At 46.0% G+C, this 142,499-nt stretch overlaps 2 protein-coding genes across 2 annotated transcripts in view; one reads left to right on the forward strand and one right to left on the reverse strand.

Moving 5' to 3' along the window:
- The window catches only part of trpm2 (transient receptor potential cation channel, subfamily M, member 2), a 410,019-nt gene extending 393,389 nt beyond the window's left edge, over positions 1-16,630 (forward strand). The window contains exons 33-35 of the mRNA XM_070876247.1: positions 14,198-14,299; positions 15,345-15,434; positions 16,039-16,630. Coding sequence (XP_070732348.1) covers positions 14,198-14,299; positions 15,345-15,434; positions 16,039-16,212 — 366 coding nt within the window. The 3' untranslated portion in view covers positions 16,213-16,630. The remainder of the gene's footprint in view (positions 1-14,197; positions 14,300-15,344; positions 15,435-16,038) is intronic.
- Positions 16,631-55,843: 39,213 nt separating this feature from the next.
- Positions 55,844-120,698, reverse strand: LOC139260097 (uncharacterized; the record flags this gene model as incomplete). The annotated part of the gene is made up of 5 exons (XM_070876251.1): positions 120,447-120,698; positions 87,499-87,621; positions 72,581-73,337; positions 56,873-57,029; positions 55,844-56,586 (listed from the first exon to the last, which is right to left on the reverse strand). Coding segments are annotated over exons 1-5 (1,794 nt in total), but the record flags the coding sequence as incomplete, so codon positions are not given.
- Positions 120,699-142,499: the final 21,801 nt, after the last annotated feature.

Raw genomic sequence — 142,499 nt, forward strand, 5'->3', positions numbered from 1 at the left:
AGTGCAACATCTCCACTGACACCTTGGAGTCCCTGCCCAAAGACCGCCCAAAGTGGAAGAAGTACATCCAGGAGGGCGCTGAGCACCTCGAGTCTCATCGCCGAGAGCATGCAGAAATCAAGCGCAGGCAGCGGAATGAGCGTGCAGCAAACCAGTCCCACCCTCCCTTACCCTCAACCACTATCTGTCCCACCTGTGACAGAGACTGGTTTTCTTATTGGACTGTTCAGCCACCTAAGGACTCATTTTAAGAGTGGAAGCAAGTCTTCCTCGATTCCGAGGGACTGCCTATGATGATGATGACAGAAGGAGGAGGGACTACATTTCCTTCCATGAGCAGAGAGAAGCAACACGAGCGTGCATGTGGCTTTGTCAGGAGAGTGGTCTTCCCCATAGTGCAGGGCGCCATTGACTGCATCCATGTCACTTTGCGGGCACCACTGGCACTCAATGAATGTGCGGTTGGTGTGCAACCACACACGCAGAATCCTCACCATGAATGCCCGCTATCCTGGCAGCAGCCTTCATCTTGCACCAGACTGGTGTGCCAGCTCTATTTCAGCCCCTAAGTGAAGCTCAGAGACACGGGCTATCCACTCTTCACCTGGCTCATGACTGCCCTCCGCAGCCCCAACACTCCTGCACAGCACTTATACAGTAAGAGCCATGCCACCACCATTGAGCAGACCATCGGAGTGCTGAAGCAAATGTTGCACTACCTTGACTGCTCAGGAGGAGTCCTCCAGTACTCGCCTGAACGGGTATCCCTATTCGTTGTCGTCGTCGCCTGCATGCTGCACAACCTCGCTATCATGAGGGCATAGCCATTGCCACCAGGCATAGCCACACCACCTGAAGAGGAGGAGGCAGACCAGGAGGAGGAGGAGCAAGAGGAGGAAGAGGACTAGGACAAGGAGGTGGAGGAGGAGCAGGAACAGCAACAACAGCGAAGGAGGAGGCAGCCAGTCAATCATGATTCTGCAAGGGACTTCGGTTCCAATGAATTCCATCCCACTTCCCGGTTCCACCACATCCATTTTCCCTTCCATACCAAAGCCCTAAAACTGAAATGAGAGACAACAGCAAAGAAAAAACATTCCAATCTTAATTTATCTCACACCAATAAACACTTTCAGAATGTATTTAATAATCACTCCAATACTTACATTTAGTCCTCCTCTCCTCCGAGCAACATACCAGCTAAACTAATACTGATCTTTTTACCAGGCTGACAACTTTAAAAACATTGTAACAATGTACCAGTCACAACAAACTGTAATGACGGTACAGGGTAATGATGCACCAATACACCAATGACAGCGCACTGTAACATTACACCATGATGATACTATTGTGTTCCTAACAGAGATGAGGCTGCACACAGGGAGGTTAAAGTAACAGTGACCTCAGTCTATATTAAGACACTTCAGAGTGAGGTACAGGCCTTAGGGACCGGTTTAGATACAGTGCTCCCAAGGGATGCTGGGATCCCTTGGGACTTCAGGGGATGTGCTCCCTGGTGGCGGAACATGGGAGTGCATGCTTTACACATACACAACATCACTCCCCGCCCCAAAGTCAAAATGAAAACTATTTACAAGGTGAGGCGGTCGGGAGCCTTTCTTTCCCTGGTGGACTGCCTCGGTACAAATGTCTGTTCTGGTGTGTTGGCTGTGCCCTCGCTGGGCTGGCGTGTTGTTGGCCCTGCAGAGCTGCTGGGTGAGCCTGGCCTTGCTGGGCTGTTGGACGTGATGGGTTTGATTTCCTGGTCCGGGGTGGTGTCATTGATCCTTTGGGTGTGTGTGTGGGCTCGAAAAAGGTGGTGTCTGCTGTGGGTTGTTCAGGGCAGTCTGTGAACCGCAGCCTCGTTTGGTCCAGGTGCTTTCTGCAAATTTGTCCATTGTCTAGTTTGACTACAAACACCCTACTCCCTTCTTTAGCTATCACCGTGCCCGCGATCCACTTGGGACCATATCCATAGTTTAGCACATACACAGGGTCATTCAGATCAATTTCCTTTGACACAGTGGCGCGACCATCGTTTATATTTTGTTGCTGCCGCCTGCTCTCTACCTGATCATGCAGGTTGGGGTGAACCAGAGAGAGTCTGGTTTTAAGTGTCCTTTTCATGAGTAGCTCAGCCGGGGGCATCCCTGTGAGCGAGTGGGGTCTCGTGCGGTAACTGAGCAGTACTCGGGACAGGCGGGTTTGGAGTGAGCCTTCTGTTTAAGGCTCTGTTTGATGGTTTATACTGCCCGCTCTGCCTGCCCATTGGAGGCTGGTTTAAACGGGGCCAAGTGACATGTTTAATCCCATTGCGGGTCGTGAATTCTTTCAATTCGGCACTGGTGAAACATGGCCTGTTGTCACGAACCGGTGGCAGTGCTTCCTGACATTATTTCACATTCAATCCATTTTGAAAAAGCATCCACCACAACCAGGAAGATTTTACCGAGAACCAGGCCTGCATAGTCGACATGGATCCTCGACCATGGTCTGGAGGGCCAGGACCACAAACTCTCTGTGCGCGTTGCTCAACTGAGCACATACGCTGCATTGCCACACACAGGACTCTAAGTCAGAGTCGATACCGGGCCACCACACGTGGGATCTGGCTAACGCTTTCATCATTACTATACCCGGGTGTGTGCTGTGGAGATCCGAGATGAACGTCTCCCTGCCCTTTTTGGGTAGCACTACGCGGTTACCCCACAACAGGCAGTCTGCCTGAATGGACAGCTTGTCCTTTCGCCGCTGGAACGGCTTGATTAGCTCTTACATTTTAATGGGGATGCTGGCCCAGCTCCCATGCAGTACACAGTTTTTTACTAGGGACAGCAGAGGATCTTGGCTGGTCCAAGTCCTAATCTGGCGGGCTGTGACAGGTGATTTATCATTTTCAAACGCTTCCATGACTATCAACAAGTCTGCGGGCTGTGCCACCATCAATAAGTTTGCAGGCTGCGTCATTTCCACTCCCGTGGTGGGCAATGGTAGCCGACTGAGAGCATCTGCACAGTTCTCAGTGCCTGGCCTGTAGTGGATGGTATAGTTATATACTGATAGTGCGAGTGCCCACCTTTGTATGCGGGCTGAGGCATTGGTATTTATCCCCTTGTTTTCAGCGAACAGGGATGTGAGGGGCTTGTGATCGGTTTCCAGCTCAAATTTGAGGCCAAACAGGTACTGATGCATTTTCTTTACTCCGAACGCACACGCTAAATGTCTCTTTCTCAATCATGTTGTCGGCCCTCTCGGCCTTAGACAAGCTCCTGGAAGCATAGGCGACAGGTTGCAACTTCCCCGCAATATTAGCTTGTTGTAATTCACACCCGACTCCGTACGACGACGCGTCACATGCTAGCACAAGTCTTTTACACGGGTTATACAATACAAGCAGCTTGTTGGAGCATAAAATGTTTCTGGCTTTCTCAAAAGCAATTACTTGTTTTTTTTCTACCATCTGACTGGGTGCTTAACCCTGTTAGGAAGTTACCAAAATAGTTGAGGAGTCCCAGGAACGACCTCAGCTCTGTGACGTTCTGTGGCCTGGGCGCTTGTGGGCAGAATGCTGTCCGCCGCGATCTTTCTCCCCAAAAACTCCACTTCTGTTGCCATGAAGACGCATTTCGATCTCTTCAGCCGCAGCCCTACGCGATCCAGTCGCTGGAGGACCTCCTCCAGGTTTTGTAGATGCTCGGTGGTGTCCCGACCCGTGACCAATATGTCGTCCTGAAAAACCACCGTGACTTGTTTCTCTGGAAGATCGCTGCAGCCGACCGAATTCTAAACAGGCATCTGTTGTAGGTGAACAGTCCCTTGTGCGTGTTGATGCAGGTGAGGCCCTTCGAAGACTCCTCCAGCTCCTGCGTCATGTAGGCCAAAGTCAGGTCGAGCTTGGTGAATATCTTGCCTCCTGCCAGCGTCGCAAATAGGTCGTCTGCCTTAGGTAGCGGGTATTGGTCCTGTAGCGAGAAACGATTAATAGTTACTTTATAATCGCCGCAAATCCTGACCGTGCTATCACTTTTGAGTACTGGAACAATCGGGCTGGCCCACTCGCTGAATTCCACTGGGGAGATGATGCCCTTGCGTTGCAGCCTGTCCAGCTCGATTTCCATTCTCTCCCTCATCATATGAGGTACCGCTCGCACCTTGTTGTGAATGGGCCATGCCTCTGGGACCAAGTGGATCCGCACCTTCGCCCCAGAAAAGTTTCCAAAGCCTGGCTCAAAAAGGGAAGGAAATTTGTTAAGAACCTAGGTACATGAGGCCTCATCGACATGTGATAGTGCTCGGATGTCATCCCAGTCCCAGCGGATTTTGCCCAGCCAGCTGCTTCCAAACAGTGTGGGGCCATCGCCTGGGACAATCCAGAGTGGCAGTTCATGCACCGTCCCCTCGTAGGTGACCTTGACCATGGCGCTGCCCAGGACAGTGATAAGCTCTTTGGTGCATGTTCTCAGTTTCGTGTGGATGGGGCTCAGGGCTGGTCTGAATGCCTTGTTGCACCACAGTCTCTCAAACATCTTTTTACTCATGATGGATTGGCTAGAGCCAGTGTCCACTTCCATGGCTACGGGTAAGCCATTCAATTTTACGTTTAGCATTATAGGTGGACATTTCGTTGAAAATGTGTGCACCCCGTGTACTTCAGCATCTGCCTCCTCACTCTGAGACTCGAAATTGCTTTGATCCACCATAGACTGATCTTCCTCTGCCACGTGGTAGTTAGCAGGTTTTGCAGAGCTTGCAGCTCCGTTGCAAGCTCATTGGAGGTGTCCCATTGTTCCACAGCTCTTGCAAACATACCCTTTGAAGCAACATGAATAGGCTGAATGGAAGCCTCCACAATACCAACAAGGTGGGAATTGCCTTGCATTCATCCTTTGTTGGGGACTCTGAGTCATCTGGGTCACCTGAGGCCTGCTGGCAGTTGCAGACTCGTGGTTTCTGCCCTGTACATTTCTGCTCGCAAACACAGTTCCAGTTAATTTATGAATATTGCTAACACTTGTGTGCTGAGAGATTTGTTTGGTGTTATCACTGCTGGACATAAACACCTGTGCTATCGCAATGGCCTTACTGAGGGTCGGTATCTCTACAGTCAAAAGTTTTCATAGGATGGTCTCGTGGTTAATGCCCAGTACAAAAAAGTCTCTGAGCATTTGCTCCAGGTAGCCATCAAACTCACATTGTCCTGCAAGTCGCCTTAGCTCGGCGATGTAGCTCGCCACTTCCTGACCTTCAGATCTCTGGCACGTGTAGAACTGATACCTCACCATCAGTACGCTCTCCCTCGGGTTAAGATGCTCCCGAACCAGTGTACACAGTTCTTCATATGATTTATCTGTGGGTTTCACCGGAGCCAGAAGATTCTTCATGAGGCTGTAGGTCGGTGCCCTGCAGACCGTGAGGAGGACCGCTCTCCTTTTTGCAGCGCTTCCTTCTCCGTCCAGCTCATTGGCAAAAAGTACTGGTCTAGTCGTTCGACATAGGCTTCACAGTCCTCACACTCCGAAAACTTTTCCAGGATGCCCACAGTTTGTTGCACCTGTGCGTTGGATTCGTATTCTCGTCGCCAGTTATTGTCCTCCTAACACAGATGAAGCTGCACTCAGGGATGCTGAGATCCCTTGGGACTTCAGGGGAAGAGCTCCCTGGTGGCGGAACATGAGAGTACATGCTTTACAGATACACAATAGATACAACAACAACTTCCATTTAACTAGCGCCTTTAATGTCCCAAAGTGCTTCACAGGCGCGTTATTGAACAAACATTTGTCACTGGCCACATAAGGAGATATTAGGACAGGTGACCAAAAGCTTAAGTCAAAGTGGTTGGTTTTAAGGAGCGACTTAAAGGAGGAAAGAGAGGTGACGAGGCGGAGAGGTTTAGGGAGGAAATTCCAGAGCTTTGGACATAGGCAGGTGAGGGCATAGCAGCCAATGGTGGAGTGATTAAAATCAGGGATGCGCAAGCTGCCAGATTGGAGGAGCACAGAGATCTCGGAGGGTTGCAGGGCTGGATAGGGTGGGTTGAGGCCATGCAGGGATTTGAAAACAAGAATGAGAATTCTAAGATTGAGGCATTGTCGGAGCAGGAGTCAATGTAGGTCAGCGAGCAAGGGCAAGCTCCTGCTTACGGAGAGTGGAAGATGGATGGCTGGCCAGGAAAGTATTGGAATAGTCAGGTCCAGAGGTAACAAAGGCGTTGATGAGGGTTTCAGCAGCAGATGAGCTGAGGTAGGTCGGAGTCATGCGATATTACGGAAGTGAAAGTAGGCAGTCTTGGTGATCAAGCAGATATGTGGTTGGAAGGTCATCTTAGTGTCAAGATTACGAATGGACTGGTTCAGTTTCAGACAGATGCCAGGGAGAGGGTTGGAGTTGGTGGTCAGGGATCAAAGTTTGTGGCGGGAACTGAAGACAATGGCTTCATCCTTCCCAATGTTTAGTCGGAGGAAATTCCTGCTCATTCAGAACAGGGTGTCGGACAAGCAGTCTGACAAGTTAGAGACAGTGGAGGGGCCGAGGGAGGTAGTGGTGAGGTAGAGCTGGGTGTCGTCAGTGTAAATGTGGAACCTGATGTGTTTTCGGAGGATGTCATCAAGGGGCAACATGTAGATGAGAAATAGGAGGGGGGCAAGGATTGATCCTTGGGGACACCAGAGGTAATGATGCAAGAGCAGAAAGAGAAGCTGTTGCAGGTGATTCTGTGGCTATGACTAGTTGGATACTTTACTTGTATCATTAAGCAAGCATGATCAAAAAATGAGGTAAGAGACAGTATCAAGCTAAAAGAAATGCAAATAAAAGTGGCAATCAAGCAAACTTGGAAAGATATTATACAAAAATAAAGGGATATAACAAAAGTAATAAGAGCTGCAAAATTGGAATATGAACAAAATGTTGCAAGGGATAGAAATATAAAGATAAGCAAGTGGCAGTGGTGAATGAGGGCCAATTAAAGACAGAAGCAGGTTAGACTATAATGGGAAATATGGAAATGGCAGACTAGTTAACTTAATTCTTTGGATCTGTTTACATATTGGAGGATTAATAAAAAAAAAAATAACAGTGATACAAGGGAACATAAAAATAGGTCGAGTGAGAAGCTTAGTGGATTTAATATGTTAAAAATGGTAATGGAGAAAATAATGGCACTTAAGATAGACAAATTTTTCAGGATCTGATGGTTTCCACCCTCAGGGAATTTGAAGAAAGAGGTGAGGAAATTGCAGATGTGTTAGTCATAATGATCGAAAACACTGTAGATTCAGGAATTTAAATTAAAAAATGGCAAATATCACCCTATTATTTAAAAAGGGAGAAAGAGCGAGACTAGGTAACTACAGACCTGTTAGTTTAACACCAGTTGTGGTGAAATTACAGAATCTTTAATCAGAGACTGAGTGATTGAGTATGAGGAACAGTATTAGGTGAGCAAATAGAGCTAGCATGGATTTGTGAAAGGTAGGTCACCTCTGACTAATGTAGTTGATTTTTTGAGGATGTCACTAATATATGGTGGATATGGGAGTGTCTTTGGATATTGTCTATATGGACTTCCAGGAGGCTGTACACTGTAACAGTGAGCTTTAACAGGAGCCCACAGAGGAGGTGCTGATGCCCTGATGGGAGGGGCAGGAGCCCTAATGGGAGGGACTGATGGGAGGGACTGGAGTCCTGATGGGAGGGACTGGAGCCCAGTGATGGGAGGGACTGGAGCCCAGTGATGGGAGGGACTGGAGCCCAGTGATGGGAGGGGCTAAGCCCAGTGGGGAGGGGCTGGAGCCCTGATGGGAGGGGCTGGAGCCCTGATGGGAGGGGCTGGAGGCCGGAGGGGAGGGGCTGGAGCCCTGATGGGAGGGACTGGAGCCCTGATAGGAGGGGCTGGAGCCCTGATGGGAGGGGCTGGAGCCCGGAGGGGAGGGGCTGGAGCCCGGAGGGGAGGGGCTGGAGCCCTGATGGGAGTGGCTGGAGCCCTGATGGGAGGGGCTGGAGCCCTGATGGGAGGGACTGGAGCCCTGATGGGAGGGGCTGGAGCCCTGATGGGAGGGACTGGAGCCCTGATGGGAGGGGCTGGAGCCCGGAGGGGAGGGGCTGGAGCCCTGATGGGAGGGGCTGGAGCCCTGATGGGAGGGGCTGGAGCCCTGATGGGAGGGGCTGAAGCCCTGATGGGAGGGACAGGAGCCCTGATGGGAGGGGCTGGAGCCTGGAGGGGAGGGGCTGGAGCCCTGATGGGAGGGACTGGAGCCCTGATGGGAGGGACTGGAGCCCTGATGGGAGAGGCTGGAGCCCTGATGGGAGAGGCTGGAGCCCTAATGGGAGGGACTGGAGCCCTGATGGGAGGGACTGGAGCCCTGATGGGAGGGACTGGAGCCCGGAGGGGAGGGGTTAGAGAAGGAGGATTGCGGGCTGAAGAAACTTCTATTGCAAATTTTATGAGAACAATGCTATGCTCCTCTCTGACCACAGTTTGCCAGTGCTATTTCCAATGGCTCAGAGGGATGCAATAATATCATTAAGGAGAGCACTTAGGCAGGATTGTCTGCAATCTACCACCTTAGTTTTGGGGGCTATTGAGATGGAGCCCAGTGGGCAGGGGCAGGAACCTTGATGGGAGGGGCTGAAGCCCTGAAGCCCACCTCTTTCTTACTGTTGTAAAGTAGCAAATGCGGCAGCCAATTTGTACACAGCAACGAGATAAGATGTTGATTGAAGGATAACTATTGGCCAGGATACCAGGGAGAACTCCTCTGCTCCTTTTCGATTACATCAACCTGAGAGAGTGAACGTCTCATCTGAAAAACACCACCTCTGACAGTACAGCACTCCTTCAGTACTGCACTGGAGTGTCAGCCTGGATTATCTTCTCCAGTCTCAAGTAAGGCTTGGCCCCACAATCTTCTGACAAGCCAAGGCTTACACCCTTCATAGTAACATTTTAAATACACTGCCAGAACTGAGTAACTTAACTAATCTTGATCACAGATTCCTGTGACAGTGGCATGGACAAATCATCTCAGAGCAGCTGCATCAAACTTGCAATCTGAAATGGATTATCACAGTTCTTAAAAGATATACAAGCCTATTGAGACTAAACGGTCTACTCCTGTTTGCTGATCTCTGTCAGGCAGTTTAGAGAGAGTTACCATTACCAACTCGTGATCGGTGACTCGTGACCACTATAGGAAGTGTCCGTGTCTGAGTGAGAGATAGAGAGTGAGATATATAACGACGCAACAGCGATATAGAGAGAAAAAGAGAAACAGGGAGAGAGCGAGAAACAGAGATAGGGCGAACGCTAGAGATAGAGAGAAAGGGAGCCAGAGCAAGATATAAGGGAACAAGAGTAAGATAGAGAGAGCACAATAAAGATAGAAAGAGGGAGAGACAGAGAGTGAAAGAGAGACATTGAGAGAGAGATATTGCTCTACGATTGAATAGCTTGCTGATACTGACTTTCTAGACTCACAGAGAGGCAATGGCCCTTCAGATGAGTTGCTGGAGAGCTACTGCTGACCATGGAATCCATATCCCAGCAAAAGTCAAAACTGTTATACATGTGGACTTGTATTTACTCTGTACAGCCACCAGAGGGCTCATCCCCTGGAGTCCCAAGGGATCCCATAATCCCTTAGGAGCACCGGTATTTAAGAAGGCTTCACAGGTTGGAGAGGCACTATGGAGTCCTGCAATAAAAGACTAAGGTCACACTTTACTTTGAGCTCACAGTGTTCAGTCTGACTCTTTCTCCATACACAATAACTGGTGACGAGATACAGATAGTGAACCCAAAGATGCAGAGAACAGTGGGCATCCTGGAGAAATTTTCAGATGGAGCTGATTGGGAAACTTTTGTGGAGCAACCGACCAATACATTGTAGCCAACGAGCTAGATGGAGAAGCGAACATTGCCAAACGAAGGGTGATCCTCCTCACTGTCTGTGGGGCACCAACGTATGGCCTCATGAATAATCTGCTCACTCCAGCAAAACCCACGGAGAAATCGTACGACGATTTGTGCGCACTGGTCCGAGAGCATTTGAACCCGAAGGAAAGGGTTCTGATGACGAGGTACCGGTTCTACACCTACAAAAGGTCTGAAGGCCAGGAAGTGGCGAGTTATGTCACCGAGCTAAGACATCTTACAGGACATTGCGAATTTGAAGAACATTTGGAGAACATCGTCAGAGACTTTTTCATACTTGGCATTGGCCACGAAACCATACTTCACAAACTTTTGACTGTAGAGACCACAACCTTGAGTAAGGCCATAGCGATAGCCCAGGCGTTCATTGCCACCAGTAACAATACGAAGCAAATATCTCAGCACACAAGCGCTGCTACAAGTACTGTGAACAAAGTGATGTTTTTTCGAATCGTAATGCACAGGGCAGGTCACACATACCTGCAGCTACACATCCGCAGATGTCTCAGAGTCCACCATCAAGGGTGATGAATGCAAGGCCATTAAAACCTTGTTGGCGCTGCGGGGGTGATCATCGTTTCCATTCATGTCGATTCAAAGAGTGCGTTTGCAAGGGCTGTGGAGCAATGGGACAACTCCAGCGAGCGTGCAGGCGAGCTGCTAAACCTGTTAAACCTGCAAACCACCATGTTGCAGAGGAGGACAGATCCACGGAAGATCACGACGAACTAGAGCCTCAGACAGAGGAGGCAGAGGTACATGGGGTGCAACATTCACCACGAATTATCCCCAGATAATGCTGAATGTTGAACTAAATGGACTCCTGGTGTCAATGGATCTGGACACGGGCATGAGCCAGTCCAACATGGGCAAAAATACTTTCGAAAGGTTCAGGTACAACAAGGCCTCAAGGGCAGTCTTAACTCCAGTTCGCATGAAACTAAGAACTTGCATGAAAGAATCGATTCCTGTAATCGGCAGTGCTACCGTAAAGGTCTCCTACGATGGAGCAGTGCACAAGCTATCACTCTGGGCGATGGTCCCACACTGCTTGGCAGGAGCTGGAACTGAGACGTTGTCCGAGCGCTATCGCCCGCTGACGACACTTTGTGTGCCCAGGTCTTAAACAAATTTCTTTCGCTGTTCGAACCAGGCATTGGGAAATTCCAAGGAGCAAAAGTGCAGATCCACCGAATTCCGGGGGCGCGACCCATCTATCACAAGGCAAGAGCAGTACTGTACATGATGAGAGAAAGGATAGAGATCGGCTAAACCGGCTGCAACGAGAGGGCATCATTTCACCGATTAAGTTCAGCGATATGGGCCAGTTCTATTGTCCTAGTCCTCAAGGGAGATGGCACCATCAGAATCTGTGGTGATTACAAAGTAGCTATCAATCGTTTCTCCCTGCAGGACCAATACCCACTACCAAAGGCTGATGACCTCTTTGCAACGCTGGCAGGAGGAAAGACATTCACGAAGCTGGATCTGACTTCAGCTTACATGACACAGGAAGTGGAGGAATCATCGAAGGCCCTCACCTGCATCAACACGCACAAGGCTCTTTTTGTTTATAACAGATGCCCGTTTGGAATCTGATCAGCCGCGACGATATTCCAGAGAAACATGAAAAGTTTACTGAAGTTGGTCCCGCACACCGTGGTCTTCCAGGACGAAATCTTGATCACAGGTCAGAACACAGTCGAGCACTGCAGAACCTGGAGGAGGTTCTTAATTGACTCAACCGCGTGGGGCTCAGGTTAAAACGTTCGAAGTGCGTTTTCCTGGCGCCTGAAGTGGAGTTCTTGAGAAGGAGGATTGCGGCGGATGGCATCAGGCCCACCAACACGAAGACATAGGCAATCGAGAACGCACCGAGGCCACAGAACATGACAGAGCTGCGGTCATTTCTGGGACTCTTGAACTACTTTGGTAACTTCTTAACAGGTCTCAGCACACTTCGAGAACCACTACATGTCTTACTATGAAAAGGGGGCGAATGGGTTTGGGGCAAAAGCCAAGAAAATGCCTTTGTAAAAGCGAGAAAATTGTTATGCTCAAACAACTTGCTTGTGTTGTATGATCCATGTAAGTGTTTGGTACTAGCATGTGATGTGTCGTCATATGGCGTCGGGTGTGTATTGCAACAAGCTAATGATTTCGGGAAACTGCAACCGGTTGCTTACGCATCTAGGAGTCTGTCTAAGGCTGAGAGAGCCTACAGCATGATTGAAAAAGAAGCGTTAGTGTGTGTCTATGGGGTAAAGAAAATGCATCAATACATGTTTGGGCTAAAATTCGAATTGGAAACTGACCATAAGCCACTTATATCCCTGTTTTCCGAGAGTAAAGGGATAAATACCAATGCATCGGCCTGCATCCAGAGATGGGCGCTCACGTTGTTCACATAGAACTATGCCATCCGCCACAAGCCAGGCAAAGAAAACTGCGCCAATGCTCTCAGTAGGCTGCCATTGCCCACCACGGGGTGGAAATGGCGCAGCCCGCAGATCTAGCCGTGGTTATGGAAGCATTTGAGAGTGAGCAATCACTGTCACTGGCCGGCAGATCAAAACCTGGACAAGCCAGACCCCCTTATTATCTCTAGTCAATAGCTGTGTGCTTCACGGGAGCTGGTCCAGTGGAAATGCCGGAAGAGATAAAGCCGTTTCAGCGGCGCAAAGATGAAATGTCTATGGAGGCAGACTGCCTTCTGTGGGGCAATCGAGTAGTGGTCCCCAAGAAGGGCAGAGACACCTTCATCAATGACCTCCACAGTACCCACCCAGGCATCGTAATGATGAAAGCGATAGCCAGATCCCACGTGTGGTGGCCGGTATCGATGCGGACTTAGAGTCCTGCGTTCACAGATCTAATACATGCTCGCAGTTAAGCAACGTACCCAGGGAGGTGTTGCTAAGTTTATGGTCTTGGCCTTCCAAACCGTGGTCTAGGGTGCACGTCGACTATGCAGGCCCTTCTTCGGTAAAATATTCTTTGTGGTTGTAGACGCGTACTCCAAGTGGATTGAATGTGAGATAATGTCGGCTAGCACGTCCACTGCCACTACTGAAAGCCTGCGGGCCATGTTTGCCACACACGGCTTACCCAATGTCCTGGTGAGCGACAACGGGCCATGTTTTACCAATGCTGAGTTCAAAGAATTCATGACCAGTAACGGGATCAAACATGTCACACCTGCCCTGTTTAAACCAGCGTCCAATGGTCAGGCAGAGAGAGCAGTGCAAACCATCAAGCAAGGCTTGAAGAGGGTAACTGAAGGCTCACTGCAGACTCGCCTATCCCGAGTCCTGCTTAGCTACCGCACAAGACCCTACTCACTCACTGGGATCCCACCTGCTGAATTGCTCATGAAAAGAGCACTTAAGACAAGACTCTCATTAGTTCACCCTGATCTACATGAACAGGTAGAGAGCAGGCGGCTTCAACAAAGTGCACACCATGATAGCGCAAATGTGTCACGCGAGATTGAAATCAATGATCCTGTATTTGTTTTAAATTATGGACAAGGTCCCAAGTGGCTTCCCAGTACTGTCGTGGCCAAAGAGGGGAGCAGGGTGTTTCGGGTAAAACTTTCAAATGGACTCATTCACCGGAAACACTTGGACCAAATCAAACTCAGATTCACGGACTATCCTGAGCAACCCGCCTTGGACCCTACCTTTTTTGATCTTCCAACATACACACCAGTGGCAACCGGCACCACAGTTAACCACGCGAAGCAGAACCCATCATCCACAGCAGCCCTGCAGGGCCCAACACACCAGGCAGCCCAGCAAGGCCAGCTGCACAGCAGCCCAGCGAGGGCCCAACAAATGATTCACAACACCAGCTTTTACACCGAGACGATCAACCAGGACAAGAAGGGCCCCAGATCGAGTCACATTGTAAACAGTTACACTATTGACTTTTGGGGGGGGGGGGAGTGTTATTATATATGTGGACTTGTATTTACTCTGTACAGCCACCAGAGGGCTCATCCCCTGGAGTCCCAAAGGATCCCATAATCCCTTGGGAGCACAGGTATTTAAGGAGGCGTCACAGGTTGGAGAGGCATTCTGGAGACCTGCAATAAAAGATTTCGGTCACACTTTACTTTGAGCTCACAGTGTTCTGTCTGACTCTTTCTCCATACACAATAAAAACCTTGAGCAGAAATGGGAGAAAACTGGATAAAATATATCTGCAGCTCATGTTCAGTAAACAAAGTCTCTCTATTGTTTATTTTTTTCCCCTCAGGGAGTCCTGGACCCTGGAGAGACGTTCCCAAAGAGTCTGAAGCTCATTTTAAATCCAAAGATGCTGGACATGTTTCAGAATTTCCAGAAGGATGCCATCGAGGTTGGAGCTAAATTTTGTGCAAATTAGTTTGAAGAGTTAGGTCACACTGGGTGCATTCACACTGCCAATATCAGGTCGATATGGTACGATCTCACCTGACAGTATAATTGCAGCCTGAATCCAGAGTCAGGGCCTACACTCACTCTACTTTGGAATCAGTTCAAACTTCACACGCCATCTCCATTCAATGTTTAGTATTGCTGTGACTTCACAGCGATGCTGAATTTGTGCGGTGTGAACCTTCCGATTGTGTGGATGAACAATCTTTCCCGACAAGGGAAATAACAGCTTCTAACATCCAATAGCATCATCTTTGCTGACTGATGGTTAAAGAATAAATCAGTTTGTCTGGATGACTTCACAATTGTATTGTCTGTGCTGGTGCCTTGCCTGCACTTTGTCTGCGAATATGTCTCGTCTCTTGTGATCACCCAACTTATCAGAGTCTTCTGTGTATCTCTCTGTGTCTTCAAGTCTACACCTCTTGCATTTCCATCTCCCTTGTCTGTATATCTTCTCTCTGTGACCCCTGGCCTCTGTCTCCCTGGTTGGTGTCTCTGCCTCTTCTCATTGTGTACTTGCAGGCATCGTGTCTGCATGTGTCAGTGTATAATGCTGGTCACAGATCTGTTGTAGATCAGGGAGGAATATTGAATCCAACCTGAGTTGATCTCAAATGTTGATGTATGTGTGTTTTAGGTATTAGGTGTGTGTGTATTTCAGGTATTAATGTGTGTGTATTTCAGGTATTAGTGTGTGTGTATTTCAGGTATTAGGTGTGTATGTGTTTCAGGAATTAGTGTGTATATTTCAGGTATTAGGTGTATGTGTGTTTCAGGTATTAGGTGTGTGTGTATTTCAGGTATTAGTGTGTGTGTGTTTCAGGTATTAGTGTGTGTGTGTTTCAGGTATTAGTGTGTGTGTTTCAGGTATTAATGCTGTGTGTTTCAGGTATTAATGCTGTGTGTTTCAGGTACTAGGCGCTGTGTGTGTTTCAGGTATTAGATGCTGTTTGTTTCAGGTATTAGGTGTGTGTGTGTTTCAGGTTTACAGCGGATATGTGGATGACCCAAGGAACACAGATAATGCATGGATCGAAACTCTGGCCCTCAATTTCCACCTGAATGATGACAATGTGAGTTTTTTATACTGCAAAAATTATATATTTTTTAATTGTTGCTTATCTCATTTCTATTGTTTGAGAGTCAGATTGTAGGTTCCTGGAGTCATTTCTTGTAGCCAGCCGGCTCCACTCTGAGGCCTGTTACATTAATTGATAATCTATAAAGATGTTTATTGTGGTCCTGAGCTATACAGAGCATAAAGATCACAGATTTCATCCCCAGCCCGCGTTGCGCTCGCTGATCTCAGCCAGGCCAGTAGTAGGGCAGATACTATTGGCCTCAGTGCCCTTCATTGGGTGTGGGGGAGGAGGAAGCACTTAACCAAAGTTTCCGCTCCTGGCCATTATCTAGTGGCCCCTACTGGATGTGTGCAAATGTGGGGCGAGGAAAGGATTGGGCTCAGCTGTGATGCCTAAACACTGGAATAGCCTACCAAGAGTCAATGCCAGGACTCACACATGAAAATGGCAATTTGGCTGGGCTATTGGCCCCAGCCTGAGTCAGTGCCATCAGGGGTGGAGGGGAGAGCAATTAAAGCTGGCTGTCACGGCTGCAAGGCAAACCGCCAGAGATTTGAAACTGATCTTGCCGTCTGTGTTTTCTTTCCTTCTACAGACAATCACAAGTAGAGGCGGATCTGGGATGAGTAGACAGATGAAGGTTCCATTGCTGGTGGAGAGCACAGTAATCTCAGTGAAGTGGCAGGTTGTTGAGCAGGGTGTGCCGGTGTGTGTACTCTACAAGGACTACCTGCAGACAGTGGCTGAGAACCTGGGTGCCTATTGCTAAGTCCATGCATTTCACCAGAAGGCAAGTATCGAAGTAGGAGCCAACCCCAACTGACCTAGGACACCCGAGCACGAGGGACATAACTCAGCCAATGAAGCAGCAATTGCGTCTGCAACTAGGACATGGAGATATGGAAAAGAATCTCAAAGTTGTGCATTCGGTACTCGCTATTGCAATCATAGAATCATAGAAATTTACGGCACAAAAGGAGGCCGTTCGGTAATAAAGGTGCAGCCGATCTAATGGGACCTCTTGTAAACTGGAACCTTGCACTTGTTTTCCATGCTCAAATCTTGATTACTCAGTGTTTGAGAACAGCACAGAGCAATCATTAATCCCTGTGTTTCCTGCATCTTCACTGGTTCTAAAGGGAGATGTAATCTATTGAAATATTGTACAATAAAGAGAAATCTCTGTACACGGATTAGCATCGAATCCTTATTATGATTTAAAACCCTTGAAGAGCCAATAAGCAGGTTTCTTGCTGTTGTGATTGACAATGTTAGGCCTGTGGGACATATTAGCTGTTCCGTGTTGGTCAATAACAGATACCAGGATGTTGTGGTAAAAATGACCACTCTCGAGTTTTCTAAGTGCAGCAAGTAGAGTTTATTCGAGAAAATGCAAGGGAGTGATTCTCAGTTGCCTGAGATACCACACTCAACAATACAGCGTTTGCAGCATACCTTTATAATACACAAGTTAGTGCAATTTGGGTTGTTTTGCGACAGTCATAAATCAGTACACACTGTTTTAACACGTATCACATGAGCTTCACAACCCAGTTAATAAATGGAATTTATTCAAGTCCAGCAGGTGTCTCCCGTTATCTTAACTCCTACTAAAAACATAGAAACATAGAAAATAGGTGCAGGAGCAGGCCATTCAGCCCTTCTAGCCTGCACCGCCATTCAATGAGTTCATGGCTGAACATGAAACTTCAGTACCCCATTCCTGCTTTCTCGCCATACCCCTTGATTCCCCCGAGTAGTAAGGACTTCATCTAACTCCCTTTTGAATATATTTAGTGAATTGGCCTCAACTACTTTCTGTAGTAGAGAATTCCACAGGTTCACCACTCTCTGGGTGAAGAAGTTTCTCCTCATCTCGGTCCTAAATGGCTTACCCCTTATCCTTAGACTGTGACCCCTGGTTCTGGACTTCCCCAACATTGGGAACATTCTTCCTGCATCTAACCTGTCTAAACCCGTCAGAATTTTAAACGTTTCTATGAGGTCCCCTCTCATTCTTCTGAACTCCAGTGAATACAAGCCCAGTTGATCCAGTCTTTCTTGATAGGTCAGTCCAACCATCCCGGGAATCAGTCTGGTGAATCTTCGCTGCACTCCCTCAATAGCAAGAATGTCCTTCCTCAAGTTAGGAGACCAAAACTGTACACTATACTCCAGGTGTGGCCTCACCAAGGCCCTGTACAACTGTAGCAACACCTCCCTGCCCCTGTACTCAAATCCCCTCGCTATGAAGGCCAACATGCCATTTGCTTTCTTAACCGCCTGCTGTACCTGCATGCCAACCTTCAATGACTGATGTACCATGACACCCAGGTCTCGTTGCACCTCCCCTTTTCCTAATCTGTCACCATTCAGATAATAGTCTGTCTCTCTGTTTTTACCACCAAAGTGGATAACCTCACATTTATCCACATTATACTTCATCTGCCATTCATTTGCCCACTCACCTAACCTATCCAAGTCACTCTGCAGCCTCATAGCATCCTCCTCGCAGCTCACACTGCCACCCAACTTAGTGTCATCCGCAAATTTGGAGATACTACATTTAATCCCCTCGTCTAAATCATTAATGTACAATGTAAACAGCTGGGGCCCCAGCACAGAACCTTGCGGTACCCCACTAGTCACTGCCTGCCATTCTGAAAAGTACCCATTTACTCCTACTCTTTGCTTTCTGTCTGACAACCAGTTCTCAATCCACGTCAGCACACTACCCCCAATCCCATGTGCTTTAACTTTGCACATTAATCGAAAGACTTCTGAAATTCCAATTATACCACATCAACTGGTTCTCCTTTGTCCACTTTACTGGAAACATCCTCAAAAAATTCCAGAAGATTTGTCAAGCATGATTTCCCTTTCACAAATCCATGCTGACTTGGACCTATCATGTCACCATTTTCCAAATGCACTGCTATGACATCCTTAATAATTGATTCCATCATTTTACCCACTACTGAGGTCAGGCTGACCGGTCTATAATTCCCTGTTTTCTCTCTCCCTCCTTTTTTAAAAAGTGGGGTTACATTTGCTACCCTCCACTCCATAGGAACTGATCCAGAGTCAATGGAATGTTGGAAAATGACTGTCAATGCATCCGCTATTTCCAAGGCCACCTACTAGCCTTGCCCCCCCCACCCCATTCCCATGGCAACCCTGTTTGGCCTTCATTTTCCTTAGTTTGTTGTTCTGAACATAACAATGAGTAATTTTTCCAAGCTTTTAATCATCACTTTATTTTCCCAAGCTTCTAAATAAGTTAGCTGGCTCTAAAGGTACCTGTGGTCAAGCATCCCTTCATGTCTCGGTGAAGAACCATTACCGTGTACAGCATTTATTTCAAAGATGCACTTTACTAACAATTCAAGCATTGCTATAATAATGTTAACCGAGCTATTATAATGTTAGCCTTGTCCCACTTCACAAGAGTTATTTACTTCCTTAGGACTCTCAGAGTTGTGACAGAGTCAATACTGGACAACTGATCCACTCCCAGCTCAAATCTCCCACTGTATTCAGTGATCCACTATCAGCTCTAATACATCACTCTGACCAGTAATCCACTCCAAGCTCCAATACCTCGCTCAGGCCAGTGATCCACTCCCAGCTCCAATACCTCACTCTGGCCAGTAATTGATTGCCAGCACCATTACCTCACTCGGGGCAGTGATCCACTCCCAGCTCCAATACATCGCTCTGACCAGTGATCCACTCCCAGTCCTGATCCCTATCTGAGGGCAGTGATCTACTCCCAGCACTACTAACCAGCTCTGGTCAGTGATACACCCCAAGCATCAATACATCACTCTGACAAGTTATTCATTACCAGTCCCAGTACCACACTCTGGTCAGTGATCCACTCCAAGCACCAATACCCCACTCAACGCAGTGATCCAGTCCCAGCACCAATACCACACTCAGGGATGTGATACCTTCCAGCACCAATGCCTCACTCTGATCAAGGATTCCCTCCCAGCACTGATCCCTCCCTGAGGTCAGTGATCCACTCCCAGCACCAATACCTCACTCTGGCCAGTAATCAACTCCCTGTACTGTTCTCTCCCTCAGGGCAGCGATCCACTCCCAGCACAAACCCTCCATCAGATCAGTGATCCACTTCCAGCTCCAATACTGCGTGCTGGTCAGTGAGCACTCCCAGCATGAATACTTCACGCTGGCCAGTGATCCATTACCAGCTCCAACACCTCACTCTGGTCAGTGATCCATTCCCAGCCCCAATATCACACTCTTGTCAGTGATCCACTCCCAGCTCCAATACCTCACTCTGACCAGTGATCCACTCCCAGCACTGATCCCTGTCTGAGATCAGTGACCACTTGCAGCATTACTAACTTGGTCTGGTCAGTGATCCTCTCATGGATCCAATATCTCGCTCTGGCCACTAATTCACACCCAGCTCCAATACCTCTCTGTGGCCAGTGATCCATTCCCAGCACCAATATCTCACTCTGGGCAGTGATTCACTCCCCACACAGATCCCTCCCTCAGGGCAGTGATCCACTGCCAGCATCAATATCTCGCACTTGTAACTGACCTATTCCCAGCTTCAATCTCTCACTCTGGCCAGGGATCAACTCCCAGCACCAATACCTTGCTCTGATCAGTGATCCACTTCCAGCACCAAAACCCTGCCTCAGGTCAGTGATCTACTCCCAGCTCCAATAACTTGCTGTGACCCGTGATCCACACCTAGCCCTGATCCCTTTCTGAGGGCAGAGATCCACTCCCAACACTACTAACTTGGTCTGTTCAGTGATCCTTTCCCAGCTCCAATATCTCACTCTGGTCAGTGATCCACTCACAGCAACAATACCTCGCTCTGGTCAGTGATCATCTCCAGCATTGATCCTTCTCTCTGGTCGGTGAGCCACTCCCTGTACCTAAATCTTCTCTTGGGTCAGAGATCCACTCCCAGCTCCAATACCTCACTTTGGCCAGTGGTCCACTACCATCTCCAATGCATCACTTTGGCCAGCTAATTACTCTCAGCACAAATACTTCACCCTGGCCTGTGATCCACTCGCCACTGCAATACCTCAATCTAGCCTTTGATACACTCCCAGCTCCTATCTGACTCTGGCCAGTGATCCGTTCCTAGCAACAAAACCTCACTTTTGGCAGTGATCCATGATCAACACCAATACCTCACTCTGGTCAGTGATCCACTCTCAGCACCAATACCTTGCCCTGGTCACTGATCCACTCCCATCACCAATTTCTCATTCTGGCTAGTGATCTACGCCCAGTTCCAAAACCTCACTCTGGCCAGTGATTCACTCCACACACAGATCCCTGCCTCAGGGCAGTGATCCACTACAAGCAGGATTACCTCACTCTGGTTGGTAATCCACTCCCAGTAACACAGTCCTACCTCGGGTCAGAGATCCACCCCAACTTCAATACCTCGCTCTGGCCAGTGATTCACTCCCAGCACTGATCCTTCAATAAGGGCAGTGATCCACCCCCATCATCAACACCACGCCCTAATTGGTGATCCACTCCCACCACAAAAACCTAGCTATGAGCAGTGATCCACTCCTAGCTCCAATATCTTGCTCTGGCCAGTGATCCACTCTCAGGCCTGATCCCGCCTCTGTGCAGCTATACACTTCCATCTCCATTACCTCACTCTGACCAGTGATTCGCTCCCAGCCCTGATCCCTCTCTGAGGGCAGTGATCCACTCCCAGCATTATTTGCTCAGTCTGGTAAGTGATCCTCTCCCAGCTCCAATACCTCACTCTAGTCAGTGATCCACTCACAACACTGAGGATTCCCCCTGGGCATTGATCCACTCCCAGCACTGATCCATCCCTCTGGGAAGTTATCCACTTCCAGTTCCAACACCTCGCTCTGGACAGTGATCCACTCTCACCACAGAGGATTTACCCGGGCATTGATCCACTCCCAGCACTGATCCCTTGCTCTGGTCGGAGATCCATTCCCAGTAACAAAACCCTACCTCGGTTCAGAGATCCACTCCCAGCTCCAATACCTTCACACTGGCCAGTGATTCACTCCCAGCGCTGATCCCTCAATCAGGACAGTGATCCAATCCTAGCATCAATACCATGCTCTAATCGGTGATCTACTCCTAGCAACAATACCTAAATCTGAGCAGTGATCCACTCCTAGTTCAAATACCTTGCTCTGGTCAGCGATCTAAATCCAGCACCAATACCTCACTCTGACCAATAATTCACTTCCCACATGGATCAACGCAGAGCAACAATACCTCTCTCTGATCACTGATTGACTCCCAGCTCCAACACCTCGCTCTGGCCAGTGATCCACTTCCAGCACCAATACTTCACTCTGGCCAGTGATCCACTCCCAGCAACAATACCTTGCTCAAGTCAGTGATCCACTCTCAGCACCAATACCTCGCTCTGGCCAGTGATAGACGCTCAGCACTGATTCCTTCCTCTGAGAAGTTATACACTTCCAGCTCCAATGCCACACTCTGGCCAGTGATTCACATCCCACATGGATCCCCAACTCAGGTCAGTGACCCACTCCCAGTTCCAATACCTCACCTGACCAGTGATCCACTCCCAGTCCTGATCCCTCTCTGAGGATAGTGATCCTCTCCTGGCATTACTAACTCACCCTGGTCAGTGATCCACCCACAGCAACAATACCTTGATCTGGCCAGTGATCCACCCCCAACACCAATACCACACTCTGGTTAGTAATCCATGCCCAGCTATGATCCTGCTCTGAGGGAAGTGATCCACTCCCAGCATTACTAACTTGGTCTGGTCAGTGATCTTCTCCTAGCTCAAATTTATCGATGTGGTCAGTGATCCACTCATAGCAACAATACATCACTGTAATAAGTGATCCACTCCCAGCACCAAAACTTCACTCTGGCTAGTGATCCAGTTCTAGCACCAATACATCGCTCTGACCAGTAATCCATTCCCAGCCCTGCTTCCTCTCTGAGGGTGATCCACACACAACACTACAAAGTAGCTCTGGACAATGATCCCCTCCCAGCAACAATAACTCATTCTAGCTAGTGATCTACGCCCAGCTCCAATACTGCACTCTAGGCAATGATTCACTCCCCACACGGATCCCTCCCTCAGGGCAGTGATCTACTGTGAGCACCAATACCTTGCACTAGTATGTGAACCACTCGCAGCTCCAATACCCCACTCTGGCCAGTGATCCAATCCTTGCACCAAACCTCTCCCTCAGGTCAGTGATCTACTCCCAGCTCCAATACCTTGTTCTGACCAGTGATCCACTTCCAGCCCTGATCCCTCTCAGAGGGCAGTGATCCTGCACTACGAACTAGCTCTGGTTAGTGATATACTCCCAGCTCCAATACCTCACTGTGGCCAGTGATCCACTCCCAGCACCAAAAACTCACTCTGGCTAGTGATACATCCCAGCAACAATACCTCGCTCTGGTCAGTGATCAACTCTCAGCACTGATGCCTCCCCCTGGGCAGTGATCCATTTGCCACTGGACCAAGCCCATGTGGTGGCTGGTGTGCAGCGGCCACCACATATTAAAAAGCACACATTTTAAAAATCCACGCACAGTCACCTTCCACCCTTCAATATGTAGTTCGGGAACCTGGAATATTAGTACCTTCATTGAAAACGTGAACTCCTCCCTTTTTGGTGTGGAAGCAAGTCATTCTCGATACGTCGGATCACCAAAGAAAAAGAAGATGGATCCACTCCCAGTACTGATCCTGCACTCTGATTGGTGATCCATTCTCAGTACCAAAACCCTAGCTTGGGTCAGAGATACACTCCCAGCTCCAATACCTCGCTCTGGCCAGTGATTCACTCCCAGTAATGATCCCTCAATCAGGGCAGTGATCTACTCCCAGCCATAATACCTTGCTCTGATCAGTGGTCCACTTCCAGACCTGATCCCTTTCTGAGGAAAGTGATCCACACCCAGCACTACTAACTAGCTCTGGTCAGTGATCGAATCCCAGCAACAATATCTCACTCTGGTCAGTGATTGACTCTGAGCTCCAACACCTCGCTCTGGCCAGTGATCCACTCCCACCACTGATCCCGTGCAACGATAGATGATCCACTCCCAGCACAAAAACCTGAACTTGGATCAGAGATCCACTCCCAACTCCAATACTTTGCTCTGCCAATGATTCACTCTCAGCACCGATCCCTCAATCAGGGCAGTGATCCACTCCTAGCATCAATACCTCACTCTAACCGGTGATCCACTCCCAGCACCAGTATATAGTTCTGAGCAGTTTTCCACTGTCAGCATCAATACCTCGTGCTGGTAAGTCATCCACTCCCAATACTGACCCCTCCCTTGGGGTAGTGATGAACTCCCAGCACTAGTAACTCGCTCTGGTAAATGATCTACTCCAATCTCCAATACCTCACTCTGGACATTGATCCACTCCCAGCAACAATACCTTGCTCTTGTCAGTAATCTACTACCAGCACCAAAACCCTCTCTCAGGTCAGTGACTCACACCCAGCACTGATACCTCACTCAGGGCCATGATCCACTCCCAGCAGCAATATCTCACACGGGGCTGTGATCCACTCACGGCACCAATACCTCATTCTGACCAGTGAACAACTCCCAGCACCTATCCCTCCCTCAGGGCAGTGACCGGCTCCCAGATCCAATACCTTGCCAATGATCCACTCCCAGCACCAAAACCCTCCTTTAGGGTAGTGATCCACTGTCAGCATCAATACCTCACACTGGTAAATCATCCACTTCCAATACTGATCCCTCCCTTGGGATAGTGATGAACTCCTAGCACTAATAACTCGCTCTTGTAAGTGATCTACTCCAATCGCCAATACCTCACTCTGGACAGCTATCCACTCCCAGAAACAATACATTGCTCTTGTCAGCGATCCACTACCAGCACCAAAACCCTCCCTCAGGTCAGCGATCCACTCCCAGCTCCATTACCTGACTCTGGCCAATGATCCACTCCCAGCAACAATACCTAGTTCTGGTCAGTGATCCACTCCCAGCTCCAATACCTAGCTCCGGTCAGTGATCCACTCTCAGCACTGACTCCTCACTCTGGTCGGTGATCAACTCCCTGTTCCAATACCTCGCTCTGGCCAGTTATCCACTCCCAGCATCAATACCTCATTCTGACTAGTGATCTACACCCAGCATCAATACCTCACACTGGCCAGTGAGTCACTTCCCAATTGAATCCCTCCCTCAGGGCAGTGATTCATTCCCAGTTCCAATATCTCACTCTGTCTATTGAACCACTCCCAGCACCAATACCTCACTCTGAGCAGCGATCCACTCCCAGCACCAATACCTCACTCTGAGCAGTGATCCACTCCCAGCACCAATACCTCACTCTGAGCAGTGATCCACTCCCAGCACCAATACCTCACTCTGAGCAGTGATCCACTCCCATCTCCAATGCCTCCCATTGGCCAACGATTCACTGCCAGCTCCAATACCTCAAACTGGTTAGTTATCCACCCCCTTCTCCAACACCTCCCTCTGGCCAGTGATCCTCACTCAGCACTGATCCCTCCCTCTAGGCAGTGATCCATTCCCAGCACTGATCCTTCCCTCTGGTCAGAGATCAACTCACAGAAAAAACCCGCTCTCAGGTCAGAGATCCACTACCAGCTCCAATACATCACTCTGCCAGTGATTTACTCCCAGCACGGATCCCTCCGCCAGGGCAGTGATCCACTCCCAGCACCAATATCTCACTCTGGAAAGTGATCCACTCTCAGCTCAAATACCGCCATCTCACCAGTGATCCACACCCAGCACCAATACCTTGCTTTGACAAGTGATCCATTCCCAGCTCCAATACCTCACTCTGACCAGTGATCCACTTCCAGCACCAATACCTCACTCTGGCTAGTGATCCACTCCCAGCACCATTACCTCTCTCTGGCCAGTGATCCACTCTCAGTTGCACCTCAACAGAGCCGGGACCAATATCCTCACAGGGGGTGGGTGGGGGGCGGCGGTGTTGCTAGTTCTGCTAAAATTAGCTTGGCAGGGAGATGGGAACCTGAAAATAGATTCAGCAGGGAAGGGAGTATAGCTGGAATTAGAAAGCAAAAATAAAGACAGTGAGTTTGAAGGAGAGAGGAAACAAGGAGGAAAAAAGGGTAAAAAATTTAAAGGCACTTTGTCTAAATGCATGTAGCATTCATAACAAAATAGATGCGTTGATGGCACAAATAGATACAAATGGGTATGATCTGATAGCCATTACAGGGACAAGGTTGCAAGGTGACCAGGACTGGGAATTAAATATTCAGGGGTATTTGACAATCCAGAAGGACAGACAGAAAGGAAAAGGAGGTGGGTAGCTCTATTGATAAAGGATAGAAACATAGAAACATAGAAACATAGAAAATAGGTGCAGGAGCAGGCCATTCAGCCCTTCTAGCCTGCACCGCCATTCAATGAGTTCATGGCTGAACATGAAACTTCAGTACCCCATTCCTGCTTTCTCGCCATAACCCTTGATCCTCCGAGTAGTAAGGACTTCATCTAACTCCCTTTTGAATATATTTAGTGAATTGGCCTCAACTACTTTCTGTGGTAGAGAATTCTACAGGTTCACCACTCTCTGGGTGAAGAAGTTTCTCCTCATCTCGGTCCTAAATGGCTTACCCCTTATCCTCAGACTGTGAACCCTGGTTCTGGACTTCCCCAATATTGGGAACATTCTTCCTGCATCTAACCTGTCTAAACCCGTCAGAATTTTAAACGTTTCTATGAGGTCCCCTCTCATTCTTCTGAACTCCAGTGAATACAAGCCCAGTTGATCCAGTCTTTCTTGATAGGTCAGTCCAACCATCCCGGGAATCAGTCTGGTGAATCTTCGCTGCACTCCCTCAATAGCAAGAATGTCCTTCCTCAAGTTAGGAGACCAAAACTGTACACAATACTCCAGGTGCGGTCTCACCAAGGCCCTGTACAACTGTAGCAACACCTCCCTGCCCCTGTATTCAAATCCCCTCGCTATGAAGGCCAACATGCCATTTGCTTTCTTAACCGCCTGCTGTACCTGCATGCTAACCTTCAATGACTGATGTACCATGACACCCAGGTCTCGTTGCACCTTCCCTTTTCCTAATCTGTCACCATTCAGATAATAGTCTGTCTCTCTGTTTTTACCACCGAAGTGGATAACCTCACATTTATCCACATTATACTTCATCTGCCATGCATTTGCCCACTCACCTAACCTATCCAAGTCACTCTGCAGCCTAATAGTATCCTCCTCGCAGCTCACACTGCCACCCAACTTAGTGTCATCCACAAATTTGGAGATACTGCATTTAATCCCCTCGTCTAAATCATTAATGTACAATGTAAACAGCTGGGGCCCCAGCACAGAACCTTGCGGCACCCCACTAGTCACTGCCTGCCATTCTGAAAAGTACCCGTTTACTCCTACTCTTTGCTTCCTGTCTGACAACCAGTTCTCAATCCACGTCAGCACACTACTCCCAATCCCATGTGCTTTAACTTTGCACAATAATCTCTTGTGTGGGACCTTGTCGAAAGCCTTCTGAAAGTCCAAATATATCACATCAACTGGTTCTCCTTTGTCCACTTTACTGGAAACATCCTCAAAGAATTCCAGAAGATTTGTCAAGCATGATTTCCCTTTCACATATCCATGCTGACTTGGACCTATCATGTCACCATTTTCCAGATGCACTGCTATGACATCCTTAATAATTGATTCCATCATTTTACCCACTACTGAGGTCAGGCTGACCGGTCTATAATTCCCTGTTTTCTCTCTCCCTCCTTTTTTAAAAAGTGGGGTTACATTGGCTACCCTCCACTCCATAGGAACTGATCCAGAGTCAATGGAATGTTGGAAAATGACTGTCAATGCATCCGCTATTTCCAAGGCCACCTCCTTAAGTACTCTGGGATGCAGTCCATCAGGCCCTGGGGATTTATCGGCCTTCAATCCCATCAATTTCCCCAACACAATTTCCTGACGAATAAAGATTTCCCTCAGTTCCCCCTCCTTACTAGACCCTCTGACCCCTTTTATATCCGGAAGGTTGTTTGTATCCTCCTTAGTGAATACCGAACCAAAGTACTTGTTCAATTGGTCTGCCATTTCTTTGTTCCCCGTTATGACTTCCCCTGATTCTGACTGCAGGGGACCTACGTTTGTCTTTACTAACCTTTTTCTCTTTACAACACTGCAGTAGTGAGAAATGATATTGGCTCAAATGATCAGGATGTTGAAACAGTTTGGGTGGAGATAAGGAACAATAAGGGGAAAAAGTCACTGGTGGGCGTAGTCTTTGGCCCCCTAATAGTAGCAACTCTGTTGGTCGGAGTATAACCAGGAAATAGTGGGGGCTTGTAAAAAGGTAACAGCAATAATCATGGGTGATTTTAACCTCCATATTGTTTGGACAAATCAAATTGGTCAGGGTAGCCTTGAGGAAGAGTTCATAGAGTGCATAAGGGATGGGTTCCTTGAGCAGTATGTAACGGAACCAAGCAGGGAGGAGGCTATCCTAGATCTAGTCCTGTGTAATGAGACAGGATTAATAAACAATCTCCTAGTAAAGGATCCCCTTGGAATGAGTGATCATAGCATGATTGTGTTTCAAATTCAGATGGAGGGTGAGAAATTTAGATCTCTAACCAGCGTACTAAGCTTAAATAAAGGAGACTACAAAGGTATGAGGGCAGAGTTGGCTAAAGTGGACTGGGAAAATAGATTAAAGTGTAGGCCGGTTGGTGTTGATGAACAGTGCTGTACATTTAAGGAGATATTTCACAACTCTCAAGAAAAATATATTCCAGTGAGGAGAAATGGGTGTAAAAGAAAAGATAGCCATCCGTGGCTAACTAAAGAAATAAAGGATGGTATCCAATTAAAAACAAGGGCATACAAAGTGGCCAAAACTAGTGAGAGGACAGAAGATTGGGAAGCTTTTAAAAGCCAGCAAAGAATGATTTAAAAAATTATTAAGAAAGGGAAGATAGACTATGAAAGTAAACGAGCACGAAATATAAAAACAGATAGCAAGAGTTTCTTTAAGTATTTAAAAAGGAAAAGAGTGGCTAAATAAATGTTGGTCCGTTAGAGGACAAGAACGGGGAATTAGTAATGGGGAACATGGAGATGGTTGAAACTCTGAACAAATATTTTGTGTCAGTCTTTACGGTAGAGGATACAAACAATATCCCAACAGTGGATAGTCAAGAGGTTATAGAGGGGAGGAACTTAACACAATTACAACCACTAAAGAGGCGGTGCTCAGTAAGATAATGGGGCTAAAGTCAGATAAATCCCCTGGACCTGATGGCGTGCATCCTTGGGTCTTAAGAGAAATAGCGGCAGGGATTGTGGATGCATTGGTTGTAATTTACCAAAATTCACTGGATTCTGGGGAGGTCCCAGCAGATTGGAAAACTGCAAATGTAATGCCGCTATTTAAAAAACAAGGCAGACAAAAAGCAGGAAACTATAGACCGGTTAGCCTAACATCTGTTGTTGGGAAAATGTTGGAGTCCATTATTAAAGAAGCAGTAGCAGGACATTTGTAAAAGCATAATTCAGTCAGGCAGAGTCAGCATTGATTTATGAAGGGGAAGTCATGTTTGACAAATTTGCTGGAATTCTCTGAGGATGTAACGAACAGGGTGGATAAAGGGGAACCAGTGGATGTGGTATATTTGGACTTCCGGAAGGCATTTGACAAGGTGTCACATAAGTACATAAGGATGTAAGAAATAGGAGCAGAAGTAGGCCATACGGCCCCTCGAGCCTGCTCCGCCATTTAATACGAGTATGGCTGATTCGATCATGGACTCAGGTCCACTTCCCTGCCTGCTCTCCATAACCCCTCATTCCCTTTTCATTTAAGATACTGTCTATTTCAGTCTTAACGTTATTCAATGTCCCAGCTTCCACAACACTCTGAGGCAGCGAATTCCACAGATCCACAACCCTCTGAGGGAAGAAATTTCTCCTTACCTCAGTTTTAAATGGGCGGTCCCTTATTCTAAGATTATGCCCTCTAGTTCTAGTCTCCCCTATCAGTGGAAACATCCTCTCTGCATCCACCTTGTCAAGCTCCCTCATAATCTTATACATTTCGATAAGATCACCTCTCATTCTTCTGAATTCTAATGAGTAGAGGCCCAACCTACTCAACCTTTCCTCATAAGTCAACCCCCTCATCTCTGGAATCAACCTTGTGAACTTTCTCTGAACTGCCTTCAAAACAAGTATTTCCTTTTGTAAATATGGAAACCAAAACTGCACACAGTATTCCAGGTGTGGCCTCACCAATACCCTGTACAACTGTGGCGAGACTTCCCTGCTTTTATACTCCATCCCTTTTGCAATACAGACCAATATTCCAGTGGTCTTCTGATCACTTGCTGTACCTGCATACTAACCTTTTGTGTTTCATGCACAAGCATCCCCAGGTCCCACTGTACTGCAGCACTTTGCAATCTTTCTCTATTTAAATAATAACTTTCTCTTTGATTTTTTTTCTGTCAAAGTGCATGACCTTACACTTTCCAACATTATACCCAATCTGCCAAATTCTTGCCCATTCACTTAGTCTTTCTATGTCCTTTTGCAGACTTTTGTGTTCTCTGGCCAGTGATCAACACTGATCCCTCCCTCTGGGCAGTGATCCATTTCCAGCACTGATCCTATCCTCTGGTTAGTGATCCACTCCCAGAAACAATATCCTCCCTGAGGTCAGAGGTCAGCACCAATTACTTCTTTTGAACAGTGTTTCACTCCTAGCACCAATACCTCTCTTTGGCCAGTGATCCACTCCCAGATCCAATACCTTGCTCTGGACAGCGATCCACTTCTAGCTCCAAAACCTCACTGTGACCTGTGATCCTAGCACCAATACCTCGCCTCCTCCCAGTTCCACTACTTCACTCTGGCCAATGATCAACTCCTAGCACCAAATCCCTCCCGCAGGTCAGTGATCCAATACCTCCCCGTAGTCAGTGATTCACTCACAGCAACAATATCTCACTCTAGTCAGTGATCCACTCCCAGCTCCAAAACATTGCTCAGGGCAATGATCTACTTCCAGCTCCAAAACCTCACTGTGGCCAGTGATCCAATCCCAGCTCCAATACCTCGCTCTGCCAGTGATCCACTCTCAGCACTGATCCCTTCCTCTGGTCAGATATCAACTTCCAGCTTCAATACCTAACTCCAGCAAATGATTTACTCCCCACATGGATCCCTACCTCAGGTCAGCGATCCAGTCCCAGCTCCAATACCTCGCTCTGACCAGTAATCCACTCCCAGCCCTGATCCCTCTCTGAAGGCAGTGAACCACTCCCAGCATTACTAACTTAGCGTGGTCAGTGATCCTCTCCCAGTTCCAACACCTCGCTCTGTTCAGTGATCCACTCCCAGCAACAATACCTTGCTCTGTTCAGTGATCCACCCCCAGCAACAATACCTTGCTCTGTTCAGTGATTCACTCCCAGCAACAATACCTTGCCCTGGTCAGTGATCCACCCCTATCTCCAACGCCTCGCTCCGGCCAGTGATCCATTCCCAGCACTGAACCCTCCCTCTCGTATGTGATCCACCACCAGAAAGAACCCCCCCCCCCCCACTTAGGTCAGAGATCCACTCCCAGCTCCAATACCTTGCTCTGCCAGTGATTTACTCCCAGCACGGATCCCTCCCTCAGTGCAGTGATTCACTCACAACACCAATACCTCACTTAGGACAGTGATCCACTCCCAGCTCCAATACCTTGCGCTGGCCACTGATCTACTCCCAGCAGCAGTACCTCATTCTGGCTTGTGATCCACTCATGCCTTAAATACCTCTCTCTTGTCAGTGATCCACTCCCAGTTCCAATACATAGTTCTAACTGGTGATCCACTCCTATCACCACTACCTCTCTCTGGCCAGTGACCCACTCACAGCAACAACATCTTGCTCTCATCAGTGATCCACTCCTAGCTCCAACACATAACTCAGGGCAATGATCCACTTCCAGTTCAAAAACCTCACTCTGCCAGTGATTTACTACCAGTATGGATCCCTACCTCAGGGCAGTGATCCACTCCCAGCACCAATTCCTTTATTAGAACAGTGATCCACCCCTAGTACTAATACTTCACTCTGATCAGTGATCCATTACCAGCTCCAATACCTCACTCTGGTCAGTGATCCACCCCATCACCAATACCTCACTGAAGGCAGTGATCCCTCCCAGCACCAATGGCTCACTCTGGTCAGGGATTCACTCCCAGCACTGATCCCTCCTGTGGCCAGTGATCCACTTCCAACACCAATACCTCTCTCCGGCCAGTGATCAACTCCTTGCACTTCTCCCTCCCTCAGGGCAGCGATCCACTCCCAGAACAAAACAGTCCCTCAGGTCAGTGATCCACTCCCAGCTCCAATACCTCAATCTGGTCATGATCCACACCCAGCACCAATGCCTCACTGTGACATGTGATCCTAGCACCAATACCTCGCACTGGCAAGTGCCCCCTCCAAGCTCCACTACCTCACTTTGGCCAGTGATCAAATCCCAGATTAAGTCCCTCCCTCGGGTCAGTGATCTAATACCTCGCTTTTGTCAGTGATTCACTCACAGCAACAATATCTCGCTCTGGTCAGTGATCCACTCTCAACTCCAACACATTGCCCAGGGCAATGATCCACTCCCAGCTCCAATACCTCGCTCTGACCAGTAATCCACTCCAAGCCCTGATCCCTCTCTGAGGGCAGTGACCCACTCCCAGTATTACTAACTTGGTGTGGTCAGTGATCCTCCCCCAGTTCCAACACCTCACTCTGTTCAGTGATCCACTCCCAGCACCAATATCTCACTTTGGCCAATTATCCACTCGCAGCTCCAATACCTTGTGGTGGTCAGTAATCCACTCACAGCACCAATACCTCACTCTGGACAGTGATCCACTCCCAGCTCCAATACCTTGCTCTGGTCAGTGATCCACCCCAATTTCCAATGTATCGCTCTGGCTAGTGATCCACGCTCAGCACTGATCCCTCCCCTGGGCAGTGATCCATTCCCAGAACTGATCCCTCCCCCCCCCCCAGATCAGAGATCCACGACCAGATCCAATACCTTGCTCTGGCACAGATCCCTCCCTCAGTGCAGTGATCCACTCCATGCTTCAAAAACCCACTCAGGCAAGTGATTCACTCTCAGCTCCAATACCTCACTCTGACCAGTGATATATTCCACACACCAATGCCTCACTTAGACCAGTGTTCCATTCCCAGCTCCAATACCTCACTCTAGCCAGTTATCCAGTACCACCACCAATTCCTCACTTTCACCAGTGATCCACTCCCATCTCCAATACTTTGCACTGGTCATTGATCCGCTCCCAGCAACAATACCTCACTCTGGCTAATGATCCACTCACAGCTCAAGTACATGTCTCTGGCCAGTGATCCACTCCCAGTTCCAATACCCCCCTCTAACCAGTGATCCATTGCTATCACCAGTACTTCACTTTGTCCAGTGACCCACTCACAGTAACAACATCTTGCTCTCATCAGTGATCCACTCCCAGCTCCAACACATAGCTCAGGGCAGTGATCCATCTCCAGCTCCAAAACCTCACTCTGGCCAGCGATTCACTCCCAGCACCAATGCCTAGCACTGGTAAGTCAACCATTCCCAGCTCCAATACCTCACCCTGGCCAATGATCAATTCCCAACAGCAATACCTTGCTCTGGTCAGTGATCCATTCCCTGCACCAAAACCCTCCCTCAGGTCAGTGATCCACTCCCAGCTCCAATATCTTGCTCTGGTCAGCGATCCACTTCAAGCACCAATACTACACTCTGGACAAGGATCCACTCCCAGCAACAATACCTCGCCAGGGCCAGTGATCCACTGCTAGCTCCAATACCTCACTCTAGCAAGTGATCCACTCTCAGCACTGAGCCCTCCCTCTGGGCAGTTATGCACTTCCAGCTCCAATACCTCACTTTGGCCAATGATTCACTCCCTACATGGATCTCTACCTCTGGTCAGTGATCCACTCCCAGCCTCAATACCTCACTCTGACCATCTTTCCACTCCCAGCCCCGATCCCTTCCTGAGGACAGTGATTCACTCCCAGAATTACTAACTTAGTCTGGTCAGTAATCCTCTCCCAGTTCCAACACCTCAGTCTGCTCAGTGACCCACTCCCATCTCCAATGCCTCACATTGGACAATGATCCACTCCCAGTACCAATATCTTGCTCTGGTCAGTGATCTACTCCCAGTACCAATAACTCACTCTGACCAGAGATCCACTCCTAGCAACAATACATTGCTTTGGTTAGTGATCTATCCCCACCCCCAACATGGTGCTCTGGCCAGTGATCCACCCCTGGCACCAATTCCACCCTTTGACCAGTGATCCACTCCCAGCACCAATACCTCACTCTGGCTAGTGATCCACTCCCAGCACCAATACCTCACTCTGGCTAGTGATCCACTCCCAGCAGCAATACCTCACTCTGGCTAGTAATTCACACGCAGCTCCAATACCTCTCTCTGACCAAAGATCTACTCCCAGCAACAATACCTTATTCTGCTCAGTGATCCACTCCCAGTACCAATATCTTGCACCGGTAAGTGATCCACTCCCAATCCTGACCCCTCCATCGGGGCAGTGATCCACTCCCAGCATTAATAATTTGTCCTGGTAAGTGATCTATTCCCAGTTCCAATTGCTCACTCTGGCCAGTGATCCACTCCCAGCACAAATACCTTGCTCTGATCAGTAATAAACTACCATCATCAAAGCCCCCCCCCTCATGTCAGTGATCCACTCAAGGCTCCAATACCTCACTTTGTCCAGTGATCCACTCCCAGATCCAATACCCTTCTCTAGCAAGTGATCCACTCCTAGTTCCAATACCTCACTCTGGCCAGTGATCCATTACCTGCTCCAATACCTCACTCTGGTCAGTGATCCATTACCATCACCAATACCTCATTTAAGGCAGTGATCCCTCCCGGCATCAATACCTTGCTCTGGCTAGTGCTCCACTCTCTGCACTGCACCCTCCCTCAGGTAATTATTCATTCCCAGCTGAAAACACTTCCTCGGGTCAGTGATCCACTCCCAGCTTCAATACCTCAATCTGGCCGTGATCCACACCTAGCACCAATGCCTCGCTATGACCTGTGATCCTAGCACGAATACCATGCACAGATAAGTGACTCCTCCCAGCTCCAATATCTCACTCTGGCCAGTGATCAACTCCCGACACCAATGCCTCCCTCAGATCAGTGATCCAATACCTCACTGTGGTCAGTGATTCACTCACAGCAACAATACCTCAATCTGTCCAGTGATCCACTCCCAGCACCAATAATTCACACAGGAAAGTGATTCACTCCCAACACCAATACCTCACTTAGGCCAATGATCCATTCCCAATTCCAAAACCTCACTCTGGACGGTGATTATTGCCCAATTCCAATACTTCACACTGGTAAGTGACCCATTCCAAGCTCCAATATCTCACTCTGGCCAATGATCAACTCACAGCGCCGGTACATTGCTCTGGTCAGTTATCCACTCCAGCATCAGAACTCACCCTCAGGTCAGTGATCCACTCCCAGCTCCAATGCCTTGCTCTGGTCAGTGATCCATTTCGGCCAGCAATATCTCACGCTGGCCAGTGATCCACTCCCAGAAACAATATCTTGCTCATGTCACTGATACCCTCTCAGCGCCAATAACTCGCTCTGGCACTGATCTCTCTCTCTCTGGGCAGTTATCCACTTCCAGCTCCAATAACTCACTCCGGACAATGATTCACTCCCTACATGGATCCCTACCTTGGACCAGTGATCCACTCCCAGCTCCAATACGCTGTGCTGGCCATTGATCCACTCCCAGCAACAATACCTATCTCTGGCCAGTGATCCATTCCCAGTAACAATAATTTGTTCTGATCAGTGATCCACTCCCAGCTCCAATACCTTGCTTTGACCAGTGATCTACTCACAGCAATGATCCCTCCCAATGATCAGTGGTCAACTCCCTGTTCCAATACTTTGCTCTCGCCAGTTATCCATTGCCAACATTAATACCTCATTCTGGCTAGTGATACACTTCCCACAAGAATCCCTCCCTCTGGGTCATGATCCACTCCCAGTTCCAATAACTCACTCTTTCCAATGGTCCACTCCCAGCATCAATACCTTACTTTGGCCAATGATCCAGTCCCATTCCCAATACGTCGCTTTGGCAAATGATCCACTCCCAGCACCAACACCTTGCTCAGGCCAGTGATCCGCACTCAGCACTGATCCCTCCCTCTGGGCAGTGATCCATTCCCGGCTCTGATCCCACCCTCTGGTCAGTGATACACTTCCAGAAACAAAACCCTCCATCAGGACAGAGATCCACTCACAGCTCCAATACCTAGCTCTGCCAGTGATTTACTCCCAGCACGGATCCCTCCCTCAGGGCAGTGATCCACTCCCAACATCAATAACTCACTGGAAAGTGATCAACTGTCAGTTCCAATCACTCACTCTGACCAGTGATCCATCCCCGGCAACAATTCCTTCCTTTGTACAGTGATCCACTCCTAGCACCACTACCTCGCTTTGACCAGTGAACCACTCCCAGATCCAATACCTCATTCTGCCAGTGATTTACTCCCAGCTAGGATCCCTCCCTCAAGGAAGTGATCTACTCTAATCTCAAATACCTTGCTCTGGTCACTGATCCCTCCCAGCACCAATGCCTCACTCTGGCTAATGATCCACTCCCAGCTCCAATGCCTCACTCTGGCCAGTCATCCATTACCAGTCCCATACCTCACTCTGGTCAGTGATGCACTCCCATCACCAATATCCCACTGAAGGCAGTGGACCCTCTCAGCATCATTGCCTCACTCTGGTCAGGGATTCACTCCCAGCACTGATCCCTCCCTGAGGGTAGTGATCCGCTCCCAACACCAATACATTGCTCTGGCCAGCGATCCTCTCCCTGCACTGTTTCCTCCCTCAAGGCAGTGATCGATTCCCAGCACAAAACCCTCCCTCAGTGATCCACTCCAGCACCAATACCTCAATCTACCCAGTGATCCACTCCAGCACCAATACCTCAATGTAGCCAGTGATCCACGCCCAGCACTAATGCCTCACTGTGACCTGTGATCCACTCCTAGCACCAATACCTCAAACTGATAAGAGCCCCCTTCTAGATCCAATACCTCACTCTGGCCAGTAATCAACTCCCAGCATCAAAACCCTCCCTCAGATCAGTGATCCACTCCCAGCTCCAATATCTTCTTTTGGCCAGTGATCCACTCCCAGAAACAACCCCCCCCCCCCCCCCCGAGGTCAGAGACCTACTCCCAGCTCAAAAACATCACTCTGCCAGTGACTTATTCTCAGCATGGATCCCACCCTCAGTGCAGTGATCCACTCTCAGCACCAATAATTCACTCGGGAAAGTGATTCACTCCCAGCACCAATACCTCACTTAGGCCAGTGATCCATTCCCAGCTCCAATACTTCACTCTGGCCAATGATCCATTCCCAACTCCAATATCTCACTCTGGTAAGTGACCCATTCCAAGCTCCAATATCTCACTCTGGCCAATGATCAACTCACAGCACCGGTACATTGTGCTGGTCAGTGATCCACTCCCAGCACCAGAACTCACCCTCAGTTCAGTGATCCACTCCCAGATCCAATACCTTTCTCTGGTCAGTGATCCATTTCCACCAGCAATATCACATGCTGGCCAGTGATCCACTCCCAGCAACAATACCTCGCTCGGTCAGTGATCCACCCCAAGCTTCAATAACTCGATCTGGCCAGTAATCCACTCTCAGCACTGATCTCTCTCTCTCTGGGCAGTTATCCACTCCCAGCTCCAATACTCTGTGCTGACCATTGATCAACTCACAGCTCCAATACCTCGCGCTGGCCAGCGATCCACTCCCAGAAACAATAACTTGTTCTGATCAGTGATCCACTTCCAGTTCCAATACCCCACTGTAACTGGTGATCCACTCCCAGTACCAATACCTCACTCTGAGCAGTGATCCACTACCAGCTCCAACACATCACTTTGGCCAGTGATCCACTACCAGCTCCAACACCTCACTTTGGCCAGCACTAATACCTTTCTCTGACCAGGGATCCACTCCCATCTCCAGTACCTCTCCCTAACAAGTAATCCATGCCGAGCACTGATCCCTCCCTCAGGGCAGTGATCCACTCCATGCTCCAATGCCTTGCCCTGGATGGTGATTGACTCCCAGCTCCAATACATCACTCTGGCAGTGATCCACTCCCAGCACTTGTACATCACTCTGGGCAGTGACCCACGCCCAGCACTGACCCCTTCCTTTGGTCAGTGATCCACTCCCAGTAGCAAAACCCTCTCTCAACTAGAGATCCACTCCTAGCTCCAATACCTCACTCTGAGCAGTGATTCGCTCCCAGCACTGATCCCTCCCTCAGGGCAGTGATCCACTCCCAATACCAGTATCTCACTCTGGCCAGTGATTCACTCCCCACATGGATCCCTCTCTCGGGATAGTGATCCACTCCCTGCATCAATACCTCACACTGGCAAGCTATCCACTCCCAGTCCCAATACCTCACTTTGGCCAGTGATCTTATCCCAGTACTGATCCCTCGATCTGACCAGTGATCCACTCCCAGCTCCAATACATCACTTTCCCCAGTGATCCATTCCCAGCTCCAATGCCTTAATCTTTCCAGTGATCCACTTCTGACACCAATACCTCACATTGGACAGTGATCTACTACTCGCACCAATACCTCACTCCGACCAGTGATCGACTCCCAGCACCTATACATCACTCTGGCCAGTGATCCACTCTCAGTCCCAATACATATCTCTGGCCAGTGATTCATGCACAGCATCAATACCTTACTCTAAAGGGTGATCCACTCCCAGCACCAATACCTTGCTCTGAGCAGTAATCCACTCCCATCTCCAATACCTCACTTTCACCAGTGATCCACTCCCATCTCCAATGTCTTACTTTGTCCAGCAATGAACTCCTAGGTCCAACACCTCACTCCTACCTGCGATCCACTTCCAGCTCCAATAAATTGCTTTGGGCAGTGATCTACTCCCAGCACCAATACATTATTTTGGCCAGTGATCCACTCCCAGCACTGATAGCGTTTGGCCAGTGATCCACCCTTTCTTCAATACCTCGCCCTGGCAAGTGATCCACTCCGAGCACTGATCCTTCCCTCAGGGCAGTGATCTACTCCCAGTATCAAAACCCTCCCTCAGGTCAGTGATCCACTCACAGCTCCAATACCTTACTCTGGCAAGTGATTCACTTCTTGCACTGATCCTTCCCTCGGGGCAGTGATCCACTCCCAGCACTGATATTTCGCTCATGTCATGACCATACTATTGGCCAGTGATGCCATGATTTTGTCATTGTTTCAGTAATCCACTGATATTTCACGGGTGATTTATAATTATTACTGTTATCTATTAGTAGCAGGTGGTATTAAGTTGTTGTATACTTTATTTTGTTATTTGATTAGTTGTTGGTGTTTATATTGTAGTGAACCGAGATATGAAATGTTGGTGCCTTTGGCATGGGCCGACATTTATTGCCAATCCTAGTTCTTTGGGCTAGACTTGCCATTATTTTTTGCATTGATATCACCCACTTAATGTCCATTTTAATGCTGAGATGAGATATTACCCTCAGATATCACCCATTTAGCAAAAAAATGGAAACTAACACCCATGTATCGTTCACTTATTGTCCAGCGTTACTTTCGGCGTGTACTTAACGCCGAGAATTAATAATATCACCCACCCACTTTTTTCTGCCGTAAAAATCAGAATGGGTGAGGCTAACGCCCATGATATCGCCGAGTGTTACTTTCGGCACCTCGCCCACATATCACCGAAAATATCGCTCACCAAAAAAACTGCTGAGAAAAAGTTGCTCTCACCTGAACTAAACCCAGCGGTATGGACGCCGTTTTGTAAATCAGAGGTCGATTCATATAAAAGGCTGCTTTAACTTCTGGGGAGTTTTGATGTATTGTGGAGTTCTTTTAAGGTGATTTGAACATCTGAACAAACATCTTATCATACTGTGGACGATTTTAATTTATTTTAGGTGTCTTAGTAGGTAAATTTATTGTTTGTGAGCAATAGGTATAATACTAATTGTTATTGTAATGGGGCCTGTAATTTCTCAGCCTGTCTTGATGACTACACACATGCTGCAGACTAGAGATGGCAGAAGGTATATTGAGGAGCATTATGTGCCCAATCAAAGAGGTGGCAGACTGCTGAGGAGGACGAGAACTTACACCTCACGCACTTACAGGGAGAAGCGGTCTTACCTGAACTTGTCCGATAACGCGTGCCTTAGGAGACTGCGCTTCCGGAAAGAGGTTATCAGTGAGGTATGCCAGCTCATCAGGGGAGATCTGCAGTCTGCCAGCACCATCAGGACCACACTGTCCGTTGAGGTCAAGGTCACTGCGGCAATTTCGCTCTACGCATTGGGTTCCTTTCAGGCCTCAGCTGGCGATATTTGTGATATATCTCAGCATGCCACACATTGCAACATTTGACAGGTGACTGAAGCCCTTTACGCATGCAGGATGGACTTTACCAGCTTCCCTTTGACCAGGGAGGCGCAGACTGAGAGGGCTCTAGGATTCTCCAGAATTGCAAACTTCCCCAAGGTGCAGGGAGCAATAGATCATACGCACATCGCCATGCAGGCACCTTTTCCGGATGCAGAGGTTTTTCGGAACCGAAAGGGATTACACTCCCTGAATGTGCAACACGTTGTCGACCACCAGCAAATTATAATGGCAGTAAATGTAAATGCAGCACCCATGATGCTCACAAGCTGCGTGAGAGCGCTGTATCTGACGTGTTTACCAGTCAGCCACAAGGTCAATGCTGGATGCTTGGTGACAAAGGATATGGCCTCGCCACCTGGCTGATGACCCCCTGCGTAACACCCAGACAGAAGCTGAGAAGCAATACAATGAGAGCCACAGAGCCACACCCAATATCGTTGAGAATACTATTGGAGTACTTCAGCAGCGCTTTAGATGCCTGGACCACTCAGGAGGCGAGTCGCAATACCACCCTGAACAGGTGCAAGACATTACATTTGATTTTAATCATTCATTACACTTACAACTCAAATTATATAAATATGTAAATAAATGTAATACTTACTCTGATGGAACCGACAAGGTGGCTCAACCGTGGCTAACAAGGGAAATTAAGGATAGTGTTAGATTCAAGGAAGTGGCATATAAATTGGCCAGAAAAAGTAGCAAACCTGAGGACTGGGAGAAATTTAGAATTCAGCAGAGGAGAACAAAGGGTTTAATTAGGAGGGGGAAAATAGAGTATGAGGGGAAGCTTGCTTGGAACATATAAACTGACTGCAAAAGCCTCGATAGATATGTGAAGAGAAAAAGATTGGTGAAAACAAATGTAGGTCCCTTCCAGTCGGACTCAGGTGAATTAATAATGGGGAACAAAGAAATGGCAGACCAATTGAACAAATACTTTGGTTCTGTCTTCACGAAGGAAGACACAAATGATCTTCCGGATGTACTAGGGGACGAGGGTCTAGTGAGAAGGAGGATCTGAAGGATATCCTTATTAGGCGGGAAATTGTGTTGGGGAAATTGATGGGATTAAAGGCCGATAAATCCCCAGGGCCTGATTGTCTGCATCCCAGAGTACTTAAGGAGGTGGCCTTAGAAATAGTGGATGCATTGGTAATCATTTTCCAACAGTCTATCGACTCTGGATCAGTTCCTATGGACTGGAGGGTAGCTAATGTAACACCACTTTTTAAAAAAGGAGGGGAAGAGAAAATGGGTAATTATAGACCGGTTAGCCTGACATCAGTAGTGGGGAAAATGTTGGAATCTATTATTAAGGAGGAAATAGCAGTGCATTTGGAAAGCAGTGACAGGATCGGTCCAAGTCAGCATGGATTTATGAAAGGGAAATCATGCTTGACCAATCTTCTGGAAATTTTTGAGGATGTAACTGGTAGAGTAGACAAGGGAAAACCAGTGGATGTGATGTATTTGTACTTTCAAAAGGCCTTTGACAAGGTACCACATAAGAGATTGGTGTACAAGATCAAGGCACATGGTATTGGGGGTAATGTACTGGCGTGGATAGAGAATTGGTTGGCAGGCAGGAAGCAGAGAGTCGGGATAAACGGATCCTTTTCAGAATGGGAGGCAGTAACTAGTGGAGTATCGCAGTGCTCAGTGCTGGGACCCCAGCTCTTCACAATATACATTAATGATTTGGATGAAGGAATTGAGGGTAATATCTCCAAGTTTACAGATGACACTAAACTAGGTGGCGGTGTGAGTTGTGAGGAGGATGCTAAGAGGTTGCAGGGTGATTGGGACAGGTTAGGAGAGTGGGCAAATGCATGGCAGATGCAGTATAATGTGGATAAATGTGAGGTTATCCACTTTGGTGGCAAAAACACGAAGACAGAATATTATCTGAATGGCGGCGAGACCTGGGTGCCATGGTTCATCAGTCATTGAAAGTTGGCATGCAGGTACAGCAGGTGGTGAAGAAGGCAAATGGTATGTTGGCCTTCATAGCTAGGGGCAGTAGGTATTACTGCATTTGTACAGAGCCTTGGTGAGGCCTCAACTGGAATATTGTGTTCAATCTTCCTCAGATTAGGAGTTTTCGTCTCCTAATCTGAGGAAGGACGTTCTTGCTATTGAGGGAGTGCAGCGAAGGTTCACCAGACTGATTCCAGGGATGGCTGGACTGACATATGAGGAGCGACTGGATCAACTGGGCCTTTATACACTGGAGTTTATACTGAAGGATGAGAGAGGATCTCATAGAAACGTATAAGATTCTGACGGGACAGGACAGGTTAGATGCGGGAAGAATGTTCCCGATGTTGGGAAGTCCAGAACCAGGGGACACAGTCTTAGGATAAGGGGTAAGCCATTTAGGACTGAGATGAGGAGAAACTTCTTCACTCAGAGAGTTGTTAACCTGTGGAATTCCCTGCCGCAAAGAGTCGTTGATGCCAGTTCATTGGATATATTCAAGAAGAGGGAGTTAGATGTGGCCCTTACGGCTAAAGGGATCAAAGGGTATGGAGAGAAAGCAGGAAAGGGGTACTGAGGTGAATGATGAGCCATGATCATATTGAATGGTGGTACAGGCTCGAAGGGCCGAATGGCCTACTCCTGCACCTATTTTCTATGTTTCTATGTTCCAGCGCTTGTGGCACTGGTTGTCCTCACACACCTCATTCGTCATCGACGAGACCACCTTGGCTATGTCGGGCCAAATCTTTTGGTAAACCTTTGGGGTGGGCTTCCCATGCCAATTGACCCCAGCATGATTCCATCTCCTGCAGGAGGGAGGCATTTGCCTCATCGGAGAATCTCCGAACTCATTTTCGTCCTTCCACTTCTATTTCCTCTCCCACCTCACTGCTCTCGCCAGCGTCCTCAATCTCTACATCGTGGTATGTCGCCTCCTCCATGCCTTCCATTTGAATTATATTTTTTTCCCCAAAATCTCCATGCAAACAAAGTTATTTGTGCTCTCAATTCTTGATACTGCTGCTAAATCTCTTTCCTACCTCCCACAACAGCCAAACAACAACACAATACACCCACACATGCATTCAGCTCCTCTCTGCTCTCTCTCTCTCTCTCCTCTTCCGCACATGTATTGATGACCCCTGACATCCTGAAACATGGGAAATTACCGTTGCCATGGCATTGCTATGGACGGTGACATTTTACGGCAGAAGAGCAAAAAAATTACCGGTAATGGCCATTTTATAAAGTGGAAAGTTGGGGTTTTGAAAATGGGCGATAATCTATAGATCTCAAAAGCCATAATAAATGCCAACGCTGGAAATAACGCCCATTTTGGGGCGATCTGCACAATAATGGAAAATATTCGGAATAAGGTGGACGAATTAACTGCGCAGATAGCAGTTAATGGATATGATGTAATTGGCATCACAGAGACATGGCTCCAGGGTGACCAAGGCTGGGAACTCAACATCCAGGGGTATTCAGCATTTAGGAAGGATAGACAGAAAGGAAAAGGAGGCGGGGTGGCATTGCTGGTGAAAGAGGAAATTAATGCAATAGTAAGGAAGGACATTAGCTTGGATGATGTGGAATCGGTATGGGTGGAGCTGCGGAATACCAAAGAGCAGAAAACGCTGTGTACAGACCACCAAACAGTAGTAGTGAGGTTGGGGACAGCATCAAACAAGTAATAAGGGATGTGTGCAATAAAGGTACAGCAGTTATCATGGGCGACTTTAATTTACATATAGATTGGGCTAACCTAACTGGTAGCAATGTGGTAGAGGAGGATTTCCTGGAGTGTATTAGGGATGGTTTTCTTGACCAATATGTGGAGGAACCGACGAGAGAGTTGGCCATCCTGGACTGGGTGATGTGTAATGAGAAGGGACTAATTAGCAATCTTGTTGTGCGAGGCCCCTTGGGGAAGAGTGACCATAATATGGTAGAATTCTTTATTAAGATTGATAGTGACACAGTTAATTCAGAAACTAGGGTCCTAAACTTAAGGAAAGCTAACTTCGATGGCATGAGGCGTGAATTGGCTAGAATAGACTGGCAAATGATACTTAAAGGGTTGACGGTGGATAGGCAATGGCAAACATTTATAGATCACATGGATGAACTTCAACAGTTGTACATCCCTGTCTGGAGTAAAAATAAAACAGGGAAGGTGGCTCAACCGTGGCTAACAAGAGAAATAAAGGATAGTGTTAGATCCAAAGAAGAGGCATATAAATTGGCCAGAAAAAGTAGCAAACCTGAGGACTGGGAGAAATTTAGAATTCAGCAGAGGCGGACAAAGGGTTTAAATACGAGGGGGAAAATAGAATATGAGAGGAAGCTTGCCGGGAACATAAAAACTGACTGCAAAAGCTTCTATAGATATGTGAAGAGAAAACGATTGGTGAAAACAAACGTAGGTCCCTTGCAGTTGGACTCAGGTGAATTAATAATGGGGAATAAAGAAATGGCAGAACAATTGAACAAATACTTTGGTTCTGTCTTCACGAAGGAAGACACAAATGACCTTCCAGATGTACTAGAGGACCGAGGGTCTAGTGAGAAGGAGGAACTGAAGGATATTCTTATTCGGCGGGAAATTGTGTTGGGGAAATTGATGGGATTAAAGGCCGATAAATCCCCAGGGCCTGATTGTCTGCATCCCAGAGTACTTAAGGAGGTGGCCTTAGAAATAGTGGATGCATTGGTAATCATTTTCCAACAGTCTATCGACTCTGGATCAGTTCCTATGGACTGGAGGGTAGCTAATGTAACACCACTTTTAAAAAAGGAGGGAGAGAGAAAACAGGGAATTATAGACCGGTTAGCCTGACATCTGTAGTGGGGAAAATGTTGGAATCTATTATTAAGGATGAAATAGCAGTGCATTTGGAAAGCAGTGACAGGATCGGTCCAAGTCAGCATGGATTTATGAAGGGGAAATCATGCTTGACCAATCTTCCGGAATTTTTTGAGGATGTAACTGGTAGAGCGGACAAGGGAGAACCAGTTGATGTGGTGTATTTGGACTTTCAAAAGGCCTTTGACAAGGTACCATTTAAGAGATTGGTGTACAAGATCAAAGCACATGGTATTGGGGGTAATATACTGGCATGGATAGAGAATTGGTTGGCAGGCAGGAAGCAGAGAGTCGGGATAAATGAGTCCTTTTCGGAATGGGAGGCAGTAACTAGTGGAGTACTGCAGGGCTCAGTGCTGGGACCCCAGCTCTTCACAATATACATTAATGATTTAGATGAAGGAATTGAGGGTAATATCTCCAAGTTTACAGATGACACTAAACTGGGTGGCGGTGTGAGCTGTGAGGAGGATGCTAAGAGGCTGCAGGGTGATTTGGACAGGTTAGGAGAGTGGGCAAATGCATGGCAGATGCAGTATAATGTGGATAAATGTGAGGTTATCCACTTTGGTGGCAAAAACACGAAGGCAGAATATTATCTGAATGGCGGCGGATTAGGAAAAGGGGAGGTGCAACGAGACCTGGATGTCATGGTTCATCAGTCATTGAAAGTTGGCATGCAGGTACAGCAGGTGGTGAAGAAGGCATATGGCATGTTGGTCTTTATAGCTAGGGGATTTGAGTATAGGAGCAGGGAGGTCTTACTGCAGTTGTACAGGGCCTTGGTGAGGCCTCACCTGGAATATTGTGTTCAGTTTTGGTCTCCTAATCTGAGGAAGGACGTTCTTGCTATTGAGGGAGTGCAGCGAAGGTTCACCAGACTGATTCCAGGGATGGATGGACTGACATATGAGGAGAGACTGGATCGACTGGGCCTGTATTCACTGGAGTTTAGAAGGGTGAGGAGGGGATCTCATAGAAACATATAAGATTCTGACGGGACGGGACAGTTTAGATGCGGGAAGATTGTTCCCGATGTTGGGGAAGTCCAGAACCAGGGGACACAGTCTTAGGATAAGGGGTAGGCCTGAGATGAGGAGAAACTTCTTCACTCAGAGAGTTGTTAACCTGTGGAATTCCCTGCCGCAGAGAGTTGCTGATGCCAGTTCATTGGATATATTCAAGAGGGAGTTAGATCGGATACCACAGTCACACAATTACTGCCAGCCTTTAAAGTACCTCATCTTTAGCAATTTTTTATCTCATCTGCTAATCTATTCTCGTGCCGTCTCTTTACCCCTCTTATTTTCTTTTCACTTCTCCTCTGTACTTTTTATTTTCAACTATTTTAATTGAACGTAAATCAAGTGCCCCCTTTTGGCAAGGACACCAGAACTGACAAATTTCAAATTAAACTTTTACAGTAAATTACATCAAATCAAAATTTGGTTGCCGAGGGTGGTGATGCACTACAGTCCCTCCGGCGCCCACCTCTCGCGTGCTCCATCTCCAGGGACACCCTGGCTTGGATATAACCGCAGAAGAGAGACAGGCAGTCGGGCTGAACCACCCGCTCGACCACCCGCTGCCTGGACCGGCTGATGGGCACCTTGGCCGTGCACAGGAGCAGTCCTACGAGGATGCCTTCTGACCTGCCCACTCCCCTTCGCACAGGGTGCCCAAAGATCAGGAGCATGGGACTGAAGTGCAGCAGAAATTGAGGAGCAGACCCTTCAAATAATGGAACAGGGGCTTTAACCTCACACATTGAACATACACATGGAACACGGACTCTTCCAGACCGCAGAAATTGCAGGCGGCCTGGGAGTCCATGAAGCGACTTAAAAACCGATTGCACAGGACTGCCCCATGCAACACACTCCAGGCCAAGTCCTAATAAATAAAGGGAGGACTCCCGCGTAGAGAGAACTCCATTGGGGACTCCCACCTCCTCCAGACGGCAAGATACTGCCATCGTGTCTGGATGGCAGTCGAGGGTGGCAAAGTGGAGAGTATGCAGGAGCAGCCCATACAGGAATCTCCTCCATGCAGAACTGAAGGCACGGAGGGGATTCCCCGGAGGAGGCTCAAGTTTTGAGGCGCCGGCTCCCAAGGGAGGTTTTGGGGCTTGGCGCTGATGAGGAATTCCGTACGGACGGGGGTCAGTTCGGACGGGATCGCCCCACGTGCTTGAGCCTCCTCGACACACCTAACGGAGTCAGGGCCCAGTGCTGTTTTCAGCGACTCGATGGCATTGGTCATGTGCTGGACGTCGGCCCAGGATAGATGCCGTGTCAGCTCTTCAAGTGCCATCCAGCCCGCTCCTCCACCATCCAGTAGGTTCCTGACCCTGCTCACCTTGCCAAACACAGCCCTCTCATCCACCTGCCACCTAAAACCGCGTTCATGGAGATACAGATTCCTGAACAGCAGCTCCCGAAGAACAGCCGCCACTCCAGATGGGGGAGAACTGTGCTTGTGGCGATTTTGTTCCAGACCCTGATGAGTTCCTGGTAAAAGACAGGTAGCCCCCACCTGGCGGTCTGGACGCCTCCCAGGTTTACAAACAGGAGCTGCGTGTCATAATTGAGGCCTGATTCTTCCTTGTATTACAAAACTGACATCTGTCCCTGCTTTTTCTGCTTCCTCCTACTCTCCAACTCTTTTGTGATCCAGGGAGCTTGAGTTTTTTTGTCCTCCCTTTGTACCTGGACTGTACCCGAATCATTTCTTCTGTCGCTCACTGCTCTATTACATTTCTATCCACCAATTTGACTCCAATTTACCCAGACCAGATCCCTACTCAATTCAGTGAATTAGCCCTCCTCCAGTTAAGTAATTTATTCTAGATTGTTCCTTTTCCTTCACCATAACTAATGTAAATCTTATGATACTATGATCACTATTCCCAAGATGCTCCTCTACTGTGACATTCTCCACCTGACCCATTTCATTCCCCACTGGGCCGGAAACATACTGATCAAGAAAATTCTCCTGAACACACTTCAGAAATTCCTCCCCTTCTCTGCCCTTTACACTATTACTGTCCCAGTCTATATTAGGGTAATTAACATCTCCCATTCTCACTATTCTATTCTATTTCTTGCGCCTCTCAGTAATTTACCCGCAAATCTGCTCCTCTGTCTCCTTCCCATTATTTGTTGGCCTATAAACTACATCAAATAATGTAATAGCTCCTTTATTATTTCTTAATTCCAACCAAATAGATTTTTTCTTTGGCCCCTGTAGGATATTCTCTCTTTCTAGCACTGTAATATTTTCCTTAATCAAAACTGCTACTGCCACCCCTCACCCCCCCCCCCCAAGCCCCCCACACACACAGCTTTTTTTCCTTCCCTATCCTACTTGAATACCTTGTGCCCAGGAATATTAGGTATTTAATCCTCCCCTTTTTGGAGCCAGGTCTCCGTTATCACCACTACGTCATATTCCCACATGGTTATTTTTGCCTGCAGCTCATCAACCTTATTAACCACACTTTGCGCATTTACACGCATGCAATCCAAACCTAACTTAGACCTCTTTGTATTTTCTATGATCCCACTTTATTCAGTATTATTTCTAATAGCTGTCTCTCCCAGTCCTCTGTGCACTTTGTTTCTACTTTTAATACTATGTCTTAATTTGAAAAGTGTAAATGAGCAGAGAGACCTTGGTGTCCATATACATAAATCCTTAAAGGTGGCAGGGCAAGTTGATAAGGTGGTTAAAAAAGCATGTGGGTTACTTGGGTTTATAAATAGAGGAATTGAATATCAAAGCAAAGAGATCGTGCTAGTACTTTATAAATTACTGGCTAGGCCTCTACTTCAGTATTGTGGACAATTCTGGGCACCACGTCGGGAAAGATGTAAAGGCTTAAGAAAAGGTACAGAGGAGGTTGACCAGAATGTTACCAGGGATGAGGGAATTCAGTTATGAGGAGAGGTTGGAAAAGGTAGAACTGTTCTCCTTGGAACAGAAAAGGTTAAGAGATTTTCAAAATTAGGTTTTGATAGAGTAAACAGAGAGAAATCATTCCCTCTGGCAAGTGGGCCAATAACCAGTGGTCATAGATTCAAAATCATTGGCAAAAGATCTAGGGCTAGACTTTCCATTATTTTTGCATGCATAATGCCCACTTAATGTCCATTTTACCACTGAAATGAGGTATAACGTCCAGATATCACCCATTTAACCACAAAATGGAAACTGATGCCCATTTTTCGGACATTTATCACCGAGCGTTACTTTCCTCATGTACGTAACGCTGGGAAAAAATATGACTGGCCGCCTACTCTTTTTGGGCGGAATCATCAGAATGGGCGAAACCAACGCCCATAATATCGCCCAATGTTACTTTCCGCACATAATTACATAATTAACGCCGAGATTCAATAATACCAACCGCCCACTTTATTTTGTCGTAAAGATCACATTTGCCGAAATTAATGCCCAAGAGATTACCCAGCGTCACTTTCACCACCTGGCACACATCTCGCCCACAATATCACTCGCCCAAAACACCGCTCAGAAAAAGTGGAACTGTTCTGAACGAATCACAGTGGTGTGCGCGCCATTTTTCAAATCGCAGGTCGCTTCATTCAAAAAGCTGCTTCAACTTCAGGGGAGTTTGGATTGACTCTGGAGTTCTTCTCAGGTGAAGTGACCATCTCAACAGACATATTTTCAGACTCTGGACGATTGGGGTTTACTATAGCTGTATTTTAGTGTGGAAATTATTGCTTCTGATCAATCGCTATTACACTTTCATTGGAATGGGGCCAGCCATTTCTCAGCCTGCATCGATTAATATGTAGATGCTGCAGAATGCAGATGGCTCAATGTCTGATGCACATCATTATGTGCCCAATCTAAGACGTGCCAGAATGAGGAGGATGCCCAGACCATACACACCCCGCACTTACAGGGAGAAGAGGCCTTACGTCGACGTGTCCGAGCACACCTGCCTTCGGAGACTGTGCTTCCACAAAGTGGTGATCACTGAAATATGCCAGCTCATCAGGCCACATATGCAGCCTGCCATCAGGACATCACTTCGGACAAGGTCAAGGTCACCGCGGCACTATCTTTCTACGCGTCCGCTTCCTTGCAGCCCTCCGCAGTCGAGGTTTCCCCTCTGTCTCACCATGTCACACATCACTGCATTAGACAGGTCACAAGGCCCTGTACATGCGTAGGATGGAACTTATCAGCTTCCCCATGACCATGGAGGCTCAGACTGACATAGCTGGAGTATTCTACCGCATTGCTAAGTTCCCCAGGGTGCAGGGAGCAATACAGTGCACTCACATCGCCATCCGGGCACCTTCTCAGGAGCCAGAGCTTTTTCGTAACAGAAAAGTGCTACGTATGTAAACATTGCAACTGTATAAGACTTGCCACCAGAGGACGCAACTGTTGGAGGCCCAAGAGTCGCCCACACACCTCGTGCAAGGGAGTATAAAAGTCGGTCTGCCATGCTTAGGTACTCTGGAGTTGTATTAAAGAGACTAAGGTCACATCAGTTTTAGCTCACAGTACTCAGTCTTGTGGAGTTCTTCCATAGTTAACAATTGGCGACGAGTAACAGATTACAAACTTTCACGTTCGTGGCTGCCGTAGGTATTTTAGAGAGATGTGTAGGTGGTGATGATTGGGAAGCCTTCGTTGAGCATCTCAACCAGTACTTCGTGGCCAACGAGTTGGATGGGCACGATAAAGCGATCAAGCGCAGGGCGATTCTCCTCACCGTGTGTGGGTCCACAATATACGGTCTCATCAAGAATCTGCTAGCACCGGAGAAACCAGTGGAGAAGACATATACAGAGTTGTGTACGCTGGTTCGGAACCACCTCAAGCCGAAGGAGAGCGTCTTAATGGCCAGTTATCGCTTCTACACACACCATCGCTCCGAGGGCCAGGACGTGGCGAGTTATGTCACCAGCCTGAGACACCTTGCGGGAACTTGCAAATTTGCTGAATTTTTGTGGGAAATGCTGCGGGACATTTTTGTGCTTAGCATCGGCCACGAGGTCATTCTTCGCAAGCTGCTGTCCGCCGAATCCCTAGACCTGAGCAAGACCATCACGATAGCCCAGGCATTCATAGCCACGAGCGATAATACCAGACAGATATCTTCCCAGCATCGAAGCTCACCGGCAAGTACTGTGCATATAATAATGTCGCTAGCAGGCAGAACTGCATATGGCAGGGCCTACACATCTGCAGCTGCAAGACCTAGGATGACTCAGAGTCTGAATGCAAATCCATTAGCACCATGTTGGCGCTGCGGGGGTAATCATCGAGCCCATCAATGTCGATTCAAGCACTACGTGTGCAAAGGCTGCGAAACAATGGGGCACCTCCAGCGAATGTGCAAGAGTGCTACGAATCACCACGTGGCAGAGTCGGCAGAGGATGATCGATCCGGCGCGGATCACGCAGAACAAACAAGACAGGCAACTCAACCTGAGGAAGAAGCATATGGGATACACATCTTCACTACCAAGAACCCTCCTATCATGTCAAATTGAACGGTATTCCGGTATTAATGGAGTTGGACACGTGGGCGAGTCAGTCAATTATAAGCCAGAAGGCTTTTGAGAAACTGTGGGGCAACAAGGCACAAAGGCCCAAACTGAGCCCGATTCAGACAAAGCTGCGCACCTACACCAAAGAGCTCATACCAGTCATTGGCAGTGCGGCAGTTAAGGTATCGTACGATAGAGCTGTGCATGATTTATCACTGTGGATTGTACCAGGCGATGACCCAACGCTATTCGGCAGAAGCTGGCTGGGAAAGATTCGATGGAACTGGGACGACATCAAAGTACTATCTTCAGTGGATGATGCCTCATGCGCCCAAGTGCTGAGCAAGTTTCCGTCGCTATTTGAACCAGGCATCGGCAACTTCACAGGCGCCAAGGTACAGATCCATCTAGTCCCCGATGCAAGACCCGTTCATCACAAGGCTCGAGTGGTTCCATATATGATGAGGGAGAAAGTCGAGATTGAACTGGACAGACTTCAACAAGAGGGAATCATATCGCCAGTCGAGTTCAACGAGTGGAACAGTCCAATTGTTCCAGTGTTGAAAAGCGATGGCACAGTCAGAATCTGCGGAGACTACAAGGTAATGATCAACTGAGTCTTGTTACAAGACCAGTACCCGCTACCCAAGGCGGATGACCTGTTCGCAGCATTAGCGGGGAGAAGTCGTTCACCAAGTTGGATCTAACCTCCGCCTACATGACACAGGAGCTGGCTGAATCTTCGAAAAGATTGACGTGCATCAACACGTACAAATCGATTGTTTATATACCACAGATGCCCTTTTGGGACTCGCTCAGCTGCTGCCATCTTCCAGAGGGACATGGAGAGTCTGCTGAAATTGGTTCCATGCACCATTGTGTTTCAAGATGACATCCTGATCACCGGTCGTGACACCACCGAACACCTGCACAACCTGGAATAGGTTCTAAGTCGACTAGACAGAGTAGGACTCAGGCTGAAATGCTCCAAGTGTGTTTTCCTGGCACCAGAGGGAGAAAGATTGCGGCGGACGGCATCAGACCCACGGACTCAAAGATGGAGGCCATCAAGAATGCACCCAGACCACAGAATGTGATGGAGCTGTGTTCGTTCCTGGGACTCCTCAACTATTTTGGTAACTTTCTACCTGGGTTAAGCACTTTGCTGGAACCATTGCACATGTTGCTACGTAAGGGTGATGACTGGGTTTGGGGTAAATCTCAAGAGACAGCCTTTGAGAAGGCCAGAAACCTACTTTGTTTTAAAAAGTTAATTGTACTGAATGACCCATGTAAATGATTAGTGCTAGCTTGTGATGCATCTTCGTACGAGGTCGGCTGTGTGTTACAGCAAACCAATGTATCAGGCAAACATCAATCAGTTGCATACGCGTCTAGCAGTCTGTCTAAGGCTGAAAGAGCCTACAGTATGGTCTAGAAAAAGGCGTTAGCATGTGTATATGGGGTTAAGAAAATGCACCAATACCTATTTGGACATCGGTTTGAGCTTGAAACCGACCACAAAACGCTCATTTCACGGGTTTTCAGAGAGCAAAGGTATAAACACCAATGCTTCGACCCACATCCAATGATGGCACTAACATTGTCCACCTATGACTATGTTATCCTCCACAAACCAAGCACGGAGAACTGTGCTGAAGCCCTCAGTCGGCTACCATTGCCCACTACTGGGGTGGAAATGGCGCAGCCCACAGACTTGCTACTGGTCATGGATGCTTTTGAGAGCGAGGGGCCACCCGTCACTGCTCGCCAGATCAGGACCTGGACCAGCCAGAATCCTGTGCTATCACTTGTAAAAAGTTGTGTCCTCAATGGGAGCTGGTCGGCCATTCCCGGCCAACCGACGCAAAGATGATATGTCCATCCAGTCGGATTGTCTCTTATAGGATAATCGAGTGGTTTTTCCAAAAAAAGGCAGGGAAACGTTTATAAAAGACCAACACAATATCCACCCAGGCATAATCATGATGAAGACTATAGCCAGGTGGCATGTTTGGTGGCCCGGCATTGACTCGGACTTAGAGTCATGCATACACCAGTGCAACACGTGCTCACAATTGAGCAATGCACCAAGGGAGACTCCATTGAGTCTGTTGTCATGGCCCTTCAAACCGTGGTCCAGGATCCATGTAGATTTTGCTGGCCCCTTTCTCGGAAAGATGTTTTTAGTTATAGTGGACGCTTACTCTAAATGGATTGAATGCGTAATCATGTCATCCAGCACATCCACTGCCACCATTGAAAGCCTCCGGTCTATGTTCGCCACCCATGGTTTGCCCGATGTCCTTGTCAGTGACAATGGACCGTGTTTCACCAGTTCGGAATTCAATGAGTTTATGACCCACAATGACATCAAGCAGGTCAGGTTTGCCCCGTTTAAGCCCGCATCCAACGGTCAAGCGGAACGGGCAGTCCAAACTATCAAGCAGAGCTTGAAACGCATGACGGAAGGCTCCTTGCAGATCCACTTATCTCGGGTTCTGTTCAGCTATCTGACGCGATCCCACTCGCTCACTGGGGCTCCCCCTGCAGAATTGTTGATGAAGAGAGCACTCAAAACCAGGCTTTCCCTAGTCCACCCGGATCTAAATGATCATGTGGAAACCCGGCGTCACCAGCAAAACATGTACCACGATCCTTAATTACGGTCATGGTCCTAAATGGGTCACTGGCACTGTCTTGGCCAAGGAGGGGAAAAGAGTGTTTATAGTCAAACTATTGAATGGACAAACATGCAGAAAGCATTTGGATCAGGCCAAACTGCGGTTCACCGACAACCAGGAACAACCTGAAGAGGACATCACCATCATTGATCCACCAACACACACTCAACCAGCAATCGACATCACTGTCAATCAAGAGGATGAACCCCCCATTCCCAACAGTGCTGTCAGACCAGCGATGGTCCGACCAACTCACCCATACCAGAATTTGAACTCAGACCATCAACCAGGGAGCGTAGGGCCCCGGATTGTCTCAACTTCTAAATAATTTGTATCAAATACTTTGGGGGGGGGAGGGAATGATGTTATATATATGTAAACATTGTAACTGTGTAAGACTTGCCACCAGAGGGCGCAATTGTTGGAGGCACAAGGGTCACTGCACACCTCGTGCAAGGGAGTATAAGAGGTTGTCTGCCATGCTGCTTAGGCACTCTGGAGTTATATTAAAGAGACTAAGGTTACATTAGTTTTAGCACACAGTACTCAGTCTTGTGGAGTTCTTCCATACTTAACAAAAAAGATTTCACTCCCTGAAGGTCCAACTAGTTGTCGACCACAACCAGATCATACTGGCAGTGAATGCCAAATGTCCGGGCAGCTTCGATGAGGCTCACATCCTGCGTGAGAGCGTTGTCTCTGACATGTTTAAGATTCAGCCACAAGGACAATGTTAGATGCTTGGTGATAACCTATATGGCCTAGCCACCTGGCTGATGACCCCCCTGCGTGACACCCACATCGAGGCTGAGAAGTGATACAACCAGAGCCATAGAGCCACACGCAATGTGGTCCAGAAAACAATAACTGTGCTTAGGCAGCGCTTTAGATGCCTGGAGCACACAGGAGTTGAGCTACAATACAACCCTGAGCAAGTAGCTCAATTCCTAGTCGTGTGCTCCATGCTGCACAACCCGGCTATCAGGAGGGACAAGAATTGCCAGAAGGGACTGATGGTCCACCTCAGGACAGAGAGGAAGAGGAGGACGAGGGGCTGGACGCTGAGCTAGAGTCAGACAATCAGGCTGGCTAGGCAACCATGCCCACAACCCCCTCCAGATCAAAGGAAAGGGCCTGTGGTGGCTACATAGCTCTTACGTCAGGAGCTCATAACTGAACGATTTGCCTGGAAGCACGTTGCTGTGATTGACAATGTTGACACACTGCTGTGTGTGTGTAGCTCAGACATCAATGGTGGGCATCACCTTGGTGCCAGTTAAAGTTTAAGTTAATTCAAGTTAAGTTTTAGTTAACCCTTTCATGTTAAGGAATCACCAATGTGTAACGGTCCAGTTATCTGAGACAATGCACAAATAGGTTATGTTGAATAAAAAACATTTTATACGACCATTGGTCTGAAATCATAAGTATTACGGGCAAAAACACCCCCACCCCACTTTTTGACCATTGACATCAATCAAATGGTCAACATGTCCAGCAACACAGAATTACAAATGCAAATCAGGAGGGTGGCCTCCTCACCCCATACATCACAGCAAATTGCATACACCCAGATGGAAATATAACACAGCCTTCACCTGTGGACATGCACCTCACTTTCTTTCCCCCGCCCCCCCTTTCTTCTCCCCACCTCTACCCCTTCCCCTCCTCGCTCCATGCCACCTGGCCAAAGAGCTCCTCAGGCGGTGCCTCATTAGGGGGTATGAAGGCAGAGGCGGTGGTTGGACGCGTACTGGAGCGGGGGGTGCCGTGGTGGGAACATTCTCAGATCCAGAAGCAGGATCTTGGTCCTGCCTCTCATCTGTCATTGGGATTGGAGTTGCGGAACCTAGAAGTGGAGTGCTGCGCTTCGGGACCACTGGGAGACCTGTGCCAGCAGTGTTCCTGGCTATCGCCTCCAGGGCCTCTGCTATCCACGGAACGTACTCAGTCATGGTGGCCAGCTGTCGGGATATGCCCCCCATTGCATCGAGGATCTGGTCACCAATGTCTACAGTCCTCCTGGACAACTGTACCATCTCTCCGCTCTCATTTGGCGCTCGTGGAACAGACCTGCCGCGTCCACGAAACCTCCGCGGGGTCGGTGCCGTCCTGAGAACAAATGGGGTGCCCTGTGGTGAGGTGCTTGGGGCCGGTATCTCCAGAGTGGAGGCGAGAATGGCCGGAGGAGCACTAGATGGCCTTGGGGTGGAATGGATTCTGGACCGTGGCGATGCAGGTTCCTCAAAGTCCGAGCTCTCATCCGTAGAGGACAGATCCAGCGGATCGACGGGTGAGAATCGGAGCTCCTCAGCACCAGATGTAGGATTGTCCGGCGAGTCCGGCCCCGCGCCCCCACCTTCTGGCCTCTGTGGTCTTGCCTGGGGCCGCGCTGCTGGCTGAGCTGCAAAACACAAATGGAGGTTATTAGAGGAGAAGGGAGTGCGAGAGCCATAAGGTGATTCCAGCGCTACACACAGCAGATGCATGACAAAAGCACCACCGCTATCAAAATCATCAAGCATCACATTTCATGACCATCAACACATTCTGCATTGCAATGATTTTCATGAGGCCAGCATTATTTATAGGAGAATTTTAGAAATAATTTATCATATATTATTGCTCGGATATGAGTGGGTGTGGCATCTATTGACTTTACATCACGCAATGGTGTAAGCTTTACTCACGTGGCATCACTTCAGGGTCTGCAGATGCCTGCGTGGCCATCCAGGGATGCTTCCCCACGAGTGCGAGCACCCGCTCCTCCATCTCAGTGATGTCGCTGGGGACTGGTGGCCCCCCACCCGTTCGCCTCTGCATGGACCTGATCGTCGATAACTTCTTCTGTAAAAGGTGCCAGGACGACATGGCATGAGATCATTGCATGAAATCATTGCTAGGTACTGTCACAGAGACAGATACAACACATAACCCGACAGATGTAATTATGATTATTGTGATAATTATCATTCTTTACCTAAAGACGTACACCGTGACCGCAGGCTTTGACTACAACATTCCCAGTACAAACACTCCCAGAAAGGAGATGAGTAAAAGTGGAGGGCAGAGAAACCCAAGGCAAAAAACAAAAAGGGCCACTGAATGTAAAGGGGCTGCAGGAGGGGTCAAAACTAAAAATCATGGTTTAAAAACTAGTATTAAAACACTCTACCTAAATGCACGCAGCATTCGAAATAAAGTAAATGAGTTGACGGCACAAATCATTACAAATGGGTATGATTTGGTGGCCATTACAGAAATGTGGTTGCAGGGTGGCCAAGACTGGGAATTAAACATACAGGGGTATCTGACGATTCGGAAAGATAGACAAGAAGGGAAAGGAGTTGGGGTAGCTTTGTTAATAAAGGATGATATCGGGGCAGTTGTGAGAGACGATATTGGCTCTAATGAACAAAATGTTGAATCATTGTGGGTGGAGATTAGAGATAGTAAGGGGAAAAACTCACTGGTGGGTGTAGTTTATAGGCCCCCAAATAATAACTTCACGGTGGGGCGGGCAATAATCAAGGGAATAATGGAGGCATGTGAAAAAGAAACGGCAGTAATCATGGGGGATTTTAACCTACATATCGATTGGTCAATTCAAATCGCACGGGGTAGCCTGGAGCAGGAATTCATAGAATGCATACGGGATTGTTTCTTAGAACAGTATGTTACAGAACCTACAAGGGAGCAAGCTATCTTAGATCTGGTCCTGTGTAATGAGACAGGAATAATAAACGATCTCCTAGTAAAAGATCCTCTCGGAATGAGTGATCACAGTATGGTTGAATTGTTAATAAAGATTGAGGGTGAGGAAGTAGTGTCTCCAACGAGCGTACTATGCTTAAACAAAGGGGACTACAGTGGGATGAGGGCAGAGTTGGTTAAAGTAGACTGGAAACACAGACTAAACGGTGGCACAATTGAGGAACAGTGGAGAACTTTTAAGGAGCTCTTTCATAGTGCTCAACAAAAATATATCCCAGTGAAAAAGAAGGGCGGTAAGAGAAGGGATAACCAGCCGTGGATAACCAAGGAAATAAAGGAGAATATCAAATTAAAAACCAATGCGTATAAGGTGGCCAAGGTTAGTGGGAAACTAGAAGATTGGGAAAATTTTAAACAACAGCAAAGAAGGACTAAGAAAGCAATAAAGAGAGGAAAGATAGATTACGAAGGTAAACTTGCGCAAAACATAAAAACAGATAGTAAAAGCTTTTACAGATATATAAAACGGAAAAGAGTGACTAAAGTAAATGTTGGTCCCTTAGAAGATGAGAAGGGGGATTTAATAATGGGAAATGTGGAAATGGCAGAGACCTTAAATAATTATTTTGCTTCGGTCTTCACAGTGGAAGACACAAAAACCATGCCAAAAATTGCTGGTCACAGGAATGTGGGAAGGGAGGACGTTGAGACAATCACTATCACTAGGGGGGTAGTGCTGGACAGGCTAATGGGACTCAAGGTAGACAAGTCCCCTGGTCCTGATGAAATGCATCCCAGGGTATTAAAAGAGATGGCGGAAGTTATAGCAGATGCATTCATTATAATCTATCAAAATTCTCTGGACTCTGGGGAGGTACCAGCGGATTGGAAAGCAGCTAATGTAACGCCTCTGTTTAAAAAGGGGGGCAGACAAAAGGCAGGTAACTATAGGCCGGTTAGTTTAACATCTGTAGTGGGGAAAATGCTTGAAACTATCATTAAGGAAGAAATAGCAGGACATCTAGATAGGAATAGTGCAATCAAGCAGACGCAGCATGGATTCATGAAGGGGAAATCATGTTTAACTAATTTACTGGAATTCTTTGAGGATATAACGAGCATGGTGGATAGAGGTGTACCGATGGATGTGGTGTATTTAGATTTTCAAAAGGCATTCGATAAGGTGCCACACAAAAGGTTACTGCAGAAGATAAAGGTACATGGAATCAGAGGAAATGTATTAGCATGGATAGAGAATTGGCTGGCTAACAGAAAGCAGAGAGTTGGGATAAATGGGTCCTTTTCGGGTTGGAAATCGGTGGTTAGTTGGGTGCCACAGGGATCGGTGCTGGGACCTCAACTGTTTACAATATACATAGATGACCTGGAAGAGGGGACAGAGTTTAGTGTAACAAAATTTGCAGATGACACAAAGATTAGTGGGAAAGTGGGTTGTGTAGAGGACACAGAGAGGCTGCAAAGAGATTTAGATAGGTTAAGCGAATGGGCTAAGGTTTGGCAGATGGAATACAATGTCGGAAAGTGTGAGGTCATCCACCTTGGGAAAAAAAACAGTAAAAGGGAATATTATTTGAATGGGGAGAAATTACAACATGCTGCGGTGCAGAGGGACCTGGGGGTCCTTGTGCATGAATCCCAAAAAGTTAGTTTGCAGGTGCAGCAGGTAATCAGGAAGGCGAATGGAATGTTGCCCCTCATTGCGAGAGGGATGAAGTACAAAAGCAGGGAGGTCCTTCTGCAACTGTATAGGGTATTGGTGAGGCCGCACCTGGAGTACTGCGTGCAGTTTTGGTCACCTTACTTAAGGAAGTATATACTAGCTTTGGAGGGGGTACAGAGACGATTCACGAGGCTGATTCCGGAGATGAGGGGGTTATCTTATGATGATAGATTGAGTAGACTGGGTCTTTACTCATTGGAGTTCAGAAGGATGAGGAGTGATCTTATAGAAACATTTAAAATAATGAAAGGGATAGACAAGATCGAGGCAGAGAGGTTGTTTCCACTGGTCGGGGAGACTAGAACTAGGGGGCACAGCATCAAAATAAGGGGGAGCCAATTTAAAACCGAGTTGAGAAGGAATTTCTTCTCCCAGAGGGTTGTGATCTGTGGAATTCCCTGCCCAAGGAAGCAGTTGAGGCTAGCTAATTGAATCTATTCAAGTCACAGATCGATAGATTTTTAACCAATAAGGGAATTAAGGGTTACGGGGAGCGGGCGGGTAAGTGGAGCTGAGTCCATGATCTTGTTGAATGGTGGAGCAGGCTCGAAGGGCTAAATGGCCTTCTCCTGTTCCTAATTCTTGTGCTCTTATGTTCTAAAAGTGAAAGACCTCACATCTGATGATAGTCACTCATGACTCTTACAAATCAAATTATATAAATACATAAGTACATGTAAATAAATGTAATATTTACTCTTGCGCATCCGACAAGGTCATTCCATCGTTTGCGACATTGGTTGCCCTCACGCTCCTTATTGGTCACTGACGAGACCACCTCTGCTATCTCGGCCCATATCTTCTGGTAGGCCTTTGGGGTGGGCTTCCCACGCCCTCCCTGGGTCAAATCACCCGAACGTAACTCGACTTCCGGCAGGAGGAAGACATTTGCCTTGTCCGAGAACCTCCTCGCTCTTTTGCGCCCTCCAATGTGCTCCTTTCCCAGCTCACTGCTCTCACCAGCATCAGTCTCCACAGTGTGCTATGTCGCCTCCTCCTCTCCCTCCATTATAGGCACCAAATTCGGGCAAATATCTGGCTGGTAACAACTAATTTTTTTTCCCCAATTTGCTGTAAAGCTCTAAACTCTCCCTCCTTACTCCCAAAGCAGCCACACCACACCCATACACGCCTTCAGTCCTTCTCAGCTCTCTCTCTCTCTGTCTCCTCTCTGTGCATGTCACGATGACCCTAGACCTCCTGAATCACGGGAATCGAGCGTTGCCATGCTGTTGCTAAGGACGGCGACACTTTATGGCAGAAGGTCAGAGAGATTTAATGCTACCGCCCATTTCTTATCGCTCGCGATAACACCCAGTTTCAAAACTGGAGACTAGGGGCTTTGAGAACCCCATTTTTACTGCCCACGCCGGAACTAACATCCATTTTTGGGTGATCTGCACAAAAGTGTAAAATCTAGCCCCTAGAGGGAAGATGAGGAGAATTTTTTTATCTTTCAGTGTTGTTGGGATCTGGAATGCTCTACCTGAAAAGATGGTGGAAGCTGATTTCAGAAATAATTTTAAAAGGGAGCTTGAGGATGAGGAACTTACAGGGTTACGGACAAAAAGCAGGGATGTGGGACTAAGCACGACTGTTCTTCCAAAGAGTCAGCACAGACACGATTGGCCGAATTGTCCCAATCTGTGCTGTAATTTTCTATGTGTCTATTATTCTCCAAACAGCCGTGGAGGCTGGGTCAATTGTTAATTTTAAATCAGAGATTGATAGCTTTTTGTTAACCAAAGGTATTAAGGGATATGGGGCAAAAGCGGATATATGGAGTTCAGTCACAGATTAGCCATAATCTCATTGAATGGTGGATAGACTTGAGGGGCTGAATGGCCTACTCCTGTTCTTATGTTCCTAAGGAGTCAGCTGATGAGATCTGTAAAAAGAGAGACCTGGGGGTGTAGGTGCACAAGTTTATGAAGGTGACAAGTTGAGAAGACTGTTAAAAAGCATGTGGGATCCTTGGGCTAGACTTTCCATTTAGCTGGCTGTCGCCCAAAAAATGGGCAATGTTCCAGCTTTAGCGATGTTTCAGCTTTAGCGATGTTTCAGCTTTAGCGATGTTTCAGCTTTCAGGATCACTGGAAGATCGCCCATTTTTCTGATTGCTACTTTTGGCTTTTTTGGGGGGTGATAGCAGAGCGATGTGAAATGGGTCTCAGCGATGTGAAATGGGTCTCAGCGATGTGAAATGGGTCTCAGCGATGTGGCAGGCTGGCAGCCCTAGCAACGGCCTTTCTGCGCATGTTGGGTTTTTTTTTGCAAAGAAGGTTTCGGGAAGTCAGGGATCATCTGGGCATGCGCAGAAGGCAAAGAGAGGGAGAGAGAGAGAGAGAGAGAGACAGACGGAGGGATACAGGGAGAGAGAGACAGATAAACAGAGCAGAGATCAACAAAAATCAATAAGGCAAAAATGTCCAACCAGGAGCAAGAGTGGGCGAGAGTGGCCAGGATGTGGAGGAGAGGAGGAGGGCAAAACCCTTCTCCGACGAGGCCAACGACGTCCTCGTCCAGGAGGTACACTCGAGGTGCGGCCAATTAACCCGGGGTTGGCGTGGGAAACCTCCACCCCGGACGTATCACCGATGTGGTGTCCTCGGTGTCCCACGAGCCGAGGGGATAGGACCAGTGCCGCAAGCGCTGGAACAGCCTGGTTGCTTCGGCAAGAGTAAGTATTAAATAGATTTTAAATTGTAATAATTCACAGAATATGTAAATCTGCCGGATTGAAATTAGATTCAATGCTAAGATCTGGACAGGGTTTGGAACCTGCACCCTTTAAGTCTAATTACGGCACCGTCTCCTTTTGGGTTACGTTGGTGGATGGGGCACGACTGAGCACTGAGGGGTCCGGTCGCCTTTACCCAGACGGTCAGTCTCTCCAGCTGCTGTCACTTACACAGTGACCCAGCCTGGACTGGGAGAGAGCTGCCCTGGCTCACTGTCTGCCCTGGGACACTTTCAGACATTAGCTCCTGTCAATGCCGAGCTCACCAGTGGTCTTGATTCCCCGCACCCCCCGGGGGCCCTTGTGCAAATTGTAGTCGAGATGTTTTGTGTCAAGCATTAGATCCTAAACACGATCTTATGAAATATTTTATCTGAAGGTAGATGTTATAACCATGCATCAATTGTGGATACAAACCGTATTAGCATATAATGTTGGAACCTGTTGTCTTTCCATGATAGTACTTAGTCAATTAGCTTATGCCATGCTCTTGTCACGTTTGCTGAGGAAGATACCTAAGAATCGGGCAGAGCGCAGGTGCACAGGAGGTGGCCCTGCCCAGCTGACCATCCTGACGGATTTGGAGGAACGCACTGCAGCACTGGTGGGCAGTCACAGTCGCTCGGCCATCAATGGTGGTGCAGATCCCTTGCTCGCGTCACGTGAGTAAGATGTAAAGCAGTGGTAATTCAAGTTCAAAGTAATCTAACAGTATTTCATTATAATATATGAATGGTGTCATGTTATGCATGCAGCTTCTGTACTACTCTCAGGTTAACAACATAAGAAATAGGAGCAGGAGTAGGCCATCTGGCCGCTCGAGCCTGCTCCGCCATTTAATAAGATCATGGCTGATCTGATCTAGGGCTCAGCTCCACTTATAGAAACATATAAAATAGGTGCAGGAGTAGGCCACTCGGCCCTTCGAGCCTGCACCGCCATTCAATGAATTCATGGCTGAACATGCAACTTCAGTACCCCATTCCTGCTTTCTCGCCATACCCCTTGATCCCCCTAGTAGTAAGGACTACATCTAACTCCTTTTTGAATATATTTAGTGAATTGGCCTCAACTACTTTCTGTGGTAGAGAATTCCACAGGTTCACCACTCTCTGGGTGAAGAAGTTTCTCCTCATCTCGGTCCTAAATGGCTTACCCCTTATCCTTAGACTGTGACCACTTCCCTGCCTGCTCCCCATAACCCTTCACTTCCTTATCATTCAGAAGTCTGTCTATCTCTGCCTCAAATATAGTCACTGATCCAACCTCCACAGCTCTCTGGGGTGGTGAATTCCATATAGACGTACTACCATATGATGTATTAATACGTAACGTCACTTGGCCACATTTATTGCAGTAGTGCAGCTCCTCCTACGTATGCCAGCGCAGCACAAGAATCATGTGTACCCTGCTGCTCAATAAGCTCAATAAGCTCAATTGTGTTTTGCAGGTCCTACTCCGTAGGCGCAAAGGGAGGCCTGTCCCTGTCCCTTTACAGGTGATTATCACCACGGGTACTGATGAGGAGACCACGGAGCCAGAGGAGGAATTGCAGGATACCGAGGAGGACGCCCCTTGCATCCCGGAATCTGCTGTATCTGCGGCCACATCGTCGTCTTCGACGGAAGAAGTAGCGGGCCCAAGCGGCTTGCAGCAGGCGACTCCAAGGTGTACAGTGCCCACGCTGACCCCACGGAGATTGAGTCAGCGAGGTCGGCACGCACTGCGACGGGCAGATCCTAACGAGGACATGGTCATACTGTGCAGGGAGAGCGTTGCCATCAGTCAAGAGCTCCTCCAGGCGATTGGTGGGTTGACCGGGAACATTGCCGCAATGTCTGCTCGCATAACGGAGGGTATGGAGCGCATGGTTGTGGCAATGGGCCAAATGACCGCCGGCGTCCATGCCATGCTACATGCGATAGTGTCGGGAGATGGCACTGCGCTCCAACCACCAGCACAGATGCGAGTCGGGAGGAAGAATTTCCTTCTGGCTCGGAAGTCTTCTCCTCCACCCTTAGACTTTCAAAAGGCTTTTGACAAGGTTCCACACAAGAGATTTAGTGTGCAAAATCAAAGCAGATGGTATTGGGGGTAATGTGCTGATGTGGATAGAGAACTGGTTGGCAGACAGGAAGCAGAGAGTCGGAATAAATGGGTCCTTTTCAGAATGGCAGGCAGTGACTAGTGGAGTGCCACAGGACTCAGTGCTAGGACCCCAGCTATTTACTATATACATTAATGATTTAGATGAAGGAATTCAGTGTAATATTTCCAAGTTTGCAGATGACACTAAGCTGGATGGCAGTGTGAGGAGGACGCTAAGAGGCTGCAGGGTGACTTGGACAGGTTCGGGCAAAGGCATGGCAGATGCAGTATAATGTGAATAAATGTGAGGTTATCCACTTTGGTGGCAAAAACACGAAGGCAGAATATTATCTGAATGGCGATAGATTAGGAAAAGGGGAGGTGCAACGAGACCTGGGTGTCATGGTACATCAGTCATTGAAAGTTGGCATGCAGCTACAGCAGGCAATGAAGAAGGCAAATGGTATGTTTGCATTCATAGCTAGGGGATTTGAGTATTGGAGCAGGGAGGTCTTACTGCAGTTGTACAGGGCTTCACCTGGAATATTGTGTTCAGTTTTGGTCTCCTAATCTGAGGAAGGACATTCTTGCTATTGAGGGAGTGCAGAGAAGGTTCATCAGACTGATTTCCGGGATGGTGGGACTGACATATGAGGCATGACTGGATTGACTGGGCCTGTATTCACTGGAGTTTAGAAGGATAAGAGGGGAGCTCATAGAAACATAAAATTCTGACGGGACTGGACAGGTTAGATGCAGGAAGAATGTTCCCGATGTTGGGGAAGTCCAGAACCAGGGGACATAGTCTAAGGGTAAGGAGTAAGCCATTTAGGACTGAGATGAGGAGAAACTTCTTCACCCAGTTGTTAACCTGTGGAATTCCCTACTGCAGAGCGTTGTTGATGCCAGTTCATTGGATATATTCAAGAGGGAGTTAGATATGGCCCTTACGGCTAAAGGGATCAAGGTTTGTTGAATGGTATGGATCTGGTTAACCTAAATAGTCAACTACAAACTATGAAAGAAAGATTGAAAAGGGCCCTGCGGAATCAGGGAACTACTGGGGAAAGGCAATTGGATGCGGAATTAATATGATTGAATCCATGAGGGTCTTGGAAAACCAGGCAAAGACTATCAACCACATTTTCAAACAAGATAGGAATGCATCAGATCGAGTCTCAGAAAATGATGCGTGTATCATGATGAGTAGATGGATGCTTGAACATGTCAGAGAAAATTTAGATAGGCTAGCTGATGGAAATGCTCCCCCGTGGGTAACTGCTAAACACCTAAAGGCTGCGCAAATCGAGTTGACTATGTGTCAGGTGAGAAGATTATCTTCTGTGTTTGTGGCCCCACATGAGTGTAATGTTATCAGTGATGATGCATTGTTGGGTATGGTGATAAGAATGCCTGTATTGTGTAGATCATGGAACCCTAAGCTGGTTTTTGCCACACATAATTTGGGATTCATTCGTAAAAGGGTCAAAATGAACTATGTGAACCCTCCAAAGCAGTTGGTTATTCATTGATCATCTGTATACAGAGTAAATTTAAATGGATGTACTATTGTTGGAAGAACTGCTATGTGTTTGTATGATATAACTAAAAGCGGAGAACCACTGTACGGATTTAATGTCATGCGGATTTTGAAGTTCGTATGTCCGATCTTGGCGGTTAGGCCCAAAGGAGAGTATGTCAATACTGCATACCGATGGAATGGTGAATATTGTATTACCACCATAGACGAGTTCTTCACTTACGGGCAATAGAATCAAACTACCTGCCTGTATCATTCCAACTAAAATAACCCGTGTTGGCACAAAACTCGTGTTGGCACGAAAACTTTATTACCACTGACTGGACAAAAGAGGATGAACATAAATGCAACTGAAGAAGGGAGAGACACCTTACAACAATATCTGGTAAAGTTTGGGTATGATTTACGCCTGTTGAATGAGAATCTAACTGAACTGGTAAATAAGATTGAACATACTGCTGAAACATTTAAAGTCTGAAGGTCGCGACTCGAGAATACCAACAGGTAATCATGTCTATCACCAGTGATATACCACGGTGGTATGACCTTGGAATTGCCAGAATCGAAATAACACCCTGGATAAGACTGGTATCGCAATTATTATTGTAGATGCAGTTGGTCTGTGTGGTACTCCGAATGGGGGAATGGGTGATAAGAATTTGGGAAAGCAGAAGACAGCGTCAGCAAGACATGGTTGCAGTGGTGCAGATTGTACAAATCAAATGACTGTTACTTTAAGTGTCTCATGAGGGTCAAAGACTCATGAGTCACTTGAGGAAGCATTGTAAGAAATGGACTGACACATGGAACAGCTGTGGAACGCAGATAGTTAATCGCATGCTCGTGGCTGAGGCCGAAATTCCAAGAATTAACAGAAAAGGTATGGGGCGTCAATCACCATCCACACAGAATGAGTCAGCACCAAGTGTTTCCCGAGAGACTGAGATTATCCGGCTCGAAGTTTAGTTGGAGAGTTCTACTGACAGGATAAAGGGAAAAAGGCGCCAACATGACTGACTCAGGAAGACATCAAACAGAATATAAGGAAAGAGCAATCAACCTTTGGTACTGCAGTCGAAGAGGATAGGATCGGATCTGGTCAATCGGAGCCAGAGAACTTACAATCAACATGGCCTGACCGCTCGTGGTCGATTGTATGTATAAGTTAACAATTATCATGTAAAACCACAGGTTTCTTTATTTGAGCACAGTAAATGCAAGAAGTACTAATCAATTCCTAATAAAGTTACAGTTGAGTCAGAAACAAAAGAAAATACTGCAGATGTTGGAATCTAAAATGGAAACAGAAAATGCTGGAAATCTCAACAGGTCAGGGCAGCATCTGTGGAGAGAAACAGAGTTAACGTTTCAGGTCTAACGAAGGGTCACAGACCCGAAACGTTAACTCTTTCTCTCCACAGATGCTGCCTGACCTGCTGAGTTTCCAGCATTTACTGTTTTCACATTAGAGTTGGGTCAGAATTGATCTTGTCAGAGTATTCTTCAGTAAGTCTCAGGGTCAATCCTAAGGTTGTGAAAAATATTTGCGGCTGCGGGCTGGGGGCCTCTGCCCAGGGCTCCGGCGGGCAGTGATTCTCGGCGAGAGATTGTGGTGTATGTGCGGCAAATGAGGATGCAGGGCCCTGAAGAGCTGAGGGCCTAGGGGCAGCACGGGCCTGCCCACACTGCGATATGTGTGCGCACGAGGTCTGTGCAGCAGAGCATGTCTCCAGTCATCCTGGTTTACCCTTGCCACTGGATAAAGGCCTAGCTCTGTCAAGCCCATGTGGTGGCTGATGTGCAACGGTCACCACACATTAAAAAAATCCACGCACAGGCATCTTCCACCTCTGGATTTCAGGACTGAAATATTGGGTCCTCCGTTGAAACATCTGTGAACTCACCCCTTTTGGTGTGGAAGCAAGTCATCCTCGCTCGAGGGGCCGCCTATAATGATGATGATGATGATGATGAAGTCTTGGGGTCTGAACTCTCTTACAAGAAGGCAAACTCTTACACGGAACAGCTTCAGGGGGCACTACCGGTTTTTTGCTCTGATTCAAAAATGGGTCGCTGCGCATGGTGATGATGTTGTCATCGCCGGTGTAGCAGAGCAGGGCGCTACTGGTTACTGCTGGCACTAAACACCTGAGGAATTTCGCAGAAGGCGTTAGCGGCACCACACCCAGACAAAAAGTCGTTTGCGCCCCGTTAACACCCCCTGGGAGCGCTAACGGGAGGCGCAAATGCCCCAAATTTCTCCCCCATAGAGTACAAAAGATAGGAAGTTATGATGAATCTTTATAAATCACTGATTCGGCCTCAACTGGAGTATTGTGCCAAATTCTGGGCATCGCACTTTAGGAAGGATGTGAAAGCCTTAGCGAGGATGCTGAAGAGATTTTCTGGAATTATTCCAGGGGTGAGGGACTGCAGTTATGTGGATAGACTGGAATCATGAACGGTTTTGATAGAGTAAATAAGAAGAAACTGTTCCCATTGGTTGAATGGTCAGTAACCAGAGGACACAGATTTAAGATGATTGGCAAAAGAACCAGAGATGACATAAGGAAACATTTTTTTTACACAGAGGTTTGTTGTGATCTGGAATTCATTGCCTGAAAGGGTGATGGTGACAGATTCAGTCGTAAGTTTCTAAAGGGAATTGAATAAATATTTAAAAGGGAAATAAATTTTAGGTCTATGCAGAAAGATGGGGGGAGTTAGTTGGATAGCTCTACCAAAGAGCCGGCATAGGCACGATGGGCCAAATGGCCTATTTCTGTGCTGTATCAGTCTATGATTCTATGAAAAAGGCTTGAGGGGCTGAATGGCCTACTCACCTTCCTCTATTCCTATTTTTCTATCACTGGCAATGACCACATTGTGCAATATTTGTAACAAATATCATCACTAAAAACAAATTTTCTGGCCATTATCACATTGTTGTTTGTGAGCAAATTGGCTGCCTATTTTCCTGGCATTACAATAGTAACTACATGTCAAACCTACTTAATTGGTTGTAAAGTGCTTTGGCACGTCCTGAAGTTGTGAAAGGCACTATATAAATACACATCTTTCTTTCTTTCCTTTTAAAAGCCAAATGTAAAGAAACAAAGGGACCTTAGAGTGCAGGTCCACAGATCCCTGAAGGTAGCAGGCCAGGAATACATAGCAAGGACGTTATGCTTGAACTGTATAAAACACTGGATAGGTTGCAGCTGAGTACTGTGTGCAGTTCTGGTCACCACATTACAGGAAAGGTGTGATTGCACTGGATAAGGCGCAGAGGAGATTTACAAGAATACAAAAGCAAAATACTGTGGATGCTGGAACCTGAAATAAAAACAAAAAATTCTGGAAATCTCAGTGGGTAAGGCAGCATCGATAGAGTGAAAAACAGAGTTAACGTTTCAGGTCGATGATCCCTCATCAGAACTGGTGAATGTTCGAAAAGAACGCATTCTTAAGAAGTACTGAAAGGGGGAGGGGAAGAAAGAACAAAAGGAAGGTCTGTGATAGTGTGGAAGGCAGGAGAGATTAGAGAGACAAAAGAGATGATGGGTCACATTTAAATGGTAATGGCAGGAGTTAGAAAAAGGTTAGTCTAGATATGACCAGACAAATTGCCTTGATGTGAAGGTCTGGTTCCAAGAGGCGGCAGAGTCCTATGACCACCTCCTTGGTGAAGCAGAGCCTCCAAAATATTGCTCCTGGCTTAAATGACAAGGGCAGTAGATGCATGGGAACACCACCACATCCAAGATGCTGTCCAAGTCACACACAATCCTGACTTGGACATATATCGCTGTTCCTTCATTGTTGCTGGGTCAAAATCCTGGAACTCCCTCCCTAACTATGGGAGTACCTTCACCGTAGGGACTTCAGCAGTTCAAGGGCAACTAGGGATGGGCAGTAAATGCCGGCCTTGCCAGCAATGTCCATATTCCAAGAAAAAAATAAAATAGCTTGGATACTTACATTCACAATGATGCAAGCGACAGAGTTAAAATTAATTTGTGGCTGAAGAAAAGGTGAGTCATTGAACTAATAGATCTGTGACTAATTATTGATGCGCTACGTAGAAAGGTGTTTGTTTAACCGTTGAACACTAAAAGCAGGACAGGAATGTTCACAGTGTAGTAGATGGAACATGGGAAATAGTTAGCTTAGTGTAGTGCAGGTGAGAAGGTGTGGACTGTACATAATATGCAAACCAGGGTAATGAGCTGCATGGTGTACGATAGAGAGCAAGTAGAGTACGTTACCCACTTGTTTTGTCAGTTCTACTGGCTCTGTCTAAGTTTGTGAAATTGTTTGGAGCTGTCTAATGTTGTTTAAAATTGCTGATGACACAGGGAATGTTTCTGCAGCCATACATAGTTATGGGTTCTGTTAACACCACTTGCTCCCAGTCATGGGGGCTCTAATTGCAGTCCCCCTCGTGCTTAAAAATGACGGGGAGATGTTGCAGAGGCAGCAAAGAAGAGGACAAGATGCTCACGGAGGAGCAGGAGGGCTCTCAGCAGGAGGCCTTACCCTCCTTGGGTCTTCAGAGAGCCCTTGTCCTACCTGCATTTAAGCCGGGAGCAATGTATTGGAGGCTCCGCTTCACCAAGGAGGTGGTCATAGGACTCTGCCACCTCTTGGAACCAGACCTTCACATCAAGGCAGAGCAGAGGTGCTGCCAGTAACCCTCACGGTGTCCGTGGCCCAGAATTGTTTCACCAGCGCATCCTTCCAGGCTGGAGCAGGCAACATAGCCATCATCTCCTAGTTCGCCATCCATCGCTGCCTTCTGCATGGTACAGGGCGCCATCAATTGCACACACGTGGTTTTGCAGGCACCGTATACCACTCTTAAGATGTTCCATAACTGCAAAGGCTACCATTCACTTAACGTGCAGTTGTTGTGTGACCACACCCAGCCCAGCATGATGGCGAACACCCGTTATCCTGAAGTGCCACACAAGAGGTTATTGAACAAAATTGGGGCTCATGGGATTGAGGATTGGTTAACGGACAGAAAACAGAGAGTAGGAATAAACAGGTCATTTTCGGGTTGGCAGACTGTAACCAGTGGGGTACCACATGGAACAGTGATTGGGCCTCAGCTATTCACAATCTATAGCAATGATTTGGATGAGGGGACCAAATGTTATATATCCAAGTTTGCTGATGATACAAAGCTAGGTTGGAATGTAAGCTGTGAGGAGGATGCAAAGAGACTTCAAGGGGAAATAGACAGGCTAAGTGAGTGGACAAGAACATGGCAATGGAATATAATGTGGAGAAATGTGAAGTTATCCACTTTGGTAGGAAAAATAAAAAAGCAGAGTATTTTTTAAATGGCGAGAGATTGGGAAATGTTGGTGTTCAGAGGGACCTGGGTGTCCTTGTCCACAAATCACTGAAAGTTAACACGCAGGCTCAGCAAGCAATTAAGAAAGCAAATGGTATGTTGGCCTTTATTACAAGAGGATTTGAGTACAAGAGTAAAGACATCTTACTGCAATTATATAGGGCCCTGGTGAGACCACACCTGGAGTATTGTGTACAGTTTTAGTCTCCCTTACCCAAGGAAGGATATACTTGCCATTGAGGAAGTGCAACAAAGGTTCCCCAGACTGATTCCTGGGAAGTGGGTGGGGGGGGATTGTCCTATGAGGAGTGATTGAGTCGACTAGGCCTATATTCTCTAGAGTTTAGAAGAACGAGAGGTGATCTCATTAAAACATATAACAGGCTAAGTGAGTGGGCAAGAACATGGCAAATGGAATATAATATGGAGAAATGTGAAGTTATCCACTTTGGTAGGACAGGGCTTGACAGGGTAGATGCAGGGAGGATGTGTCCTCTGGCTGAGGAGTCTAGAACTAGGGGTCACAGTCTCAGAATAAGGGGTCGGCCATTTAGCACTGAGATGACGAGAGGGTGATGAATCTTTGGAATTCTCTATCTCAGAGGGCTGTGGAGGCTCAGTCTTTGAGTATATTCAAGTCAGAGATCGATACATTTTTAGAGATTAAGGGAATCACGAGATATGGGGATAGTGCAGGAAAGTGGAGTTGTGGTAGAAGATCAGCCATGATCTCATTGAATGGTGGAGCAGGCTCGAAGGGCCGAATAGCCTACTCCTGCTCCTAATTAATATGTCCTTATGTCTGGGATGTCTATGACTCGGTCTATAACTATGTCTGGCTCTGTCTGTGCTGCCTATGGCTCTGTCTATGGCTTTTTCTATCATTTGTCTTTGTGTCTCAACTCACTTAATTATTATCGACTTATTCGGTATATAAGGTCACAAATGTATCAGTTGCATTCTCTGTTTCTTTTCAATGATATTTACTTGAACCCTTTGCAAGAATCCTAAATTAAACAAATCCAAAAACAGCCAATGGATGCCGAATTCACTTTGCCTAATGTTGGGAAATAAATGGATCCAAGTGGCATTGTCATGTCATGCGAGTGCAGCATCTCTACTGGTGAAATACTGTAGGTTCTGATCAAACATGGACTCAGATGTATTTCTGTTTCTTCAAAAAGAAGACGCAAGCAGCGAGCAGCAGAATTACCAAAATCGCCAGAATGGAGAACCACCATGGAGATACTGGCTCTAGCTTCCTCATCACCCGAAGGTGTCCAGGGCCATCCGACTGTAGCTTCACTTCAGTTTGTTTCCGCCCAATTGATGAAAGGACGATGTTGACACCTCGTAACCCAACATCATCTTCCCAATCGACTACCTTGGTAACATTGAACACCTCATGAGGTGGGATGAGCACTTCCTCTTCCTTACGAAAGAAGGAAAGGTTTTGGATGGCGACACCATGGGATGTAGTGATATTAAAGAGTGTGTTACTGGTCTCTTCCTCATCTGTGAATGTTGAGACTGACTGCATCGCGTCCAATGATGTTGAAGCAAACTGCCCAAAACGGATATTTGCTCCTTCGCTGACCAGAACCCTTCTATCCATTCCTCTGTAGACCTGTGTGCCTGGATCAGGGCCCCAAGAACTGTTGTGTAATAGACTCAGAGCTACAGATAAAAGATAGTGCAGGCTTTTGTAGTGGAAACATTTTGAATATATTTCATCATTTGCGCCATAGTTTCTAATAGCTTTATTGAAATATCTGTATAGAGGTGGGCGGTCTAAGGTGTAGCACAGAATTGCTATGACGTGCTCCTCCAGCAGACCATCCGGTACCTTGACTTCCATCTTTCTCTGCTGCCATTCATGGTAGGCTCGGAGCCAAGCTTCATTATAGAAAGTTGCGTTATTCTTGCGTTCCACATTAATGTAGTCTATTGCCATCTTGTCAGATTCCGGGCTATGAGAAAAATAGTAATCAGCTGAGTTTATTGCCATATCCATTTGAATGTTGTCTTTTTTTTCTGAAACGTGGCACAGGTGATGCTCTGAACTCTGGAAAAAGGCATTTGCCCCTTGAAAAAAACAAAGCAGCAATCTGAGAGTAACATATAAATAGATCACATCACATCACATCACATCAAGTCTGGTTCCAACACAAAAGGCCTGCCCTCTTTGATCTTATCCTGTGTTAAATTGAACCCTACTGTCTCTCGATTACAGCACCCAGTTGCTTCTGCAATGAGTCCAGTATCCTGGCCTCCTCCATCCATCCACATAACCCTTGTATAAATAATTAGATCCGTTCTTAGCTTGTCCTTCACACCTCATTGGACAGAGGGTTAATCAACAAATAAGGTGGACAGGATATATATCAAAAAATAACAGGAGCTTGTAATAAAGCTGATACAATAATCATGGGGGACTTTAATCTTCATATAGATTGGGCAAAACAAATTGGCAAAGGTCATCTGGATAATGAGTTCATAGAATGAGTTCATAGGAATTGAGTGTAATATCTCCAAGTTTGCAGACGACACTAAGCTGGATGGCGGTGTGAGCTGTGAGGAGGATGCTAAGAGGCTGCAAGGTGACTTGGACAGGTTAGGTGAGTGGGCAAATGCATGGCAGATGCAGTATAATGTGGATAAATGTGAGGTTATCCACTTTGGTGGCAAAAACATGAAGGCAGAATATTATCTGAATGGCAGCAGATTAGGAAAAGGTGAGGTGCAACGAGACCTGGGTGTCATGGTACATCAGTCATTGAAAGTTGGCATGCAGGTACAGCAGGCGGTGAAGAAGGCAAATGGCATGTTGGCCTTCATAGCTAGGGAATTTGAGTATAGGAGCAGTGAGGTCTTAATGCAGTTGTACAGGGCCTTGGTGAGGCCTCACCTGGAATATTTTGGTCTCCTAATCTGAGGAAGGACATTCTTGCTATTGAGGGAGTGCAGTGAAGGTTCACCAGACTAATTCCCAGTATGGTGGGACTGACATATGAGGAGAGACTGGATCGACTGGGCCTGCATTCACTGGAGTTTAGAAGAATGAGAGAGGATCTCATAGAAACATATAAAATTCTGATAGGACTGGACAGGTTCAATGCAGGAAGAATGTTCCCGATGTTGGAGAAGTCCAGAACTAGGGGTCACAGTCCAAGGATAAGAGGTAAGCCATTTAGGGCTGAGATGAGGAGAAACCTCTTCACTTAGAGAGTTGTTAACCTGTGGAATTCTCTACCACAGATAGTTGTTGATGCCAGTTCATTAGATATATTCAAGAGGGAGTTAGATATGGCCCTGATGGCTAAATAGATCAAGGGGTATAGAGAGAAAGCAGGAAAGGGATACTGAGGTGAATAATCAGCCATGATCTTATTAAATGGTGGTGTGGGCTGAATGGCCTACTTCTGCACCTATTTTCTATGATCCTATGTTTTCTAATGTATTCGAGACAGTTTCCTAGAACAATACATGGTGGAATCAACCTGGGAACAGGCTATTTTAGATCTTGTACTGTTTAATGAGACAGGGTTAATTAGTAATCTCATAGTAAAGGATCCTCTGGGAAAGAGTGGTCATAATATGATAACATTTCACTTTGATTTTGAGAGCGAAATACTTCAGTTAGAAACGAGAATCTTAAACTTACATAAAGCCAATTACATAGGTGTGAGGGGCGAGTTAGCTAAGGTAGATTGGGACATTAGATTAAAAGGTATGACGGTAGATAAGCAGTGGCAAATATTTTTTAAAATATTCCAAAATTCTCAATGAATATACATTCCATTGAGAAATAAAAACTCTATGGGAAAAGTGATTCATCTGTGGCTAACTAAAAAAGTTAAGGACAGCATTAGATTGAAAGAAGAAGCTTATAATATTGTGAAGAATAGTAGTAAGCCTGAGGATTGGGAGATCTTAAGAAACCAGCAAAGGGTGACCAAAACTTGATAAAAAGGGAGAAAATAGAATATGAGAATAAACTCACCAGAAATATAAAAACAGATTGTAAGAGCTTCTACAAATATGTAAAAAGGAACAGAGTAGCAAAAGTAAGCATTGGTCCCTCAGAGGCTGAGAAAGGTGAAATTATAATGGGGAATAAGGAAATGGCAGAGACTTTAAACAAATATTTTGAATCTGCTTTACAGTATAAGGTACAAAAATCATCCCTAAAATAGTGGGGAACCATGCAGTAATAAGAGTGGGGAACTTAAAGTAATTAATATCAGTAGAGAAAAAATACTTGAGAAACTAATGGGACTAAAAGCCGACAAATCCCCTGGACCCGATGGCCTACATCCTAGGGTTCTAAAAGACATGGTTGCAGAGATAATGGATACATTGGTTGTGATCTTCGAAAATTCTCTAGATTCTAGACTGGTTGCAGCAGATTGGAAGGTAGCAAATGTAACATCGCTATTCAAGAAAAGAGGGAGAGAAAACAGGCAACTACAGGCCAGTTAGCATGACATCAATTGTCAGGAAAATGATGAAATCCATTATTAAGGAAGTGGTTACAGGGCACTTGGAAAATTAAAATATGATTAAGCAGAATCAACATGGGTTAAGTCATGGCAGGAGAGCTTGGACACGTGTTATGCTCCTCCTGTACTATGTGGGAATCAGGGACGCGTCCGGTGTCCCTGACAACGTGTGCGGGAAGTGTATCCGCCTCCAGCTCCTAACGAACCGCGTTGCGGAACTGGAGCTGCGGGTGGATTCATTCTGGAGCATGCACGATGCTGAGAATGATGTGAATAGCACATTTAGTGAGTTGATCTTACCGCAGGTAAAGGGTACATAGCCAGATAGGGAATGGAAGACCAACAGGAAGAGCAGTGCAAGGAAGGTAGTGCAGGGGTCCCCTGTGGTCATCCCCCTGCAAAACAGATACACCGATTTGAGTACTGTTGAGGGGGATGACTCATCAGGGGGGAGCAGCAGCAGCCAAGTTCATGGCACCATGGCTGGCTCTGCTGTACAGGAAGGCAGGAAGAGTGGGAGAGCGATAGTGATAGGGGATTCAATTGTAAGGGGAATAGATAGGCGTTTCTGCAGCCGCAACCGAGACTCCAGGATGGTACGTTGCCTCCCTGGTGCAAGGGTCAAGGATGTCTCGGAGCGGTTGCAGGACATTCTGAAAAGGGAGGGTGAACAGCCAGTTGTTGTGGTGCGTATAGGTACCAATGGCATAGGTAAAAAACGGGATGAGGTCCTACAAGGCGAATTTAGGGAGCTAGGAGCAAAATTAAAATGTAGGACCTCAAAAGTAGTAATCTCAGAATTGCTACCAGTGCCATGTGCTAGTCAGAGTAGGAATCGCAGGATAGCTCAGATGAATATGTGGCTTGAGGAGTGGTGCAGAAGGGAGGGATTCAAATTCCTGGGACATTGGAACCGGTTCTGGGGGAGGTGGGACCAGTACAAACCAGACGGTCTGCACATGGGCAGGACCGGAACCAATATCCTAGTGGGAGTGTTTGCTAGTGCTGTTGGGGAGGGGTTGAACTAATATGGCAGGGGGATGGGAACCTATGCAGGGAGACAGAGGGAAATAAAAAGGAGGCTGAAGCAAAATATAGAAAGGGGAATAGTAAAAGTGGAGGGCAGAGAAACCCAAGGGAAAAAACAAAAAGGGCCACATTACAGCAAAATTTTAAAGGGGCAAAATGTGTTAAAAAAAACAAACCTGAAGGCTCTGTGCATCAATGCGAGGAGTATTCGGAATAAGGTGGATGAATTAACTGCACAGATAGCAGTTAATGGATATGATGTGATTGGCATCACGGAGGCATGGCTCCAGGGGGACCAAGGCTGGGATCTAAACATCCAGGGGTATTCAACATTTAGGAAGGATAGACAGAAAGGAAAAGGAGGCGGGGTGGCGTTGCTGGTTAAAGATGAAATCAATGTAATTGTAAGGAAGGACATTAACCTGGATGATGTGGAATCGGTATGGGTGGAGCTGCGGAATTCAAAATGGCAGAAAATGCTAGTGGGTGTTGTGTATAGACCACCAAATAGTAGTAGTGAGGTTGGGGACAACATCAAACAAGAAATAAGGGATGCGCGCAATAAAGGTACAGCAGTTATCATGGGCGACTTTAATCTACACATTGATTGGGCTAACCTAACTGGTAGCAATGCAGTGGAGGAGGATTTCCTGGAGTGTATTAGGGATAGTTTTCTAGACCAATATGTCGAGGAACCAACCAGGGAGCTGGCTAGACTGGATATTGTGTAATGGGAAGGGACTAATTAGCAATCTTGTTATGCGAGGCCCCTTGGGGAAAAGCGACCATAATATGGTAAGATTCCTTATTAAGATGGAGAGTGACAAAGTTAATTCGGAAACTAGGGTCCTGAACTTAAGGAAAGGTAACTTCGACGGTATGAGGTGTGAATTGGCTAGAATAGACTGGCAAACAATACTAAAAGGGTTGACGGTGGATAGGCAATGGCAAACATTTAAAGATCACATGGATGAACTTCAGCAAATGTACATCCCCGTCTGGAGGAAAAATAAAACTGGGAAGGTGGCTCAACCATGGCTAACAAAGGAAATTAAGGATAGTGTTAAAGCCAAGGAAGAGGCATATAAATTGGCCTGAAAAAGCATCAAACCTGAGGACTGAGAGAAATTTAGAATTCAGCAGAGGAGGACTAAGGGTTTAATTAAGAGGGGGAAAATAGAGTACGAGAGGAAGTTTGCAGGGAATATAAAAACTGACTGCAAAAGCTTCTATAAATATGTGAAGAGAAAAAGATTAGTAAAGACAAACGTAGGTACCTTGCAGTCAAATTCAGGTGAAATTATAATGGGGAACAAAGAAATGGCAGACCAATTGAACCAATACTTTGGTTCTGTCTTCACGAAGGAAGATACAAATAACATTCCGAAGGTACTTAGGAACAGTGGGTCTAGTGAGAAGGAGGAACTGAAGGATATCCTTATTAGTCAGGAAATTGTGTTTGGGAAATTGATGGGATTGAAGGCCGATAAATCCCCAGGGCCTGATAGTCTGCATCCCAGAGTGCTCAAGGAAGTGGCCCTCGAAATAGTGGATGCTTTGGTGATCATTTTTCAACAGTCTATCGACTCTGGACCAGTTCCCATGGACTGGAGGGTAGCTAATGTAACACCACTTTTTTAAAAAGTATGGAGAGAGAAAATGGGTAATTAGAGACGGTTAGCTTAACATCAATAGTGGGGAAAATGTTGGAATCGATCATGAAGGACAAAATAGTAGCGCATTTAGAAAGCGGTGACAGGATCGGATCAAGTCAGCATGGATTTATGAAAGGGAAATCATGCTTGACGAATCTTCTGGAATTTTTTGAGGATCGAACTAGCAGAGTGGACAAGATGGATGTGGATGTGGTGTATTTGGACTTTCAAAAGGCTTTTGACAAGGTCCTGCACAAGAGATTGTTGTGCAAAATCAAAGCACATGTTATTGGGGGTAATATACTGACGTGGATAGAGAACTGGTTGGCAGACAGGAAGCAGAGAGTCGGGATAAACGGGTTCTTTTCAGAATGGCAGGCAGTGACTAGTGGAGTGCCGCAGGGCTCAGTGCTGGGACCCCAGCTCTTTACAATATACATTAACGATTTGGATGAAGGAATAGAGTGTAATATCTCCAAGTTTGCAGATGACACTAAACTGGGTGGCGGTGTGAGCGAAGAGGCTGCAGGGTGACTTGGACAGGTTAGCTGAGTGGGTGAGTAGGTGAGTGGGCAAATGCATGGCAGACGCAGTATAATGTGGATAAATGTGAGGTTATCCATTTTGGGGGCAAAAACACGAAGGCAGATTATTATCTGAATAGCGGCAGATTAGGAAAAGGGGATGTGCAACGAGACCTGGGTGTCATGGTTCATCAGTCATTGAAAGTGGGCATGCAGGTACAGCAGGCGATAATGAAGCCAAATGGTATGTTGGCCTTCATAGCTAGGGGATTTGAATATAGAACCAGGGAGGTCTTACTGCAGTTGTACAGGGCCTTAGTGAGGCCTCACCTGAAATATTGTGTTCAGTTTTGGTCTCCTAGACTGAGGAAGGACGTTCTTGCTATTGAGGGAGTGCAGCGAAGGTTCACCAGACTGATTCCAGGGATGGCTGGGCTGTCATATAAGGAGAGACTGGATCAACTGGGCCTTTATTCACTGGAGTTTAGAAGGATGAGAGGGGATCTCATAGAAAGATATAAGATTCTGACGGGACTGGACAGGTTAGATGCGGGAAGAATGTTCCCGATGTTGGGGAAGTCCAGAACCAGGGGACATAGTCTTAGGATAAGGGGTAGGCCATTTAGGACTGAGATGAGGAGAAACTTCTTCACTCAGAGAGTTGTTAACCTGTGAAATTCCCTGCCGCAGAGAGTTGTTGATGCCAGTTCACTGACAGAGTTAGATATGGCTCTTACCGTTAAGGGGATCAAAGGGTATGGAGAGAAAGCAGGAAAGGGGTACTGAAGGAATGATCAGCCATGATCTTATTGAATGGTGGTGCAGGCTTGAAGGGCCGAATGGCCTACTCCTGCACCTATTTTTCTATGTTTCTATGTTTTATGAAAGGGAACTCAATTTTAACAAATTTGTTAGCTTTTTTGATGATATAACTAGCAGGGTAGATAAAGGGAAACCAGTGGATATAATATATTTGGATTTCCAAAAGGCATTTGATAAGCTGCCACATAAAAGGTTGCTACAAAAGATAAGGGCTCATGGGGTTGGGGATAATATATTAGCATGGATAGAGGATTGGTTAAAGGACAGAAAAAAGAGATTAGGGATAAACGGGTCATTTTCCAGTTGGCAGGCTGTAACTAGTGGGGTGCTGCAAGGATCAGTGCTTGGGCCTCAGCTATTTACAATCTATATTAATGACTTGGATGAAGGGACTGAGTGCAAACTATCCAAGTTTGCTGATGATGCAAAGCTTGGTGGGAAAGTAAGCTGTGAGGAGGACATGAATAGTGTGCAAAGGGATTATAGACATGTTAAGTGAGTGGGCAATAAGGTGGCAGATGGAATATAATGTGGGGAAATGTGAGGTTATTCACTTTGGTAGGAAGAATAGAAAAACAGAATATTTTTTAAATGGTATTTAATGTTGGTCTTCAGGGAGATTTCGGTATCCTCATACAAGAAACACAGAAGGTTAACATGCAGGTACAGCAAGCAATTCGGAAGGCAAATGACATGTTCGCCTTTATTGCAAGGGGGTTGGAGTACAAGAGTAAGGACATCTTACTGCAATTGTACAAGGATTTGGTAAGACCACACCTGGAGTACTGTGCACAGTTTTGGTCTCCTTATCTGAGAAAGGACAAACATGCCTTCGAGGCAGTGCATCAAAGGTTTACTAGATTGGTTCCTGGGATAAGAGAGTTGCATTTTGAGGAGAGATTGAATAGATTGGGCCTATACTCTCTCAAGTCCAGAAGAATGAGAGATGATCTCATTGAAACATAAGATAATGAGGGGGATTGACAGGGTAGATGCTGAAAGGATGTTTCTCCTGGTTGGAGAATCCAGAACTAGGTGACATATTCTCAGGATAAGGGGTTGGCCATTTAGGACTGAGATGAGGAGGAATGTCTTCACTCAGAAGGTTAGGAGTGTTTGGAAGTCTCTACCCCAGAGGGCTGTACAGGGTCTTTGAGTCATTGAGTATGTTCAAAGCTGAGTTAGATAGAGTTTTGAACTCTAGAGGAATGAAGAGCTCTGGAGATCGAGCAGGAAAGTGTTGAGGTCGAAGATCAGCCATGATCTTATTGAATGGCAGAGCAGGCTCGAAAGGCCATATGGCCTATTCCTGCTCCTAATTCTTATGTTCTTATCTCTGTCCCCATATTCTCCTGTCCTGTTGCCCTGATGAAGATGACAGTATTTTGCATTTGTTTCCTCTATACCTTTACGTATATATACCTCTAAAGTTCTCTTCTTAGATGTTTCTTATTGAGACCAAAGAGCCTAGATTGTCTTTCATCGATTCTCCTCAACAAGCTTTTTTTAGTAGTGCCCCAGTCAATGCTAGTGGGCTTGGCACTCATTGTACTAAAGGTTTGCTAGTCTACATTGTAGAATCAGAGATTCCCATTCCCCTGCTCTTTCCCCATAGCCCTGCAAATTTTCCCTTCAAGTATTTATCCAATTCCCCTTTGAAAGCTACTGTTGAATTTGCTTCCACCACCCTTTCAGGCAGTGCATTCCAGATCATCATTACTTGCTACATCAGAAACATATTTCACTCATGTCGCCTCTAGCTTTTTTTTCTAATTACGTTAAATCTGATTCCTCTGGTTACTGATGCTTCTGACACTAGAAACAGTTTCTCCTAATTTACTCCATCAAAAATCTTCAGCATTTTAAACACGTCTTTCAAATCTCCTCTTAACCTTCTCTGCTCTGAGCAGAACAATCCCAGCTCCTCCAGTCTCTCCACATAACTGAAGTTCCTCATCCCTGGAACCATTCTAGTAAATCTTCTCTGCACTCTCTCTAAGGCCTTGACATCCTTCCTAAAGTGTGGTGCCCAGAATTGGTCATAATACTCCAGCTGGAGCCAAATCTGTGTTTTATAAAGGTTCATCATAACTTGCTTGCTTTTGTATTCTGTGTCTCAAATTCAAGGATCCTGTCTGCCTTTTAACAGCCTTCTCAACTTGTGTTGCCACCATCAATGATTTGTGTATGTACAACTCCAGGTTTCTCTCTTCCCGCACCCCTTTAAAATTTGTACCATTCAATTTATATGCTTCTCTTTCTTCTACCAAAATGAATTACTTCACACTTCTCTGCTTTAAATTTCATCTGCCATGTGTCTGCCCATTTCACCAATCTGTCTATGTCCTTCTGAAGTCTGTTCCTATCCTCCTTGGGGTTGTATTTCCTTGAAAATAGAAGATTAAGGGGTGATTTAATTGAGATGCTTAAGATGATTAAAGGATTTGATAGGGTAGAGAGAGAGAAACTATTTCCTCTGGTGAGGAACAAGTGGGATTAACCTTAAAATTAGAGCTAGGCATTTCAGGGGTGATGTCAGGAAGCATTTCTTCACATAAAGTGTAGTGGAAATCTGGAACTCTCTCTCCCAAAAAGCTGTTGCAGCCGGGACTCAATTGAAAATTTCAAAACTGAGATTGATGGATCCTTGTTAGTCAAGGATATTAAGCGATATGAAACTAAGGTGGGTAAATGGAGTTAAAATACAGATCAACGATAATCTAATTGAATAGCAGAACAGGCTCGAGGGTCTGAATGGCCAACTCCTGTTCCTATGATCCTTGGCCACAATCTCTTTATAGAAAGCTGGTGTCCCATTCATTTTAATTGAGGCATTTGCCCTTGTTCCAGTAAAGCCAGTAAAGGTGAAACCAACTTGTTAACTGCTATGGCAGAAGTGGTGAGATGATAAAAGAATTACCAGACAGGAAAGGCAGAAAATAGATCGAGGATGCAGGAGGCAGGAGGAGGCCTATAAAAGGCCGGAGAGTTCGGGAGCAGCGGCAGTCGAGGAGGCGGGAGATCGAGGAGGCCTATAAAAGGCCGGAGAGTTCGGGAGCAGCGGCAGTATAGGAAGCGGGAGATCGAGGAGGCCTATAAAAGGCCCGAGAGTTCGGGAGCAGCGGCAGTCGAGGAGGCGGGAGATCGAGGAGGCCTATAAAAGGCCGGAGAGTTCGGGAGCAGCGGCAGTATAGGAAGCGGGAGATCGAGGAGGCCTATAAAAGGCCGGAGAGTTCGGGAGCAGCAGCAGTATAGGAAGCGGGAGATCGAGGAGGCCTATAAAAGGCCGGAGAGTTCGGGAGCAGCGGCAGTCGAGGAGGCGGGAGATCGAGGAGGCCTATAAAAGGCCGGAGAGTTCGGGAGCAGCGGCAGTCGAGGAGGCCAGCTGGTGCAGGGGCAGAAGGTAAATAAAGAAGTAGAAAGAAATCGAAGGGTGACATTACAGCCAAGCAGGTAAATGATTGGCTGGTGGATTGGTGAGTACTTAACCTTTCTTTCTTCTTTTTATTTCCTTATCATTAGGTAACGTTTGACATTGATGCCACATTAAGTTAATTTAAGGGTTAAGTCATGGCAGGAGAGCCCATGTCATGCTCCTCATGTGTTATGTGGGAAGGCAGGACGCTTCCAGTGTCCCTGACAACTACATGTGCAGGAAGTGTATCCTGCTGCAGCTCCTGACAGACTGCATTGTAGCACTGGAGCTGCGCATGGATTCACTCTGGAGCATCTGCGATGCTGAGAATGCCATGAATAGCATGTTTAGTGAGTTGGTCACACCGCAGGTGAAGGTTCTCAGGCAGATAAGGAATGGGTGACCATCAGGCAGAGCAGTGGAAGGAAGGTAGTGCAGGGGTCCACTGCAGTCAGCCCCCTCCAAAACAGATACACAGCCTTGGGTGCTGTTGGGGGGGATGACTCATCAGGGGAGGGCAGCAGCAGCCAACTTCATGGCACCATGGGTGGCTCTGCTGCACAGGAGGGTAGGAAAAAGAGTGGGAGAGCTATAGTGGTAGGAGATTTGATTGTAAGGTGAATAGATAAGCATTTCTGCGGCTGCAATCGAGACTCCAGGATGGTATGTTGCCTCCCTGGTGCAAGAGTCAAGGATGCCTCGGAGCGGCTGTAGCACATTTTGGAGGGGGAGGGTGAACAGCCAGTTGTCGTGGTGCATATAGGTACCAATGATACAGGTAAAAAATGGGATGAGGTCCTACAAGCTGAATTTAGGGAGCTAGGAGTTAAATTAAAAAGCAGAACTTCAAAAGGTAGTAATCTCAGGATTGCTTCCAATGCCACGAGAGTAGGAATTGCAAGATAGCCAAGATGAATATATGGCTTGAGGAGTGGTGCAGGAGGGAGGGATTCAAATTCCTGGGACATTGGAATCGGTTCTGGGAGAGGTGGGACCAGTACAAACTGGATGGTCTGCACCTGGGCAAGACCAGAACCAATGTCCTAGGGGGAGTGTTTGCTAGTGCTGTTGGGGAGGGGTTAAACTAATATGGCAGGGGAATGGGAACCTATGCAGGGAGACAAAGGGAAGTAAAATGGGGGCAGAAGCAAAAGATAGAAAGAAGAAAAGTAAAAGTGGAGGGCAGAGAAACCCAAGGCAAAAATCAAAAAGAGCCACATTATAGCAAAATTTTAAAAGTGCATTAAAAAGACAAGCCTGAAGGCTCTGTGCCTCAATGCGAGGAGTATTCATAATAAGATGGACGAATTAACTGTGCAGACAGCTATTAACGAATATGATATAATTGGGATTACGGAGACATGGCTCCAGGGTGACCAAGGCTGGGAACTCAACATCCAGAGGTATTCAACATTCAGGAAGGATAGACAGGAAGAAAAAGGAGATGGCGTAGCGTTGCTGGTTAAAGAGGAAATTAACGCAATAGTAAGGAAGGACATTAGCTTGGATGATGTGGAATCTGTATGGGTAGAGCTGCGGAATACCAAAGGGCAGAAAACGCTAGTGGGAGTTGTGTACAGACCACCAAGCAGTAGTAGTGAGTTTATTGACAGGATCGAACAAGAAATTAGGGATGCGTGCAATAAAGATACAGCAGTTATCATGGGCGACTTTAATCTACATATAGATTGGACTAACCAAACTGGTAGCAGTACGCTGGAAGAGGATTTCCTGGAGTGCATTAGGGATGGTTTTCGAGGATATGTCGAGGAACCAACTAGAGGGCTGGCCATCCTAGACTGGGTGATGTGTAACGAGAAAGGACTAATTAGCAATCTTGTTGTGCGAGGCCCCTTGGGGAAGAGTGACCCTAATATAGTAGAATTCTTTATTAAGATGGAGAGTGACACAGTTAATTCAGAGACTAGGGTCCTGAACTTAAGGAAAGGTAACTTCAATGGTATGAGACGTGAATTGGCTAGAATAGACTGGCGAATGATACTTAAAGGGTTGATGGTGGATAGGCAATGGCAAACATTTAAAGATCATATGGATGAACTTCAACAATTGTACATCCCTGTCTGGAGTAAAAATAAAACGGGGAAGTTGGCTCAACCGTGGTTAACAAGGGACATTAGGGATAGTGTTAAATCCAAGGAAGAGGCATATAAATTGGTCAGAAAAAGCAGCAAATCTGAGGACTGGGAGAAATTTAGAATTCAGCAGAGGAGGACAAAGGGTTTAATTAGGAGAGGGAAAATAGAGTATGAGAGGAAGCTTGCTGGGAAAATAAAAACGGACTACAAAAGCTTTTATAGATATGTGAAGAGAAAAAGATTAGTGAAGACAAACGTAGGTCCCTTGCAGTCAGAATCAGGTGAATTTATAATGGGGAACAAAGAAATGGCAGACCAATTGAACAAATATTTGGGTTCTGTCTTCACGAAGGAAGACACATATAATCTTCCAGAAATACTAGGGGGTCGAGGGTTTAGCGAGAAGGAGGAACTGAAGGAAATCCTTATTAGTCAGGAAATTGTATTAAGGAAATTGATGGGATTGAAGGCTGATAAATCCCCAGAGCCTGATAGTCTGCATCCCTGAGTACTTAAGGAAGTGGCCCTAGAAATAGTGGTTGATCATTTTCCAACAGTCTATCAACTCTGGATAAGTTCCTATGGACTGGAGGGTAGCTAATTTAACACCACTTTTTAAAAAAGGAAGGAGAGAGAAAACAGGGAATTATAGATCAATTAGCCTGACATTTGTAGTGGGGAAACTGTTGGAATCAATTAGTAAAGATGAAATAGCAGCGCATTTGGAAAGCAGTGACAGGATCGGTCCAAGTCAGCATGGATTTATGAAAGGGAAATCATGCTTGACAAATCTTCTAGAATTTTTTGAGGATTAACTAGTAGAGTGGACAAGGGAGAGCCAGTGGATGTGGTGTATTTGGACTTTCAAAAAGCTTTTGACAAGGTCCCACACAAGAGATTGTTGTGCAATATTAAAGCACATGGTATTGGGGGTAATGTATTGATGTGGATAGAGAACTGGTTGGCAGACAGGAAGCAGAGAGTCGGGATAAACGGGTCTTTTTCAGAATGACAGGCAGTGATAGTGGGGTGCCGCAGGGCTCAGTGCTGGGACCCCAGCTATTTACAATATACATCAATTATTTAGATGAAGGAATTGAGAGTAATATCTCCAAGTTTGCAGATGACACTAAGCTGGGTGGCGGTGTGAGCTGTGAGGAGGATGTTAAGAGGCTGCAGGATGACTTGGACAGGTTAGGTGAGTGGGCAAATGCATGGCAGATGCAGTATAATGTAGATAAATGTGAGGTTATCCACTTTAATGGCAAAAACATGAAGGCAGAATATTATTTGAATGGCGGCAAATTTGGAAAAGAGGAGGTGCAACGAGACCTGGGTGTCATGGTTTATCAGTCATTGAAAGTTGGCATGCAGGTACAGCAGGCGGTGAAGAAGGCAAATAGCATGTTGGCCTTCATAGCTAGGGGATTTGAGTATAGGAGCAGGGAGGTCTTAGTGCAGTTGTACAGAGCCTTGGTGAGGCCTCAACCTGGAATATTGTGTTCAGTTTTGGTCTCCTAATCTGAGGAAGGATGTTCTTGCTATTGAGGGAGTGCAACGAAAGTTCACCAGACTGATTCCCGGGATGGCAGAACTGACATATGAGAAGAGACTGGATCGACTGGGCCTGTATTCGCTGGAGTTTAGAAGAATGAGAGGGGATCTCATAGAAACATATAAAATTCTGACAGGACTGGACAGTTTAGATGCAGGAAGATTGTTCCCGATGTTGGGGGAGTCCAGAACCAGGGGACACAGTATAAGGATAAGGGGTAAGTCATTTAGGACCAAGATGAGGAGAAACTTCTTCATTCAGAGTTGTTAACCTGTGGAATTCTCTACCGTAGAGCGTTGTTGATGCCAGTTCATTAGATATATTCAAGAGGGAGTTAGATATGGCCCTTACGGCTAAAGGGATCAAGGAGTATGGAGAGAAAGCAGGAAAGGGATACTGAGGTGAATGATCAGCCATGATCTTATTGAATGGTGGTGCAGGCTCGAAGGGCCAAATGGCCTACTCCTGCACCTATTTTCTATGTTTCTGAAACCTGCAGTTAATTTTTGAATGAAATGGATTTCCATACTTACAATAATAACTCAGGATGAAAATCAGAATGAAACTCAGGCACTTCATTGTGGTCTCTTGGAATCTTTCTTACAACTTTTATGTTTCTTTCACAAATCACATTAGAAGAAACCTTTCTGTGATGCCTGTAATAGAATGAGGATAAAATCAAAGATTGTTATTAGCTCTTAATTATCTTGGTGTTTAGAGAAGCGATTTCTCTCTCTCGGAAGCAAGGTTTGCTTCAGACTCTGAACACCCCGGCTACAATGGATTGGTGCGGGGGGCAGGGAGGGGGGAGGAGGGTGGCGGGGACAGTGGGGGTTACTGAGTCATTTTCTTTGCTCAGTTACCATTGGCAGTGTCTGCATACTTGCCCATCAACTCTCAGGTCACTGGCTGGAGTGTGCAGAGTGTGTGCTCCATCCAGTGGAACAATAACATTGAAAAGGGGCATCGGACCCAGATTTGCATATTCAAGTAGTCCTATCTGTTTCGGACAGGGATGCTGTTTGCCTGTAACCCGGCCTGCTTCCAGATTGCTGGGAACCAGAGGTTGATGGAATCGGGTGATAAATAGTGCACTGAAATTTTTGGTCTACCATCACAATGCAGGCAGAATCGCCTCCGTTGAGGAAGAAGAGGTTGAACTTTCCCATGGCATCTTACACCATGCATTGTGAAAGATACCAGATTCCAGACCCAGTTTATGTTGAGTTAGCTGATCTCACCAAGGCCAGAAATGGAATCCTGTGCGAGGGTTTCTATTCCGATTCCTTATTGCTTTCCACTGAGTGTTTGAGAGTGTGTGTTTGTGAAGTGATTGGGTTACACTGCCATAGCCCCCGTAATACTTTCATGATCAAATAGCCCATCTGCAAACACTGGCCAGGTTCACATTTAAATGAAGGTTACTTGGGTAAAGTAGCCATGAGTGCCGAAGGACCTGCAGCCAGCAAATAGCACTGCCCTGATGAGAGCCGAGAGAATATTTAGTCAGGGACACTATGATAGAATTACTGCAATGACATTCCATATAGAGAACTGAATGTTCAGCGATTTTAACACATTGACATTTTATATAAAGTAATAATTCTACAATGACTTATTAAGGTGACATTGTATAAAATCCTTCACGTTGACAGTTTATATACAGTAGTGAATGTAATGATTTCTCACAGACATTTTATATAAGTATTAAATGTACAAAGTCTTAAACTAGTACATTTGTATACAACAATTTTTGTGTGTGATATAACAGTGACATTTAGTATACTGTGCGGAGTGTGTCGTGATTTCACACTGTTACAAATTCGGGTCCACCTTTTTGCGGTTTAGTGGTGTCAGGCACTCCTGTAAGCAGTGTGAGCACCATGTTTTTATTGAGTGTTTTCTCACACTGTCCTATATCAAATCGTACAATAGCGGGACCCAGGACTGCAGCAACTACAAGCCTGCTTGTGACCTAGTCGAGAATTCTACTCTTTCACACGTGTATTCTTTTAAACTCTCTGAAGGCTGACTCGATGAGGCTCCTTTATTCCACAGTACGGTGAACGCACAGAGCAGTAGATATAAACAGATGTCTCCAGTTCAACGTGACATTGGAACAACCATTCACACAAAATGCCGCTAGGTCCTGTCATTTAACTCAGCAGGGGTCATTAGACTACAATCTTGGGAAGATATTTGTTTTGTCTAAAACTTGAGACTGAAGTCAGACTTTTATAACAAAGTTGTGGGTTCAATTCCCATTCCAGGGACTTGAGCACATAATCTAGGTTGACACTCCAGTGCAGTGCTGAAGGAGCGCTGCACTGTCGGAGGTGCTGTCTTTCAGATGAGTGCTGCACTGTCCATTTTGTAATTGTTTGAGGAAAGTGACCTATCACACGTGCAGAATCAAAGTGCCTTTCTGTGTGGCATAATGAAGACCTACAGACAGCGGAAGAAGCAAGGTAGCAAAGGCTCTCTCAGGTGGACGTAAAAGATCACATGGCACTATTTTGAAGAAGAGCAGAGGAGTTATCCCAGCGTCCTGGCCAATATTTATCCCTCAATCAACATCAGTAAAACAGATTATCTGGTCATTATCACATTGCTGTGTGTGGGAGCTTTAAATTAACTGCTGTGTTTCTCATATTACAAAAGTGATTACACATCAAAAAGTACTTTATTGGCTGTAAAGTGCTTTGGGACGTCCAGTGGTCATGAAAGGCACTATATAAATGCAAGTCTTTCTTTTCTTTAAAGGAGTCACCAAAGGCAGTCTGACTACATGGGCAGCAAAAGGCTATGAAAGACAGGATAACAGCAAAGAGAAGAGGGCCTGTCCTATAGAAACATAGAAAATAGGTGCAAGAGTAGGCCATTCGGCCCTTCGAGCCTGCACCGCCATTCAATGAGTTCATGGCTGAACATGCAACTTCAGTACCCCATTCCTGCTTTCTCGCAATACCCTTTCATCCCCCTAGTAGTAAGGACTACATCTAACTCCTTCTTGAATATATTTAGTGAATTGGCCTCAACAACTTTCTGTAGTAGAGAATTCCACAGGTTCACCACTCTCTGGGTGAAGAAATGTCTCCTCATCTCGGTCCTGAATGGCTTACCCCTTATCCTTAGACTGTGACCACTGGTTCTGGACTTCCCCAACATTGGGAACATTCTTCCTGCATCTAACCTGTCCAATCCCGTCAGAATTTTAAACGTTTCTATGAGATCCCCTCTCATTCGTCTGAACGCCAGTGAATACAAGCCCAGTTGATCCAGTCTTTCTTGATATGTCAGTCCCGTCTTCCCGGGAATCAGTCTGGTGAACCTTCGCTGCACTCCCTCAACAGCAAGAATGTCCTTCCTCAAGTTAGGGGACCAGAACTGTACACAATACTCCAGGTGTGACCTCACCAAGGCCCTGTACAACTGTAGTAACACCTCCCTGCCCCTGTACTCAAATCCCATCACTATGAAGGCCAACATGCCATTTGCTTTCTTAACCGCTTGCTGTACCTGCATGCCAACCTTCAATGACTGATGTACTATGACACCCAGGTCTCGTTGCACCTCCCCTTTTCCTAATCTGTCACCATTCAGATAATAGTCTGTCTCTCTGTTTTTACCACCAAAGTGGATAACCTCACATTTATCCACATTATACTTCATCTGCCATGCATTTGCCCACTCACCTAACCTATCCAAGTCACTCTGCAGCCTCATAGCATCCTCCTCGCAGCTCACACTGCCACCCAACTTAGTGTCATCCACAAATTTGGAGATACTACATTTAATCCCCTCGTCTAAATCATTAATGTACAGTGTAAACAGCTGGGGCCCCAGCACAGAACCTTGTGGTACCCCACTAGTCACTGCCTGCCATTATGAAAAGTACCCATTTACTCCTACTCTTTGCTTCCTGTCTGACAACCAGTTCTCAATCCACGTCAGCACACTACCCCAATCCCATGTGCTTTAACTTTGCACATTAATTTCTTGTGTGGGACCTTGTCGAAAGCCTTCTGAAAGTCCAAATATACCACATCAACTGGTTCTCCCTTGTCCACTCTACTGGAAACATCCTCAAAAAATTCCAGAAGATTTGTCAAGCATGATTTCCCTTTCACAAATCCATGCTGACTTGGACCCATCATGTCACCTCTTTCCAAATGCGCTGCTATGACAACCTTAATAATTGATTCCAGCATTTTACCCACTACCGATATAATTCCCTGTTTTCTCTCTCCCTCCTTTTTTAAAAAGTGGGGTTACATTGGCTACCTTCCACTCCATAGGAACTGATCCAGAGTGTATGGAATGTTGGAAAATAACTGTCAATGCATCCGCTATTTCCAAGGCCACCTCCTTAAGTACTCTGGGATGCAGTCCATCAGGCCCTGGGGATTTATCGGCCTTCAGTCCCATCAATTTCCCCAACACAATTTCCTGACTAATAAGGATTTCCCTCAGTTCCTCCTTCTTACTAGACTCTCTGACCCCCTTTATATCCGGAAGGTTGTTTGTGTCATCCTTAGTGAATACCGAACCAAAGTACTTGTTCAATTGGTCTGCCATTTCTTTGTTCCCCGTTATGACTTCACCTGATTCTGACTGCAGGGGACCTACGTTTGTCTTTACTAACCCTTTTCTCTTTACATATCTATAGAAGCTTTTGCAGTCCATTTTAATGTTCCCTGCAAGCTTCCTCTCGTACTCTATTTTCCCTGCCCTAATCAAACCCTTTGTCCTCCTCTGCTGAGTGCAGCTTTGGACACAATGCTGAAGTTATATCACATGTTCTTTATTTTTATATCATTACATAGAAACATAGAAAAAAGGTGCAGGAATAAGCCATTCAGCCCTTCGAGCCTGCACCACCATTCAATATGATCATGGCTAATCATGCAACTTCAGTACCCCATTCCTGCTTTCTCTCCATACCCCTTGATCCCTTCAGCCATAAGGGCCACATCTAACTCCTTAACGAACTGGCCTCAACAACTTTCTGTGGTAGAGAATTCCACAGTTTCACAATTCTCTGAGTGAAGAAGTTTCTTCTAATCTCGGTCCTATATGGCTTACCCCTTATCCTTAGACTGTGACCCCTGGTTCTGGACTTCCCCAACATTGGGAACATTCTTCCTGCATCTAACCTGTCCAATCCTGTCAAAATTTTATATGTTTCTATGAGATGCCCTCTCATTCTTCTAAATTCTAGTGAATATAAGCCTAGTCGATCCAACCTTTCTTCATATGTCAGTCCTGCCATCCCGGGAATCAGTCTGGTGAACCTTCGCTGCACTCCATTAATAGCAAGAATATCCTTCCTCAGATTAGGAGACCAAAACTGCACACAATACTCAAGGTGTGGTCTCACCAAGGCTCTGTACAACTGCAGTAAGACCTCCCTGCTCCTATACTCAAATCCCCTAGCTATGAAAGCCAATATGCCATTTGCCTTCTTTACGGCTTACTGTATCTGCATGCCTACCTTCAATGACTGATGTACCATGGCACCCAGGTCTCGTTGCACCTCCCCTTTTACTAATCTGTCACCATTCAGAAAATAACCTGCCTTCCTGTTTTTGCAACCAAAGTGGATAACCTTACACTTATCCACATTATACTGCATCTGCCATGCATTTGCCCATTCACCTAACCTGTCCAAGTCCCCCTGCAGTCTCCTAGCATCCTCCTCACAGCTCGCACTACCACCCAGCTTAGTGTCATCTGCAAACTTGGAGATATTACATTCAATTCCTTCGTCCAAATCATTAATGTATATTGTAAAGAGAGAGAGAAAGATAGAGAAAGTGAGAGAGAAAGAGAAAGAGAAAGAGAGAGAAAGAGAAAGAGAAAGAGAGAGAGAGGGAAAGAGAGAGAAAAAGAGAGAAAAAAAGAGCATGAGGAAGAGAAAGAGAAAGACAGAGAGAAAGAGAGACAGAGAGAGAGAGAGAAAAAGAGAGAGAGAAAGTGAAAGAAAGAGAGAGAAAGAGAGAAAGAAAGAGAGAGAGAGAAAGAGAGACAAAAAGAGAGAGGGAGAAAGAGAGACAAAAAGAGAGAGAGACAAAGAGAGAGCGAGAGAGAAAGAAAGAGAAAGAGAAAGAGAGAAAGAGATAGAGAGAGAGAAAAAGAGAGAGAGAGAGGGAGAAAGAGAGAGAGAGAAAGTGAAAGAGAGAGAGAGAGAGACAAAGAGAGCGAGAGAGAAAGAGAGAACGAGAGAGAGAGAAAGAGAAAGAGGAAGAGAGAAAGAGATTGATAGAGAGAGACAGAAAGTGAAAGGGAGAAAGAGAGAGAGAGAGAGAAAGAGAGCGTGAGAGGGAGAGAGAGAGAGAGAAAGATAGAGAAAGTGAGAAAGAGAAAGAGAAAGAGAGAAAAAGAGAGAGAGAGAGAGAAAGAGAGAGATTACATGAAAATTGGTGGACTAGATTTTGCAGTGAGCGGCGAATGAACATTAGACTTGCCCATAAACATTCCATGGGGATTTGCATGGCAACTCGCTATCGGCAGGACATCAAAATGTTGCAGCACTCTCTACAGGGTATCTGGGACCTGAGTGTGTCTCCTTAACTAATCACATTGAAGAATCATTCATGACTAGCACAGAGTCTGAAATTAGAGGGGGTGAATTCAATGTTAAATCAGGTACAGAAAGCAAAATAAAGAGAGGGAAAGAAAGATTGGATTAAGAGAGAGAGAAAAAAAAAGAGACAGGAAGGAAAAGTTAAAAAAATATTATTTAAATGAAAAAAATCTCCCAAAACAATTGAAATCTGACTGAACGAGACGCCACACTTGTAAAAATTAATTTTCAATGCCAGAGAAGTTGTTTGGCAGTAATTAAGACTTACCACGCTGTTAAAAGGGTACTTCGACTAAATAGCTCAAACTTTTGGTGGCGTGTTTAGTCCATATCTCTGACACAAGTACAGGAACTTCACGCCACTCAATACATTTGAATGGGGAGCTGTTATGTTTTCGGTACGACCTCACAAACACACAGGCTCTAAGATGGCTGATAACTTCAGGAAGCCGTCATGTGACTTGTTCCCTCTTTATTGTTGTAAACAGCAATGGCTGCAATGCCACAGTAGTCCACTGGGTGGAGCTATGTATATATTACACTTCCTTCCTTAATGAAGAAGTAATTATAACAAACAATCATCATATATAACTTGCATGGTTATACATAACAAAAGATATGGATTTATTTTGCCATATTTATAAATCAAGCTTAACCACTTGTTTTCTGTTTCGAAGAGAATACCTTCACTCACGAACAGAACCTTCCAAACATGGTGTCGAACTTAGACTCATTCAAGGCTGATCCTGAGGAAAGTTTTCTTTCAAGGGATGCCCTTGATTTACATTTGAACTTTCTACAACTTCAGACTGTTTGTCTGCCTGACTCAGACTCAGACTTAAATTCTGACTTTTTCTTGGATTTGTTTCCAGTACATTTGATGTAGGATATGCTACCCGTACTTTACTTGTATCACAAATATCTGATGAGTCAGAAATAATTGAATCATCCCCACCTTCAACTACTTCCATGTCTGTAGGTAAAATATAATCAATGTGAACAAACCTAACCTGTCCATGATCAAACATCTTGACCAAATATGTGCGAGGACCACATATCTTCACCACTCTTCCTGGTAACTACTTTAACCATTTATGTTAAGGTTCTTCACTCTCACCTTCTGATTTAATTTCACACTTCTCTCTTTTACTCTACCTCTATCATGATTCTCTTTCTGTCTTAATTGTTTCTCTTCTATAGACTGTGCCAAGTTTGGTTTTAACAACGAGAATCTGGTTCATGGCTGTCGTTTGGGAAACAACTCTGCTGGTGTTCTACCAGTAGTTGTATGAGGAGTATTATGATACATAATTAGAAAATTAGCCAATTTGTGGTCCAATGACAATATTGTTTCTTTGGATTTGGATCCAACATCTGTTTGATGAGGGTACATTTTACAATTTGTACTGTGCACTCTGCTGCGCCATTTGAAGCAGGGTGATACGGTAGAACCTTGGTATGTTTCACACCATTTTTTGCTCGTGAACTGTGCAAATTCTTCTGAACAAAATTATGGTCCATTATCAGAGGCCAAATGAAGAAAATAATCTTTACAAAATGTCTAATGATTTACTTGTTGTTATTTTCTGCATTGGAAACACCTCGACCCACTTTGAATGGCTATCAATCACAATGAACAATTGTTGTCCTTCTAGTTCAGCAAAATCGATATGTAACCTTTGCCACACCCTGGCTGTAATGGTACTGTGGGTGGTTTCTTGCTTACCGATTGACATGTACACTGACTGACGATGTACTCTATATCTTTATCTAGACCTGGCTACCATAAGTAACTGCTTGCAAAACTCTTGGTCAAACACATTCCCACGTGCTGGCCATGAAGATCTCCTAATAATTTGGACCTGAATTTATTTGGTATAACCTCAAAAGTAGTAATCTCGGGATTGCTACCAGTGCCACATGCTAGTCAGAGTAGGAATCGCAGGATAGAGCAGATGAATATGTGGCTTGAGCAGTGGTGCAGCAGGGAGGGATTCAAATTCCTGGGGCATTGGAACCAGTTCTGGGGGAGGTGGGACCAGTATAAACCGGACGGTCTGCACCTGGGCAGGACCGGAACCAATGTCCTAGGGGAAGTGTTTGCTAGTGCTGTTGGGGAGGAGTTAAAATAATATGGCAGGGGGATGGGAACCTATGCAGGGAGACAGAGGGAGACAAAAAGGAGGCAAAAGCAAAAGACAGAAAGGAGATAAAGAAAAGTGGAGGGCAGAGAAACCCAAGGCAAAGAACAAAAAGGGCCACTGTACAGCAAAATTCTAAAAGGACAAAGGGTGTTAAAAAAACAAGCCTGAAGGCTTTGTGTCTTAATGCAAGGAGTATCCGCAATAAGGTGGATGAATTAACTGTGCAAATAGATGTTAACAAATATGATGTGATTGGGATTACGGAGATGTGGCTCCAGGATGATCAGGGCTGGGAACTCAACATCCAGGGGTATTCAACATTCAGGAAGGATAGAATAAAAGGAAAAGGAGGTGGGGTAGCATTGCTGGTTAAAGAGGAGATTAATGCAATAGTTAGGAAAGACATTAGCTTGGATGATGTGGAATCTATATGGGTAGAGCTGCAGAACACCAAAGGGCAAAAAACGTTAGTGGGAGTTGTGTACAGACCTCCAAACAGTAGTAGTGATGTTGGGGAGGGCATCAAACAGGAAATTAGGGGTGCATGCAATAAAGGTGCAGCAGTTATAATGGGTGACTTTAATATGCACATAGATTGGGCTAGCCAAACTGGAAGCAATACGGTGGAGGAGGATTTCCTGAAGTGCATAAGGGATGGTTTTCTAGACCAATATGTCGAGGAACCAACTAGGGGGGAGGCCATCTTAGACTGGGTGTTGTGTAATGAGAAAGGATTAATTAGCAATCTCATTGTGCGAGGCCCCTTGTGAACATAATATGGTGGAATTCTGCATTAGGATGGAGAATGAAACAGTTAATTCAGAGACCATGGTCCAGAACTTAAAGAAGGGTAACTTTGAAGGTATGAGGCGTGAATTGGCTAAGATAGATTGGCGAATGATACTTAAGGGGTTGACTGTGGATGGGCAATGGCAGACATTTAGAGACCGCATGGATGAATTACAACAATTGTACATTCCTGTCTGGCGTAAAAATAAAAAAGGGAAGGTGGCTCAACCGTGGTTATCTAGGGAAATCAGGGATAGTATTAAAGCCAAGGAAGTGGCATACAAATTGGCCAGAAATAGCAGCGAACCTGGGGACTGGGAGAAATTTAGAACTCAGCAGAGGAGGACAAAGGGTTTGATTAGGGCAGGGAAAATGGAGTACGAGAAGAAGCTTGCAGGGAACATTAAGGCGGATTGCAAAAGTTTCTATAAGTATGTAAAGAGAAAAAGGTTAGTAAAGACAAACGTAGGTTCCCTGCAGTCAGAATCAGGGGAAGTCATAACGGGGAACAAAGAAATGGCAGACCAATTGAACAAGTACTTTGGTTCAGTATTCACTAAGGAGGACACAAACAACCTTCCGGATATAAAAGGGGTCAGAGGGTCTAGTAAGGAAGAGGAACTGAGGGAAATCTTTATTAGTCGGGAAATTGTGTTGGGGAAATTGATGGGATTGAAGGCCGATAAATCCCCAGGGCCTGATGGACTGCATCCCAGAGTACTTAAGGAGGTGGCCTTGGAAATAGCGGATGCATTGACAGTCATTTTCCAACATTCCATTGACTCTGGATCAGTTCCTATCGAGTGGAGGGTAGCCAATGTAATCCCACTTTTTAAAAAAGGAGGGAGAGAGAAAGCAGGGAATTATAGACCGGTCAGCCTGACCTCAGTAGTGGGTAAAATGATGGAATCAATTATTAAGGATGTCATAGCAGCGCATTTGGAAAATGGTGACATGATAGGTCCAAGTCAGCATGGATTTGTGAAAGGGAAATCATGCTTGACAAATCTTCTGGAATTTTTTGAGGATGTTTCCAGTAAAGTGGACAAAGGAGAACCAGTTGATGTGGTATATTTGGACTTTCAGAAGGCTTTCGACAAGGTCCCACACAGGAGATTAATGTGCAAAGTTAGAGCACATGGGATTGGGGGTAGTGTGCTGACGTGGATTGAGAACTGGTTGTCAGACAGGAAGCAAAGAGTAGGAGTAAATGGGTACTTTTCAGAATGGCAGGCAGTGACTAGTGGGGTACCGCAGGGTTCTGTGCTGGGGCCCCAGCTGTTTACATTGTACATTAATGATTTAGACGAGGGGATTAAATGTAGTATCTCCAAATTTGCGGATGACACTAAGTTGGGTGGCAGTGTGAGCTGCGAGGAGGATGCTATGAGGTTGCAGAGTGACTTGGATAGGTTAGGTGAGTGGGCAAATGCGTGGCAGATGAAGTATAATGTGGATAAATGTGAGGTTATCCACTTTGGTGGTAAAAACAGAGAGACAGACTATTATTTGAATGGTGACAGATTAGGAAAAGGGGAGGTGCAACGAGACCTGGGTGTCATGGTACATCAGTCACTGAAGGTTGGCATGCAGGTACAGCAGGCGGTTAAGAAAGCAAATGGCATGTTGGCCTTCATAGCGAGGGGATTTGAGTACAGGGGCAGGGAGGTGTTGCTACAGTTGTACAGGGCCTTGGTGAGGCCACACCTGGAGTATTGTGTACAGTTTTGGTCTCCTAACTTGAGGAAGGACATTCTTGCTATTGAGGGAGTGCAGCGAAGATTCACCAGACTGATTCCCGGGATGGTGGGACTGACCTATCAAGAAAGACTGGATCAACTGGGCTTGTATTCACTGGAGTTCAGAAGAGTGAGAGGGGACCTCATAGAAACGTTTAAAATTCTGACGGGTTTGGACAGGTTGGATGCAGGAAGAATGTTCCCAATGTTGGGGAAGTCCAGAACCAGGGGTCACAGTCTAAGGATAAGGGGTAAGCCATTTAGGACCGAGATGAGGAGAAACTTCTTCACCCAGAGAGTGGTGAACCTGTGGAATTCTCTACCACAGAAAGTAGTTGAGGCCAATTCACTAAATATATTCAAAAGGGAGTTAGATGAAGTCCTTACTACTCGGGGGATCAAGGGGTATGGCGAGAAAGCAGGAAGGGGGTACTGAAGTTTCATGTTCAGCCATGAACTCATTGAATGGCGATGCAGGCTAGAAGGGCTGAATGGCCTGCTCCTGCACCTATTTTCTATGTTTTCTATAATCACTCTTGTACCCCACATGATACAATCTTTATCGACTGATAATTCATTCCTTCGAATGAAGAATGGATGAATATCTTTGTCTGTTATCTGGTTTGGCCAGCCAGTTGCGATGTAATCATATACCTTTGACATAACTGGGTCACGATTGGTTGCTCTACCAATCACTGTCACTGGCAGTTCATCAATGTATGAAAAATAGAACACTTCTTCCCTATTGGGTGTAACTTGTGATGGGGAAGGCAATCTCGTGATAGCACCAGCATTACTGTGATCAGCTGATCGTATATAATCAATATCATAAGTATATGCTGACAAAATTAAAGCCCATCTCTGCATTCAGGCTGCAGCTAATATTGGAACTGGGGTCTTTGGATGGAGGATTGCTGTCAGGGGCTTATGGTCTGTAACGATGGTAAACTTACGACCATACAAGTATTTGTGGAACTTCTTAACCCCAAAAATTAATGCCAAAGCTTCCCTTTCGATTTGCGCATAATTACGCTCACTGGCACTGAGAGTGCGTGAAGCAAAAGCAATTGGTCTCTCTTCCCCACTATATAGTACATGAGAGATCACTGCCCCAATTCCATACAGAGAGGCATCACATGCTAGCTTGATCTCCTTAGATACATCATTGTGAACTAACATGGTGCTCTCTACCAATTTGCTTTTACACTCCTTGAATGCTGTGTCGCATTCGTCTGACTACTTCCAATGGACCTGTTTTTTCAATAGTTCATTCAGTGGATGTAACACTGTAGCTAAATTTGGTAGGAACTTCCTATAATAGTTCAAAAGACCCAAAAATGATCGAAGTTCAGTGACATTCTTGGGAGTGGGTGATTTCTGATTGCATCCAGCTTTCCCTTGGTTAGATGTAAACCATCTTTGTCTATTCTGTACCCTAAATACTCCACTGAGTTTTGAAAAAACTCACACTTGCGAGCAGTCACTCGTACTCTGTGCTTCTCTAGCCATTTGAGGTCTTCATTCAATATTTTATTAAGAATTTGTCTATTTGGTGCTGAAATTAGTATGTCATCTAAATAACATACTACCCCTTCAATACCTTGCAAAATCTGGTTCATCACCCCTTGGAATATGGCAGGGGGATGGAAGACGCTCCAAATGGTAGTCTATTAAATTGATATAGGCCTAGATGAGTATTTATAGTCAAGCATGACTTGGACTCCTCAGCTAGTTCAAGTTGTAAGTAGGCATTCGTAAGATCCAACTTTGAGAAGATCTGACCACCTGACAGTGTTGGGAACAAATCTCCTACATTAGGCAATGTATTGGGAAGATTACCCTCGAGAACCTGGTTTACGGTTACTTTATAATCACCACACAATCCTACCTGACCATCGGACTTAGGTACAACAACAATGGGTGTAAGCAATTACATAGATCTATCTTAGAGATAATGTTCTCAGTCTCTAGTCTTTTTGAGATCTTGCTCAACTTTCTCCTTGAGCGCATATGGTACGGAACGTGGCTTGTAGTAAACTGGCCTAGCGTCCTTCTGTATCTTTACACTCACCTTGAAGCCTTGGATCTAACTGCCTGTTTCGCAGAACACCTTTGGATACTTCTTGATGACATCATCCTTTGAGGCAAATCTCGTTTCAACATGAAAAATCTCACTCCAATCCAGCTTCAGTGATCCTAACAATTTCTCCCTAGTAAGGCAGGCTTCTCTCCTGCCACTCCTAAGAGAGGCAAGGTCTGAAATTGATCCTTGTATTTCACCGAGACGACCTACCACAGGAATGTTCTCTCCCGAGTAGCCTAGCAGCTCTATCTTGGATTTCTGTGTCATGTATGTACATTCTGTTTGTAGTCACCAGATGGCGTCATTGTTGGAGGCCACTGAGCAGCAGGCACATGGTGCTGCTCAGGTATAAAAGACCAGCCATTTTGAGAGTCAGATACTTTGGGCCTACAGACATCCTTACCAACGGATTCATCACAGACCCAATTCACATCCGGACCGGGGTCAAGCAGGGCTGCGTCATTGCCCCAACCCTCTTCTCAATCTTCCTCGCTGCCATGCTCACAGGTTGATAAGTACCCCGCTGGAGTGGAACTAAACTACAGAACCAGTGGGAAGCTGTTCAATCTTCGCCGTCTCCAGGCCAGGTCCAAGACCACTCCAACCTCTGTCGTCGAGCTACAGTACACGGACGACGTTTGTGTCTGTGCACACTCAGAGGCTGAACTCCAGGACATAGTCGACATATTTACCGAGGCGTATGAAAGCATGGGCCTTACGCTAAACATTAGTAAGACAAAGGTCCTCCACCAGCCTGTCCTCGCCGCACAGCACTGCCCCCCAGACATCAAGATCCATGACGTGGCCCTGGACAACATGGACCACTTCCCCTATCTCAGGAGCCTCCTGTCAACAAGAGCAGGCATTGACGACAAGACCCAACACCACCTCCAGTGCACCAGTGCAGCCTTCGGCCGCCTGAGGAAGAGTGCGTTTGAAGATCAGGCCCTCAAATCTGCCACCAAGCTCATGGTCTACAGGGCCATAGTAATACCCGCCCTCCTGTATGGCTCAGAGACGTGGACCATGTACAATAGACACCTCAAGTCACTGGAGAAATACCACCAGCAATGTCTCCGCAAGATCCTGCAAATCCCCTGGGAGAACAGACACACAAACATTAGCGTCCTCGTCCAGGCCAACGTCCCCCGCATTGAAGCACTGACCACACTTGATCAGCTCTGCTGGGCAGGCCACATAGTTCACATGCCAGACATGAGACTCTCAAAGCAAGCGTTCTACTCGGAACTCGTCCATAGCAAACGAGCCCAAGGCGGGCAGAGGAAATAATACAAGGACACCCTCAAAGCCTCCCTGATAAAGTGCGACATCCCCACTGACACCTGGGAGTCCTTGGCCATAGACCGCCCTAAGTGGAGGAAGTGCATTCGGGAGGGCGCTGAGCACCTTGAGTATCATCGCTGAGAGCATGCAGAAATCAAGCGCAGGCATCGGAAGGAGCTTGCAGCAAACCAGGCTCCCTGCCCACCCTTTCCCTCAAAGACTATCTGTCCCACCTGTGACAGAAACTCTGGTTCTCGATTTGGACTGTACAGCCACCTAAGAACTCATGCTAAGAGTGGAAGCAAGTCTTCCTTGATTCCGAGGGACTGCCTATGATGATGAAATAAAGTAGATCCGAGGTTGTACCTTGCTTAGTTAAACAGTACTCAATTTGAACCTTTATTGCATACATAACATTCTCCAACGGGAAATCACGCAATTTGTTGAGGTACAGCGATTCCGGTACTACACTCAAGGATGTACCAGTGTCGATTTCCATGGGTAGCTTGATTCCTGCAACATCTACGTGGATGATGATACTTTTCGAATCACTGTTAGATATCCTCGTGCTCCTGATGATGTTTAGCTCTAAAACCTCCTCGTCCTGTTGTTTTTCTTCTATGCGATGTAGTCTCTAGGGATTTCTGCTTATAGCTTTGAAAGTCGGTTTACTCTTCAGGCGACATGCCTTCGCAGTTTTCCTGCAGAAGAAACACTCTGCCTTCACATATGGACAACTTTGAGCAATGTGTTGTCCCAGGCACCGATAGCAGGACTTCAATGCTCTGTTACCATTGCCATTTGCTGAGACCTTGGGGCCCAACTGCCTTTTACTTTTAACCTGCAGGCGATTCACCTCGGTTGTCTGACGAATGGAAATGGTGCAAAATTCTCGGGAATATTGGTCGGCCATGTCCATTGACATAGCTGTCTGACAAGCTAAATCAAAAGTCAAGTTAGAAGTTGTCAATAACTTTCTTTTGATCGCATCATTTTTCATCCCACAAACAAAGCAGTCATGCAGTGCTCGGTCCTGAAAGTTTCCAAAATTACAGTGAATAGATAGCTTCTTTAATGCTACAATGTACTCACTGATACTTTCATCGGTTAACTGATCTTGTATTCTGAAACGATAACTTTCAGTAATTTCCAGGGGCTCAGGAACGTGGTGCCAATTTGCTTGTGATGTGTCCTTTGGCCTGACAGGCACAAGCATAAGGGTTTCATATATCTTGGGCCCTGCTTCAGTTAAGAAAATAGTCCATTTTCTTTCCAACACCAGCCAGTTATGGTTTTCATCATTGTGAACTTTGATGATACTATTTGTGGTGAAAAATATTTCTAGCCGCTCCACATAGGTTCCAAAACTTTCACGGTCACGAAACTCCCCCAAACGTCCTATTATTCCCATGGGCACGGCCATCTGGACTCTGGCAGTTCAGCCAAGTGTGCTTGTAATTTACCTTGGGTTTTTAGCTGTTAATCAAAACAGAGAAGCTCTCAAATTCTCTGATGTCATCCACCAACAAAAATTTCAGCTAGGTTATCTGATTATCCCATTCTCCGTCGCCAATGTTATGTTTTCGGTACAACCTCACAAACACACTAAGGGCTGTAAGTTGGCTGATAACATCAGGAAGCTATCATGTGACTTGTTCTCTCTTTATTGTTGTAAACAGCAATGGCTGCAATGCCACAGTAGTTCACTGGGTGAAACTATATATATTACAGGAGCCAGACATGGAGATGCCCTTTCCCCGCAGCTTACAGAGAAGCGCCACATCTCAGACAGCAACTTCCGGATTTTCGTGTTTAACTGTGCATCTCCACTTGCTATTGCTATCCATTTAGCGCTGAAATAACGGTGAGCGCCATTTGCCTCACCCAGATTTTAACAGCAAAATCACGGCTAACCTGCAGTAGCAGGGCATCTAACGGGGTCTACCAGTAGTTAGACTTGCTCTTGCACATTTAGGTTTTTTAATTTTTTGCGTGGCGAGTTGCTGAAAGTGTGAGCTGATGACAGCACATCGAGGGAAATGGGCCTGGAGTTTCCGTTAGGTTGCACTGCACTGGTTTTTCGCGCAATTTGCCTAAAATTGGTCAAACCAGTGCAAAAGATCTATTAAGTTACAGCGCCAATTACATCCAGTACCAATTGAGTTTCCGCGATCTTTTATACTAGTTTAGATGTCATCACACGAGAAGATGGTCTCACCCACAACTGACCACGGCCTTCAGTTCAAAATATCCACCGTGACTAATCGTAGCCATATGTGGGCCTTCAAAGAGGCTCTTAAATAGGCATGATTTAAAAGCTTTTCATTATTATCTTTTTATTAATTTACTAGAAACTGACTACTGTACACCAATGTAACTAGTACATGGTTCTCTCCAGTGTTTTAGTCATTTAGATATTTAAAAACAGGTGGTGGACTAGACACTGTGATAAACCCATTATCAGCTGTTTTAATAAAACTGCGGCAGGTTACCACTCTTAAATATATCAAGGAATATTTTGTAATGCAATTTTTTTGTTAATGCTATGTTGAAGGATTGAGAAATAAAGGGCCCAAGTTTCCACAGGATAAAAAACGGGCGCCCCTCCAAGCTGGGGGCCCGTTTTTCGCGCCTAAAACGGCGCCAGAAAAAAAATGCGCTATTCTCGAGCGCTTTGCAGCTCCTTGTCTGTTTGGCGCGGCGCCCAGGGGGGCGGAGCCTACACTCGCGCCGATTTTGTAAGTGGGAGGGGGCGGGTACTATTTAAATTAGTTTTTTTCCTGCCGGCAACGCTGCGCGTGCGCATTGGAACTTTCGCGCATGCTCAGTGTGAAAAAAAACATTGGCACTCGGCCATTTTTGTAGTTCTTTGTAGCTGTTTAATTTTTGAACATTTTTTAATAAAACCACATTGCCATCAGCACATCAGCACTGAGGCTACCCTTCTCACTGTCTCCTCCCCCCCCTCCCTTCCACGGCAACAAACGGTGGTTTCCTCCCCCTCCCTCCCCTCCCCTCCACGGCAACAAGCCGCTGTCTCCTTCCCCCTCCCTCCCCTCCACGGCAACAAGCCGCTGTCTCCTTCCCCTCCCTCCCCTCCGCGGCAACAAGCCGCTGTCTCCTTCCCCTCCCTCCCCTGTGCGGCAACAAGCCGCTGTCTCCTTCCCCTCCCTCCCCTGTGCGGCAACAAACGGCGGTTTCCTTCAAACGATGGCTGAAGCACTTTCACACAGGTAGGAAGATGGTTTATTTAATCTTTTCTTTGCTTATAAATGTTTATTCAGGTTGGATTTATTTGTATAATATTTGTTGAAGTATAAATAAGGATTGATTGTAGAATTTAATGAGTTCCCTTCCCCCCCTACCTCGTTCTGGACGCCTAATTTGTAACCTGCGCCTGATTTTTTAATGTGTAGAACAGGTTTTTTCAGTTCTACAAAAATCTTCACTTGCTCCATTCTACTTTAGTTTGGAGTACGTTTTCACTGTGGAAACTTTGAAATCAGGCGTCAGTGGCCGGACACGCCCCCTTTTGAAGAAAAAATTCTGTTCTAAAGTAGAACTGTTCTACCTCACTAGAACTGCAGAAAAAAAAATGTGGAGAATTGCGATTTCTAAGATAGTCCGTTCTCCACCAGCTGCTCCTAAAAATCAGGCGCAAATCATGTAGAAACTTGGGCCCAAAGAGTGGAAGGACTGAGAAGGAAGTGTTAATTAGAGTGGGTGAATTCAATGTCAAATCAGGTACAGAAGGAGAAATAAAGAGAGGGAAAGAAAGATTGGATTAAGAGAGAGAGAGAAAAAAGAGACAAAGGAAAAGTTTTTAAAAAAATTTAATTTTTAGCATCTCCAAGAACAATTAAGACCTGAAGGAATGAGACTCCACACTTGTAATAATTAATTTTCAGTGCAGAAAGGTTATTTGGCAGTGTTTAGTTCATGTCTACCACGAAACAACAACAAAAACAACTTGTATTTATATAGTGCCTTTAATGTAGTAAATCGTCCAAGACACTTCACAGGAGTATTATAAGCCTGCGAGCACCATCGGAGCAGGCCGGGGAGCGGACGGAGCAGGCTGGGGAGACATACCACTCCAGGAAGGAGCACGCGCTGGAGCAGGAAAGCAACTGCAGTGAAAAGTGACATCATCAAGGCCCAGGTCAGTGATTGGAGCTTGGGCAGGTACAGCAGGAGCAGCGAGGTCGGGCCGAAGGAGCGTTGAGAGATTGTAGACGGACGTGATCGGAGCCCAGGAGAGGCATGAGTTCGGGGCCCAGAAGAGGCGAGGGCCCAGGGGCAGCATGGGCCAGCCCACACTGCGATATGTGTGCTCACTAGGTCCATGCAGCAGAGCTGGTCTCCAGTTGTCTTGGTTAATCCTTGCTACTGGACCAAGACCTAGCTCTGTCAAGCCCATGTGGTGGCTGGTGTGCAACGGTCCCCAAACATTAAAAAAAAATCCAAGCACAGGCATCTTCCACCCTTCAAGATTTAGTTCGGATCTGGAATTTTAGGTCCATCATTGAAACACCTGTGAACTTTTTGACATGGAAGCAAGTCATCCTCGATTCGAGGGACTGACTTTGATGATGATGATAAGGCAAACAAGTTAACACTGAGCCACATAAGGAGATATGAGGGCAGATGACCAAAAGCTTGGTCAAAGAGGTAGGTTTTAAGGAGAGTCTTAAAGGAGGAAAGAGAGGTAGAGAGGCAGAGAGGTTTAGGCAGGGAGTTCCAGAGCTTGGGGCCTAGGTAGGTGAAGGCACGGCCACCAATGGTCGAGCGATTATAATCAGGAATGCTCAAGAGGGCAGAATTAGAGGAGCGCAGATATCTCGGAGGAGGGGTAGGGGTTGTGGGGTTGGAGGAGATTACAGAAAATGGGAATACAGCAACTACACGCCATTTCAACGGTGAGGCAGATGGCAAAATGCCCTTTTTGTAAGGGGCCTAACTCAGACATCAACTTTTAGATATTCACATTTAAGCGCATATCTGCCCCTCGCCTGAAGGTGCTGTACCACTTACACATAAATAATGATGGGCGCCATTAGCCTCACTGTTATTTTGACAGGAAAATCTGGCCCATTTATGTTACATTGTCTAAAAGATGTTGGTTCAGATGCCCCATATTTATCTGCCAGCCCTGATAACCTATCAACCCCATGAGACCTCACTTTTACCATATATTACAGCAAGATCCCCTGTGGTAGCATAGTCTGAAATCCTGAAACTTGATGCATGTATTGCCTAAACAATAATAAATGTGCAGTGTTTTCACATTTTAATAATTTATATACAATAATGTAGGGGCAGTGATTTCACAAGTTTACAAGTTGTATACCCGACATGAGACTCCCAAAGCAAGCGCTCTACTCGCAACTCCTACACAGCAAGCAAGCCCCAGGTGGGCAGAGGAAAGGTTTCAAGGACACCCTGAAAGCCGACTTGATAAAGTGCAACATCCCCACTGGCACCTGGAAATCCCTGGCCCAAGACTGCCCTAAGTGGAGGGTGAGCATCCAGGAGGGTGCTGAGCTCTTCGAGTCTCATCGCCGAGAGCATGCAGAAACCAAGCGCACACAGCGGAAGGAACCACCCCTTCCTCCAACGACTATCTGTCCCACCTGTGACAGAGACTGTAATTCCCGTATTGGACTGTTCAGTCACCTAAGAACTCATTTTTAGAGTGGAAGCAAGTCTTCCGCGATTTCGAGGGACTGCCTATGATGATGATGGTTACAAGTTGTATCTAATAATAAATATATAGTAATTTACCATTTTAAGTTTTTATATATAGCAACAAATGAGCACAATCATAACATACACACAAAAATAATATGCATGCAGTGATTTTATAGTGACAGTTGATATACAGTATTAAATGTCCAGTTAATCCACACTGTTGCAGTTTATATTTGTATATACCAATAAAAGGGCAGTGCATTCAGACAGTGACGGTTTATATATAGCATTGAATGTGCAGTGATCACAGTAACGGTTTATTTATGGTATTGCAGGGGTCCAGATTTAATACAGTAATAGATTATATACAATGGATTATGATTACACAAAGTGAGTTTATATGAAAGAATGTGCTATGAATCAACACAGTAATAATTTATAAAGAATAATTAATACGCAGTAATTTCACACAGTCATCTATGGGCAATGATAACACTCATTGATATTTTATATATTGAAAAGTATGTACGATGATTTCATGCAGCGACAGTATGTAGGACAATAGAAGTTCACAGCACTGGAGGTGGCCATTTGGCCCATTGTGTCTGTGCCAACTCTCTGCTGGAGCAATCCCAAACTAATCCCACTAAATAGTGTGCTTCCCATGGCCCAGTACCTTTCACTGCTTCCAATATTTATTTAACAGATGCAATGGCTATTGCCTCAACCACTCGCTGTGGCAAAATATTCCATGTTCCAACAACCTTCTGTGCAAGGCATTTGACCTGACTCCTCTCCTTACTACCTTAGTGATAATTTTAAATTGATCATCCCATGTCACTGACTCCCCAATCAGAGGAAATTGACATTTCCCATTTGCTCGATGAGAAGTCTTCTTCATTTTAAAAAACCTCTATTAAATCTCCTCTTGACCTTCCCTGCTCCAGTGGAAATAGTCCCAAGATTTCTCATCTCTCCTCATAACTATTGTTTCCCATCCCTGGAGAATCTACATTGTATGCTTTCTATGGTTTTAATCTTGTTTCTATAATGGAGTTCCCAAAACTGTACTCAGTAGTCTAACTGTAGCCTAACCAATATTTTGTATGCATTTATTATTACCACTTTACTGCTGAAGGTTGCAATTCTATTTATAAAACTCAATTACATTGAACTTTTTAATGGGTTTACCTACCTGTACTAACCCTTCCTTGGCTTTCCATTTAATGTATACACCCATTCCTTGTGCACATTGCCCTTACCCCTATGGTACACCATTTCGAACCCTTCTACAACCCAAGCAACATTCATTTACCCTAACTCTTTCTTTCCAAACCAACTTTCTATGTATGTTGCTACATTTCCTCTGATATAATCTGCTTGAATTTTTCCAACAAGCCTCTTGTGAGAAACCTTATTAAATGCCTTCTGAAATAAACATACATACAGCATCTACTGCATTCCATTTTATTTAATTGGTCACTTCTTTAAAAAAATCTATTGCAAATGTCACAGATAACTTACCTTTAACAAATCCATACAGTCTGTCCTTAATTAACCCATGTATTTCTAAATGCTCATTATTTTTATCTCGAATTATGAATTATTAGAATTTGCTCGCAATTGAAGTTAGTTTAACTGGTCTATTGTTATCCGGTTTAACCTTCTCTTCCTTTTCGAACAGACATGTTACAGCAGCAACTCCCCAGTCCCACAGCACAATTTGTATATTTAACAAGGATTGAAAATTGCTCCATGTCTTTCTCTAGTACATCAACATTCTCACATCCACCATTGTGTGTGAAGACTGATGTACTGGCCTATAACTTGCTGTCAAAATAACAGTGAGGTTCATAGTGCTCACTGTTATTTATGTGCTAATGACACTGCAGTGTTAGGCGAGGGGCAGATGAGCGATTAAATGCAGAAAGCAAAATATACTGTCCGAGTTGTGCTGCTCTGCTGTCAGCTTCATGAAAAAGGCATATTGCTGTCTGCCTCACCATTGAAATGCATTGAACGGTGTGATGTTGCTGTATTTGCGTGGTAGATACGAACTAAACTCGCCACAGAAAGTTAGAGTTGATCTGAAGTGATGCAAGGAGCCATTTAATTAAGCTTGAATTATCTAACCTAGAAGCCTAGAAACTGGAACCTTTAGCACCGGCAGTCAAGGCCAGTTTTGAAGAAAGAATGGTGGCTGCCTTGCAACCGTCCACGTCTGGTGCGGAATGCAGCGGCCGCCATATTGGACAGGTCGGCAGCACTGCTGTTGCTTGCGCTCACCACAAATGTTTTAATAACCAGGAGCATGACATCAATCGGTGTGCAACGGTGAATTGACATATGTTCAATGATTTTGGATATCGCCTCTCCTCTTACCGCCCTTTCCAAAGCGCGCCCGTGTTTGCAGCCACTGACAGTATGTAGAGCTGGAGATCTACGCCAAAGTCTTCAATAGCTCTGCACAGTAGGTCCAGTCCAGTGAGATGGCTCATGGTGATGTGTTTTTGAAACACATCAGCAGATTGAATGCCTGCTCTATAGATGTTACATGCTAACACGCAACCGGAGCAGGTCAGTGAGTTCTGGCACGCAATGTGTACAGAACAGCATATGGTTACAAACAGTCTGAGGGACTGGTACTGCATCTAAAGGCCTGGTCCATTACTGTCACTTGAAGTTGTGTCAGTATACTGGAAATGAAATGATATTTGGGCTTTGTAAATGTTTACAGTTATTGTTCCAAAAGTCCATATTGACTATGCATCCTGCTCCTCTGAAGCAAGGTGTGTGCTTATTACATTGTCAGTGAAAGGAGACCAACTGACTTTTTCTTCTTTCTGAAGGAATTTGTACATCTGCATTTACTCGTATCGATCTTCAGGTGATCAGAGTATCCAATAAACTTTTCACATCACTTGGTCTATTCAGGGAGGAAACATGGATCACTTACGCTGGTTCTGACATCCAATATTGCAAACAAATCTCCTCATTCCAGTACACCATTGGCCTTTCAAAATGCTTATCTGGGCACTTTCTAGAGAGATATACTCCTAAAACGACTTGCAGTGAAAAGTCTCTGTAGTAACAAACTTTATTCACTATGTTTGTGTTTTGAAAAAATAGGCTGCTTTTATTTGTATTCTAGGGAGTAGAATCAGAAATATTGGTTGCATTCTTTAAAATATGACAGATTAGTGTATTTTAACGCTTTCACTTATCTTGCATACGCTCTCGGTCAACCGAGAAACATAACCAGAAACATAACAGTTCATTTAAGGAATCACAATCTCCTGAGAATGACGCAAGCTCTTTTAGACCCAATCTTCCACCACCTCATGCCAGCTGTGGCTCAGTGGGTAGCGTGCTCGTCTCTGAGTCAGAAGGTTGTGGATTCAAGTCCCACTCCAGGGACTCGAGCACATCAATCCAGGTTGACACTCCAGTGCAGTACTGAGGAAGTGCTGCACTGTTGGAGGTGCCGTCTTTCGGATGAGACATTAAGCCGAGTATTTCCCAGTGTCCTGGCCAATATTTATCCCTCAATCAACATCACTAAAACAGATTATCTGGTCATTATCACATTGTTGTTTGTGGGAGCTCGCTGTGTGCAAATTAACTGCTGTGTTTCCCAGATTACACTGTGACTACACTTCAAAAAGTACTTCATTGGCTGTAAAGCACTTTGGTACGTCCAGTGGTCGTGAAAGGTGCTATATAAATGCAAGTCTTTCTTGCTGATTTTACAGCTGGAAAGAACGCGTTGCATGGTAGCTTCTGCACTGCGCTCATTTAAATCAGTAGACAGCACCAAAATACCGCTGCTGTCTGCACTCGATTTGCAGGCGGCCGTTAACCTTGGCCTGTGGTGGCACCACACGTTTTCGGACTTGATCGAATTTCTAGGCCAGATTCTTTTAATGATGTGATAATTGTTAATTACTGCCAATCAACCTCTGGCACTGAAAATTAACTGTTACAAGTGTGGAGTCTCATTCCCGCAGGTTTTAATTGTTGTTGGAGATTTTTTAAACGTGAAATTTAAAATTATAATGGTTTTTTTTACATGTCATTTCTGTCCAATTTCTCTCTCTCTCAAACCAACTTTTCTTTCTCTCTTCATTTCTGCTTCTGTACCTGATTTGACATTGAATTCACCCACTCTAATCCACCCTCCTTCTCAGTTCTTCCGCTGTTTATTTCTCAATCGTTTCATCTGATTACTTAAAGAGATACACAGTTGCTTGTCCTGTTCACTCGGTCCCAGATGCCTTATAGAAGGCATCACACTTTTTCCAGCTCCCACTCCCAGCAAATTGCGGTGCAATCTATCATGGAGATTAAACAGTCAGTGTCTAACTGACGGTTGCCATTGTCTGTTGCCCTGCCTCAGCAAATTCACGGCCATTATATTTATTTAATATCACTGTCATATATCTATCCTCCATAACTAGAATCATCTCTTCATCTCTAAAATATTATAACCTTTTCTTCATTATTCTTTTATTATTTGCTTCTAAAAGCCCTTACTATTTCCTTTTCGCGTCTTTTAAGTTTCTCACCACTTTCCTGACGGCCCTCGTGTTATTATGTGACTGAAATAATTTTTTTACGGTTGCATTTAGACCCCGCTGCTAAATTTTCTTCGATGTCTCTGTGTGCCCCTCCGATCACGGTTTTAAAATGTTACTATAATGATTCCAGTGACCTTTCACCCTGCAAGATTTGTTCAGCTGTTTTTTTCTTCTTTATTTCACTTTTTTAATTTGTTTGTTAATTCACTTATAGTTTTGCTTGTTTAGTCTGAGATTAATGATTCTGAGTATGAATTCGTCCTGCATGTGCAGCATTATTTCTTTAAAGGTGATCTATTGCATTGAATGATATAGCACGGAAGGAGGCCATTCAGCCCATCGTGCCTCTGACATCCTTTACTAAAGTGTAAAAGTCCACTTAGTTGTTCCCTAATTTCTTGGAATTTGGGCTTTTAATATGTTGTTTATACACAACTCCTAATTTTTGGTATTTCTGAATCTTAGATCATGGTGAGCTTGATTATTCTGTGATTGCTGTCCCAAATAGGTGCTACAATTGCTGTTCCCTGTTGTTAATACATTTTAATAAATGTCTACCTTGCCTGAAATAACAACTTTGCCAATTCAACTTGCTGATTTTGGGGCAAAATTCTTTTGGAATAACAAAGCAAATTTTAAACTCTTGCAGGATGAGGAGATGCATCTTTCAACTGCTGCATAGATTAGAAGCTGGGTAAGACTGCAAACTGCACATGCTCAGAATGGACAACTGGTGTGGTGAAAATGTGCAGTCATTGCTTAGGTTTTTGAAAGAGACTGAGGCCTTGAAGTAAAGAACTTTAATTACAATATTAAAAGATTTAAAATACAACTAAATTTGTAAATTTAATCCTGCCATTGCAAAATATGTAATTTTTTTGATCTGTTATTTTGGCCAATTTTCAGTTAGTGATAAAAATGGCAGATAGAATTGGTTCATCAATAAATATTGATGGTTACAATTTTGATATGTTCCTTTGCAGCTTTTTCACTTTGAATGTTGACATACAATATTGAGACAGTTGCAAGAGTTGGACAGGATGGAAGTATGTGCATATTCAAGAGTTTTAATAATGTGTAGAATTCATAGATTTACATAGAATTTGCAGCGCAAATGCTGACCATTCGGCCTAACTGGTCCATGCCAGTATTTATGCTCCACGTGAGTCTCCTCCTTTCTTCATCTAAGCCCATCAACATAATCTTCCATTCCTTTTGCCCTCATGTGTATCCAGCCTCCCCTTAAATGCATCTATGCTTTTTGCTTCAACTATTCCCTGTGATAGTGAGTTTCACATTCTAAACACTCTATGAGTAAAGAAGTTTCTCCTAAATTCCCTATTGGATTTATTGGTGACTATCTTATATTTATGGCCTCTAGTTCCGGCCTCACCCACAAGTGGAAGCATCTTCTCTACGTCTACCCTATCAAATCCTTTCATAATCTTAATGACCTCTAGCAGGTCATCTCACCAGTCCACTCTTTTCTAGTGAAAAGAGCCCCAGCCTGCTCAATATTTCCTGATGGATATAACCTTTTAATTCTGGTATCATTCTAGCATATCTTTCTCGCACCCTCTCTAGTGCCTCTAAATTCTTTTTGTAATATGGAGACCAGGACTATGCAAAGTACTCGAGTATGGTCTAACCAAGGTTCTATGTAAGCTTAACAAAATGTCTCTGCTTTTCAATTCTGCTCGAAATAAACCTCAGTGCTTGGTTCATTTTTTATGGCCTTGTTAAGCTGCGTTGCCACTTTTACTGATTGTGCATCTGTATCCCTAGATTCTGTTGCCCCACTACCCCATTTAGACTTCTATTTTCCAAGCAGATGGCCTCCTTATTCTTCCTACCAAAATGTCACACTTACACACCCATTCTGCAAGTTTATTAATATCTTCCTATATTTTGTTGCAGTCCTTCTCTGTATTAACTATATCCCAAATTTGGTGTCTTCCACAAATTTTGAAATTCTGCACCTCATTCCCAAATCATTTATAGAATGGTAAGGACAGAAAGCAGAGAAATAGGATTCACTTGGAGAAAAAGAAAAATGGGACTCTGTAAAATCAGCTCCCAGTTGGGGATTAAGCATGCAAGATGGTCCAAATAGCCCATTTGCTGTAAAATTCTAATTCTAACTCACAGAAATCTTATCCTAGCTTGACGATGCAATGGTTGCAATTGTTTCCGAGACAAATATCTGAGGAAGGGACCAAATAGTGAGTGATAATTAATTTTTTTTAAATGTAATAGTTGTTTAAATTTGCCAGTCAATTTTTAAATTATATTTATCAGCCTGTCTTCTTCAAATTGAGGAGTCTGTCTGAGGCCTTTTAGGAGACATAAATCTAGATATTGGGCTGCAACTATTTTTGGACGTACAGAGGGTCATAGTTTGCCCACTCCCTGTGCTTCAAACACATGTTAGCTCCCTTTTTTGGAAATGCAGAGTGCCTAACACCTGCTTCAGGTTGGGGTAAAGGATGCCTCTTATTCGTCCTTACCCAATATGATGGGTAACACACTAATAGCTGGAAATATGCGCATGACTCTGCCCACCATATTGGGGCCTCAGTGATCCGAGCAGGACCCGATGAACTGACCAGTTTCTAGGTCAGGCTAGATAATTCCATGTGGAAAGGAAAAGAACCTCAATGTTAAAAAAAACTTAGCAGTTTAGCAGAGCAGTTGCTAACTATTTATAATTTCCTGCTACACAAAGCGCTAACTAACCTTACTGTCAATGGTACTTGCTACTATTTGCTATTCTTTTAATGTTTGATGAATTTGTTTGATAGTTAATGCTTAAGTCAAAGTCTAGTGTAATGTTATTCTGCTGCTTCTGAAGACTGCGAGGATCACGTGAGGCTATGTGATGAAACTATTAGCTGGAATAAACTGAGCAGATCATGCTGCAGATTTTATTGAGGTTGCTGGGCAAGTGACCACACGCTTTGGGGCATAAGCAGCCAGGAACCATCTGCGAGCAGCCTTAAATAGGGCAGACAATAATTCTACAAATTTGGACGTGCTGGGAACAATCCTAGTGTCGGAATGGTGAGGCCTGAGGACCCCCGATTTTAGAAAAATCATTTTTGGCAGTTAACAAATGTGCAAGTTCCAAATGACATTCAGTACTCAAAAGATTCATCAATCTGAAACATTAACTCTGAATCTCTCTCCACAGATGCTGCCTGACCTGTTGAGTATTTCCAACACTTTCCCTTCTAATTTCAGATTTCCAGCATCCACAGTATTTTGCTTTTGTATAAATATATTTTTAAAGTTTACCTTGCTGGTTACGGCCCTTTAAGGACCACCTGTTGGGTCGCATGTAGACCTGATTTTCCTGAGTGCAGCTGATGTCGACGGCCTCAGAGCAAACCAATCTTACACACAGGCCTCAAGCAGGTGTTAGGCCCCTGATTTTCACAGGCAAAGCAGGTGATTTTGGCCAAAGGATGAAAACAGGCACTAAATGGATGCAGTGCAAATAAGACACACCTATTGGAAAGTCTGGATTTTGCACACAATTTTGGCACTAATTGCTGATTACCATAATTTAAACTTGCCTGAAGGTGCTAAGCCAGAAACCTGCAGGTTTAGCACTCAAGTGCTCATTAGACACAATTTTTATGGAGCAGTATATATGCTCTCCTCACACCCACTTCCACTGACGGTGGACACCTAGTGTCATGTATTTCACCATCTTGCAATGACAATAGTTATGTAACTGTAACTCATGCACACTGTACCTGTACCCTTGAAATGCACACCCTGACCACAGGGGGTGAGCTTGCGGGAGACACTCCTCACCTGGGTTTCCAGGTATAAAAGGACAGGTACCACCCAGGGTCAGCACTCCTTGGTCCTGGGAATAAAGTGAGGGTCACAGAGTGACCGTGTCTGATATATACATGCCTCGTGTGAGTTTATAACAAGATGCAGAGACACAACATCTGGAGATGAGAAACGAGAATCACCAAACCACGAGGATGGCCACCAGTGGCACAAAAGAACGCTACTGTGTGGGTGAGGACTGCGATGACTTTGTGGAAAAACTCCAGGAGAGCTTTGTCACAAAGGACTGGTTGGAAGAGACAGCGGCTGACAAGAGGAGGGCGCTTCTACTGACCAGCTGTGGTCCACAGACGTATGCGCTGATGAAAGACCTGCTCGCACCCCAAAAGCAAGCGGACAAGTCCTTCGAAGAGCTCAGCCAGCTGATCAGTGAGCATCTCAAGCTGGCAAGTAGCGTACACATGGCCCGGCACGGGTTCTACTCTCACCGACGTCGGGAGGGAGATGTTAAGGGACTTTTTCATCGAGGGCATTAATCATGCTGGCATTTTCAGGAAGCTCATAAAGACCAAGGACCTGACTTTAGAAGGGGCGGCGTTGATAGCTCAGACCTTTATGGCAGGGGAAGAGGAGACCAAGCTAATTTACGCACGCAGCCTGGTTTTAACGTTGCGATGAACCAGGGAGTTAATGTTGTAAAAGTGATAGGCAAGGACAATTCAACACCGTCCAGGCAGCAACAAGCTCCAGGGTGGGCCCACAACAGAGACAATGGAAAGGGGATCGGCAATTCACGCCATCACGAGGAACAATGCATCCCGTGATGGGACAATTAACACCCTCCATCAGAGTGCTTAGAAACAGCCAAACGGGTCATCAGAGAGGAATGCCTGGGAATAGTCCTTTTGTTAACAGCGCTCTCAGCTCATGCTGGAGGTGTGGGGGTAGACACACTGCCAAAAGCTGCAGGTTCCAGCTTTATACCTGTAAGATTTGTAATGTCAGTGGACACTTGGCCAGGGTGTGCAAAAAGGCAGCAGCAAGGCTAGTCTGCGAGACAGAGGAACCAGACGAGGGGTCTGTAATGCAGGATGAGACCTGGGGGACAACCATGGATGCTGAAGTTCAGAGAGTTCATGTGGCTGACGTCCACAGCTCATACACTAAAACGCCACCCATGATGATGAAAGTCTTACTGAATGGCATCCCAGTGCACATGGAGCTGGATACGGGAGCTAGCCAGTCACTCATGAGTGCCCAACAATTTGAGAGACTATGGCCACACAGAGCTAGCAGGTCCAAACTGGAACGCATTGAGACGCAGCTACGTACGTACACCAAAGAGATCATCCCAGTGCTGGGCACTGCAAACTTGGTGGTAACACATAATGGATTACAGAACTGGCTGCCACTCTGGATTGCTCCGGGAAATGGCCCCGCGCTTTTGGGGAGGAGTTGGCTAGCTGAGATGAATTGGAAATGGGGGGATGTGCACGCCATTTCATCCGTGGAGCGAAGTTCATGCTCGCAGGTATTGCAACAATTTGAGTCACTCTTTCAACCCGGTGTTGGAACATTCAAGGGCACATCACTCCGGACGCCAGACCAATGCACCACAAAGCCAGAGCGGTGCCGTACGTGATGTGTGAGAAAATTGAAAGTGAACTGGACAGGCTGCTCAGAGAGGGCATAATTTCAGACGTTGAATTCAGCGACTGGGGAAGTCCCATCGTTCCCGTCCTCAAAGCAGATGGCTCGGTTAGGATTTGTGGCGCCACCATCAACCGAGTGTCGCTGCAAGACCAATACCAGCTTCCGAGAGCGGAGGACCTCTTTGCCACGCTGGCAGGTGGAAAGCTGTTCACGAAGCTGGACCTCACTTCGGCCTACATGGCTCAGGAACTGGCGGAAGATTCCAAGCTTCTGACCACCATCACGATGCACAAAGGATTATTTGTCTATAACAGGTGCTCGTTTGGGGCATTCGTTCGGCAGCGGCTATCTTTCAGCGAAACATGGAAAGCTTGCACAAGTCCATCCCTGGAACGGTCATATTCCAAGACGACATCCTTATAACGGGTCGAGACACCGAGGAACACCTCCGCAACCTGGAGGAGGTGCTATGCCAATTAGATCGGGTAGGCTTGCGGCTGAAAAAAGCCAAGTGTGTGTTTTTGGCCCCAGAGGTCGAGTTCCTGGGCAGGAGGGTTGCCGCAGATGGGATCCGGCCCACTGAATCAAAAACTGAGGCCCGGCAACACGTCGGAGTTGCGATCATTCCTGGTACTTTTGAACTATTTTGGGAACTTTCTGCCGAACTTAAGCACATTGTTGGAGCCGTTACACATGCTCCTCCGTAAAGGTTGTGAATGGTTTTGGGGGGATTGTCAAGAACGGGCTTTCAATAAGGTGAGGAACCTGCTGTGTTCCAACAAACTGTTGACTTTGTATGACCCCTGTAAAAAAAAAAACTGGTTTTAACATGCGATGCGTCATCCTACGGGGTTGGGTGTGTATTGCAGCAGGGTAATGACGATGGCCGACTCCAACCGATGGCTTATGCCTCCAGCTCACTCTCCCAGGCAGAGCGTGGATACGGCATGGGCGAGAAGGAGGCACTCGCATGTGTTTACGGTGTGAAAAAGATGCACCAGTACCTTTTCGGCAGACAGTTCGAGCTAGAGACGGACCACAAGCCGTTAACATCCCTGTTGTCCGACAGCAAGGCTGTCAACGCTAATGTGTCAGCTCACATAGAGCGATGGTCCCTCACGCTGGCTGCGTATGACTACACCATACGGCACCGGCCAGGCACCGAAAATTGCGCTGACGCACTCAGCAGGCTCCCACTGGCCACCACCGAGGGGGCGTCGGAGCAGAGCGCCGAGATGGTCATGGCCGTTGAGGCTTTTGACACTGCGGGCTCCCCCATCCCAGCCCGACAGATCAAACTCTGGACCAACAGGGACCCCCTCCTATCCATGATAACGAAATGTGTCCTGACTGGGAATTGGGCGCCCGCACACTGGACGTGCCTCGAGGAAGTCAGGCCGTTTCAGAGACGGATGGATGAACTCTCCATCCAAGCCGACTGCCTGTTATGGGGCAGCCGGGTAGTCATGCCCCAGAAAGGAAGGGAAGCGTTCATCAGGGAACTCCACAGCGAGCACCCTGGCATCATGTTAATGAAGGCCATTGCCCGGTCACATGTTCTGTGGCCGGGGATTGACTCAGACCTGGAACACTGGGTTCGCAGGTGCACGACGTGTGCCCAGCTGGGCAATGCCCCCAGGGAGGCCCCACTCAGCCCGTGGCCCTGGCCTACCAGGCCATGGTCACGTAGTCACGTAGACTATGCGGGCCTGTTCATGGGGAAAATGTTCCTGATCGTTGTCGATGCATACTCAAAGTGAATCGAGTGCATCATATTGAACTCGTGCACGACATCCATCACAGTGGCAAGTCTGCGTACGGTTTTCACGACCCACGGCTTGCCAGACATCCTGGTCAGCGACTATGGCCCGTGTTTTACCAGCCATGAATTCCAGGAGTTTATGTTGGGCAATGGGATCAAGCACGTCTGGACAGCGCCGTTCAAGCCAGCTTCCAATGGCCAGGCGGAACGTGCGGTCCAAGTCATAAAGCAGGGCATGTTACGCATCCAAGGACCCTCCCTTCAGTACTGCCTATCGCGCCTCCTGCTGGCCTACAGGTCCCGGCCGCACTCGCTCACGGGAGTCCCGCCAGCGGAACTCCTCATGAAACGCACGCTCAAGACGCGGCTGTCACTCATTCACCCAGCCCTGGCAGACATTGTTGAGGGCAAGCGCCAGTCCCAAACCGAGCTCCATGATCGAGGCTCAAGGGGAAGGTGTGTAGAAATAGATGACCCGGTATTTGTTCTTAACAATGCTTTGGGATCCAAATGGCTTGGGGGCACCGTAATTGGCAAAGAAGGAAACAGGGTCATGGTGGTCAGACTAAACAATGGGCAGATATGCCGCAAACAATTGGACCAAGTAAAGACAAGGTTCAGTGCAGACACGGAGGAACCGGAAGAAGAGCATGATGAGATAGCACCCACACCACTGCCAGCGCACGAGCAACAAAGACAGCCCTCAGCATGCACAGTCCCTGCGGCCAGCCCGGACAGGCTGGAATCACCTCAAGTGACAGAGACGCGTGCTGAGGCTCAGCCACCAGAGCCACAACCGCAGCGCTCCACGAGAGAGCGTCGACCACCCGATAGACTTAACCTCTGAAACTAAAAGACTCAAGGGGGAAGGTGATGTATTTCACCATCTTGCAATGACAATAGTTATGTAACTGTAACTCATGCACACTGTACATGTACCCTTGAAATGCACACCCTGACCACAGGTGGTGAGCTTGCGAGAGACACTCCTCACCTGGGTTTTCAGATATAAAAGAGGAGGTCCCACCCAGGGTCAGTACTCCTTGGTCCTGGGAATAAAGTGAAGGTCACAGAGTGACCGTATCTGATACATACATGCCTCGTGTGTGTTTGTAACAAGGTGCAGAGACACTACACCCAGCAGCAGGTTTTAGGATGGCTCAGGGACTGAGGAAGAGGGCTCATAGGTTCTCCATATTGGAGGCATATGAGTGCTCAAAAAATGGGCACTGCGTGGCTGAATTTCTCAGCCCTAAATTAAAAAAACAGTAAAGATAGTGCTAAATATATGAGTTGATGAGCTTTAGTGTCTGCTCTCAACTGAATGTAACTTGAGATGTTTGCTATGTGCTGAAATTTGAGCATTCACCTGTTGATGTCCATCAAGCTCCTAAGTTTATCCTACATCTGTCATCTGAGATCAATTGCAACTTTCTCTTCAGAGTCAGAAGCAATGGGTTCCAACCCCACTCCACAGGACTTGAGCACATAATTCACGCTGGCGTTTCAGTCCAGTATTGAGGGAGTGCTGCATTGTCAGAGATGAGGTGACATTGCTTGGATTTCCTTTAAAGTTGTGGTTTCCTTGAGCTGATTTAGTCCAATAATTTATCCAAACTTTATTATGTTAATCTAAAAGTAAATTGCATAATTAGAACAATTGAGTGAGTGTGAGCACGTGACAGTGACAAGTTGTATTTAAATAGTGCCTTAAATGTAACAAAATGTCCCAACGTACTTCACAGGAGCGTTATAAAACAAAATGTGACACCTAGCCATATAAGGAGATATTAGGACAGGGCTTACGGAAGGTGGTTTTATGGAGCGTCTTAAAGGAGGAAAGGGCGGTAGAGAGATGGAGAGGTTTAGGGAGGGAATTCCAGAGCTTCGGGCAATGGTTGAGCGATTATAATCAGGGATGCTCAAGGGGCCAGAATTAGAGGACCACAGACATTTGGGGGGGTTGTGAGGCTGGAGGAGGTGAAAGAGATAGGGAGGGGCGAGGCCATGGAGGAATTAGAAAAAAGGATGAGAATTTTGAAATTGACGGTTGCTTAAGCGGGAGCCAATGTAGGTCAGCGAGCACAGGGGTGATGGGTGAACGGGACTTGGTGCAAGTTAGGACATGGGTAAAAGAGTTTTGGATGGCATCAAGTTTACGGAGGGTAGAAGGTGGGAGGCCAGCCAGGAGTGCGTTGAAATAGTCAAGTATAGCGAAAATAAAGGCATGGATGCGGATTTCAGTAGCAGATGAGCTAAGACGTGGCAGAGTTGGGCGAGGTTACAGATGTGGACAGCCTTAGAGATGGTACAGATATGTGATTGGAAGCTCATCTCGGGATCAATGTGAAGTGTCTGGTTCAACCTCAGACAGTTGCCAGGGAGAGGGATGGAGTCATTGGCTAGACAACTGAGTTTGTGGCAGGGACCGAAAACAATAGCACACACACAAAAACTCGCACACATACAGGCACAAGACACAGACTCACGCATGCACACACAAGCCGGTGGGTATAGACCTCCTCACTCATAGGCAGTCCCTCGAATCGAGGATGACTTGCTTTCACGTCAAAAAAGGATAAGTTCACAGGTGTTCCAATGAAGGACCTAAAATTCCAGGTCCTGAACTACATCCTGAAGGGTGGAAGATGCCTGTGCGTGGATTTTTTTAACGTTTGGCACACCAACCACCATACGGGCTTGACAGAGCTAGGTCTTGGTCCAGTGGCAAGGATTACCCAAGATGACTGGAGACCAGCTCTGCTGCACAGAGCTAGTGCGCACACATATCGCAGTGTGGGCAGGCCCGTGCTGTCCCTGGACCCCTGGCCCCGAACTCATGCCTCTCCCGGGCCCCGATCACGTCCCTCCACAGTCTCTCGCCGCTCCTTTGCCCCGACCTCGCCTGCTGAATCTGCCCACACTCCAATCACCGACCTGGACCTTGATGACGTCACTCTTCGCTGCCATCACAGTTCGTGGTGCTCCCTGAATTGGTACGCCTCCAAGCTGCTCCCAGGCCGCTGTTCGCCGCTCCTTTTATAGCACCGACCTGCCGCTGGTGTTCTCACACAGGTCGGGGCCACTACGCGGCCATCGATCTCCACACATATGCACAGGGCACAGACTCACACAGACTCGCTCACATACAGGCACAAGGCGCAAACACATGCAAGCATAGGAAACAGGATCAGACTCACTCACTCACATGCACACAAAGTAACATACGCACAGAGTTCAGACTCGCACACACACGGATACTCTCACACTCACTGGCACACGGCACAGAGCCACACTCACTGGTGCAGATTAACACTCATTGGCACAGACTCACACTCACTGGCACAGGGCCCAGACTCACACTCACTGGCACAGGGCCCAGATTCACACTCACTGGCACAGAGTCACACTCACTGGCACAGGGCACAGACTCACACTCACTGGCACAGGCTCACACTCACTGGCACAGGGCACAGACTCACACTTACTGGTGCAGATTCACACTCACTGGCACAGACTCACACTCACTGGCACAGGGCACAGACTCACACTCACTGGCACAAGGTCACACTCACTGGCACAGGGCACAGACTCACACTTACTGGTGCAGATTCACACTCACTGGCACAGGGCACAGACTCACACTCACTGGCACAGGCTCACACTCACTGGCACAGAGTCACTCTCACGGCACAGGTCCCAGACTCTCACTCACTGGCACAGAGTCACACTCACTGGCACCGGGCACAGGCTCACACTCACTGGCACAGGGCACAGGCTCACACTCACTGGCACAGGGCACAGGCTCACTCTCACTGGCATAGGGCACAGGCTCACACTCACTGGCACAAGGTCACACTCACTGGCACAGGCCCACACTCACTGGCACAGAGCACAGACTCAAACTCAGTGGCACAAAGTCACACTCACTGGCACAGGGCACAGACTCAAACTCACTGGCACAAGGTCACACTCACTGGCACAGGGCACAGACTCACGCTCACTGGTGCAGATTCACACTCACTGGCACAGGGTCACACTCACTGGCACAGGACACAGACTCACTCTCACTGGCACATGGCACAGACTCACACTCACTGGCACAGGGCACAGACTCACACTGGCACAAGGCCATACTCACTGGCACAGAGTCACACTCACTGGCACAGAGTCACACTCACTGGCACAGAGTCACACTCACTGGCACATGGCACAGGCTAACACTCACTGGCACAGAGCACAGACTCACACTCACTGGCACAGGGCACAGACTCACACTCACTGGCACACAGTCACACTCACTGGCACAGAGTCACACTCACTGGCACAGAGTCACATTCACTGCCACAGACTCACTCACTGGCACAGGGCACAGACTCACACTGGCACAGGGCACAGACTCACACTCATTGGCACAGGGCACAGACTCACACTCACTGGCACAGGGCACAGACTTACACTCACTGGCACAGGGCACTGACTCACACTCACTGGCACAGGGCACAGAATCACACTCACTGGCACAGGGCACAGACTCACACTCACTGGTACAGGGCACAGACTCACACTCACTGGCACGGGGCATAGACTCACACTCACCGGCACAGAGTCACATGCACTGACACAAGATACAGACTCACTGGCACAGGACACATACTCACACTCGCTGGCACAGAATCACACTTACTGGTACAGGGCACAGACTCACACTCACTGGCACAGAGTCACATGCACTGACACAAGATACAGACTCTCTGACACAGGGCACAGACTAACACTTACTGGTACAGGACACAGACTCAATCTCATTGGCACAGGGCACAGACTCACACTCACAGGGCACAGACTCACACTCACTGGCACAGGCCACGGATTCACACTCACTGGACACAATTTATACCCTTATATATTTTGAACCCAAGGCAAGTTTGTCAGGCATTGAGTACTCACTTGAGCAAACCTAACTGTGCCTCGGAATAAATTGATTAACTTACTGTTTAGTCCATTGCTTCAGTCTGGCTGCTGTTAAAGCTGGGTGAGTGAAGAAGGTCACATTTTGATCTGGTCTCTTGTGAAATACTTCCCCTCTGTTTGAATCCAGTAGCCTCCTAGTGGTTAACTGCAATTGCTAATTGCAATTGCACTTGCGTGCACTTCAATCACTGCCCAGACTATCTCTCACCCAGAAAGATCAGAAGTTGTAGTTAGCATTGCTGCCTCTGCTCACTTCGCTCATCTCAACCAATTGCTGTTCTGCTGTAAAATGCAAATGGCCAAGTGTAAAAATGCGCTAGCAAAATTTGCACCTGCCTGCCAATAAGTAGGCTGAGCCAGTCAGAGCTTCCAAGGTATGTCTGATTAAAATAATGCTGACAGGCAGAGCCAATCATGTGGAAGGCACCACTTGTGAGGCCGAAACTTGCGTCCTGACCCAGGATTTCAGAGCCTGCAGCAGTTTAAAAGGGCAGCACTGAAAGATTTACGGTGAAATTTGTCCCTTTAAACCATTGATGGTTACTACACAGAAGGAGCCCATTCAGCTGATTGTGCATGTGTTGGCTTTTTAACAGAGCAATTCACAAGTTGTCCCCCGCTCCGCTCTCTTCAGAGTCCCGTATCTTCCTCTGCTACAAGTGTTTATCCATTTTTTCCTTTACAGATGTAATGGTCTCTTCCTCAAGCACACCGTAAAGAGGTTTCCATCGACTGATCAAAGTGTGAGGTCACAGGAAAGCAGGTAAGCGATTGGTTGGTGAGTATTTCTCGATTTTCTAAACTTGGGCATTGATTTAAATTAAGAGCCGTGATTACAGACTAAAAACTATACATAGATAATTGATATTTCAAAACTTGAAAACCTAATTAGTTAAATAAAATACAATAGAGATGGCAGGGCAGATGATGTTTTGCATGTTTAGCTGGTGGACACCAGTGTGATCCACGGCGATCACATCTGCAGTAAGTGTTGGCAACTCGAGGAACTTCGGCTCTGTGTTGATGAGCTGGAGTTCGAGATTCAGACACTGCGACACATCAGGGAGGGGGAGAGTTACCTGGACGCTGTGTTCCAGGAGGCAGTCACACCCTTAGGATAAATACTTCAAATTTGGTCCGTGGTCAGGGACAGGAGGGTATGAGACAGGAGGTCTTACTGCAGTTGTACAGGGCCTTGGTGAGGCCTCACCTGGAATATTGTGTTCAGTTTTGGTCTCCTAATCTGAGGAAGGATGTTCTTGCTATTGAGGGAGTGCAGCGAAGGTTCACCAGACTGATTCCCAGGATGGCTGGACTGATATATGAGGAGAGACTGGATCGACTGGGCCTTTATTCACTGGAGTTTAGAAGAACGAGAGGGGATCTCTTAGAAACATATAAAATTCTGACGGGACTGGACAGGTTAGATGCAGGAAGAATGTTCCCAATGTTGGGGAAGTCCAGAACCAGGGGACACAGTCTAAGGATAAGGGGTAAGCCATTTAGGACCGAGATGAGGAGAAACTTCTTCACTCAGAGAGTTGTTAACCTGTGGAATTCCCTGCCGCAGAAAATTGTTGATGCCAGTTCATTGGATATATTCAAAAGGGAGTTAGATATGGCCCTTACAGCTAAAGGGATCAAGGGGTATGGAGAGAAAGCAGGAAAGGGGTACTGAGGTGAATGATCAGCCATTATCTTATTAAATGGTGATGCAGGCTCGAAGGGCCGAATGACCTACTCCTGCACCTATTTTCTATGTTTCTATGTTTCTATGACTACGAGTGAGGCAGGTATGAGGAACCAGAAGGTAGCATTTGGAGGAGCTTCAGCCCTTGCACTTGTCCAACAGGTACGAGGTTCTTGCTCCCTGTGTGGACGAGAGCAGGGACTACAGGGAGGATGAGCAAACTGACCACAGCACCGTGGTACAGGGGGCCATTCAAGTTAGGGGAGTAAAAAGAAATGTAGTAGTGGTAGAGGACAGTATAGTTAGGGGGATAGATTCTGTTCTCTGCAGCCGAGAGAGTGAGTCCCGAAGGCTGTGTTGCCTGCCCAGTGCCAGGGTAAAGGACATCTCCTCTGGGCTAGAGAGGAACTTGGAGTGGGAGGGAAAAGATCCAGTTGTCCAAGTAGGTACCAACGACGTAGGTAGGACAAAGAAAGAGGTTCTGCTGAAGGATTATGAGCAGCTAGGGGCTAAATTAAAAAGCAGAACCACAAAGGTAATAATCTCTGGATTACTACCTGAGCCACGAGCAAATTGGCATAGGGTAAATAAGATCAGAGAGATGAATGTGTGGCTCAAAGACTGGTGCGGGAGAAATGGATTTCGATTCATGGGGCACTGGCACCAGTACTGGGGAAAGAGGGAGCTGTTCTGTTGGGACGGGCATAACTTGAACCATGCTGGGACCAGTGTCCTGGCAAATTGAATAACTAGGGCTGCAGATAGGGCTTTAAACTAAATAGTGGGTGGGGGGGGAGATCAGGTAAGGGGAAATTTTAAAAGTTGAAGAGAAAGGAGAAGGCAATAGTGAAAGGTAGCGATAGGGGTAATGATAACCAGAGTGTGACAGGAAGGGATCGAGCATATAAACATAAGAGTGCACCAGAAAATAGAGTCAGAGTGGGTAAAAATGGTAAAAAGACCACATTAAAAACTCTTTATCTGAATTCCGCATTCGTAACAAGATAGATGAGTTGACTGCAGAAATAGAAATAAATGGGTATGATCTGATGGCCATTACAGAGACGTGGTTGCAAGGTGACCTAGACTGGGAACTGAATATTCAGGGATATTTGCCATTTTGGAAGGATAGGCAGAAAAGAAAAGGAGGTGGGGTAGCTCTGTTAATAAAGGATGAGATCAGTGCAGTAGTTAGAAATGATATTCGTTCAGGAGATCAAGATGCAGAATCAGTTTGGGTGGAGATAAGAAATAATAAGGGAAAGAAATCATTGGTGGGAGTAGTCTATAGGTCCCCTAACATTAGCTAACTGTAGGACAGTGTATAAATCAAGAATAATGGAGGCTTGTAAGAAAGGTACGGCAATAATCATGGGTGATTTTAATCTTCATATAGATTGGACAAATCAAGTTGGCAAAGGTAGCCCTGAGGACGAGTTCATAGAGTGTATTCGGGATAGTTTCTTAGAACGATACGTTGTGGAACCAACCAGGGAGCAGACTATTTTAGATCTGGTAATGAGATAGGATTAATTAATGATCTCATAGTACAGGATCCTGTAGGAAAGAGTGAACATTGCATGTTAGAATTTCAAATTCCATTTCAGGGTGAGAAACTTGCATCTCAAACTCGTGTTCTGAACTTAAATAAAGGCAATTACAAAGGTATGAAGACAGAGTTGGCTAAAGTGTACTGGGAAACTCGATTAAAGGGTAAGACGGTAGATAAGCAGTTGCAAACATTTAAGGAGATATTTCATAACTCTCAGCAAAGATATATTCCAGTGAGAAAGACTCTAAGGAAATTAAAAACAAAGGCATACAATCTTGCAAAGATTAGTGGTAGGCCAGAGGATTGGGAAATTTTTAGAAACCAGCAAAGGACAACTAAATAAATAATAGAGAGAAGATAGATTATGAGAGTAAACTAGTAAGAAATATAAAAATAGGCAGTAAGAGCTTCTACAGGTATATAAAAGGGAAAAGAGTAGTTAAAGTAAATGTTGGTCCCTGAGAGGATGAGACTGGGGAATTAATAATGGGAAACAGGGAAATGGCCGAGACTGTGAGCAAATATTTTGTATTAGTCTTCACGGTAGAAGACACTAAAAACATCCCAATAATAATATGATCAAGGGGCTATAGGGAGAGGGGGACTTAAAACTATCACTTTCACTAGAGAAAAAGTACCAGACAAACTAACGGGACTAAAGGTGGACAAGTCCCCTGGACCTGATGGCCTGCATCCTGGGGTCTTAAAAGAAGTGACTGCAGAGATAGTGCTGGCATTGGTTGTAATCTACCAAAATTCCCTGGATTCTGGAGAGATCCCAGCGGATTGGAAAACTGCAAATGTAACGCCACTATTCAAGAAAGGAGGGAGACAGAAAGCAGGAAACTATGGAGCAGTTAGCCTAACATTTGTCATTGGGGAAATGCTGTAGTCCATTATTAAAGGAGTAGCAGTAGGACATTTAGAAAATCAAAATACAATCAAGCAGAGTCAGCATGCCTTTATGAAAGGGAAATCGGGTTTGACAAATTTGCTCGAGTTCTTTGAGGATGTAACAAGCAGGGTGGATAAAGGGGAACCAGTAGATGTGTATTTGGATTTCCAGAAGGCATTCGATAAGGTAAACATAGAAACATAGAAATTAGGTGCAGGAGTAGGCCATTCGGCCCTTCGAGCCTGCACCACCATTCAATAAGATCATGGCTAATCATTCAATCTTAGTACCCCTTTCCTGCTTTCTCTCCATACCCCTTGATCCCTTAAGCCGTAAGGGCCATATCTAACTCCCTTTTGAATATATCCAATGAACTGGCATCAACAACTTTCTGCGGTAGAGAATTCCACAGGTTAACAACTCTCTGAGTGAAGAAGTTTCTCCTCATCTCGGTCCTAAATGGCTTACCCCTTATCCTTAGACTGTGACCCCTGGTTCTGGACTTCCCCAGCATCGGGAACATTCTTTCTGCCTCTAACCTGTCCAATCCCGTCAGAATTTTATATGTTTCTATGAGATCCCCTCTCATTCTTCTAAATTCCAGTGAATACAAGCCCAGTCAATCCAGTATCTCCTCATATGTCAGTCCTGCCATCCCGGAAATCAGTCTGGTGAACCTTCGCTGCACTCCCTCAATAGCAAGAATGTCCTTCCTCAGATTAGGAGACCAAAACTGAACACAATATTCCAGGTGTGGCTTCACCAAGGCCCTGTACAACTGCAGTAAGACCTCTCTGCTCCTTTCCTCAAATCCTCTAGCTATGAAGGCCAACATACCATTTGCCTTCTTCACCGACTGCTGTACCAGCTTGCCAAATTTCAATGACTGATGTACCATGATACCCAGATCTCGTTGCACCTCCCCTTTTCCTAATCTGTCCAACCATTCAGATAATATTCTGCCTTCCTGTTTTTGCCACCAAAGTGGATAACCTCACATTTATCCACATTATACAGCATCTGCCATGCATTTGCCCATTCACCTAACCTGTCCAAGTCACCCTACAGCCTCTTAGCATCCTCCTCACAGCTCACAACGCCACCCAGCTTAGTGTCATCTGCAAGCTTGGAGATATTACATTCAATTCCTTCGTCTAAATCATTAATGTATATTGTAAATAACTGGGGTCTCAGCACTGAACCCTGCGGCACCCCACTAGTGACTGCCTGCCATATAGGTGCCACATAAAAGGTTGCTGCGCAAGGTAAGAGTTCATGGGGTTGGGAGTAATATATTAGCATGGATAGGGGATTGGCTAACGAATAGAAAACAGAGAGTCGGGATAAATGGGTAATTTTCAGGTAGGCAAACTGTAACTAGTGGGGTGCCACAGGGATCTTTGCTGGGGCCTCAACTATTTACAATTTGTATTAATGACTTGGATGAAGGGAACGAGTGTAATGTAACCAAATTTGCTTATGACACAAAGATAAGTGGGAAAGCAAGTTGTGAAGAGGACACAAAGAATCTGCAAAGGGATGTAGATAGGTTAAGTGACTTGGCACAAATTTGGCAGATCGTGTATAATGTGGGAAAATATAAGATTATCCACTTTGGTAGGAAGAATAAAAAAGCAAATTATTATTTAAATGGAGCGAGACAACAAAATTCTGTGGTACAGAGGGATCTGGGGGGCCTTGTACATGAAACACAAAACGTTAGCATGCAGGTACAGCAAGTTATTAGGAATACAAATGGAATGTTGGCCTTTATTGCAAGGGGGATAGAGTATAAAAGTAAGGAAGTCTTGTTACAACTGTACAGGGCATTGTTGAGACCACACCTGGAGTACTGCATGGAGTTTTGGTCTCCTTATTTAACGAGGGATATACTTGCACTGGAGGAATAAGGTTCACTAGGTTGATCCCTGAGATGAAGGGGTTGTTTTATGGAGAAAGGTGGAGCAGGTTGGGCCTATACTCATTGGAGTTTAGAAAAATGAGAGGTGATCTTATTGAAACGTATAAAATTCTGAGGGAGCTTGACAGGGTAGATCTAGAACTAGGGGGCATAGTTTCAGAATAAATGGTCGCATATTTAAAACGGAAATGAGGAGGAATTTCTTCTCTCAGATGGTCGTGAAATTCTCTACAGATTACAGTTTACATTTCCACAAAAGGTTTCTTAGTCCCATTGTGTTTGGGTTTCTCTACAGATTAACATTACGTATTTCAAACAGGAGTCTCCAAGGTTCATACATCTTACAGGAAGTCAGTATTTACAGCTTTCATTTTTTAAGCATTTTATACAGAATGTTTAAAAAGGTTAATCATAGAGTTCAGTTTCCTGGGCCTTACACTGGTTTTCAAGCTCTACGCTGGGTGGGGTTTAGCATTAGGAATTAGGGTTAAGGGCATATTCTAGGGAAGGGGAAGATGGTAAATTTAATAGTTTGTGCTTTGTAGTTTAGAGGTTTATGGCTCAGGGTTATGCTTTCGGGGTCAAGAGTGGGATTTGGGGGTTTAGACGTTAATGGCTCAGGGTTATGCTTTCGGGCTCAGGGTTAGGAGTGAGATTTGGGGGGGGGGTTAGAGGTTTATGGCTCTAGGTTATGCTTTAGGGGTAAGGGTCAGGAGTAAGATTTGGAGCTTTAGAGGATTATGGCTCAGGGTTATGCTTTAGGGGTCAGGTTTAAGAGTGGAATTTTAGTGTTCAGGCTTAGTGGTTCAAGTTTAGAGTTTGGCTTTTGGAGTCAGATTAGCTCCTGTGCCAGTGCTTGCGGTTAGAACTTGAGGTAGGATTGGTGGTTAGGGCTGTGATTAGTTTAGGGGAGTTTAGGGTTGGGACTGGTTAGGGTTTTGGGGTAGAGTCAGCGTTTGGACCAGGATCAGAATTATGCCTCACTGTGTTAGGGTCATTTGCTCGAGAACTGCAGTTTGTGTCAGTGTCCTGGGTTTCATTGGCTGTTAGCGAGATCAGATTTCAGTATTAGGGGTTGGGGTAAGGGGCAGGTATCAGGTATCAGGTTAGCAGAAGGTAGTAAAGTTAGTATTTTTGGTTTACTGATCCGGGCACAGATGCTTAGAACTTGAGGTCATCCACTGTGAGGGTAAGGTTCAGTGGTTATGTTTTGGGGGCTGCAATGAGGGTTTTTGATTTTGCATTAGGACCTAGGGGCTTTATGGTTAGGGTATTACAGTTGATGATACTATTATGGTCCTTTTTAATATTTTACAAAGTTCATGTTCAGACCTATATTGAGGTCAAGGAGTTTAGCCCCGTGGCTTTCATGTTAGGGATGTCCCCCTGTTTTTTGTTTGGTTTTTATTCAAGCCATTAGTTGACAGGGTTCAACTCTCCTTTTTCTTTCTGAATTAACATTGGTTTCAAGCCCTGATTTCCAGTGACTCAACACCATGTGTTCGTGTTTTCATTTCTCAACTATTTTTGTTTCATTGGGGCCTGCCACTTCTGTTTGGCTCACATTTTCTGTTGCTTCTTGTCCTGCTTTATTTGCCAATATCCGTTTTTTTTAGTAGTTTTTCTTATCCCAGCTGGGTTTATAGTAATGGGTTTGTTTCCTTTGAGGGTGCTGTTTATTTGAGTGTTGTGACTTAGCTTTAAGCGTTGTTCGATTCTTGTAAATGGGTAAGTCCGGTTTAGGTGAGGGTTTCGGTTAATGTCCGGGTACAGGTCAGGATCTGGGGTGATTGGGTAGGGTTGGCGTTGTGGTCATGGTAGTTAGGATTGACATTGGGTGTGGGATTGGGGTCCGGGGTAATTAGGATTAGGCTTGTGGGTAGGGTCTGATGTAATTAGGATTAGGGCTGGAGTCTGGGATAGTAGTTGGGATTGGGATACTGGTTGGGCTTGTGCTTTGTCTTTCCCAGAGGATTAAGTTTAGGTTCTATGGTTTGGGACTAGGATTAGGGGCTAAGGCTAAGGCTAACTGTACACCCGATCAGATCACCTTTCCTAACTGTACACGCAATGTCAGATTGCCTCCTGTATCCAGATTTTTCCACTTGGCTAAAATCAGAAATTGGGGGAAAAAAGCAGAGCACGATTCATGCCCTCAAAGATATAAGGTGGATGCCTGCACCAGAGTTTCTAGAGTTAGCCTAATTTTAATATTACAGGTGAGTTCCCAGTGGTAGTACTGCGCCTGGGAGCTCACCATTTGGGGGGCAAGACATTGTTTCTGCTACAGGATTTAAAGGCTTGGAACAAGTTAAAGGGCATGCTACTCCACAAAGTAAGGCATGGTTTGGGCAGGAGACGCAGGACCCTAGAGTGCAGCTGCACCTAGGGCAGTGAACACCAACAGAAGCATGCCACACAACTTAACCACAACAACTTGCATTTATATAGCACCTTTTTAAAATGATAACATTCATATCCCAAGGTGCTCCACAAAGGCAGAAGGAAAACAATGGACACCTAGCCAGATGTGATATTAAAAGGGATGACCAAAAGCTTACGCAAAGAGGTTTATCTTTCCACAAAAGATCAGTGGGCATTTGGACCAAGTTGCTGGCTCATGCGGTGACTGCAGATTTGCCACAAAGTGTTCAAAAGGGAACTGGAGGAGTTCTTGGCTGAAACTGATATCACAGCAGTTAAGCTGGGTGACATGCCTCATGGTCACAGTGCTCTCCTGGAAATGGTTTTAATCGCCTTGGAGGGTCAGAGAGAAATTTTCCCCAAATCTTTCCTGAATTAGCCATGGTTTATTTTATCTTGCTTTGTCCCTCCCAGAGGATTATATCACTGCTGGTGGATGGGGAGCATTGGGGTTCAATTACAATATGACTCTCTGGCACAAGCTCGATGTATCAGCTGGTCTTCCTGCCCCTTCCTCTTGCTAACACTGACCTATGGACAAAGAGGTGTAATACCCCGTGACATAGGGCCTGAATTTGATCAAGGCCCCCGCTCGCCCAAAGGACCGCTGATGGCCGCCGATGTTCCTGATGGTTCTTTAGGCGGGGTTTTCATCACCCAGGTCCTTCGAAGGTCGGCGGACGGCAAATCTGCGACGTACAGCGCCAATCTGGGCGGCAGCCGGCGGGAGCTCTCATTCTCAGCGGCAAAGGAGCTTGTCGCCCAAGTGCCACCGACGATGGAGTCGGGCCCACAATGGGTCAAAGAACTGAAAAGTAAAATCATTAGAAAAACAATTCCATTAGAAGACCTTCAGGGGACACCATTGAGGTAAGCCGCTGTGAAAATAATTTTTTTTTTTAAGTTTACTAACCTTTTTTTCAAGATCTTCAGACCTACCGTCGGGGACAGACCAGCCTCCTTGCAGCAGTTCACTCCCGTTCTGGCGCCAACTCCTGCCCGCATGAATAGGGCATCTCGGCAGGCAGGAGTCTACTTACGCCACTCGGCCGGCCGCAGGCGGTTCCGGCAGCTCCCCACTCCCACCCGCTCCAGCCCAAATGGAGAGTGGCAGTGGGCGGTGAGTCCATCAAATTCGGGCCCAGAATGTGGTGTTTTGTCTATGGTGTATGATTTCTGGGTTTTGTTATCTTTTGTACCTTCTGGGTTAAAACCAGGTTCCATTAAAGAAAAGAGCCAGAGCAGCTGATGCACATCATACAAGATTAGATTGATTGTGGCATAATTTTGGTATGAAAAATGTTTATTGCAACCATTTTTAGATGAGAAAACTTTGCGTGCATGTGTCATAAGAACATAAGAAATAGAAGCAGAAGTAGGCCATTGGGCCCCTCGAGCCTGCTCCACCATTCAATAAGATCATGGCTGATCTTTTACCGCAACTCCACTTTCCTGCACTACCCCCATATCCCTTGAATCCCTTAATATCCAAAAATCTATTGATCTGTCTTGAATATACTCATCGACTGAGCCTCCACAGCCCTCTCGGGTAGAGAATTCCATAGATTCACCACCCTCTGAGTGAAAAAGTTTCTTCTCATCTCAGTCCTAAATGGCCGACCCCTTATTCTGTGACTGTGACCCCTGGTTCTAGACTCCCCAGCCAGGGGAAACATCCTCCCTGCATCTACCCCGTCAAGCCCTGTAAGAATTTTGTATGTTTCAATGACATCACCACTTATTCTTCTAAACTCTAGAGAATATAAGCCTAGTCTACTCAATCTCTCCTCATAGGACAATCCCCCCATCCCAGGGATCAGTCTGGTGAATTTCTGTTGCACTCCCTCTATGGCAAGTATATCCTTCCTTAAGTAAGGAGACCAAAACTGTACACAATACTCCAGATGTCGTCTCACCAGAGCCCTATATAATTGCAGTAAGACATCTTGGGGCCAAAATTCAGCCTCCCAAAAGGGCCACTTACCGCCAGAAATCGGCAGCCAGGTGGCGGAGTCAAGCAGCCGCCGACTTCCGGTCCAATGGTCGCCACGATTGAAATTCATCTCGGGGATTTTTCTGGTGGTCCCCACTTCCGTCCCACTGCTGCCGACCATGCTAAGTGCATCATCAAATTTACTCACCACCAATCTCCCGCACCTCCATGGCACCCACTGCGAAATTTAGCTGGAAAAATCATAGATCCGCCTCGTGGTGCCCCCGACAGCTTTTTGTGTCGCTGCACCTTCCTTTCACTTTGTGAGTCACGGCAGTGCGACGGCCCTTCAACGGGAGGGCGCACTGCCTCGGCCGCCATGTTTTTTTTCCCACCGACTTCCTGATCGGCCGGACAATTATGGCCCTGGGTTCGGACGGGATGTCAACAGACAGCCCGGGACCCCCTCTTGGGTGCCAGGCCGCAGGCCCGGCCGAAACCCTCCCTGGTGACCCAGCGGACCGAAGCGAAATAATTGCTGGTTCTCTCCCCTTTAAATGACACACAGGTGCACTGACCTCAGCACCGCTCCCCCGCTGACTGACAGCGCCGGAGACTCCAGTCCAGCCTGACTTCCGCCCCTCTAGAGTACTTACTACCGCACTTCCACCCCCATTATGACCGACTTCCGGTCTGCTCCAAAAAAATTGCCAAAGAGCTGAAAATCGATCAAGAGTCCACCTCGTCTGATGCGACAGTAAAAACACTTTGAAAACGGTAGGAGCGGCAGGTTTCCGGCGGGGGTGAATTTCTACCACCTTTACTCTTATACTCAAATCCTCTTGTAATAAAGGAAAACATACCATTTGCTTTCATAATTGCTTACTGTACCTGCATGTTAACTTTCAGTGATTCATGTACAAGGACACCTACATCCCTTTGAACACCAACATCACCCAATATTGCACCATTTAAAAAATAAATTGCTTTTCAATTTTTCCTACCAAAGTGGATAACTTCTACCGTTATATTTCATTTGCCATGTTCTTGCCCACTCAGTTAGCGTCTCTATATTCCCTTGAAGCCTCTTTGTATCCTCCTCACAACTTACATTCCCACCTAGCTTTGTATCATCGGCAAACTTGAATATACAGGATGAACCTCCCTTATCCAGAACTCTCGGAATCTGGACGGTTCTGAATAAGGGATTTTTCCAGACGAGGGATAGTCACATTAAATTGGATGGTACAGGTACTGAGCAAGGGGATATCAGGGCTGGCTGGCTTGGGGCTGGGAGTGCGGCAGAGAGATCACGGCGGAGGGCCGAGGGAGGGGGTGGAGGCGGTGGACCGCGGGGTCAGGCCAGCGATTGTGGGAGTCGGCAGCAAGGAAGAACTTCAATTTATTCATGTCGGAGTTCTGCGCATGCGCCACCCGATGGCCAGGAATGGTTCTGGATGAGGGGTGGTTCCTGATAAGGGAGTTCTGGATAAGGGAGGTTCAACCTGTATTATATTTGGTCCTTTTATCCAAATCAGTGCTATAGGTTGTGAATAGCTGGGGCCCCAGCACCGATCCTTGCGGTATCCCACTGGTTACAGTCTGCCAACCCGAAAATGACCCGTTTATTCCTACTCTCTGTTTTCTGTCCATTAACCAATCCTCAATCCATGCTAGTATATTACCCCCAATCCCATGAGCCCCAATTTTGTTTAATATCCTCTTGTGTGGCATCTTATCAAATGCCTTCTGAAAATCCAAATACACCAAATACACCGTTTCCCCCTTATCTATTCAGCTAGTTATAACCTCAAAAAACTCATAAATCCGTGTTGACTCTGCCGAGTCCTATTAATATTTTCTAAGAGCCCTGTTACAATGTCCTTAATAATAGATTCTAGCATTTTCCCTAGTACTGATATCAGGCTAACTGGACTGTAGTTCCCTGTTTTCTCACTCCCTCCTTTCTTAAATAGCGGGGTTACATTTGCTACCTTCCAATCGCGGGAACCGTTCTACAATCTATGGAATTTTGGAAGATGACAACCAATGCATCTACTATCGCTATAACCACCTCTTTCAAATCCCTAGGATGTAGGCTACCAGGTCCAAGGGATTTATGGCTTTCAGCCCCATTAATTTCTCCAGTACTATTTTTTTCACTATTACTAATTTCTTTCAGTCCCTAATTCTCACTTGGATCTGCACTATTTCTGGGAGGTTTTTTATGTCTTCTTCTGAGACATACACAAAGTATTTGTTTAATTTCTCTGCCATTTCCTTATTTCCCATTATAATTTCTCCCGTCTCAGCCTGTAAGGGACCCACATTTACTTTTGCTAATCTTTTCCTTTTTACATACTTATAAAAGCTTTTACAGTCTGTTTTTATATCTCTTGCTAGTTTACTCTCATATTCTATTTTCCCTTTATTTATCAATATCTTGGTCCTCCTTTGCTGAATTCAAAAATCCTCTCAATCCCCAGACTTACTGCTCTTTTTGGCAACATTATAAGCCTCTTCCTTTGATCTAATAATACCTTTAATTTCTCTTGTTAGCCACGGTTGGACAACTTTTCCTGTGGAATTTTTGTGCCTTAATGAATGTATATTTGTTGTAAATTATCTTATTAATTCTTTAAATGCTAGCCATTGCTCATCTACCATCATACCTTTTAATGTAGTTTCCAAATTTACCTTAGCCAACTCGCCCTGGCGTAGTTTGCTTTGTTTAGATTTAAGACCCTAGTTTTGGATTTAACTAAATCACTTTCTAACCCAATATAAAATTCTTTCATATTATGGTCACTCTTCCCTAACCCCTTTACTACAAGGTTATTAATTAACCCTTTCTTATTGCACAAAATCTCAAATAGCCTGTTCCGTTGGTTCCTCAAATACTGATCTAGAAAACTATCTTGTATACATTCCATGAATTCGTCCTCCACACTATTACTGCAAATTTGGTTTGCCCAGTCTATACGTAGATTAAAGTCCCCGTTGTTACATGTGCCTCTAATTTCCTTATTTATACTCTGCCCTACATTACAACTACTGTTTGGGGCCAATAAACAACTCCCACAATGTTTTCTGCCCCTTGCTGTTTCTTAGCTCCACCCAAACTGATTCACCTTCTTGGTTTTCAGAGCTAAGATCTTTTCTCTCTACTGTCTCTATCCCATCCTTTATTATCAGGGCTACCCTTCCTCATTTACCTATCTCTTCTAAAAGTTAATTATCCTGGAATATTCAGTTCCCAACCTTTGCAACCACGTCTCCGTGATGGCTATTAGATCAAACCTGCTAATTTCTATCTGCGCTATTAATTCATCTATTTTGTTGTGAATGCTTCGTGCATTCAGATATAGTGCCTTTAGCTTTGACTTTTTTCTAGTTTTCCCTGATGTCACCTTAGTCACTGATGCCCTATTGCCTTTGTTGCTCTCTCTGTCCCTTCCTGACCCACTCTGTTTATTTTTACCCAAAACTCTGCTCTGCTCTAGAGCCTTGACATTCCTCTTGCTGCTTTTAAATTAAATTTTTCCTGAATCCTCCCCCGCCCCTTCATTAGTTTAAAGCCCTGTCTACTGCCCTAGCTATTCGATTTGCCACTAGGACCCTGCGGGAGCTATTCACACACTGCTGTAAACATGTTGGTTGTGAGACACCATTTTGGGTTGTTATAAAGCACACAGTTAAGTTACCTTATTCCTGTTAGTCCGTTTATTTATGTACACACAGAATTGGCGATGAGGATGAATCAAATTCACCTCCCTACCTCCCGCCTTTCCTCTCCACATCCGGGGACCCTCCAATTCCATGGCCGAGATGGATAAAAAGATTTTCAACTTACATCACGGTGAGTGGGTTAGATGGCAACAATGTAACACCAGCTCGACGCCAAGCAATACTAATCTACTGCCGCGGCACCGAAGGCCAACGCATCTTTGGCCAAATCGAAGACATGGAGTCCTACGATAAAGCGATAAGTGGCCTAGAGAAATATTTTGGCCAAAGAAAATGATGATGGTGGGATACAAATTTCATCAAAGGCGGCAAGGGAAAGGTGAACCAATCAAACAATATATCATTTCATTATCTGAACCGACCGCTACGTGTAACTTTGGAGCACTCAGAAGAAATGATCAGGGATCAAATTATTGAGAAAACAACGATCCCCCGCATTCGGGAACGCTTGCTAATGGAGGATGACAAAATGACATTGGATAAAGCAACTAATTTGGTCATCCAAATCAAATCAGCCCTTTCGGATTCAAAAGCGATCAGATCCCCTGCTCCCCCTGTGCAGCAAATTTCAGCTACAGCCCATGTTCAAGTTGTTCACCGAGTCTCAACGGAACAGCTCCCTCTTTCCGCAGTACTGGTGCCAGTGCCCCATGAAGCAAACCCCCTGCCTCCAACACCATTCTTTGAGCCACACCTTTAACCTTTTAATCTGCTTATCCCTATGCCAATTGGGTAACAATCCAGAGATGATTACCTTTGAGGTTATGCGTTTTAATTTGGATCCCAACTCCTCAAACTTTCTCAGCAGAACCTTATTCCTAGTTCTACCTGCGTCGTTGGTTCTTACGTAGGCCACAACAACTAGATCTTCCCCTTCCCACTCTAAGTTCTTCTCCAGCTGTAAGGTGATGTCTTTAACCCTGGCATCTAACCTTAAATCTAACAAACCTTCGGAACTCTTGGACATGGCTGCAGAGAACAGTATTTATCCCTCTGACTATACTGTCAACCTACCACAACTACAATTCCTTTCACTCCCCACACTTGAATGGCTATCTGCACCATCGTGCCATAGTCAGCTTGCTCATCCATCCTGCAGGCCTTTCCCATATCCACACAGGCAGCAAGAACCTCATACCTGTTGGATAAGGACAATTGACGAGGCTCCTCCAGCACTCCACTTGGGGTCCCTGTTGTGTATGTAAATAACCAGACTAACTGAAATAGGAATAAGGTAACTTACCCGTGTTCTTTATAACAACAGCCCAAAATGGTGTCCCAAAACCAGCATGAACCAGCATGTTTACAGCAGTGTGTGAATAGCTCCCGTAGGTTCCTAATGTCTGTCCAATGTTCTGTAACAAACAGGTAGAGTATGAACACAACATATTTCCCCCCTTCTGAAAAATACAGTCTATGAACAGACAAAGTCCTTGAGATAGCCAGGCCGTGTTCTGATATGCTGAGACAAGCGTGGAGCTTGCGGTGTTTGACCGAGGTTTTCGGGTGTCTCTGTTCCATCCTGCTGGCCTGTGAGTTGGGATCAGTCTACAAGCATTCCATCGAGTTCCATCATTGAGCTTGTAAGTGTGAGGGCTGAACTTTTGCCCGATCTGTTTTGGAAGATGAAGATGCGAGCTTATGACTCCGGTTAACTCTGACCCGATCTCTGTTCTTCAGTTGGGGCTTTTGAGGGCATCATTTTGTGTCAATGTACGACTTCACTTTTCGTTGGCGTTCCGATATCTGGGATGCGAGTGTGGTTATCTTCGCACTAGGTTTGGCTGGGGGTTTGAGAATGTCTAGTAGCCAGCGAAGATTCCGCCCAATCATTAGCTCAGCGGATGTCTTCCCCATTAGCGAGTGCTTTGTTGAACGGTATGTGCGGAGAATGGTTTGAACCGCTTCGTGGTGGGTGACTTATTACTAGCCCTGGGTCTCTGCTGTGATTTACGCTTTGGACGAACGCCATGTACATGGGCTGTAGCTGAAGTCTGCTGCACAGGGGGAGCAGGGGATCTGATCGCTTTTGAATCCGAAAGGGCTGATTCGATTTGGATGGCCAAATTAGTTGCTTTGTCCAATGTCATTTTGTCATCCTCCATTAGCAAGCATTCCCGAATGCGGGGGATCGTTGTTTTCTCAATAATTTGATCCCTGATCATTTCTTCTGAGTGCTCCAAAGTTACACGTAGCGGTCGGTTCAGATAATGAAATGAAATACTGTTTAATTGGTTCACCTTTCCCTTGCCGCCTTTGATGAAATTTGTATCTCACCATCATAATTTTCTTTGGCCAAAATATTTCTCTAGGCCACTTATCGCTTTATCGTAGGACTCCATGTCTTCGATTTGGCCAAAGATGCATTGGCCTTCGGTGCCGAGGCAGTGGGTAAGTATTGCATGGCGTCGAGCTGGTGTTACATTGTCGCCATCTAACCCACTCGCCGTGATGTACGTTGAAAATCTTTTTATCCATCTCGGCCACGGAATTGGAGGGTCCCCGGGTGCGGAGAGGAAAGTCGGGAGGTAGGGAGGTGAATTTGATTCATCCTCATTGCCAATTATGTTGTGTACATAAATAAACAGACTAACAGGAATAAGGTAACTTAACTGTGTGCTTTAATACAACCCAAAATGGTGTCTCAGAACCAGCATTTTTACAGCAGATGTGAATAGCTCCCGCAGGGTCCTAATTCCTGTCTAATGTCCTGTAACAAACAAATAGAGTATGAACACAACAGTCCCCTTACCAAACTGAGTTGCAGTTACACCCTCCTGTCCCTGACCACTAACCAGACCTGTACCATTACCTAACTTAAGGGGTGTGACTGTCTCATGGATCAAAGTGTCCAGGTAACTCTCCCCCTCCCTGATGGCCTGCAATGTCTGCACCTCAGACTCCAGCTCAACAACTCTTGGCTGAAGCTCAAGATGCAGGCACATACTGGAAACATGGTTGTCCTGGATCACCATTCTCTCCACAAACTCTCACATGCTGCAGTTGCGGCACACCACCTACACTGCCATGCTGAAATGTCTTGTTCTATTTTATTAAATTGAATTACATTTGTATTTAAGTTACGTAGTTAAAAGTTTTGTTTCTTGGCTTCTTAATTGATCTAGATTAAGTCATGAGTAATGAAATTAAATATCTAACTGTAACACAAGGCACTACAGGCATGTTTACAGCAGTGTGTGAATAGCTCCCGCAGGGTCCTAATACCTGTCTAGTGTCCTGTAACAAACAGAGCAGGCAAAAAGCAGCATATCCTCCCCTTTTTCCAACGTCCCAAATAAAACACTTTGTTTAAGTGTACTCCGTTTAATGCCACTCTGTGCAGACCGCTCCTGTGTCTATGTGTATACATAAGAATGTAAGAAATAGGAGCAGGAGTAGACTATTTGGCCCCTTGAGCCTGCCCCGCCATTCAATATCATGGCTGAACTGATCCTGGCCTCAACTCCACTTTCCCGCATGCTCCCCATAACCCTTGATTGCCTTATCATTCAATCTGTATCTCCACCTTAAATATATTCAAAGACACAGCCTCCAGAGCTCTCTAGGGTAGAGAATTCCAAAGATTCACGACCGTCTGAAAGAAGAAATTCCTCCTCATTTCTGTTTTAAATGAGCGACCCCTTATTCTGAAACTATGCTCCCTAGTTCTAGATTCCCCCATGAGGGGAACATCCTCTCTCCATCTACCCTGTCAAGCCCCTTCAGAATATTATATGTTTCAATAAGACACCTCTCATTCTTCTAAACTCCAAAGAGTATAGGCCCAACCTGCTCAACCTTTCTTCATACGACAAGCCCTTCATCTCAGGAATCAACCTCAGGAACCTTCTCTGAACTGCCTCCAATGCAAGTATATCCCTCCTTAAATAAGGAGATCAAAACTGCACGCAGTACCCCAGGTATGGTCTTACCAACGCTCTGTACAGTTGGAGCAGGACTTCCTTACTTTTATACTCTATCCCCTTTGCAATAAAGCCAGCATTCTATTTGCCTTCCTGATTACTTGCTGTACCTGCATGCTAACTTTGTGTTTCATGCACAAGAACCCCCAGATCCTTCTGTACTACAGCATTTTGTAATCGCTCCCCATTTAAATAATAATTTGCTTTTTTATTTTTCCTACCAAAGCGGAAAACCCCACATTTTCCCACATTATAGTTCATCTGCCAAATTTTTGCCCACTCACTGAGCCTATCTATACCCTTTGTAGATTCTTTGCGACCTCCTCACAACTTGCTTTCCCACCGATCTTTACATCATCAGCA

Source organism: Pristiophorus japonicus, chromosome 3 (genome assembly GCF_044704955.1).
Source record: "Pristiophorus japonicus isolate sPriJap1 chromosome 3, sPriJap1.hap1, whole genome shotgun sequence".
In the NCBI taxonomy this organism is placed as follows: domain Eukaryota; kingdom Metazoa; phylum Chordata; class Chondrichthyes; family Pristiophoridae; genus Pristiophorus; species Pristiophorus japonicus.